The 142,518-nt window shown below is 39.6% G+C and overlaps 3 protein-coding genes across 7 annotated transcripts; 1 reads left to right on the top strand and 2 right to left on the bottom strand.

The window, feature by feature from the left end:
* Nucleotides 1-72,440: 72,440 nt before the first annotated feature.
* On the bottom strand, nt 72,441-102,604 carry HTR7 (5-hydroxytryptamine receptor 7). Of its 4 annotated transcripts, none has more exons than XR_005954641.1 (3): nt 101,749-102,602; nt 77,167-80,371; nt 72,441-73,365 (listed from the first exon to the last, which is right to left on the bottom strand). XR_005954641.1 is itself a non-coding variant. In XM_041461445.1 (3 exons), exons 1-3 carry the CDS (start codon nt 102,273-102,275, stop codon nt 73,329-73,331), a joined length of 1,311 nt encoding a protein of 436 aa, XP_041317379.1. In that variant the 5' UTR covers nt 102,276-102,604; the 3' UTR covers nt 72,441-73,328. The 4 variants fall into 4 exon arrangements, 2 of the variants coding, with proteins under 2 accessions (XP_041317379.1, XP_041317380.1); XM_041461445.1 differs by having other exon boundaries at nt 79,625-80,371; nt 101,749-102,604; XM_041461446.1 differs by having other exon boundaries at nt 79,620-80,371; nt 101,749-102,603.
* Nucleotides 102,605-108,743: 6,139 nt separating this feature from the next.
* RPP30 (ribonuclease P/MRP subunit p30) lies at nt 108,744-125,950 on the top strand. 2 transcript variants are annotated; one of them, XM_041461448.1, is made up of 11 exons: nt 108,752-108,929; nt 109,898-109,953; nt 110,272-110,328; nt 111,024-111,098; nt 111,629-111,700; nt 116,694-116,783; nt 118,877-118,993; nt 122,484-122,513; nt 122,927-122,964; nt 124,074-124,153; nt 125,498-125,950. In XM_041461448.1, the coding sequence occupies exons 1-11, from the start codon at nt 108,848-108,850 to the stop codon at nt 125,605-125,607; spliced, it is 807 nt and encodes a 268-aa protein (XP_041317382.1). In that variant the 5' UTR covers nt 108,752-108,847; the 3' UTR covers nt 125,608-125,950. The 2 variants fall into 2 exon arrangements, with proteins under 2 accessions (XP_041317383.1, XP_041317382.1); XM_041461449.1 differs by lacking the exon at nt 110,272-110,328 and having other exon boundaries at nt 108,744-108,929.
* Nucleotides 125,951-128,774: 2,824 nt separating this feature from the next.
* Nucleotides 128,775-137,056, bottom strand: ANKRD1 (ankyrin repeat domain 1). Its single transcript, XM_041461447.1, has 9 exons — nt 136,911-137,056; nt 135,560-135,739; nt 133,694-133,831; nt 133,497-133,604; nt 132,772-132,870; nt 131,569-131,667; nt 131,327-131,425; nt 130,884-130,982; nt 128,775-129,684 (listed from the first exon to the last, which is right to left on the bottom strand). The coding sequence occupies exons 1-9, from the start codon at nt 136,938-136,940 to the stop codon at nt 129,574-129,576; spliced, it is 963 nt and encodes a 320-aa protein (XP_041317381.1). The 5' UTR covers nt 136,941-137,056; the 3' UTR covers nt 128,775-129,573.
* Nucleotides 137,057-142,518: the final 5,462 nt, after the last annotated feature.

The raw sequence follows: 142,518 nt of genomic DNA, 5'->3' as shown, positions 1-142,518 counted from the left end.
GGGCCTTGCAGGATTATATTCTCTTGGCCAAGCCCTCGCTGCCGGGTGTTGTGCCTCAAAGCAGCATCAGACAGGATTGCACGGGCTGTGCGAAACACCAAACGCTAATCCTCCCCTCAGCGACCTTTCACGCGTTGGCTGTAGTCAGATGAGCCAGTTGAAAGGTTCTTGGCTGGCAACATGGCCCTGTGCAGTCTCCTACAGATTCAATTTCTTAAAGAATAGAAGCATGGAAGTAAGCTGACATGAGTGAGTTACTTGAGAGTGTTTGACAGGAGCCTTAAAGGCAGCTGCAAATAGAATACAGTTTTATTTTCTGAAGAAAAGCGAATCACAGTTGCTGTACAAATTAGTTTTTCCCTTGCTTGTAGACTTGTGATACCATGGTTTGTGTTCTAAGGAAAAATGATTGATGAAAAAAAGAAGTTATAAATGTGTATTTAAATACCTCATTAAGTTTAACTGCTTGGTTTTAATCAGATACTTCTGCATGCGGATGCCAATGTGGAAGTTAGTACTGATCTCAAGAGGGATCATAGAGTCATGTTCCCGGGAGACACAGGCAGCTACTACACAAGTACTAAAGCAAGGAATTTATAGAAGTAGATGCCTTTGAAATGAGCCATACTGGAGGTTTTTTTAACCCGTTCCACATATAACAGTTACAATATAACACTGTTTGAACTTTGTGAGAAACAGGTTTCAGAAGTTTGAATACTTAAGAGGATGCATCTGTGTTTTATTCCAATGTGAAAAGTGTGTGCTACATCTAGCCTATATTACTTATTTTGATCTGGGTTTTAGGACAGCGCTGAAAAGAAGGGGAAAAAATACTAACATGGGAGGCAAAAGTACCTAGAAAAAAATAGTCTAATCAGATAAAAGCTGCTATCTCCTTCTGGAGTTAATGAGACCTGGACAAATGCTTCCAGTAGACAGCATTGTGACTTAGGACCTGGTTGTATAATCAAACACTTCAACTTGAAGTGATCACAAGGCCATTGAAACTGACTGTGATTAACTGCACTCTGTGAATTACTTAAGCTGATTTTTCCATTCCAGAAATCTGAAAGTTATTGACAATGTGACATTGGAGGCAGGGGCATAGTAGTGAACAATCTACAACAAGACATGCTAGTTGGGTTTCACCTATATCTGATATTTATATGTGATTATAACACAGAAGAGCTTTTTTTTTTTTGTAACCGCATTTTCATCATGAGAACAGCCTAATTATGCTTTTTCCACTGTGCATCATCTCTCCTCCTCCTCAATAGTGTATTTACTTGTGCTCTGCTGCTACAAAATTGACCTTTTAAAAAGGTCAGTGTTTGGTGATTATCAGACTTATTTGTTTGCATTTTCATAATGCACAACTGGCAGGGAAGATAAGTTCCTCTACTTAAAAGAGTAATTGAACATTTAGCAGAGCAGTTTTATCAGTTTGACACTCTCTGACACTTAACTGCTGTGACAATAGGGTATTATCCAAAGTTATTGGCAATTTTTTGATACAGTGTTCAGTGAGTTCCATCTAGGTTGACTCTTTGTGAGGGCAAGAGATATTATCACTACACAAATTCATTTCAGCACTGCTCTTTTGTTAGCAGAAGTCCCTAGCAAACAGCAGTACTGGCTCCTCTCTCTCTCTGTCTCTCTCTCTCCAGCCCTCTGGGCTGCCTCAGTGTTCTCAGCCAGAGCCAGGCTGTGGGCACTGCAAAGCAGTTGGCTAAGGATCAGATAAACTGGCTGGCTTGTCATTTCTGCAAAGTCTCTGAGCTCTCTATTGCCCTATGATAAGTGGATTAAAATGACCCACATTTATTCCCAGATACATCAGCCTTATAACATTTAACATGATGTTACTTTTCAGGTTTTGATGAATTATTTAGACCATGATTTCATTGGAACTGAGATTTTGCATCTAAATGCAAGAAGTGTTTGGAGGTCTCAGGCTTTGCTCAACACTTATAAGGTCCCAACTTCCTTCTCTGAAAGAAATATTACAATCACAGTCCAGATATTTCCTTATTGGAAGAAACTTTTTATGATCATCTGTGGGAAATGAGGTTTCAGTGATTGTTGAGATGCTGCTGCACAGGCTGACATTCTCCCTTCCTCCCCCAAGAAGCTCTGGCTTTATCACCATGATGATTTGGACATGTTTTATCTCTTTGTAGCTGGGATTTAAGATCTTCATGAGGAAGAGATAAAAAAGACCGTGCCTTTACACTCTACAGAAGGAGCATGCTGCTTCTGTAATAGGAAAGTCTTTGAAATGTGGCTTTGAAGGAATCTTATCCTTTTGAGCATTTCTGGGTTTTGAAATAGAGGCAGTGACTGAATTCCTGAGGAAAGTGGTTTTACAGAGGCACCTCTGTGGTCACAGGTATTTGAGAAAGTCTTTTCCTCTTTTGCCAGGGAGGAATGTCACTAGGCCTGATCTGATAGCAATAAATGTGATGCTCATATGGGTACTTGAATAAGATGTGATCCTCTTTGGAAAAGCACATAGCTGTGCCTGTTGAATGTCCCAGGAAATGCTTCACTTGTTCAAGTGTTTCTGTTTCCTTAGGTGTGCTGAGAGGTCAAGAGAAAGACTCTCTCTTTCAGTCACCCATTTAAGACTTGCTGTTCTGAAGTGCCAATCACCCAGCATTCAGATTGCAGAGCACTGGGCTTTCTGCAGCCACCAAGAAACACTCTGGGGCTGCTTGCTTTAGGTGGTTCAAAGAATTTTGAAATTAGGCAAGCAAAGGCTCTGTGGAAACTCTGTCAGCAACATGTTCTGGATATCTTTCTTTCCAAGTGGTTTATCCAGCTAAAACCTATTATCCAAATAATAAATTTGAATGATCCTTGTTTTCCAAACAACAATTTCAACTGTTTTGAAAAAAAAAATATCTGGAGATAATGCTTTAAGCTTGATTTATTTCATCTTTTTAATCATATAATGTCCATGTGTGAAATACCACATGGTATTTATTTCCACTAGCATCTCTTGGTAATGTCAAGATGATCAGATGTTCTCATCACTAATATTGACTGTTAAACTTGCTGATGAAAAAACACCCAGTGAAATGCTGACTCCTGCAGACACTGCTTATGCAAAGCTGGAACACTGATTTCCCAGAAGGAAATCACTTGGACAGTCTCACACAAAGTAAGTTTTCTCTTCCTTGTGGATTAAATTTCATAAACATAGTCAGACTCTAGTGATGCAAATAAGTAATAAAAAATTAAATAGCAAGTACAGTCAGTCTCTTTGATTCTCATGACAGCTTTTGAAAGAAAAAGCCTGGAGTTGAATTTCCCTGAAGGAGTAACTCTTGTTTACTAATGCAGTAAACATAACTGATGAAAGAAATATCTGTTATACAGATATTGCCAAAATACAAAGTTCTTCATAACTTAAACATTTCAGTCTTGTGGGAGGCAGAAATCTGTGTTCCAGTAAAAGATATGCAAGCCATAGTTCATGCAGGCCGTATTTGCTTATCATTTGTGATTTACAGGCATTAAATGCCCTGCTTGACTCAAACACATTTGTAATATTTAATCCCTGAAAATGTTGGAATTTCATTTTTAGTTGCAAAGAAAGTTTCAAAAACCTGATTAAAATGACGTTTCTCACCTCCTCATTGCTTAGTATTTTAGCTACCAGGGAAAGTGTAAATTAAATCTGCTACGGCACAGTCACACCTGAAGTTTTGCCAGGTGAACCTGTGGTTTGTGAAACCCCAGGGCTGATTTGCAGCATCAGAGGGGCCAGTCCCCATGCGGCCAGGCTGTGGCTGTACTGCTGAGCCGGTGCCCCTGAGCAGCTCCTGCTGCCTGCTCCGAGTGGCAGCAGCGCCCTGGACCCCTGAGCCTGCTGGCCTGACAATGACAGGGCTGAGCTGAGCTCCCCTCTGCCTGGAGCTGTCCCCTGGATCAGGCTCGGTGTCTCAGCCCAGCCTGGGCTAAGGATTCCTGACTGGCACCTGAAACTGCTGCAGGGCTCTCCTGCTCTTGTAGGTGCCTGCAAAGGGCTGAAGTTGTGCCGTCCTGGGAGCTCACAAGTCTCAGTGGACATCTTCTCTACCCTTCCTTCTTCTCCTCTCTTGCTCACTTTCTAATATGTCACAGCATTTGAACTAGAGGCAGTGTTATTCTGCTGTTTATCTGTTCTCTTAGGAAGATTTATGTTCTTTATCAGTATTTTGGTTTTACACTTCAATAAAGTATCATCTACAGTAAAACAGCACTTGAGGGTCCATTTTACTGCAGTTGGAATGGGCTGAATATTCTCAGTTCCCTTCTGATCTAACATTATTTCACTTCACTCCTTTTTCTCCCAGCCTACGTGCAGAATCAAAATATCAGTCTTTGTTTTGTTTTTAACTTTACTGAGAGAGATTTTATTGCTAAAGCATAATAACACCTCTCACTTTTTTTTAAAAACATCTAATATTTGAGATTTTGAAGATTCTGTTAGTTAACTAAATTATCTTATTGTTTAATTCAAAAACTGGGTTCCGAATCCAATGAGCCCTAAAATAGTATTTTTTAATGTCAATACACAAATGACTGAAAGCTGATTAATTTATTACCACATGCACAGTGCTGAATTGAATTAAACAAGTAGGCAGAGATCTTCAAAACTACCATTTACTTTTCCTTTCTTTAGACATATTTTTCTCTTGGTTACTGTCAGGGTTTTTTTACATTAACTAAAGGCACAGGAAATACTAAAACTGAGCACAAATGGTTGGGAACTGGTCATGATAGATGCAGTGTAGGACAACCCACTAAAAATATTCAGAACTGAGATTCTGGAGACCACCACTTAGGACAGAATCACAGAAGGGATCAGGCAGGAAAGGACCACAGTGGTCCACCCCCTGTGTCCAAGCAGGGTCATCCCCGAGCACACAGGACAGGATTGTGTCCAGATGCTTCTTGAATATCTCCAGTGACAGAGACTCCACACCCTCTCTGGGCAATCTGTCACCTGCACAGTACAAAAGTTCTTTTTCCTTTCCGGATGGAACAGCCTGTGCATTCAGTTTCTGACTGATGCCTCTTGTTCTGTGTACTTGGGTATGCTAGGTACTTGGGTGTCAGCCAAGAACCCTGGGATGGCAGAGAAAAGTGATATGAGAATGTAGCAGTTGTAAAACTTTAGATAAAGGAATCATTCTTTCATGCCTCACAACTCTGCTTTCCACTGCTGCCATTCACATATGCACACACTCAGGACTAAAGCAGAAAGAGGAGACCACATCATTGTGTGAAAACATACATCCCTTCTTATTAGAAAATCCTATCCCAGCCTGGAAATTGATTTAATTTGTAAATCAAATTGGAACAATTTGCCTGTGTGGTAAATAAAATGTCTGTTTTAGCTGCTATATTATTCCAGCTGTCCCGACTGACTTCTCACAGTGTGCCAAAATCTGTTTTTCAGCGCAGTTTTATGTGATTGGGTTGGCTTCCATGGACATTTGCCTGCAAGCAAATTTACCCCTGTGGTTTCATGAGGGATTGTAGTAAGAAGAAAATACTTCAGGGGACACAGCCTATGAGTTCTGAATGAAAAGTGAAAAATATATGGCTTGGAGTGTGCCAAAACAACAAAAAGTTACGGTTTCATGGATGCTGATCAAAAAAAGACTCCTGAAGTACTGAATTACTTGCTGGTGTTATCAGAGATTCATTGACAGGCAAGTGCTGACAAAGTGATTTTATTTAAACAGGGAGCTGGAGAAGCTGTTGGCAGCTGCTATGAAGAGCAGAGCCTCAAACCAGCAGAAGCATAAAGCTTAGACTACCTCAGATATTTTAAATAGTTTTTCATTGATGATGCTTAGTCTCTGCAGTGCTTCCTTGTAGAACTCCAAACAATGAAGGGATGAAAACCAAATAAAGCAAAACTGCCACATTTCTTGCCTTTTGCCCTTAGTGAACACCACAAACCTTTGACAAAAAGCAGTTTTGCAAGTCTGTGTCCACAGTTTAGCTTCTCTTGCATACAGTTATGGTGTCAGTGCCTTTAGGAGCAGAGAAACCTCACAGAACTCCATCAGTAGTCAGTGAGAACAAAAGCCATCATGGCAGAAATCTGAATTCCCACTTCTCCCCAGTTTGATCTGTACTCTGTCAAAAGCATTCTCTGAAAGCTGTGAATTTATCCATGAAGCTAGGAAAGATAACAATGTGAGGCTATACATCTGAGATGGTATTTGTCTAAGCTGACCATCAGCAAAAAGACTTTCTGGAGTCAGTGATGTAATTTTCCTGTAATAGAGATTAGCAGTGTCTGCAGGCTGTCAGGTGCTCTCTTGTAGAGGGGTACAACAAAAGCATGAAAGAATAACACATCTCTGGAAAGGATAGAGCTAATTCTTATTTTCAACAGTAGCTGCAATCAACTTTTGTGGAAAACAATCCTCAGAAAATGCCCTATATTGCATATCTCTGTGAGATTTATTTTTCCCTTTTAAACGACACAAACTACAGAAAACATTCAGGCATAAACATTTCACATTTGTTTTGATCTTGCTGACTTCAAATGCCTTTCATGTACTTTTTTTAAAAATTTTGACTGTTTCAGTAAGATTTGCAACAGAAAATTAAAGGGAAAATAAGGTGGATTACCTCCATGAAAAGTTAAAAAAAGGATTAGTGAGAGGAATCAAAAAGTCTTGAATAAAAGAAAAAAAAAAAAGCTGTAGGAATAAGAGGCTGGAGTAGGGTTGGATCAGATTTGGATGGGTTTTTCATGAATCAGGTCTCTCTGCTGCATCCATAACAGACAGTAGCCCAATTTGGTATCAAAGCCCTTCACAACTGGAGCCCAGACCCTTCTGGAAATCAGGTCCAAGAGCTCTTCACCCCCAGGTTTCCCAGCCCTCTGGATCTCTTTGCTGCAATATCAGTTCATTATTCCTTGTTCTGTCCTCACAGGATATGACCCCTTTATAGGTACTTCAATGCATTTAAAGATCATCTTTTGTGCTCTATGACGTTCAGGCTTTCTTGAAAGGCCACATATTCTAGATGTCTGCCCATTCCCTGCTCTCTCCTTTTGTTATCCCCAATGTGGGGGGATTCTCCTGGTCTCCATCCTGCCCCAGCTCCCCCTGCCTCACAGCTGCTGGCTGCCTCTGGCTGCAGGTTGGCTGGGAGGTGGCTGCCAGCAGGTTTCTCCCCAGGGTGCTGGAACCCTGTGTAACCCTGGCGTGCTGGGCTAGGGATGGTGAGGAGGGTCCGGGTCTTTGAGGTGCAGCAGGGGCACTGCCCAATCCTGGAGGGCATAAGAACTGGCCACTTCACAGGGCACAGGGGTAGATGTTGTTTAGCTTAGATGTCATTTTGGCTCTGTGTAGCTTCTTGCTTTAGTGGAGCTTTTATAATCTCAGGGGAGGTTTAAATCTGTTTTCTCTAGAGACAAATATTTGCTATATGTAATGAGATTTATGTGCTTGTAAGGAAAAAGCTAACAAAGTAATTTTCATCTGCTTTTAACTATGAGACTTCAAGCTCTCCAGGGATAAATAACAGTAAATAAAATACATAAATGAACATAAAAATTCTCTCTATCAAGAGATGGATTTTTACTTTGTGTAAACTGGAGCATAATTTTGCTCTGTAGAGAGAATAAAAAAGAATTGTTGCAAGATGTGCTCCACCTGTAGTTTTCCTGGGCTGGCACATAAAACTTAAGGTAAATTTTTTCATCAGAAAAAAAGATCAGTTGTCAGGAAATGCTGTCATCAGACTCCTCTAGGACAGAGCAAGGTTATTCTATTAATTACAGTTCCAGTCACTTGTCTTACTAATGTCAGTCTTTATCCACAATATTCCACCTCAATGAACAGCTGGAGATAAGTGGTGGAGCAGCATTACAAGATTCTTGTTTCTGCTTTCAAACACAGAATGAGCTAACTAAGGATGTGTCTCAGCAGCTGCAGTGTGTCCTCCAGAGCAAATCCTGGTTTGTACTGAGATTCAGGAGGTTTCCTCTCAGGGCTGCTGTGGGCACTGCTGCAGGAGGGGCATCCTGCTGATTTAGGGAGTAGGCTCAGGGAGTGCAGGGCCCACAGGTGATTTGAGAACACAGGGGCACAACAGTGGGTGCAGGGATGGATGGATGGATGGATGGATGGATGGATGGATGGATGATGGATGGATGGGTGGATGGATGGATGGATGATGGATGGATGGATGGATGGATGGATGATGGATGGATGGACGGATGGATGGCAGGCATGTCTCCTAGCGTCTGGTAGTAATGTGCTCTGCTTTTTGAACTAAGGCTAGGGTTTCACAGACACCACTGTAGTCAGAGGCACATCTAGCCAAATTCATCCAGTCTGTTGGGGAAGCAAATTGTGAAGTGAAATGAAAAGAGGATGAAAAAGCCAGAGGTGAGGAGGAATGTGGGGATCACCCTGTACCAGTCATGTTTTCAGTGAAAACTAATATGCCCCTCTAGTGTCACCAGACTTTTCTTAGCATGGTATATCAAAAATAGTGGGAGGAATATTGCCCTGAAAAGCTATTATAAGGCTGTCCCCATTATGCCTGCCCTTTCACCTTTTGCTTAACTTGATTTAAATTCCTGGATTTATTTTTCTGTCTGTCTCTATCTCAATATCTGAATTGCCTCACACTAGAATTTCAGTGCCAGTTTCACATAAAAAAGGTAATAAAATTTTTTGCACTTAATTTCTTGGTGGTAGATGGCTAGTTGTGCCCTTGGCACCTCAAATGTTATGGGAAGAGTTGGAACTATGGAAAAGAATCCTGACAGCATGTTAAAGTGCAGAAATGTTTAATAAATTAATGTTTCTGAAGAGCTAATATGCTTGTGGTGTACTTGGAACTGTAATACTCTTTTGGAGGTGGAGGTACACAGCAGCATGTGTACTCACAATCTTCAGGTAAACACTGATATATTGGTAAGTTTATAGAAACACTAGAAACACAGGAATGTAATTATGAAACAATGAGAACTAGATTTGTGGTAAAGAATACCTCTGAATAGCTTCAGACATTTTATTATGTGAGTACAGCATTTGTAGTGCCCTTTATAACTCTGTTTTTGGGAGAAGTCTCACTGAATTTTTGAACCTGTAGTTTGCTCAGTTCCTGCAGCATGCTGAAATCTCAGAATTCACACAGCTTAAGCTTCTGTCCCTCTCAGCCTCCCTATGGAGATAATTTGAGCAGTTCTGTGAAAACACAGCAAGCAGTCAGCAGCTGATAGTCTGTGAGTATTTATCAGTGCTGAAGGCACATTCCTGTCTCTAGGGTAAGTGAGAACTGCTAATCTCCCAGTGTTTAGCAAACTCTTCTGGGCTCCCAGACAAATCAGTTTCTGTGCAGCCCATCATTGGTCCCTTAGTAGATTTACACTGGCCATAAATCAAGAGCTTTCTCTTGTGCTTCCTTCACCACAGCAATGAAAAAAGAGGGAGAAATAGTTTTAAATTCTGCAATGAAAAGCCTTTCCTTCAAATGCAGTTTTTGCTTTAGATGAAGCATCTACAAAGCAAGGAAACTCTTGCTGATGCTGCCTGATAACTCTGGGCTGAGGAGTTGCTTTCTTACAGTGTTTGGGGATGGCATAGACACCGCTTTTTCCTCCTGGTTACAGGTTTTGCTTCTCCTTGATTGCACCAGATGCTGGCTGGGAGTGTGAAAGGACAATTGAGGAGCCTTGCTGTGGCCCTGCTCAGAGCTCCCCTCTCCCCAGTCATTGATGTTGCTGCTTTGCTCGGGCTGAGGACTGGAAAAGCAAATGTCTTAGTCCCTGTGGAGCAGTGTTGACTACAGGAAATCACACAAAGGTGAAAAAGTCCCTTTCATGTCACAAATTTCTAGGGGGAAGTATAGGAGCTAGGGTCTACTACTTCTTGTTGACTCTCAGCAGAATTATTTACTGAGGTAAATTGATTCAAGGTGTGAGAGCTTACAGGGATCTCTGCAGGGGTAATTTGCTGCCTGAGGAGTTGCTCAGGCATTGGTGATCATGGGATGTATTAAGGACAGCTGAAAGCAGTAGGGAGAGAGGTGTTCTGGGGCTGGAGAGAAGGGATGTGTGGTGAGCAAGTACCTGGCACTTCAGGGTAGAAAAGCAGGACTTTGAGGAGCAGGTGCTGGTCTGCTCTACTGAGCATGAGTTTGGAGCTCTGCCTGCTGAAGACATGGAGCAAAATCTTGTAGCTTCACTTCCCTGATAGGCAAGAGCTGGATGTTTATGTTCTTCTTTCCATCTTTTATCAAATCTGAAGAGGTTAATACTTTTCCTCATCTGAAAAGTGTTTCTGCAGTTTGAGAGGTTATTGAAGAAGACTTCTGGTGTAGGCTTTGTCTTCTGTGGTGCAGAAAGAGATAAAAATACTGAAGATGTTTCAGATTCTCTGATCTTGATTTAGCCTGTGTTTTGTAATACTTCATTTCACTTCAAAGAGTGCTGTTGTTCTTACATAAGAGCTGAAGTAAATATTTTAAAGAACAGTTATTTCTGCAGCAGTTGAAAAGATTGTGCTTTTTCTGGTGTGTTGGGCTGTGTGTTCACTGCTGGAGAAGTGAATAATTGACTGAGAATTCCATTAAGTTTGTGATAATCTTTGGGCTTTCAAAAGTGCAGTAGGTTGGTTTTTTTGTATTTTAGCTAGCGGATTTTAAAATAAATGTGTAGGTAAATGTTATGGTGCTGTTAAGGCATAAAGCAGTTGAATGTAACTAAATGTTAAACAGAAGTGTTTGTTTTGGTTTTTGTCACTTAATTGTGAGTGGAAACACTGAGTTTTGCTGAACCAGTCCGTGGTGAGTTTGAGCAGACAAATCACTTCATGTCTTGTATGAAGACTGCCTCAGAAAAACAAATTGCAGTAACACATCTGAAGCAAATGATCTCATAAAGAAGGCTTGAAACAACTGCCTGATGTTTAAATGGCTTGGGGGTTTGAGGTTTCATAGCTGACTTTGGATGTGGTTTTCTGTTAAGAGTTCTGTCAAACCTGCTTTATTTTGTAATTCCTTTGACTCTTATTGTAAGCAGCCCAGGCTGGGAGTAACAACAGGCTTTCTTGGAATGTGACAGTCTGAAATACCAAGCTGTTAGCCAGAACATGGAGAGATTTCATGAAGAGGACGATTCCTCTCACAATTCTTCATTAATTGTCATAAGAACTCAATTGTAAAAGAATGAACAGCAAAGAAATGTAATCAAAGCCTTTGGCAGGTGGGGAAGGAAGGACAACTCCACCTGAAGTCAGCTGTGTTCAATAAGGGATGATTGCTTTCTATAGGTCTGGTTCATGTCAGTGTGGGCCCTGCCAATATAAAATCAGGTGTTTCTGTTTGGATTCTGATCTGTGCTAGCTGTGTTTCATTTGTGACACCTGTGGATGGTACTTTCAGCCGGTGGCTAAAGCAAAACCTGTCTGAAATGTTAAGTGGTGTAAAGAGGAGGAAGTACAGCCACAAGCAGTAGCATTTTCCCTGAAATCTGTCTCCCTGTGGAGGGACAGAACCGACTCTGGCAGAAGGGTGCTTTTGCCTGCAAGGTGTTTCTATCTGCAGGTCAGTACAAAATGTTTTGCTGTTTGCCTAGATCCATTTTAATTCTGTCATTAAACACAGTAATGGTTTGGTAAAAGCTTAAATTTATTCACAAAACTGGTTTCAGCAAGAACCAAACATCTGAAAATGCAGACATATACAGGGATTTGCGCAACTTTACCTACACTCTGAAGGTGGTGTAGCCAGAGAGGATGCCTGCAAGCCATTCTGGGTGCATTGGCTGTAACTGTGCTGTCAGATTAGCTGGGGCTCTGTAGAAGTGCTGTGAGACTTGCATAAAATGAGGTGCCTCAGGGTCTCAGCTTGCTGGTTTTGTGTTACTGTGCTTTGCACTTGAGAAGACCCAGTTGGTTTTGCTCAAGCACCAGTTGCAGCTCCTCACTGCAGAGATGTGGAGGTGAGCCTCCTGCAGATCTTCCTCAGTGGTGAAAGTGGAGATCAGTGGGACTTCAGAGGTAATGACAGGCAATTACTATAAAGTGGGCTGATGGCACTGTGGGAACCAACAGAACTTTGGAGCTTGTTGTACAGAGGCTTATTTCTGTGGGTGGGGGGATGTGGGCAGTGGAAATGTCAAATGTTGCTTGAAGAGACCAGAGTTCAGAGAAGGAAATGTGATTTTTCTACTCACATACTACTTAACCTGCCATCCTGGAACAGTACTAAAAATCAAAAAATCATTTGGCACTCTTAATTTTTAGTTAATAAAGCTGTTTAGATACCTTTTAAAGTACTTTTTTTTTTTCCTGAAAAATGTAAGATCTTAAGCTCATCTAAGAAAATACATCTAGTAAATAATTGCTCTGAGTGAGTTTAAAATGCAAAGGTTAGAATGTGGGTTTTATGTGATTCATAAATATCCCACCTTGCTCATGCACCTTTTCATCTCTAACTGAAGAGACATCTCTCCTCTGTTGTGACAATGGCACAGTCTTATTTAATGGCTGCACTGCACTGTAATGTGAACTATAAGTGGCTGGTCCTGAGGCCTCCCTGCTTTATTCTCAAGGGCCAAAGAATTTTCTGTGTAAGCACAAAGCATTTTAGATGCAGCTGCAATTTGAGAGCTGGTGTTTGGTCTGTATGGACATAATTTGTGTCTCTGAAATGTTGACAATTTTTCCAAGTTGGAGCACTGAGTTTTCTGTGGAAATCACCGTGGAGGCTGGCTGGCATGACAGAACTTTTGAAGGCTAGGGAACAAAGCAGAGTAGCAAGGAAGGTTAGGAAAGGCACTAAGTGTCTGTCTTCAGCCACAGCTGTGCTTGGGAGGGGTGGTTGTGCTGTTCACCACCTGGCTCAGGTTTCCTTGTACACAGGATTTTGGTCACTTGGGAAAATTGTCCCTCTCTACCTCTACTTTCCAGTCCACTGTTAAAGCCACCAGTTTCTTCTCATACAGAACTCACTGCTCTGGCTAGGGGTGACGGCATTACCAGGGGGAAATTCTTAACAAAAAATTTCAAGGAAAAAAGCAGACCTGGTGAGAAAAGGCAACCCAAGCACTCCCAAAAAAAGGCAACAAGAAAAATCATTCAATATTCAGCAAACTGGAACAGGACTGCTGGAAAATGATTACAAGCCAGTTTCAAAGCTGCAAGGTGCATTTGGGTAGTAACAAACTAGGTAGCTTCTGGAAGAGTTAAAAAGGATAGGTGTGTCATCCCTTCATAATGACAAAATACAATCAGTTCATAGCGGTTGGGTGAAGATTTTTATAGGCTTTAATTTGAATGTTCTAAACAATTAAGGTTTAGGCAGAGAGCCAGACAAAGACATTGATTATCTGGGATTTAGCTTAAATGCAATGATCATTCAAATGGGTTGATATGACCAGGTATAGGTCATACCAAGGCAGGACCAGTAGGTATGAGACAAGTTCTTATCCATTTTTAGTATCAGTGGAATTATCTGCTTCCATTTTCCACATAATTAGGGAGACTTTTCTAGAAGTTCAAGTATTCAAACCTTTCTCTCACCTGGCTCCAAGAGCCTGTACACTGTCCAATTAATATTCTCTTCAGGGTCACAAGGTGTTGCTTAAGACCAGGTTACAAGTAAAAAAGGCAAAATTAACAGGTGACAAAAACCTTCTGATTTTCATTGCTGGTCCATGGCAAGTCAGCTGTCCTTACTGAATCTCACTGACTAACTCACCAAACTTAGTGAAGAATTATGTCCTCAGTATGTTACATGATCTCAGTCACTCTCATTTCTTGATAAAATGATGGTCTGACTAATTCCATTGTTTTTCTTGAGGTTTTTACAAGTAATTTAACATATTGTAAAGATTAATATCTCAGAAATGTCATTTTATTCTGGGCTCCAATATGATCACTTCTATTTTCATTTTGCAGCGAGAGCAAATTAGTGAATTTCTGTTAATGCAGCAATTTGTCTTCCTGGATACAGATTGGCCTCTGAGGATTTTCTTTTTAGGCTGAAGGATTTTAACAGTAGTAAATATTAGTGTTGAAGGAATCCAAATTCAATCATATTATTTCTCTGCCTGGAGTACTCCATTACACGAGTTACAAGAGGTGACTGATTTAACTCTTCCATTAACTCTGAAATATATCCGTGCACACTCCACTGGATTTTTAAGCTGAATAGCCCCCATCAATTTGACAAGATCCTTGATGGTCTTAAGAGGTTTTCATTACGTGGGAATTTTATTTGGATTTTTAAGCTGAATAGCCCCCATCAATTTGACAAGATCCTTGAGAGGTTTTCATTACGTTGGAATTTTATGTCTTGTTTTGAGTTTTCTTTGTTTTCAGAGAAATCGAAAATGCTGACATGAATAAAACTCATTCACCAACTGGCTTTAGATATACATGACATAAACCATTGTTATGTATAAACCAAATGTTATTCACTGTATTGGAATAATTGTGATGCCTATTTTGGCCCAGGCATTAATTTCAGGTGCCTTAAACTTTTTGTCATCCTTCCTTAATACATTAAATATTTTTTGAGGTTTTTTAAATCATATTTTCATGTGTGAAATCTGACATTTGCCCCTTAAGACAGCACCTTACTAGTAGACATGCAGTCACACTTAATTAAAGCCATAATATAAAAGGACTTGAATAATTTCTGAAAACTCTCATTTGTTTTTCCTGTCCCTGTACATGGATGAAATCCTAAATAGAAGAAGTAGCAGGTGTTGCCTAGGTAACTGCAGTACTCACAGCTCTGATTCTAAACGATACTTGACCTTACTGTTGCTACTTATCATTTATACTTCTAATTGACTCCTAAAGGTAATGTTTCTGACTTGGCTTGGGTTTGGATTTTTTTAACATTGCAGTTAGCCTGAGCTCTCTGCCTATGTCCTTTCCTCTTCACCTGGATACCCATAGGCATCTAAATGTTGTGACAGGAGTGCTAAAATGACTGATGGGCTAAAGAAAGGTGTCTTCAGGTGTGCTGGTGGGGTGGAAGAAGGCACAGAACTTTAGCTTTGTTTGTCACAATGTATGTATTCCATGTAGCTATGGTGTGCTGGGAGTTGGTAGTGAGAATTGAGCAGGTGCACTTTTAAAATATTACTACTAAACACAAAATTAATCTAATGAAGCTTAGGAAATGGAATTATATTGATTGCATTTCCTCCTGGGATGGAGTTGCTCACATCCATATCAGTAACCCCTCTCTTGACTCCTTCTGTCTGCAAATTAGTACTGTGTAAGAGCACTCACTTTTCATCACTAGCACCATTTGCAACAAAGCTGGAGAAAAAGCTGTAAATTTTATCAGCTGTGTGAGGTACAGGGAGCTGGAATGCCAAGCAGCTGGTAGTGGCCAGGCAGTAAAGATCTAACATGGAGCAAGCCTGTAACTTTCCCAATGAGGAGAAGCAATGCAGAGAGGAATAGGGAGCTGCTTTCTTTCTCCTGGTTTTGTCTTACCAAAATCTCCCAGTCCTCTCAAGATCAGAGATGACAGCATATGTGCATTAGTCTGTGGAAGAGTTTGTAGGTGTTCCACCACTATAATTCTGCCCCTGCTCATCCTGCAGCAGCGCCTTTCTACTGAGAGACTTGGTCTGCCAGCTTTTGAGGTGTGACAGCTCTGTACTGCCCTGAAAACTTCCTCACTGGGCATTTCTTCTTCCCTTAAAATTTAACTCTCAAAACTGAGTTTAATCAGCTTGAGGTATTTCTGGTCTAGAGGTCAGTTGTTCAGTTGTTCTCTTCCTCCTAAGTAATGTTATGTTCCCTAATGAATCTGGTGTAAGCAGCACATCTGGTCTTCATTTACATTAATAAAATGTAATATAAAATAAAATGAAACCATCTTGTACTCAATGTATAATAATTCAACTGGTTATGAAAAAAAAATAATAATTTGGGGTGTGTCATGAAAACTGCTGAAGTAAAAAATAAAAGGCCCCAATGAAATTCGGAGCATGACTAAAATAGCTGCCGATTTTGCACAAGAGTAGTTTATGCAATGAATACTCTAGCATTAAACTCAATCACCACAGTTCTTTCAACTGGGTCTTACTTTATTAGTTTTTTATTAATTTTTATTAAACAAAGTGGAAATTTGGTCTTATTAAAGTGAGTGATGAAATAAGATACTTCCTTCTTGTTTCATACCCGGAATAGCTTTACCCCATATCCTTAGGGACTTCTGCTTAAGATCCTGTGCATATCAGGAGAAAGTGATGAGGTGGTGAAAAGGGAAGAAGCTGATGGGCTGAGGCTATAGAGTTAGGTAAAATGATGACCCCCTGTCACCTATCAGTGTCCAGAGCTCCCTTCCTTGGATGTTTGTCTCACCAACATTCTGCTCTGCTATTTCAGGCGTTCTTAAACTTAGGACCCTGCATGTGAGGAAGTGCTGCTTTGCCTGCCAGTAGCAAGTGTTTTCTTGCAGTTCTTTGGGCTCCAGACATGTCTTACCAAGGGACTCTGCAGTGATATTCATCTCCTCTTCCTGTGAAGGGTGCTCTGTATAATTGTGTAACATATTAACTTGAATCATGTCAAGCTTCCAATTAAGAAATTTCCTATCATAGCTCTGGATGTTAGCCCTGTTGAGTAAGAACAGCTCTGTCAGCCAAGTAATACCAATTTATAACATGGTGGTTCAACTTTCTTTTGGCCTGGAATTTCTATTCTGTCTTCTCCAATTTATACCAATCTTTGCTGTATTGAACATTTCTCACAATCCTGTGTTTCAGTCTGAAACTCAACTTTTAATCCATTGCTCCAATGCCACAGCAAGGGGTGGGAACATTAGCCCCAGCCAGGAGACTGTAAATGAGGAGTTACTACTTACTACTGCATGTAAATTTTATGCTATTCAGCTAGAAAATGCAACAATTTGTACCACTTCTAAGATGAAGTCCTGGGTTTTTTTCCTTTAGCCCTGTAATGACACGTGCCTTTGTCATGCCAATAAAATTATTGCTGTTTACTTTACTCTGCAAGACCCACAAGCTGAAAAAGCAACACTGCAAACATAGTTCTGACTCAGCCTGTGGCTTTGTGTCCATTTTCAGCAGGCTGGTAAGTTTGTACATTTCTTGCTGAGCTTTGTTTTCAACTCCTCTGAGAAAGAAAGGAACGGGAGGGGGACAGCCTAAAAATATCCTTTTCAAAGCTCTTTTACCTCAGAGTAATTTGATCCAGCACACTGCCCCACTTGAATGGGGCATGCTGCTCCTGTGCTGCCAGTGCCCTGCCAAGAGACTGCGGGGATGTGACGTTGTTGGCACCGAGATGTGACACTCAGCATGCAGGAATTTCAACATTTTGCCACTTTGTCAATGTTTTCCATTCTTAACCTTAACAGAAATTTCCACCACCTCTGCTTCATCTTTGTGTAGGAGATAATAGCACAAAGAGCCAACTTGCATAATTACCATTAAATGTGAGTACTCATTTATTTTGTTCTTTCAGCTTGTTCTAAAGCACTTATTAAAGGGGCTCAGTGACTCAATAAATAAGTCATAAAATCATAACCCAAAAACTTCCATTTTTGTATGTACCTATAAAAAGGAGAAATGAAAACAAGTTGTTGTGTTACCTATTTTTTAATAATTTTTAAGTATCCATTGCACCAAGATGTTCTAAAGCATTTGTCATATTGCTGTTCCAGACTGCCTTTTTTTTTCAGCTCCCTCCTACACATCTCATTATTTTAAGTCTTAAATCCTGCCAGTGAGAGTTAACTCTTTGGTACAGCTCTATCACTACAAGGACAAACAGACCACATCCATGAAAACTGGAAAATGAGTGCAAAATAATTAGGTAGAAGAATACTATCAAAGATTAGTAAAGTAATAGGGCCAAAACTTGTGTGAGTAATCACTTTGAGATAATAGGAAGCTACTACAGAATTTTTTTCTGCTGTCTCTGTCTGGGAGAATTGTAATGTAAATAGGTAAGAACTAATACTAATAATAACAGGGGAAAAAAGCTTTCTGGTGTAGTGGTCAAATCCCTAACTCTCTGATTCCCCTGAGAAATTAAAGGGAATAGTGTACCTCTCTGTGCTGCTTGAGTTCAGGGAAGTAATGTCTCTGTTGTGGAGAAAATAGACCCTTTTTCCCAAGCATATAACACAGATATTAGAGCTGAGCTTTTATTAAGTTTTCTAGTTACAGAGACTACTTTTTAAAAATCACATGATAAATGGAGAAGTTAAACATGAGAAAGAAAACATTCAACCAATGGAGCTCCATATACAACAGGCAGTACTGGATGTCTCAGTATTCCATCTTAAAATAGAGGGTCTGCTAATATTCTCCTGCTAATATAGAGGGTCTGCTAATATTTGCCTTCAGCAAATTTGTGGAGTTCCTGTAAGGTGGACATGGTCATACAATTGCCATTTGGGATCAGACTTATTGTTTCACCTCTGTGCCAGCCCTATTTTTCACTTTGCGTCATTGCCTTTGCCTTCTCAGTTGTTGGGTTCTGTCATCTGTTCTTCCCTCTCTCTCCTCCTGTTCTCCTCCCTTTGTCTCTTGGTGAGGCTTGTCTCCCACCCAGAATATTCTGTGATTCTATGAAACAAGCTGCTTTTATTTTTGCCATTTCTAACTGTCTCTTGTTGCATTTTGGTAGTTCTGAGTGAGACATTATTTACCTGGACAGTTAGTTTTATGTTTCCTTGGAAACAATAGCTGAAAGCACAGAAGAATGTGACAAACTTAGTAGGTTCACTTTTTCAGTATTTCTATTTAAAGTAGGCCTGGAAATAGACCTTTTCAGGAAGCAGTGAGATTTAAATTATTTCTGCTCTAATCTCCTGATTTTTTGTTGGCTGTATTAAGAACCCAGTAACAGGACCTTTCCAAGAGAACCTCCTCAGAGTGAGTGTTAAAACCAGAAAGTTTAAGCCTTGCCTTAAATCTGCCTTCATCCTCTGTGACCAATATAACAAGAGATCAAAGGTCTCTGAAAATATTGTTCATGAAAAAATATAGAGAAGGTTGTGATTGTTGTTGTAGGTTGCCTACAATGAATTCCTCTTTTAAGACAAAGAAGAAAGTACATCTTTCTACCTGGCTTGTGGTAGTGTGAGGTTTTTGTGGTGAATTCTGGTTTAGCATTTTTATTGTTGGCTTTCTGTCCCGTCAGTCATTCAGGAATAGAATGTGATGCCATCTGTATCCCATGGGGTATAGAAAATCAGGCCTTCTGTCAGTGTGGGCTGGTGTCTGTAGTTTGTAGTCTACAGGTGAGATGTCACTTGTTCTGAGGTCTGCTGGGCCAGTGAATAAATATGTGCACTGCTATGGATGGCAGCAGTAACGTCACCTCTGTCACAGTGGAACCTATGGCCGCTGGAGAGCGGGCTCTCAATGATGTAAGGGAGAAGTTTGCAGCTTTATGAATATAGAAAATTATAACTTATTGCCCAATGAAATAATTTTTAAAGCTACTGCGGTGCTATCCTGCTTTTAATAGCTGTTTGGACATAGGTATCTCTTTTGTCTTTAACTCTGAATTTTCTAAACAATTTGTGCAGAAACATTTACCTCAGGTATCCCAGTGTCAGGATGTGCCCTCTGATTAGTTAAACTTGACGGCTCAGAATGTTTTAGCAAATAAAGTTTTTCCTTCGTTATCTGTGATATCGGGTGAAAGATAAACGCTCAAGAGTTGGGAGGTAGAAAAAGATCATGCTGTGCTTGTCATCATCTTGACAAATGTTCTTTGCCAAACACTTCCCAGCCTCTTATCTGGGGGTATGAAGACAAACTCAGAATATATCTTTGCTGAAAATAACCAGTGAAATACAATAGGCTTGCACACAGCTGAGCTGAACAAATGGTTTCAAAATTATATCCCTTCCAATAATGCAGGAGAAAGTGCTTTGGAAATATATTGGGAAAAGGAGTCAAATCTAGATAATTAATTTGAAGAAAAGAAAAAAAAGGGGGATTATAACCTATGGACCATTTTTTTTTCTAGGTCCTGATTCACTGATGAACAGAAATCTTGGATCTATGCAGGGGTGTATTCTGTACCTTTGTATGTGAAGACTAGTTATGTGTTTGTCCCAGGCAGACATTTTATAGTTAGTTTTGGAATGATTTTGTTGGCTTTTCTGGTCAGTGTGTGTGTTTTAGTGTGGTGGTTTTTTTATTTTACTTCACTTTGTTTTTATTTAAAAAAAAAAAAAAAAAAAAAGTCTACAATTGTGCTTCCTGACAAAAAAGACTGTGTGGGGCGGGATGTGGCCTTTGCTTTTCCCCTGTTTGAGGACAAAAGCTGTCCGTGTAAATAAGGCTTTGCAATTTGCAAAATGAATATATATAAAAAGTAATAACAGGTGTTCATCAAGACAAAATTATGTTAAGGAAAGCTTTGAGTTGAACATAAGAGGATCTAAAAATAGATATAATCAGTAGTAATACTGTTTAAAAAACAAACAAAACAATTAATTTGAATGTATTATATCATAATTATTATATAATTTTAGAATATTATCAACTTTTAAACCCTAAGTAATTGTTCTGTGACAAAGCAAGAGTATGACAAACTGTAAAATGGCTGACTTTAAATTTCATAAAATCATCAAGAAAACCTCAGAAAATATTACAGAACTGAAAAATAGAATGAGAAGTTTTAACTTCATAATCAACATTTTCAGTCATACAGTTCTGGAAAAATCTGACATGAAGTATTTCACCCTGGTTTATAATAAGCCTTTCATTTGTTCGAGTGAAAAATCATAAATGATGATGGATTATCAATTCATGGAGCAGAAGAAGGAAGGTTCTTGGGGGATTAATTAGTAGTTGAAGTTAACCTGTGTTGCCTAAATAAGATTCACTTAGGGTAAGTTATTTTCTGCTCTATTGGGATTGTCTCTAAGGAGATGGGATTGTAATAGCAAATATCACTTGCTGTCATGCCTGCATGTCTGGTCAGGATTTGCACTATTCTACTCAGCTCACTGGAAAATTATCCTTCCTTTTCTGGTTCGAGTTTTCTACTGAGCCTCATGGTGAAATTAATTGATAATCTCAAACTCTATTACATAGGGCTATTATTGAGTGAGTTTTTTGATTAAGTCAGATTCACCTGAGGCATTTGGAACACCATTTGTTCATGCTTTTGATTGTGAAGAAATTGACTTTTTGTGGTTGTAGTCTTAAAGGATTTAGACATGGATATATATCTTTGGTATTTTAATGTTACAAAAATAATGCATATGTAAAAACAAGAGCAGCAATAAAACCAAAACCAATCAAACAAAACAACCCCATACCAAAGCAAACAGCAAAATAGTAACTCTGAAGGCTTCAGCTGAGTTTGTGCACCTTAGTAAGGTAAACCTGGGCAAGACTAGTTTGTTAAAAGCAAGAGAAACAAATTTCAGAGTTAGCTGTTGCAAATCTGGTCTTTCAAATTATTTATTTGGTTCAAAAAGTAGCTTGTTGCTTTGCTTTCTCTTTAGCTTCCTTGATTTATATTCCAGCTTTAGTGTGTTCTGCATGAGAATGATCTGGCCTTTTCCCCTTACTCATTTTTGTGCGTGTGTATGAAGAGCAGTTAACCCTGATAAGTTATAAAACTTCCCTCCTTTGAAAAGGTGGACAGTAACTTCATGTAGATGACATTCAATTGAAATAGGAGGCACCAAACAGAATAATTCATGTACCAAGTAGGCAGAGCAAAACTTATGTCCTTAGATGACTTTTTCCTGACTTGTCTGATTGCTGGTATTTCTGAGGAAAGGCTAATGCAGGCAAGCAGGTCTTGCTCACAGATGTGAAACTAGTTGGATTATTCCAGTCCCTCCACCGGGAGCTGTAGAATAGCAGGTTGATTGCAGGAAGAATTTTTTACCATTCTCATTCAAGCTTTAAAATTGGCATAGAAAATACTTTAATCACCATTTCCATTCTCTAGCTCTTGTGCGTGTGTAGGGTTTTTAATTTTCATTCTTTATTTTATTTTGTACATTTCTCAGCAAAGACAGCAAAACAATGTTTGGGGTTTCAGAATTTAGGCAAAGATGATTGTTTGTCTCTATTTAGTACTACAGGCTATAACCTGTTTACAGTTCTACAGCTGTAACACTGAGAGGACAGCAGTTCACTTCAGATAAGAAAACAGTCTTCATAAGGGGAAAAATCTGGGGAAACTAGCAAAAATAATTGCTAGATTGGTGTTTAAATGGGTTCTCAAAGGTTCCTAGTTGGAACAAATTTACCAAGCAGTCATGAACGCTGTGAATAAACACATCAGTGGCCTCTCAGTGGCAGCTCAGCAGAGGTGGGCTCACACAGATGTGGGGTGAGGTGAGATCAATATGAGCTCTGGATCAACTGAGATTTAGCTTCTGCATGCAATCAAGTTTTATAGCCACTATTTGCAGTTTTACAGCCTGTATGTTTATGAGCTGAAGAATTGGCAGGAGTTGGACATTTCACCTTGGCTTCACTTTGTGTTTCCCTGGCTCCCCATTTCCACCCAGTTGTATTCATTTCCTGTGACTATCATACCTCTCAGCCACATCTAGCCCCTAGCAAACTCCAGTCTTGCACGTGTCATTTTTCATTGTATTTGTTGCTCTGAGTTCCTTTCTTTCCATCCTATTCCTCCCATATGCTTGTACTGGGAGCACTTAAATATTACCTGCTGCTCTGTCTGTGATGCCTTGCACAATGGAATTCTGTTTGTGGCTGATGCCTTGCCACTCTTGGAGTAGAAATGAAAAACAGTAACAGGCAGCAAAAATGTAGTTGGACTTGAATAGAAGTTTACCTTTAAAGAGAACTACAGAAACAATGTAGTTAAGTGGATGTGAGAGGGGAAAAATGAGATGAAATGTGTATCTTTACTGCGCTGACCCCAATCAAGCCCTTTCCCTCTAAACACTCTTCCAAATTACTTTCACTTGTCTTAGTTCTAAATTTTTCAACTACTTTTCATAGCTATGCTTTATGAGATAAATGTTTTCTTATGAGCTTTTCAGTTTTCTAATGTATTTGTTACTTTTCTGAGAATGTATTTTCTACGGTAGTGTTCAAATTCTTCCATTGAGACTGCAAAAATAAAGCATCTCTTGTTGCTTTTCCATTTTGAACTTTGACCTGACATAACTGCAGATTATTTCTCCTTTTGTTGCTGGGAGATTTGTTTGTTTTTCTACCCCAACTGCACAGTGCTTCACACCTCTCCAAGGCTGCAGCTCTAAAATGTGTAGGTTCAACCTGGAGAAAATTTTCTAAGAGCAAGAGCAGCCTCAGGTGTGAACAAAACAAATGTGCACACAAAGCCAGAGATGCTCAAGCATTTATGTGCACCTTGCCTGAGTTTCTTTCTGCTGTAAGCAGCCGTGGCCCCAGTTGCTCAGGGCACTGTTTGCTGAGTGAGTGTTGGTCTGTTCCAGGGACTCTGATCTTGAATTTTCTGTAATTCACTGCTTCAGAAGGAAGCAAAGGCAAGACATTTGATTAGACTATGAGTATGCCCTTTGTTGTTTTTATATCCCCCCCCCAAGGGGAGATGCAAAGGGAGGTATGACAACAGGCAAGGGAGATTGCCAGCTGGCTTTCACCAGTGCCCCAGACAAATTCAGCCTGGCCTTGAAGCCTGAAATAACCTGCCTGCCTACTACCACTAGGCTGGAACATGAATATTTGTATTAAAACTAGGTCAAGACCTCAGTGAGGACAAAAGAGAAGCTCTGCTGGCTCTGTAAATCTATTAAGTAGTCTTATATTTCTGCTTAAATGATTCTGAAATTCTAAATTAATAATGGATATTCTGAGATTTGTTGATGAAATTTTGCCTTCCTGCTCTTGCTGTTTCTGACATCAATTATGGAATCCCAGAGCAGTGTCTGGACCCCTCTCTGGGAACACAGGGAGGAGCTGCAGCCAAGTTGTGACGGAGCCAATGACTCCTCACACAGGGGACATTCCCCAAGGGCCATTTCAATATGTTTTCTTTGACTCTGTGATAACAAGTCAGGATTTCCAGACTAGACTGACGAACCCCAAATTTCTGATACTCTTTTCTCTTCACCTGCCTTTTCAGGGGTCAGATTCATTTACTGTGGAACCTTTGCTTGCTTGGTCCATCCAGAGATTCTGCCATAAATTGTTATGGTACAGAAGGTGTGTTGTTCTTTCCTCCTTGGCTGCAATGTTTTGACCCTGTGCTCAGCAGAGTCCGTGGTGCATTTTAGGATAGAATTAGGCTGTGGTAGAATGGGGATCATGCACTGGGAGATGTGAAAACACATTCACTGAATTAAAAAGAAAATAAATTTGAAAAGTGTATCTCCTTTATCATGCTAAACTGGTTCCAATGCTGAATAAACCTTCTTGGTAATTATTCTGGCGCAGTCATTTTGGTTTCAATCAAGGCTGTTATTCTGGGATAGCTATTCTGATAAGATTCCAAGTGTAGACAAGTGTTAATAAATACAAGTCTGTCATTTTGTTCGCACAAGTTACACTTCCACAATCAGTGTTCTGTTTGCCTTCTTGGCTGCTTTGTTCCATGTCATTATTGGTGTCATCGAAAAAGGTTTTTTGTGCTTAATTTGCCATGGTCTTTTGCAGACCTGTTGTGCAAATGTTATGAAAACTCTCATCAATCTTTGGAAGGGAAAAGACTTAAATGTTAATAGTGAAACTAAAAGCAAAGGAAACAAACAAAAAGCACAAATGAGTTCAGTGGCATCTTCATTCCTGTTAGAATACAGATATTCAAAATTTAAATACCCTCTAGAATTTAACTTTCATGTAGCAAAACTATTTTAGAAGTGTTTTCTACAGCTTAAGTGATCACACAATGACAACAGATGGTTGAGATGGTTTTTAAAAGCTCTTTTGAAAAAAAAAAAAAAGTCATTTTAATTCTGTGACTAATTTGTTCAGTATCATGTGTAATATTTCAAATTGCTGAGAATGGACCATTTTTCTATTTTTCCCAGTTTTTCCTTAATTGTTTCTTCTTTACATGTGTGTATTTTCCCCTTTTGAATTGTCTCCTAGAATGTAGCTTTCAAACTGCTGTCTTTCTACCTCAAGGGTGGTGTGGCTGTGGTGCAGAAAATGAAGCATTTATAATGTGACTTAAACAGGTGACGCAGGGAGAATTGATCTGGGTATATATATATTTCTGATAATGATCCATATTTTTTATATATTTGCCTGTGTTTGTCAGTATTTCCCACAAAAAAGGAAGCGGGGGGTGGGGGGGAGAATCCCTGAAATTTCTCTTGTTAGCTTTGCCTGCTTTTCAAGAAGGAGAGAAAGTAATTTGAAAACAACAGTTCTTCTAGATTAACACTCTTCTTTCTGAGAAGAGCCGAGCCATAGAGCCTCAGCTGAGCTTCAGAATCAGGCTGTGAGCAGAAGCAAGCATGGAGTGAAAATTTACTCTTCTTAAATGAAATCTTCCAGATGCTTTCCAAACTGCGAATGTGTTGAGGGAGTTGTCAGTCTCAATATGACCATGTTTCTTTTTAAACACAATCACATAATAGTTTTACTGATCTTGGACAACATTTGGGTTTTTTTTAAACAGAGTTTAAAGGAAGAAAATCCACAGCAATGACGACAAAAGAAAAAGCACCAGAATCTTTGTTAATGAAGAGAAACGTATGGATTTGCTAAAATAGGGGAGGTTGGCAAAGCTGAATTCCAATCAAGACAGTAATCATGGTATAGAGAGGGCTCTTTTTCAGGAAGCTGATTAGTCAATCAAAATGCAAGTAATTTGCAATCTGCATAATATTTTGAAGTATTCAGTTTATGGATACTTGTAGCAAAGTTCCCCTAAACCACTCACTGTTTGCATTTGAAAGCATGTGGTTTGTAAAAGGATTAGTGAACCAAAGCAGAGTGACGTGATTTGTCTGGTCCAGGGCAAGCTGCTTCTTTGAGCCTTTGTGTATCCTCAATGTGGACAGAACTTTTCCGCTCACAGGCTTGTGCCTGTTCTTTCACATAAAATTGTGTTCTCTGTGCTTGGAGTCCTTGGCTCACAGCACTCCTGTGAGACCTCAGCAGACCCAGCTGGGAAATCTCTTTAGGTCCTGTGAGTGCATCCATGGGAATAAATTAATTTCTTTTCCAATCCTGTCACCACCCCTAGGTCTGTTGTGGAGTGATGAAAAAGGAATCAAAGGCAGTCACTCAAAATAGATTTTAATCAATCTATGCATGTGTCCGGAGCTGGTGTGAAAAACACATTTTATAGCATGTGGGACAATTTATATTGTTGTATTTGCAAGAAAAGACAACTGAAATCTGTGTTTGTTATGCTGCAGGAACAGGCTGCTCTGTTCTATAACAATCTGGTAGTGAAGGTGACTACCTGACAAGTGGGAGATTTGAAATCCTCTTCTTCCACTGCCTGGAAGGATGCCCTACCTTCCTGTTAGACCTGTCCTATCTTGTACAAATAAAATTAAATATGCAATCAGATGGAACAAGAAAAGAATAGCTTTGCAGCCTGGCGGCAAGGATGTGCTCTTCAGCTAGGACACAGAGCTTTTATTCTCTGCTCCAGTAATTTTATTACTTATTTCATATTTTCTCTACAGACCTTGGCTTGTGTACAGGAGAAACATTTCTCATTAAACTATGCTGTGTACGTTTGGAGAAGGTAAGCAAGCATAAAGACAAAGCATTGATACCGAAAGGATACTTTGCCAGGATGCCTCACTGCATTCCTGCATTCAGGGCATTTCTAGGATAAGCAAGGTGTGGGACAAAATCCAGCCAAATGCAGGAAGGAACTGAGCTTGTACCTCTATCAATAATGCATGACTGCCTCACCCAATGGACCTCTGTTGTACCTGGGGATAGCACTCTTCCTGGCGTCCTCCTTGGAAAAAGCAGCCCCATGTGTTTGGAAGGCAGTGATCAATGCAGGATTATGGTGAGCAAGGGTTGTCTGCTCAAAATTGACCACTGCCTGCTTCAAAATTACTTCAAAATATTTGTCTGTGGAGCAAATGAATTCATCATACCATTACAACAGTACCAGTATAACCCCTTGTGTGTTTTTCCCTGCTTGCTCTCTCACTGAATTCGCTGCACTTTGTCCCTGTGTTCTCCTGCCAGGGCAGTGACTGTGTGCAATGGGCACTTTCCTGCTCCTGCTGGGGCTTCTCCCTCTGCTTGAAAGTCTGGGATGTCAACAAAGTCCATTTGTTTGTCTCTTGTTCTGGGAACCTGCTTTGTGCATCCTTGCAGCAGCCTTGTGGCAGGAGATGAAGTTAAGCAAGCAGCACAGACTGGATTGAGGCCATTATTTACCTGTATAGGCTTTGTGCTGATTTTTTTTTAATATTTAAAAAGCTGGAGTTTAACTTTTTTTGCATGTCAGCAGTTGTAATACATGAGACAAGTTATCTCATGTGCATTTTGTGGTTTGAAGCACATAAGCTGGAAGCTAATAAAGGGCACAAGTTGCCAGTTTAACAGGATGGACACTAAACAAGCCAGCCAGCCTGCCTCTGAGGAGCACCATCTACTCTTGAATGCTCTCCTAAATCCTGTGCGTAGGCACCAAATGCTCTCCTTTATATCAGCTGTACTACTCACTAGGCAATAATTGAAATGATGCATAAGTGCATATGTATATAAAACAGAAGCAAAGCATGAAAAATAATAGAAAATCTTTCTTCAAAAATACCTCTAACATGAGCTAACTTCAGCTTTTCCTTATTCCATCCTGTTGTACAGATCACTGCTTGAAGGCTTTTGAAAATTGACTCTGGTGGTTCATTCATTATGTTGTCTTCTCTCTTACTAACAATCAGTTCCCATAATGCTGGGAATTACTGCCAGTAAAGTACCTGAAACCCTTCCCTACTTCTGCTGGAAAGAGAACATGATCAGACTCCCCTATACTGTGGGCAATATCAATCATTTCCTTGCTCTGCATATTATAATTATTTATTTGTGTTAGTATGGTGGGGAGAGGCACTAAAAGAAGCCAAAGTTTGAGGAAACTTATATAATCCCACTAATGAATGCTGGCATCATGAACCAAACCCCACATTTGCCTGAGCCACCTGGGAATTTTGCCATTGAGTTCTGTCAGGCTGGAATTTCTGTCAATACTTGAAATTAGAGAACATTTGTTTGAGCTTTGTTTTAGCAAAGGAAGGGGAGTCCAGCTCCTGGCCCTGCACAGGACAGCCCCCAGAATCACACCATACACCTCAGTGCTGTCCTAAAGCTCCTTCAGCTCTGGCAGACTCAGTGCTGCTCTTCCCTCTGGACCCTGTTCCAGTGTCCCTGGGATCACCCTCTGGGAAAAGAAATTTGTCATAGCATCTAATCTAAACCTCCCTTGACACAACTCACTGCTTTTATATAATGTGGGTTTATTTGTTTGGATCTTTTGGGGGTGGTGCTTTTTTGTTGGGTTTTTTAAGGAACTTGAATCACAGTAGTGTGCTGGGAAAGGAAATCCATATGCTAAGAAATTAAGTCATTTTGCAGAAACTTTATTCACACAGCTTTGTAAAGGTTGAAATATTCTTCCTTGAAAACAGTGCAAGCTCTGTTTTGCAGGGCTGTTGTGTATAAGTTGTAGGTTTCATCTCTTGCTTGGCCTTGGGGTCTTAGAGCTCAGGGCTGAAAAAGTTGTTCTTGGGACATCTTGTTGAGAATCAAAGGGTAGTCAAGAGGTTAGCAGGCATCCTTACATGGAACTGCTGCAGGGGGTTCTGCAGCAACAGTTGTATCTTCAGCCAAGAGAGTTGTCTGCACATGTGAATGACACTGGGAGAGCAATGATGCTCTAATCGTTAATTTCTGCTCCCTAGGGGAAGCACTACATCATGAGCAATATTGCCATGCTCACAGAACTCCTAATGAAGCTGCAAGTATGCAGACAAAACTCTTATTACCATAGCTTGTCTTCTTCTTGGTGGTTTATTTTTACTAAGTAAGCCTCTGCCACTTCTTTTATATTCTCCTCAATTTAATATTGCACCATTCCTGTCCTAGTATAGAACTCTCTCTGTAATGTAATTCCAACCTTCCTGGTTCTGAAATATTACTTTTGCAAGCACTTAATTTGCAGTGATAGTTCCTGGTATTTGTGCAAGCTGCACAGTCAGAATTGAGATGTTTTGCAGGCTTTTAGAAGACGCCAGAACTTACTGGGATGAATAAAATAATTAGTCTGCAGTAAAGCTTGAAAAGTAAGAGTAGTTTTACTGATGTTAATCAGTTGGAAGAAGTCTGGGACAAAGAATCATTGTGCACAACTATTTTACAAGTACAAAAAGTACTTCTTCAGTACAGATAGAAATTGTAAAGGTATAGAAGCAGTTATGGCTTGAACTAAGTCACTTTGGTGGCTCCAAGATGAATTTATTACAGTATTCAGTCTTCAGTTTAAGAAGGTGGTTGTTCCTATGCTGTAATGGCTTTTAGATAAAGCATAAATCTCCAGTGGCATTGCCCAAGAGTGTCATAACAGATTTCTCAGCTTGCTCTGATGAGATGCAGTCATAGCATCATTTTTTAAAAATCTGAAGTATAAATTTTTTTGTGAACTAGGGGCAACCTAAGGTTGAAAAATGTTTTCTTCACACATCAGAGAATTTGCCAGCTGAAAGCTATTCACAGTGTAATTTTTTTTTAGTCTTATGCAGGACTTGTATAGGAGGACATAAAAAAGAAGGTATGTTGTCAGCTGAAGCATATGCAGAGAAATCTAGTTGCTTTACCAGAACATGCATAATAACAGCTGATGCTGCAGAGTGTGTGGGTTCCACAGAGGCATCAGTTGATAAATTCTGAATCTGATTTTGTATTTTTAGTTACTAATTGATTTATCCTACTGGGAGGTAGCTATGATGATAATTTTTCTTGCGGTTATTAAAAATACAGAAATGTCAAACTGTCTTACAGCAGGATTCAAAACTTCTCAGTATGTTAATTTTTGGTTATTGACATGAAGATTGCAAAGTTGGGGAGGGATTCAAGGTAGGGTATAACTTTTTTGATGCATTATTCTTTCCCAGAACTGTTCTTGACAAGGAACATAATAACCCAGAGTATGTAGTCGTTCCAGGCTCTGTGTGCCTATTTCAATTTCAGATGTGGTTTCTGTTACTAAATCATGCAGGTAATTTCAAAAAAATCTTATTTTCCACGAGGAATACCAAAAGAATAACTACATACAGGGCCGTGTTTCACTTGGGAGTTGAGGCTGCTTCTAACCGTTCGAGATGAGAAGAGACAAAGCGTCTGGAAAAAGGAATGTTGGAAGCATGAATAATTCATTTTCCTGTTTTAAATGAAGGAGCATTCATCATTCTATTTTAATTGGCAGGATTTGCTTTCAGTACAAGGCACTAAGAATGTCTTGACAGAGTTGGTGCTTGGTCTCGGCTGCGGCTGGGCTCGCTCTGCCGGTCCCAGGTGACCCCGCTGTCAGCTGGCCCCGCAGATGGCACAGAGCTCCAGATGATGACAGCCTGCCTTATGAAGTGGAAAGTGTAATTGCTGTGTTAACAATGCATAATGTTGGATTTACTGTGGGTGCTAAAGCATGGGAAGGGGAATTATACTTCGCTAAAATCTCTCTCAAGGAAAGGCAAGTTTTTAATGCAGGGAGAACGGCTTCACTGTCATCCTTAAAAACTTTAAAAGTTTCCAAAAGTGTATTTTCTTCTTACTTCCTATCCATCAGCACAAGCAATCATGCCCAATGAACAGAAGCAGATTCTCATCAATTCTCCAACTTTTTCATTACCTGTTTTAAGTGTCAGTTTTGCACACAGCCATCTGAATGGCTGCTGAAGGAAGGAAGGTGGCAGGGGAATGCAAAACATGGTTCCAGATGAGACACATCCAAAACCACTTTAAACCATTGTGAGGTACTGGCAGAATGACCCAAGACTGCAAAGATGACCTATGACTACTACTAGCTTAGGTCACCCAAGGAATTTCTGAATTATTTTCTAGTCTCCTCAGCAATTTTTTAAATATTTGCATGTTATGAAGCAATGCATTGCTAAGATAGTGTAGTACTTTACAACTATTTAATTTATCTATAATAAAAATCTAAACTATATAACTTACTTTTTACTCTAATTTCTATCTTATATGTGCATATGATGAGCACACATATATAAATACATATAAATTTCTAAATCTCATGGACCTGTTTCATAAAAAATCTAAATGTTCCTCCGAGACAGTTTTCAAATCATTGTGTGTTAAGAGTATCCTCACTGGAAAAGTTTAGCAAGGTTTCTGAAAGTAAGAACTACATTTAGATTGCTTGAGTTTTGAAGTCTTAAATTTTAATGAAGTGCATATGGAAAAACAAATGTATTTGGGGAAGCCTCTTGGTTTATGACATCATGTCTACATATTGTGATTTTAGGGCTTAAATGGGATAAATATTGAAAGTAATAATTGTCTAAGGCAGTAGTGACTACAGCTTAATGAAGACAATATTGGACAGAACCTCAGATGGCAACATCTCTTCAGTGCTAATGGGAATGTGTAGCCCAAGCTATTCATAGTTATAAATTTGCTACCTCTTGTTGCCTATTAGAAAAGCTAGATGCATTTTTATATTCCTCCTCTCCAGAAAAAGGCAGGCAGGTGCCTTTGAATTTACTGAAGTAGAAGGAAGATGGGCAATAATTTGAATTTCACGTAGGTACTGAAAGCTCCTAACTAATGCAAATGTACGCTAAGTTAATGTGGCATGTTTACTACATTAATAATGACATTAATAATAACCATGATGAACATGGTTATGGAAGTGGGTTTCAATAGTCAGGACTCAGCCTGGTTCATGTCTTCATCTGTATTTGCTCCTGGAAACAGGAGCAGTTGGGTGCCTACAGGTGCACGCAGACTGATACCTGAGAGCCAGTACCAAACTGTGTTATACTGAAGTTACATTTCCAGATATGTGGTGGTTTTGCAAACTTTGTGGACTCGTTCTTCCAAGTCATGCTCCTTCTTGGACTACCTGTCCTGGAGTCCAGAAGACACAGATTTTGAAAATGACTGAACCACATGAATAACCAGGGTCAAATTGATGCTTCTCTTGTTTTGCCTTCAGGCATCTGAAATTGGCTGCACTGTTTTGTTCCTAAAATACTACTTGGTGTAAATGATAAGTAATGAATCTTTGCCATGGTTGTGTTTTCAAGTACATAAATTCTTTACACTGACTTATGGGAACTATTCCTCTCATGGTTATGAACCTGTCTTCAACTAACCTTGTTGGTCAGATATGTTTATCTTTTAGTAAGTCATGTGTGCTTGTAGTGAAATGCAGAGCAGAAAGCTACCTGTTTTCAGGAATATCCTTAAGATCCTCTTCTTACTGCTCCTCAATTTTATGGAGTTGTGTTTGATGTCTGATTTTTTTCTCACTGCAGCACCTTCCAAAACTGTCACTATTCAGTGTGCAGGGTAAACTGAGTAGACAGAAGTGAAATTCTGGGCAGGAGGTGTTGAGCACAATTGACCTTCAGCTTAACAGACATTTTTACAGCACTTTACTTTTTCATATGGGTTTTGGAAATGCTTTTGGAGACTATTCTGAAGTTGAAATGGCAGAATAAGAAAAAACATAAAACAGTTCTGAATATTTTGTCTGGTAGAGTTTTGTGGCCAATTTTGAACAGTAGCTGCTCAGTGCCAGGAGCTCTATGCCTCAGAATATTGTCTATTATCTGAACTTACCACTGCCTGTAGATGCATAAAAAGTAGTGAGCTGTAAATCAACCCAGTGGATATTCATGAATCATTAACAATGTGTGTATGAAGAGGATACTTCTTTAAAATTATTATTTTGAAATGCAATGAGTGTGAGCTTGGCACATCTAGAGTAACCTAATATGGGCAGCCTGATGTATCCCTGTTGGGGAAACACTGATTAGTTTAAACTTTGAACATGCTTGGTATGTGAAAACATTTCCTCCTTTTGTCATTACTCTCTTTTTCCTCCTAGTGGCCTTTCAAACAGACCATAATCTGAAATACATCCAGAAAAAAAAAAAAAAAAGGAAATCTAAAAGTAGTGAGTTTGTATAGAAGTTTCTAAGTAACTATCTAGAAGTATCTAGGCTTTGGTATGAAAGGACTAGTTTATGTTGCAGAAATAAACATCAATAATCACAGAAATATTTAATAACTAGTGTGGTTAAAAACACTTTATAATCCTTTTTAGTTGATCAAACAGATAAGTTTGCATTCATCCATGTAATTTTTTTCCCTTGTCCTTCTCTCAGAAGAAAAAGTATTAGGGGCTGCACTTAGGAGGTCTGAAGAAGACATACTTGTGCTTTAAGTAGGAAATTAATTTAATTTTAAAACCAGGCTATAAATCTTGAAACCTCAATATAAAAGCATCTATGGCGTATCCATGGGGCAGAACAGATGTTGCCTTATGAAGCAAGTATTGAATATCTCCAGCAGTGAGGCAGTGGCAGCATCACTCTGGCAAATGCTGCACAGCCCCAGGAGTTAATAACTATTATCAGTGCAAGGCTGAGCCCTGTACCAAGGGGGGTTTTAACTTTTACCTAATTTTTAGCACAGCTTCTAGCACAATATGAGAATGTAAAGGATAAAGTGCCAAAGCCTGGCTCACTGATATGTATCTCAGGGTAATTCAGTGTTTGACTAAACAAAAGGCTTACAGGCATTAGTGACTTTTCTCTTGCTCTTCTCTCCTCTGGGTGACATCTGACAGGCTTGGGCATCATTTGCTTTTAACATAGCTTCTGCAGTTGACAGAAAAACAAAACTGAAAAGGATGCCTGTGCTAGTTAGTGCAATACATTTAAACCATGCTCTGTTTCCTTAGCTCTACTACACTTGACCAAATTCATTTGGGATGCTCATTTGTCAAGATCTATCCTGACTGTGTGCCTGTAAAATAGGGAGAAATAAAGATCATTGTTTTCTTTGGCCAGAAAAATAATCTCTTTAGCATGTTTCTCCGTTATGTCCTTGAGCTCCATGTGGTAAGATCTACAAAAGTTATTTATACATTTTGCTTAATTATACTGAGATATTTCTGTAGACTCACCTCAATACATTTAATTCAACATTTTCAGTATTTCCAATTTCTACAAAACTATTCAGATCAATTCAATAGAAACTCCTGCTGATCAGTTCAATACAAATCAGCATTTCCTTACTCATGAGAGAACCACCTAATTTTTATTTGGAATTGAATATTTTTGTGTTTATGTGTATGCATTTTTCCCCAGCTGCTGCTTTGCTACTAAATCCTCTGATTTATGACAGTCTCATAATGGCTCTGTTTTCCCTACATAAAACAGAAAATGCTGTTTACTTTCATCCTTGATGACTCTTATTGAAATAAACACATATAGACATTGCCAGAGACAAGGGAAAATGATGTTCTGCAAACAGCAGTGACCCCAATGATTGCCCTAGTAGCTGACAGGCAGACACAGCCATGGCAGGCACAGTATGCAGAATATGCCCTTGAATGTAATAATAACATCTATTGCTAACATATTTTGAGGTCTAGTTCAAAGAGCCAGTCAGCCTCCAACTTTGCACTGGGTCCCATGCTGACTGACTGCTGTAAAAAGCAGCACAGATGTAATGATATTCCATGTTCTCTTTGTAAAAAAGACCCTGTTCCACCTTGAATGTTTGGGGAGTTCAATCATAACAGAATGTGAGCTTAGTGGGTATCAGGACTTCCATCAGATGCTGCTGCAAAGTGAGGTGTTTCAGAGAAAGCTGAATGTGCAATCTATTTCAAAGGGTAAGAAGAGCATTAACTGTAAAAGAGCAGACCTAAAGCTCCAGAAAACTCTTTCCTTTTTCCAAGGCCTGCAGTAGGCAAAACTTTCATTTTGAAGTAGAGATATTTTTTTTTTCCGTCAACCAGTGAATTTTCCATTAAGCTGGGTTTTCATGTGAAAATACTAAGAAATTGTTGATTTCAATAACACAAAGCAGAGATATGTTCTTAGAAACTGTTTTTCATCAGACTTAAGGGAAACTATGATTCAGTGTGCTGTCAGATAAGGAGTAAAAAATGTTTGTTTTTTTTTTTCCAGGATGCATCTTCTAGAAATGCTTGTTGGCCAAACTTATCTGGAGTTAGATTTTTTCCAGATGCTTAATGTCTGTTAAAACTGTAAGTGCATGCTCTTTTCCAAGGTCTTCATTATTTACCATTTTATAAGGAAGCTGTGTTCTCTGGATTTTAGACCTGGTTCACTTCTAAACTGATCTGTAAACTTCTCCATGCCTTCTTGACCAAGTCATTCCTCATCCCAAACTTTTGATTGTGGAGAAGGAAGTGATACACATTTCATTTAGAGAAGTCTAGATGCCCATGACAGACCTTGACAGAGAAGTTGCAATTGTATTTTTTTCCACAGGTGAAGTCATCTTGTAGTCAGGGACTCTGAAGATTTCAGTCTCTCTAATTAATATCAATAATTGCATTACCCTTTAGTCTGTTTCTGAAATCATACTTACAACAGGCATTTTCAAAAAAAAAGTGTTTATTATGACATATTCTTTTCTAAGTCAAAATATCTCGATGCTTTCTGTTTTTCACTTCAATATCATTGATTTTTTGGCGTGTGTACAAAGTGAACTGTATATTGTTTAGAACAGCCACCTGTCTTTGCAGTCTATAGATGTGTACTTTGACTGCCCCTTACTATCAATACCTTAAAATGAAGCTGTGTCTCCTGGAGAATGCTGACTACAAACTGTTTAAGCAGAGCTGTGCTAAGAGCACAGTCTGGAGAGGTCACCTAATATGCTGCAAAAATCCATACATGTGCAGCTGTTTTCATAGGGAATTGATTTCAAAAAGTGTTCTGCTTAGCTTCTGTTGTTTCACCTCCCTGAGCTGCAGCAGGGGTTATCTGGTTGATGGGACTTGTGCAGAGGGACTGAGATGTAGAGAGGATGAAGGGCTGAAGAGGAACCTACAATGCTGTGCTGCTGAGAAAGGCAAAGGCTACACAGAACTTCTAGAAAATATCTTATGAAGAAAGGTTGCAGGGACGGATGCCAAATTTGTCCTGAGACAAGAAGACAATTTTGATCTGTGCACTACATTTTTCAGACAAGTGAAAGGTAAGAAGGAATGAAACCTCTCTGTGTACAAATAATGAGCAGGTGCTTGAATTAGAACAGGAATAATTTTATTAGGCCCTGAGAAAAGCTCTAAGGAACAAAAGGAAAGTGCTTCATTTACCAGCCAAGGGAGACTGTTAAAACGTGATGTCTGACATGTCTTGAAGATCATCATTGTGCATCCATCTGGAATGGCATGATGGTATTGATTTCTGCTTTATGACAGAGACAGTTATCTTCTGTCTCCTATGGAGGTGGAAAAAACTAGGCAGGTTAAAATTTCAGAGTGAAAATAGCTGCAGTATGGTGAAAGGGGAAGAAAGCAGTTATGAAGAAATGGGTAAATCTGCAAATGTGTCATGTGCTAAATCAATAAGCACTTGTAGCATCTGTTCTTTGTAAACCATGCACCAGATCTGATATCAAGGCAACAGAGCAGTGAACAGAGTATTCCTGTGGACATGCACAATGAAACCAGGTCCAAGCCCCCCAGATGTTGCAGTTATGCCAAGTATAGCACACACCCTGGATTTGTGTTATAGAAAAAACCCTTCTCATTCTATCAGATGCCTGAAAACTGGAATGCTGGAAAGGTAGCAGTTTGATAATCTGCTGCAGAGCTGCATCAATTAGTACCTTAGCACCAGAACTGTGGGGGAAAAAAAGGCTCAGACACCTGGACCCTGGTGCAGCAGCCAGAGGAGAGCTGGCTGAGGATGGCCACAGCTGCATTTACTGCTACAGTGATGGACATTCACAAGGATATCCTCTGCATGCAGGCTCTTCCCTAAAGACAGAAGGAAACCAGCTCCATTTTCAGGATTTCATTCCACTATTATTCAAAAAGCAAATGAATTCTCAACTTTTAACGGCTAAATTCTTCTAAGAAAGATCAACTGCTTTGGCAAAAATGGACCTTAAAATTGGCTCAGATTTTAGTGTTCTCCCTGTTGATTAAATCCTGCATATGCCGTTGAAAAGGGACTTCCATAGCATAACTTTTTAGCCATGTATATTTGCTGCATCTTGAGATAAATACAGAATCTGTTTATCTGTATAATACAGGATGAATATCAAAAAAGAATCTTTCTCTAAATCATCTGCTCAAAAATGCTTTACAGGTTTAAACATTCTAACAAGGATTTCATGCTGTCAATAACAAAATCAAGGTATTTAGATTTTGGATAAGGACAGCCTTTCATAAGGGAACCTACTTGGCAATGGAGCTGTATCTGGAAGTGGTGGGGAAGACCTGAGCAGCACAGTCTGCAGAATTTCAGATATTAAAAGGCCAAAATACAGATTAGACTGGGAAAGCTGCTAATGTGTACTTTGCTCCAGCTGAGATTTGGTCTGTGAAGATTTGCAACACAGTTTTTTCCCTGGAATTATTGTACTTTCATGCAAGTATTATTGATCAGCTAACATACAATGTTCACAAGACAGAATTAAGAATGTCTCAAATAATCTTTAAGTCCTTACTTAAAATAGACAGCGAGAGATGTTATGTCTCTATCGTTGCCATTATCAGTAGTTAATTTTTTTCACACTTTCACTACTCATTTCCTATGATAAATCAGGAGGAAATGCACTCAAGTAACCCCCTGATGTTGATAATTGCAATGCCAGTGACAAGTTCTTATATTTGGAAAAAATTGCTGCAAGACGAAAATGGTAGTTACTGCAGAAAATCCAGAAATGCTTATACTTGATGGGCACTCTGATCTGTGAGATAACTAATTTGCTAACCACACACAATACAGCTACAGCAACTTTCTAAAATTGTTTTGTCATTGTAATTATACCTTGTGCCAGCAGTTCTAAGCAAAACTTGCTATTAGCTTAATTGAGGAAAGAAATAAAGTGAAAAAAATATCTGATTTAGTGGTCCAAAAGCTATTGCAGGTGCACAGCAAACCGGGAAACAGGTACCTGGAGAACACAGGCATCAAGTCTTGATCCTGGAGCTCTAAAGAGAAATACTGCCAATTACTCCAGAGGAGCTTCAGGAATGGATGTACTCAATGTGTTTGCCTACTTTTGAAACAGTGGTGTGAATTGAGCTATACATGATGTTACTGAATCTTTTACCAAGTAGGTGTCCTTGTGCTGGCTTAGCTGGGAGCTGTGAAGTGCTTTTACTTTCTTATCTAGCAGAAGAGAAGGGCTGAAGCCCTGAGGACCTGAATGAGGAGCTGAATGAGAAACCCATGAAACACGGGAGGATGGGCTGTGGGCTGACCATCGTGTCTGTAGAGCACGCTCTGGCCAGCTTCCCTCCTAACCCTGCAAGGTAGAGCTGCAGTTTGCTGGCACAGAACAGCAGTGCTGATGATAACCTACTCCTTTCCAGCCTGAGTCCCTTCTGGAGAAAAGGCCAATGCCAGAATTGGGTGACATTATTGCTGGCAGGGTAGCTGCTGTCGTGCAGAATGTGACTGGACCACGCTGGATTTATAGAGCACGAGAAACAGAACAGCAGTGCTGATGATAACCTACTCCTTTCCAGCCTGAATCCCTTCTGGAGAAAAGGCCAATGCCCGAATTGGGTGACATTATTGCTGACAGGGTAGCTGCTGTCATGCAGAATGTGACTGGACCACGTTGGATTTATAGAGCACGCGAAATGGAAAAATAATTTTTTTTTTTTTTTTTTTTGAATGCAAGATCTGGACAGTGAGCAGAACCCCACATGTTACAGCAGTGCGTTCTGCATGAAAGCTGCTGTCAGACTTCACTGCTGTCAGACTTTACCAGCAGCATCTTCTAAAGCAGCTCAGTTACAGTGCTGAAGGTCCCTCTTGTGAGCAATGCTGCCTTCTCAGCAAGGCTCCTCTGCCTTGTTTTAGGAAAAAGAATTCCTGCCCTTTATCTAGCATTATTTACAAGTTGGGGTGGGGGCAAAAGAGACTCTGCTTTATTCTAACAGCATAACCTCTGGGTTTTTATTTAATTATTTTGCTGCTTATTCTTCAGTGTCTCAGGTAAAGCTGATTCTCTTGGCTTCCAGTCTGCCTGCTTATCTACTCTCACTTGGAGAAAATTAATGGGAGGTATCTTTGGAGCTATGTGAAGTGATCTGAGAGTCAGCAACTCAAATTCAAAATATTTGCTTCGTCTTGAAAGTCATTAATCTCTCCTAGAATGCTGTCAGGATTTTTAAGCTCATGGAAGGTATTCTATTGTCCTGGTAAATACTGTTTTGTGTGTTGAGGGAAGAAAGTGGTGATTTTTTCCCAATTTGATTGGTTTGTGTTATTGATTTACATAATTAATCAGTTATTAGAAAAGTGCAGAATAAAAAGGTGAATGTCCACACAGGATGAGACCTTCATCTCACTCAAAAATGTTCAGATGCATTTGCATCTGCAGTTCTTGTTCCAGGAATTTATCAGCAGTTACAAAAATATGAAGTATGTAAAATCTTATATATGCCTGAGGGAAAGTAATTTCATCATGAACACATGGATTTAAGCTTAGCCCTGCTGATATCTGTGGCCAGGTTAAAATTAATGATGCAATCTGGCCTCAGTTAATCTGCATTTTAAATAGCTTGCTGAAACAAAATTTCCAAGGTCAAAGATGTAATGCCAGTTTCACTCACATGATTTGTCATTACAGTGTTTCTAGAGTGAGGCTTAAAATGCTAATTTACAGTCATTATTCAGTGTGTTTCATAAGTTAGCCACGAGTGTGTTTGCCATGTGTAGCTGTGTAGTTTATATTTATATTTACAGGCAGTTTTGGGGACAGCCATCATTCCCAGTGGCTCTCAGAAAGTAATGTCTCCTATTTTAGTTGGTGGTAATAGCAAGGACCGTTTCTAATAAAATATTTTTCATTCCCAAAGTTTTAGCCATTGTGACTTTAAGGGACTTAAATCCTTAAAAGAACTTACTTTTAACTAGGAAAATACCATCTATTCTTAACTTTCAGTTTGAAAGCTGATGTCAAAATGATGCCATAAGTAGGATTTTGGGTCAAACCATGGCCCATTCCTTGCATGACATTGCAGGGTATTTATCAAGAGCAGCCCTTGGAAAGTCAAAGGGAATAGTTAATTCAGAAGAGTGGTTCTACCTGATTCTTCAGGATTATAGGATATGGTTCTTTCTGGGCCATGTTGATAGCCTTGCCCCTTCCTGATGTGTGTCTCTGCTCAAGCAAAAGCAGATCTATAAATAACTGTGAACACAGTGAAGTACTCACAGTTTTATTCCATTAGTCATTAAAGGTATAAAACAGAAACTTTAATTTGTCTTGATTTTTTAATAAGAAAATATAATTTAATTTGCTATTTTAATAAATCTTAAAATACTGTTATGCATGTAGAAATCTTCAACTAGAGCTTAGCAATGAGGGGTTCTGTGTACTCAGAGTTGGGCTGACCAATGCTGAAGGCATTAAAACACTGGATTTTACTTTTTTTTATATCATTATTAAAATGGACTATTATCTACTGCTGAGTGCTAATACCTATTTCAGATAATTTATTGATCTGATTTCATTATTGACATGCTAGGATGAGAATTTTTTCATGCTATGTGACTCAGCAAAATAATTGTTTCTTCTGGAGATCAAAATATAAGTTAGATTTACAATGGTGCAGAGCACATTTCATCTTGAAATTTTCAGGATTTAGAGTGTCATTGGTTGGTGGGTTGCTTTTGTTTTTTTTTTTCTTCTTACTAATTGCTGAAAGGAGTATACGATTGGGGTTTTTTTTTTCTAATTGCTGAAAGGAGTACACGATTGGGTTTGTTTTTTTTTTTCTAATAGGTTTCAAACTATTTTTAAGATTAAGTTGAATTAAGTAGCATCTATTTAAGAAGGATATTTCTTAGCTTTTTAAAGCAGCTGTAGCTATAAAAACATCTACAGTTCTTGAAGGTCCTGGGAGTCTGTTTTGAAGCAAAGCTGTTCTCTGCACAGCCATGAAAGCCCTGAAATTTGGAAAATATTTATAAAAGTCTCATTCAATCTCTGAATGATAAATCTATTTCTAATTGTACTTCTGCTATAAAAACACTAAATTCTTCTTTGCTTTATTATGCATATTTATAAGCCTTGTTTAAAAAAGAAATCATAAATCAGGAATAAAGCTCCCTTTAGAATAACAGGACAAGTGGATTAAATCTTCCACAGATGTTCAGTATATTAATGACTCTTCAACATGAGTTACTCTATAAAATAAATACATGGCCACTAGTGATGTTCTTTTCAATTTCATTGTGTGCCTGGGTCCTGCATGTTATCCAGACTGCCTGTGCCCATACTGTGAATAAACAGAGCAGTGGTGTGAAAGCCAAAGATCAAGAAGTAAAAAGTCTCCCTACACCAGTAAACTTAAAATGGTGTATAACCCCATGAAACTGGTGATTAAATGAGTCTAGGATCTCAACTCATAGTGAAATTTCTTTTTTGTATGTTCATTTTAGAAAGCAGTAGTTTTCCAAAAGCTGTTTAATGTTCTGTTTAAGAAGAATGACATAATTTCATCTTGAAAATGTGGTGGTTAAATAGATGACAACAAATTGATTAAACTCAATTAACAGATGGAACATGGTGGGTTAAATGGGCAGTACCTGGACTTGCAGATATGCAAGTCTTGCCTTAATCATCTGACAACAAATGTAAGGCATTAATTTACTTTTTTCTCTCTTTTTTTTTTTTGGATTACCAATAAAAGATATACACACACATTAATAATTGCATACAGTACATAAAAGTATGGTTGACTTAGCTTTGGGTTTTGCTTGTTTGCTTTGGTGAGAGTCACAAAACTAAGGAGGAAATCTCAGGCAGATATTTGTTGACATTAATATCTGTTACTCTGTGGAGATTTTGTCTAGCAATGCTAAAGAGGAAAATTTTCTCTGCTGTGCCAGTGACATTTCTACTGAAAGCCTCAACTGAATGCAAAGTTAATATCTGCTTAATATCTCTTTTTAGACTTAGTAAATAAAGGCGCAAATTGGATATTCTGTATAAGCAGAATTTAGTTACTAATTAGACTTTAATTTAATTTAGTTAAACAATTGAAATTGAGGTATAGCAGAATCAACATAATGTTTACTGAAACTGACCCCACTTTTATAATTGTTTTTTAGTAGTTGTGTTTTCCAGTGTTAGAATTTTCCTGGTATTTTCCCAGTAGCCTTCCATCTGGGTATAATACATTATGCAAAGCCCAGTATTTTGTGTGAATTCTTCTGTAATAATAGTTTTCAGCATATTGGTCTAGATCTTCCTGCTTTGATGCCAGTGGTAAGGGTTCCATTAATTTAACTAAGATAAAATATGCCCATTTAGAAAACAACCATGTGCTGGCTTTTGAAATGTTTGATGCAAAATTTTATTGAAAAAAGAAAAAAGAAGTTAAAAATTACTTCCATAACCAATACTACATCACCACAATTCTCCTATTTTTGTGACATTAAGAACATGGCCAGAACAGCTGGGCCAATTCTTTTTATTTTAGCTAATATTCCACTTTCCCTTTTATCTTGGGGGATGAGTTGGCAGTGGTGGTGTGGGTGTTTGGCTATTGTTTATTAAATCATTATCAGTTATGTCTGTGTTGGTCACAGGTTGTGTATTTCCATCTGGGCATTTTAACAAGTCCTTCATAGGTATTTTTAAATGGTGATCAGAGCTGCTAGCAGCATTGGTTGTCCATGTTTACAAACTGCAGAAGGGCTGTGTGTTAGGCAGTTTACATGTTTGCCAGCCAAGGATGCACCTCGCAGCACAGGAGGAGTGGAACACCATGTGCTTTTGCCCTGCATGGCAGAGATGGATGAGAAAGGAGCTGAGCCCTTGAAACTCCACTCTGTTACTAACCCTGAGCAGTGTCACCTCCCAGCTCCTGCTCAAACCAGAGCCTTCAAACCCTGGCCATTTTGGGGATGGGTCATCCTCTCCAGCCTGGAAATCTGCCAAGAAAATGTCTGTTTTGCTTTGAGCCTGTTGATAACTTCTAGTGAAAATATAAAATATTTACCTTTTCTTTTTAAAATCTTAATTGGTGTTTGAGAAAAAATACAGCTTTGTATCTGCTAGTGGTACTTGCTGATGTTGCCAGCTTTCATGAACAGTCTTCTAGAATTAGAAGATAAAACCTTTAAATTGAATATAAATTGGATTCCATTGGAATCTGATTGCTCAGAATAGGAAAAAAAATGGTGAAATCCTTTGCCTCTGATCTGGCTGAATGTCTGTGTAAAAATAGACATAACTCTGTTGGAGATGCACACACATGCAAGCATATATACACTATATAAAATCTGTGCAAGCATACATAGTCTGTATGTGTTTGTCTGTTTAGGTGTGCATATGCACTCAATTTTTGCCAGTATCCTTACATCTTCAATGTGCCATTACAATTTTATTTGTATTGATGAGCACAGATACGACAACAAGCTTATATGCAAATTAGCTTTGGCTTTTAGAAGTTTATTGAATTTATTCAAATACTGTGTAAAAAATATTTCCAGTGCATGATAAGCAATCATTACTCTTATCTCCCCATAACACAGGCATTGCTGGATTTTTGATTGATGAGTAAACTTAATCCTTACTAAAACCCTTATCAGAAGCCATACTGAGTGCATAATGTAATTGTGTGTGGGATTAATGTGTAGTTGTGTAATACATATTATTATATAGCTAAAATTCAAGTTTCTCTGTGTGAACCCACTAGTTGTGAGTTTGAGTCAATGAGTCAATGTATGTCCCTGTCATGCATGGCAAATATTTGAAGAGCGCTGGCAGGGGAGTAAGCACAAACATCAAATTACACAACTTCATCTTCATGTTACTCCATACAATCAGGTTTCATTAATGTGGTGGATGCTGTAAATGTCTCCCAGTGGCCTTCCCCTCATTTACTTATCCCCTTCAGCTTCTAGATGTTGTAAAACTGCCCATGTAAGGCCTCAGAATTCCCTGGAGGTGGAGAAGCTGCAGAGAATGGCAGGGACAGGACCGGGACCGCCCTGCCCTGACCCCTGACTGGGAGACTGCCTCATCTCCATCTGCACTCTGTCCACTGCAAAATAACAGCAGAAATGACAGTTCTCTGTGTGCTCTGCAACAGAAGGGTTCAGCAGAAATACTCTAAACTTAAATTTTTAGAAGTCTATCTGCCTCTACCACAAATTGACTTTTTCATTCTTCAGCAGAAAACAATATTTTTCAGGGAAAAAAATTACTGAATGCTTCAGCACTTGTTCAACCTATGGCAGTAGACAGTCAATTTTCACCTTAGGTTGAAAATCTACCAATCTTGCTGAAGAACTGAGGCTGTAGATTATAAGACCCTTTCTTTTCTCTTCACAAAGCTATTTCTGTGTATTTCAAGCTAAATGAAAACAGCTGCATATCCCAAATTATGCATTCAGAGAGAATTTTGACATGATACTCTTCAAAACACAATTAATTTTAATCTTTCTCACGCAATTTTCTGTCAAAAAAAGATTGATGGTGCTTTGTTTCTCCTCTTTTCACTATAATTTTGACAGTGAAATATCAGAGTACATTAAGGAGTCCATTAGACATCTGATTTGAAAGTATGTAATTCTTATTCAGAGTATGGCCAGGGAAGATGTAGCCTATCTATTTCACTTTGAATGTTTCATGAAGCAAATCCAAAATGTGACAATGTGACAGATATAGCTAAAAGAAAGAAAAGGAACCCCAATATGCTGCCATGATACATTTCTTTCAACTAAAGTCCTTAAGTATCTCTCCATTATTACAATGCAGTTTGTAAGGCACCAACAGCTTAATTTAGACCTTTAAATGATATTTCTGAAGGTTTTCTTATTTGGATCCCTGCTGATTAGCTCAGGAGCAGAGGTAACACTCAAAGCAGTGCTGACTGCATGAAGTGTGTGCTACAAAGTGTGTGTCTAAGAGCCATCATTGCAGCAAATCCTCAGCATTTATTATTGTCAACAATGATACTAATAAATCAAATGGAAAGATACTTGAACAGCAATTGTTGTGAATGCATTCTTTTTCCTTCTCATTTTTCCTAAAGCAGTGTTGGAAATCCACCAAGACCATTTGTTCAAGCTCCTCTGCAGATGTTGTGTATTCTTCCCACTTTGCTCTTTACCTGAATATGAACGTAAAGCAGCAAAACTTTCCGTTTACTATTGCAACTAGTAGCCTTGGAGATTTGCAAAGCCTTGTTTTCCTAGTGCCTGCTCTGGCACTACTGCAAAACCCCAAGGGTGTTTTTGCTGTGGAGATGAGAACATAATCCCTGACATGGCAAAAGATGCAGGATGCCTATGCTATCGAACAGTCCTGACCCATCTCTGAATCTTAGTATCTGCTCATCCAAATAATTAACATGGGTTTTGTCATGATCTGTGAAAATTGTCTAGATTTCAAGAGAATTCTTGCTCAAACCTGCCAAAAAACATAAGTTGTGGAGCGTTTTCTCAAAATTGAAATTTCATGTTGATAAGGGAAGGGGTTTCATCCTGTTAGTGTTTCCTCTAATAAAAGGAAACGCTTGCTTGCACTGCTTTCCAGGTTAAGGACCAAGATCCATTAATTCAAAAACAAAAAAGCATCTCGTTTTCACAGTAGGGATGGAGAGGGCCCTGACCCCCTTTTATTGGCTTTATGTTGGCACTGGAGCCCCAAGGGCACTCCCAGCTGGGTGGCTCGTGGTGGCTGCAGTCTGTATCTACCTGCAGTGGAAAGGAACTGGCTGTGTGCTTCTGGGCAGCTGTACCACGGTTATCAAGAAGTGCAGAAATTAGGTGGGAGATGCTTTTCACCCTTTGAAAGATGCAAAGGACAACTCCAACTCTTAAATCCTGGAAATGGCTCTTAGGCAGAAGAATTCCACAGTAGAAGTCGTCACTCTTAATTCAGTACACGTCTTTAAAGCCAGATGTATGTTTATAAACTATAATTTTATAGTTATTAAACACAGTAAAAGTCAAATTATTTGATTTCTAATGAGAATGAATTCTAATTCTGCTAAAATCCTACATGAATTTGCAAAATTAAACCTTGTGGGTCCTTTTCCTTTGATTGTGAGATTCAGACGTTCTTCCCATACATCTTGTAAATTCTGTAAAGTTACTTGTAATCATTGAGTTGTGCAGCTATTTTCTACCAGATTTGCTCTCTAGGTTTTTTTCAATATGATAAGGGAGTGGCTTGCATTAAAGAAAAATTTAAACATTCTAATGGCACCAAATAAAAAAAAAATCAATAAAATTGTTATACCCTGACAGATTTTCAGTTGTTTTTCAAACTGTTCAGCGTTTCTGAGCTAGATGTTCTTCTTAATTTAAAAATTATATAGACTTATAAAATGTGTCTTCCATGCATATTATTGGAATAATGTGACAGGTGTTCATGGAAAAATGAAATGGAAAAAAATCAATAATTTTCCTCAAAAATTACCTATCCAGAGGCATAACTGGGATTTCAAACATAAGGTGTCTGATGAGGTGCAGTGAAGCAATCAGACAATGTACACCTTGAACAGGATTTATGAAAGACTGAGAGAGTTTTGTAAGAGATATATGAAACTAAATAAATTATTCTTCCCTATGGGCCCAGTATCATCTGTACTAGCATCCTATTATTATTCAGAATTGCTTGCAGTAATACCTCTGGCAAATAGATTTCCTGATGCAGCTGCAGCCTGTGTTATGTGGATAAATAGCATTTTGTTTTGTTTGCAAACCCCCACGTCATTTAACACGGTCCCTGAAATTTTAACAGGCAGCTGAGTCGGGTAATAGAATAATATTTACAAATTCAGTAAGTAAACATTGTCTCTCATTACATTTGATCTGTTCCTCTGTCCCAGCTGAATATTCAGTGACATTGTGACTGGAAGGCAAAGAGGCTGTCATCCTGGCATGCGGAATGCTGTGTGCCCCCTGAGCCTTGCTTCAAAATCACGGTTTGGTTTACACTTAAAGCATCTGTGGAACAGTGATGGCTGTTGCGTTTGTTGTTTCTCATGTAACTGACACAATACTTTTTCATTGTTTTTAGAAGCCTTTGTTTTGTTTTGCCTAGAAAATGTTATTGAAAATTTCCAGTAACTTCCAAAAATGGCTGAAATGTTCACCTAATATGAACTATGTTTAATGTGGAAGAGAGAAATTTCAAGAGACTGTAACTTGACACTTATCAAAATTTTAGTTATACCAGATAATGTGATGTTATTTCTAGGGCTCACAGGAAGTTTTATCTGACTACAAAGAGCAAAGTTCTTTGAAACATTCTCTGCCCATTTCATTACTAATTCTGTCTTTTATTTTTCTTACAGTTCTGCCTATACTGTTAGGGACAGAGTATTTTTGTATTTGCCTGGTATATATTTAGTATTTCTTCCAGTTTTTACCTTCACCCAAATTTCCAGTGTGTGCATTTCATGTAATGCTTAGGAAACTAAGAAACTGCACATGCTGTATTGTAGAAAGAGGAACCAGCTGAACAGAAGTTAAAAGGATTCCTCCCTCAATGCTTTAAAAGCAAGAACTTTTTTTTTTACATATGCTTTAATTTCAACAGTTTTCTGTTTATTCTCATAGAATTTAGTATATTTGTAATTTATCTTATTTTGCTGATTGCATCCTAATTTTGCCTCAAACACTGGCTGACACTGAAAGTCTCTGCAGCCTTTAGCACCAAACAAGAGGTTTTTGTTTGGCGTGTCTGAGACAGCCGCACCCTCTTGGTCCCCTCTGTGTTTCTACCAAATCCTGAGTGATGCCATTTTACCCTGTAAAGGTTGATAGCAAGAGATAACCACAGATTTCTGAGGTTTCTTGTTTTCTGGTATTTTCAACTAGAAATAGGGTGTTACATGGAAGACTATGGGGTTTTCAGAAAATTTCTGATGGATAAATTTTCTATTACAGCTAGATTGTGCTGCTACTCTGCTAGTGTTGCTCTGTTAGTAAAATGCAGAAAAAATTGCTGTAAGCTATTTAGTGAAAGATCTTTTTCCTTCACTTTGCACTGTGAGCTTTTTTAAAGTAATATATTCACACAAAAAATGGTTTTGTGCATCCTTTTCAATGATTTACCACAAAATGCATATTACACAGACTGGCATTCATATCAGCACCTTCATGTAGCCCAGGAGTGCAGGAAGAAACTGTTGAAGGAGAGGTAACCAAAAACCAGGCTGCTGCACTGTATTATCATGAGTCAGTAACAAGAATAGTAAACAGAAAGTAACATTAAATGTTCATAGTATTTAAAAATTATTATCAACAGCTAACTAGTTTTGCTAGAAACACTTTGTCTTCCATCTGCTTGGGCTTCAATGAAATTCTGTGACACTGCTCTATGAGCTGTAGAGTGATCTGGAAATACTTAAAGCAAGCCTAATTTCCAGAAGGAGTCTAATTGCAGCAGGGTGGCAATTCAGCAATTCAGGCTGTTTCTCCACCAAAGGAGTTCTTTCAGTATGAATCCAAGCTGTGAGCTTTGAAGATTGCCTGCAGAGTAGATCAGATTTCTGTCACACATCCTAGAACGTTTCTGCTCTTTTCTATTTTTACTCTAGAAATAGGAATATTTTACATGGTGGGTCTCCCTGCAAAGCTAAAAGGAGAGGGAGGAATTTTCTGAATAATCTATTTGCTCCTGAGGATGTACAACTTTGCTGCAGCATGTCACTGAAGGCTCAGTTTCCTTTGTTTGGTGGAGCTGCTGAGCTGGCCCAGAAGCTGTGTGCCAAGTTTCACGTGTAAGAGCAGCAGAGAATTTCTCTTCATGTCCCCATGTGCAGTTTTCTCTACTACTGCCTTTAAACTTCCTCAGTAGTTTTCCAAAGGCAACCAGAGACAGATTTTAGTACAAGTTATTAGATCTCTTTCAGATAGAAGGCCAGGAAAAGAAGCTGCTGAAGCTGCAGTAGAAAAATTATAGCTTACTTAGGAAAAAACAGGTTTCAAGGGAAAAAATTAATGTAATTGAACTCTACAAGAGAAGCCTGGCATAAATGCCTGGATTGGCAGTGTAGAAACAATGCAAAGAACCAACTCCTAATAGGAGTCAGTGGAGAAGGAAGGCTTTGTGGATGTTTTGGTCCTAAGACCAAGCTTTTCTCATCTCAAAGCTTTTCTCAAATCAGCAAGAACAGCTCTGAAAAGGATGCTGATTCCTCTGTTGCAGTGTGTGAATCCTACCCCCAGGCTCCTTAGAGCACTCTCCTGTGAAATGCTGAAATCAGAGGGAAGGTTCTCTAAGGCACTGCCTCACGAGAATGGGAATGTTAATAGCTGGGCATCTTTTTTGACTATCAGGTGCTATAATTGCATCAGAGCTGAATTTCTATATATATTTATAAAATAATAAAAAATCCAAAGCAACTAAAACTGACAGTTTCTATGTCTTTGGTGGTTTCAGTGGCTATAAATATTGTTTTGGAAAATACTGTTGGGAACATGAGTGACTAATCCTGAAGTGAGTTATTCTACCAATGTGGCATTTGTTCTGGTCTTTTCCGGAGAAATCTGCGTATAAAACTAGAAGGGAAAAAGCTGTGGAAAGGGAAAAGGAGATGAAAATTAATTTGAAATGTAGATGAAGCTGACCCTGTGGAATAAAAAAGCAAGCAGTGAGTAAAATGTTTAGGCAAGCTTTTCAGAGCTCATTACTTGCCTAAAGACACTCAAGCACCTGAAAATCCCCCTAGTTAGCTGTCTACATCTTCAGGCAGATAATGACCCTTCAAAGGCAAAGCTTTTCCCACCCATGCTTCTAAGAGAAGCACCATAGCAGTCAGCATGTGCAAAGTGCATGTGGCAAATAAGAAGAGAGATGGTTGAATTTTTTTCAGAGTCAGTTGTGATCAATTACAATTCCTAGCAAGCGAACCTAGCATGATCTATTCTCCTCAAGATCTGATTTAAGACAGTGTTTTAGTGAGAGATATTTGGTTCAGTGTAGTTACTGAAGAGCATCAATTCATTGCACTGTGCATAACTTCAGAAGAAAATGCTTGTTAAAACCACATTTAGGAAGTAGTTAAATAATGTTTGACTCTTGTGAAACTTTTAGAGCAGTGGTGAGGGAATAAACTCCTGTTTGCTGCCCATAAGTTCCTGCTGTCATAACTTCATGGTAGCTGCTTTGTAACATTCTTTCTTTTGCTTCAGCATCTCTAACACTCAAATTTATTCATAATTAAGTAATTTTTCCCCACTGAGCTTGCATTCTGCAGTAGCTCTATATCTAGGCATTTGACAGAATGATCTGCTTTTAATTCATCCCTCTGTCATTTTCAGTAGTTTAATTTGTATTTAAAAAATCTGAACAGGCTTTGAATTCTGATTTAAATAGAAAAGATTTCTACTTCTATAGAAAAAAAATAAATGAAACATTACAATACCCACAGAAATACTATTGCTATAAAAACCAGGAATATTCATCTACAACTATACCATGACTGTTTCCAGGAAGAAAATATCCTAAGCTAGCTATAGGTGCTATTACTCCCAGTTTCCACTTTTCTGGTTTTCAGGCAGTCATGGAACAGCAAAAACAAGGAATATTCTGGCACAATGGGCATTTTTGCTACCTCTGTTTCAGGGTATGCAAAACATTACTGAACTGAATGTGCTACTACAGAGCAAGTGGGGAAAAAAATTGACGTCAGAAATGCAGCAACAAGCCTAGGTTGCTCTGTAGGGTTTGTGTTTACAAGAAAATAGCAGTAAACGCCCAGAGCAGATCTGTCAAATGTTATTAAGCATCTTTTATTTACTCTGTTTTTCCGTGCTTGGTCTTTTCTGAAGCAGGTGGCAAATGATTGATGTCTGTGCATTGTTCATTTAATTCAGGAGATCCAGATTCACCAAAGCTCCTTGAAGTTTCATTCTAAGTTTAAGAAGAAAGCAGAACTCTCCACCATGAGCTTTTTAAGTAGTGTTTTTGCCATGTCATTAGTTTTAAAAGTTCTTTATGTGCCATTTTCTCTTTGTTATTTATTGCAAATTCCCACGTTGGGTCCAGTCCTCAGCTTAGCAAACAGCGGCCAGTCACGGCACCTGACATCTCTCAAAACACCTTCTGATACAGGGCAGACTCTGAGTGTCCTCATCCACCACAGCTGCCTTCCTGCTGCCCAAAGCATTCTCCTGGTTAGTCCCAGTTAGTGATGGAACCCTCAGAGCAGCTTTTCTACGTGGCCACAGTTTAACCCAGGGTTCCTACAGATAAAACCTTAGCTATGGTAGGAAGTTTTTAAACAGGCAGCACTCTAAATTTCTTGGGAAGCTGCAGGCAGAAACAGCAGAGAAATATCTGAAAGGAGCCAAAGCAATTCTTGTTAAGGTTTGCTGGGCAGGATGTTTAGCCCGTGTAACAACCTTTCTGATTTGTGTTCACTGGTGTTTCTTGCATATACATCTTGGAGTATTCAGAAAAGCCATGTGTCTGGGAACTCTAAGATTTACATGCAAGAAACCTTACCAAGCAAGATATTAATGTTTCTCAGTATACAATACAAAACAAACTTTTTCAATTTTATTTAATATCAGATATGTAACAACATTTTCTAGGGACAATGGATTACTTGCAGCTGTGGAACTGTGTTAGTGATATAAGTATTTAACACAATTTCTCAAAAGGTATTCACTAAAACGAAAAAAAACTTATGAATAATTATTTTTATCCTTTACCTGCTAAAGAAAAAAGCTCAGATGGAATTTGTAACTATAGAGGGAAAATGAAGATAAATTTGAAGACCCCCTTTCCATTTTTTTTTAAGAAATCATAGTTGTGAATAATTCAGGACCATGCCATGACATACAGTAGATAACATCTGTCATCTAAGCATTATTTTTTTGCCCAGAGTACAGTTAGAACTCAATAGTCAAAATTCTTGTTTGTTTAGAGATATTAACCTGCTCTTGACAGTTTCCCAGTAAAGAATGTCTGTGCCTCAAAATGATTTGTGGTCAGTTCATGCCAGGAAATTGTCATGAGTATATGAAGAGACTCAAAATCTGTAGAACATTTTTAAATTGTATGCTATTCTAAGATTGTTTCTACAGATGATGTGATAAGATCAGAAATTTGATCTCACCTGTAAAACCAGTACCTCTGGAGAGCCTATCCTGGATACTGAAACTGAACTGGAGGAGGGGGAAAACTTGCATCACTTTCCAAGTAAACGAATACTGACACTGTTCAACATCTGCTTCATCTAGGGCAATGATTCAGTAAACCTTTCTAACTGGTAGGGAGAAAAATTTTAACTTCATTTTGGAATCTAGGCATCTTTATTTTTTAATCAACTCTTACACAATTTTTCAACTGACCAATATTTTGTCCAAGAATTTCCAGTAGGAATTGGGAACATGACATAAATAGGTAGATTAGAAACAAAAGGTGCATTAGCAGATCCAATGGTATCTGCCACAGTGAGCAGATATAATCTCCAATTCATTTCCTTTAAAAGATGTTTTAATATCACTGCTGAAGGAATAATCTGAGTTGTTGAAGTGTTTTAAATCAATGTGTACTTCTGAGCTCGAGTGAATTCTCTTACCTTGGAGTTCTGTTTAATTATGCATTTCCTTGATTTATGCTCTTGACTTCTGTAAATACCTACTAGGTAGCTACAGTGCCATTTAGCAACTTGCACATCTTATAAACCCCAGCTTGTTTGCAGTCAGTTTGTTTTTGCAAATTATAATGTGTAATGGTAAAAAATTACCACTTTGGTAATGGGAGGGGTTTTGTTTCTTAGGAGAGAAACAAACTGATTACCTGAATTTTTGAGATCAGATTCTTTGTAATAACCATTGCCTTGCTAAATAACTGATAAAGGGAACCAGACAGAAATGACAATGTAAACATAACCTGTTTTTTCTATGGCTTTGGGTGCAATTAGGCATAGGGATACCTTGCCTAAGAAAGATAGAGAAACCTCATAATTAGGGGCTTTAAAAAACAAGATGCACAAAAAATCTGTTGGGAACAAGGCAAGTAGAATTCATGCAACAGTTTCTTACTGTTGCCTGCAATTCTGTAATTATGTGATTAAATAACTAATAGATCAATGGGAGTAACTGAAAACCTAGCTCTTCAATAAAAGTAAAAGTTTTTGCTTTGTATAAAGACAAGGATACTTTTTTTCTATAAATCATAGTGAAATAAACTATACTTGCAGTATTAGTAACTACGTTTTTTTCTTCCTACTGCAGAGAGTACTGTAGTTCTTAATTTCTTCGAACGCTGAGCCCTAGGTTTTATGCTCTAATCAGAACTAATAGAGGCATTTGCAGTTTCCTGTGAAGAAAAATCTCTTCTGTAATAGTCTGTTCTGCTGACATTTTGGTGGAAAATGTTCTGGCTTCATCAGATTTGTAATGCATGAAAGACATGAATTGATGCAGCTCATAACAGAGAGCACAGAAAGCTCCAGGAAAGAGCAATGTCTGATACAGTTAATGAGAGCCTTTTTGGGAGTGTCCTCAAGGGATTTTTTTCCCCTCCCTTTTGGCATCATGCAGAACTGTCCTGGTGTTCTGGTTTGTGCTTAGACCAGCTCGCTCAGGAGGGTCTATGGATTAGTGGCTGCTCACAGCCTGGGACTGCTGTGAAAAGCAGGAGAATTTCATGAGTGGGTACAGAAGGTCTGAGCAATGTGCTTGTTTAGCAGTTAAACCCTGCCCTTCAGTGTCCCTGTGCTATGCAATGCTAAATGCTAAATGCTGTGACTCCTGCTATGCAAAAACCAGGAGAAATGGTCAGTCAGAAATGGTCTCCCTCAGCGTGTCTCTTAGGAGAGGAAATTAGCTTGTTGGTGCACTGAACCACTCATTGAGAACAGCACTTACTGAAAATCTATTTGAGTCATACCTTAATTCCCTTTAATTAATGTATGTAACCAAAGGTATTGCTAGCAACCACATAAAAATGCACAGCTCAGTTGTTATGTAGGAATAGAGAAGAACTGAACCTATGTAGGAACCTTATAATATATAACCTTATTGTAATCCAGAGGTGACAGGGAGATACATATCTCTCTATTATATGTAATATGAACCCTATAGAGGGAGGAAGGAAGGAAATGCCTTCTACTGTCTTTTAAAATACAATAGGCAGTAAACCTGGATGCTGGGAATGATTCAGTGCATGTTAGGGAGTGTGTGTGGGAAGTCTGAAATTATGAGCAGATTGACAGTTGTATGCACAGTAATTCCCTTCTGACAGATAGCCAGAATGCTAATAGTGGCAGGCATGCACGAAGAAATACATGAAGAATGGGCCAAGAAAATGTTCTTTTCCTGGATCTGATCCCTGTAACCATGCAAGCTTTGTGAGTTAGTTCCTGTAATTAAAGAATCCACCAATTCTAATTTTTCTCCAATGGCTCTGGAATATTTTAATTTCTTTAAAAATTAGTCTTTTCCAACATCAATTTTATGATTAATTTTTAATACATACCCAATAAAATATATCTGGGTATGAACTTTCAAGGCTCATGAATTGCTGGGCCAGAATTGGCAACACTGAAATGATGTTCTTTCATTTGGCCACAAAATTTTTATATCCTAGTTGTCACCAGTTTAAAGAGATGATTTAAAAGCAGTCAATTGGCCTTTAAATGCCTTCAGAGATCCCACATAATTACATAGATGCCAAGCTCTACCCACAGGCAATCTGCAAAATTTCCTAGCACTCATAAATTGCCTTCATCTAGACTGAAAAAGAAACTATTATCCTTGTTAATGGATCTGATTTCATAATGACCTGGATCTCGTGATAAATAAGTATTAACTTCCCTTCTTTGTTAATATTTAAAATGAGAAAATTTTTTGAAATATTTAAGATCTTAATAGAATTTATCTGTTAAGGTAATTTATTTGAAACGGATGCCAACTTTACCGTAGAAATATCTCTTTACCATTTGAGAAGGAATTCTTGGGCAATGAGGAGGGCAGCAAAGACACATTATGCCAAGTGATTTCATTAGCTTTGTATGGAGCAGATGGGCTTTTCTATTACAGGAATATCTGTGGAGAATGTTTTGAAACCTCCTGCAAGAACACTTGCTCTAAATTTCCTATTTCTTCTTGCTTGCTTTTTTGGATCAATGGGTGAGATGTTGCCAGATTTACTGGTATTTTAGAAATCTCTTCTCTTTTATCTGTGGGCTGAATGAATGATGGTTATCACCAACAGTTTAAAAGATGCAAGTCATTTGCTGATTAGTAGAGAGTAAAGCTCACTCCACATTCCCAAAGTGAGCAGGACTGAAAGAAGGAGCAGAGAAGGTATTTGGCACAGTGCTTAAGATGTGCAGAAAAGCCTTCTGCACTAGTTTGTTAATATAAAGGCACTTAAACATATGTGCACTTGCAAAACCTAAATATTTTAAATCATGGCTATGGAAGGAAAGACTGCATCTAAGACCCCTATAGGTACAGTTTCCACATGTTAGTGTATCTGGCTTGCTAGGAAACTGTTGTATAGTATAAGCATAAATCATACCACACCTCTCTGATTTTTCATTGATAAACAAAAGCTTTAGAAGACTGCATATTGCCAACTGTGCCTTGGGGTTTGAATTTTTGTTCCCAAATCATGTGGGGTTTCTGGGTGGTTGCTTGGGTATTTTTACTAAAAAAAACTCTAAGAGAACAGAAAGGGAAAACAGTAACTATGTGTTTGTTTAGTTGAAGCTTCAAGTTATTGAAAGGAATTATACAGCTAGTATATTCTTTCATAAAGGTAAACCAGGATAAGATTTTTTTCCAGCCCTTCCATATTTTTTAAATATCCTTTTCTAATAGTTTTTTACCTTTCTCTTGTAATACTTCCACATTGTGGGAATTATTTACTCACCTATTCACATGTACAGCTTCAAGACCTGTGAATTATATACGCAAGATAACAGTCAGTAACGCCTGGTTTATGACTTTTTTGTAACTTTTTTCCCAAGAGCTGGATTCCCTTTGGATGTAGAGCTGTCAAACAGTCACTTCAGATTTGGCAATATATTCTGGTTGGTTCTCAAGAGCTGTGTTAGGGCTCTGCTGATTCACAGGTCTTTGAAGAGTTCAGATCTTTGGAAAAGCCAGAGCTGCTCCTAGGATTTCAGAGGGTTGCATTTGTTTGGCTGCTATTTTGTTTTTTATGAATATGTGCTCGTTCCTTCCCAATAAGCAGAAAACAATATCCAGTTCAACCATGTGGCACATTCCAGAGCAAGACTTTATTCTGCTTGATCACCTCAAGTTGCCCAGACTGATCTTGGCATTAAGCAAAAGGAGTTTTCTCTGGTCCAGTCTTTCACATGAGAGCAAGATTTGAGACTCATGATTAACCATGATTTCAGCTATGAATCTCAATACCCTATGTTACCAGACCAAAAAATAAACATTTTTTTCTTTTCTTTTCCTTATTGGCTGTCTGCATAAGCCTTTGTATAGGGACTGACCTAGCTTGTGGTTTTGGAAGAAATATGGATAATTTAATTGCAACATTTCTATAGTTTGTAGGAAGTAAAGCTTAGGTATGTAACCTACTTTCCACACCCCCAGCCCCAGAATAAATAGAGACAATAAAACATATTGTGTTTTCTGAAACTCAAGGCTACTAATCTCCATTCCCCCAGAAACAGAGGCATTCAGGACACACAGATAAACTCCAAGTCTTTTTCTGAGTTCACGAGGTCTCATGAATTCCTGTTATAAAACAGTGCACATGGAATTCAAGCAGGTTAAATTGTCTCACTCTGGAGCAGCTCTGTTTATTTCCCTGGGTTGCTGTGGCATGAGGGCACTCCTGTTTTCTGGTCCTGTGGGAGCTGGCTGTCGAGGCTGCTGCAGGGATGGTCACCCTGACTGGTGTGACCTGCAGGCTCCCTGGCAGCCACAGGCAGCACAGGAGAGCTGAGAGAACTTCTGAGAGTTTTGGGTTAGTTAACATAGCAAACAGAGAGAATTGTGTGATTTAGGATTGTTTTGAAGGACTTGGCTGGGGATGATGTGTAATATAGTTACAGTTCAGCCTTTCTGCGGTTGTCTCCCGTGTGGATTGATTGCTTGAGCTTATTCCTGTAAATAGCTCTTTAAGTTCAGCTTAAAATAACACTTTTGTCATTTCTTACATAAATTTATAGTTTTCTCTTTCGTTGCTCCCCCAAGAATATCTGCAGTGTTCACTGCAATCTCTGTGGGAATAAAATCACAACCAGCGTTGTGCTCTGACTGAGTTCGCTCTCTTGATTACTGTCTTTGACTTCTGATTGCAAATGAGCCTTTAACAATAAAACCATACAAAAGAAATTAGAAAAATGTCAGGGCCAGATCTACTAGTCTCTCCTGAGGACTGCAGGATTGACAGAAATACTCAGTACAGCTGATGAAGTGAGAAAAAGAATGGCTCATCTTTGAGCTCTGAGCTATAAACCTTCAGCAGAGCTCACATTTACAACAGCTGTTTGTTAAAGCATCTCTTATCTCTGATCTGTCTCTCAAATGTAGTTTAATCACATTTATCTACTTAATATTTTAGGAAGAGGAGTTCTGAACCTTAGGGAAAAGTGATACACTGACTTTTATTTGACAGCTCAGTATATTGCAAAGGACATTGTATTTCATGGAAAGCCGACTCAGGGACATCAACAAGTGCCTCTGAGTGCTAATTTAATGCCTCAGAGCTTCTCTGTAAGTGAAACTTTTCTAGCACAGTGTTTTGATTCATTAACAGCAATTCCATGCATGTCTCATCGACCTCCCCCTTCCTAAATCAAATTGCCTTGAAAGTCATTAACATTTTTACTTGATTTTCTAAAAGTGTTTTAAATGTATAGTGTGGTTTTCAGGTCTTGCAAATCTCTCCATGCATCATTCTCAGAAAATACTTTAAAGTCTGCTGACAGAACTGGGCTTCTCCCAAAACAGTATGGAAGCGCATCCCCCTCCTTGCGTCCCTGTCACAAAATCCATTGATGTGGCATTACAGAACCTTCACATAGAAAAGAAAAGCTCAATTTTTAAATAAGTCTGAGATAATTAAAATCCCCTCTTTCAATCTCTGAGAGCACCAGGTCACACAGCAAGGGGGGAACACCCCCTCTTGCCCACTTTGAGTTCTCTTGAGCAGAAAATCATTCAGTGGCCTGGAAGTGCAGTCAGGTCAGATCCAAGCATTATAACCAGCGGGGCATTAACCTTGGAGACAAGAGTCACTGGTTCTAGCTCCTTCTTTGAGTACCTGTTTGGAAATGAAATTAAACATTCCTGGAACATAAACCATAAACCAGCACTCTGCTTCTAGAGGAGTGCCCTAGTCAGTGAGCTCCGAGCCATGCTCCTGCCTGCCATCCCTTTCTGGTTCCACACAGACACACAAAAAAAGCATATCTGTGTTGCTGTAACTGGAAAAAAATTAAATGGTGTTGGATGAACAGGTGAAAGCTCTCTTTACATAATGCACGTGGGTTTGCATTAAGGCAGTCTAAATTCTTTTCAAGAATTGTTGCCATGTTTGTCTTCTATGGAGACAGGTTTTAAGCTGGAAATACCACTATGATATCAGAACTTTTTTTTTTATAACTACATTTTGCAGGCAAAGAAGTTGTTTTATTGCAGATTGTTGACTCTTTCTGAAAGAAATTATTTTGAAAGTAATTTGGTTTTAATGCCAGCTTCTCAGATTTAACAAATCAGGGTTTAGGTAATAACATTTCTTAATTGTCTTGCATGGGGTCTGTGTGTTTTGAGGGCTGGTACTCATTCATAGACACAGCCTTTAAAGGCATTTGGAGATGCTGCAATTTTCAGTTAAAGTTCTGGACTTGATAGACCAAATAGAAAAATGTAGCTTTTTTTCTGTCAATCTAAAGAAGTGATCATATATCTTGACCAGAATACATGATTTTTAAAAAATTAATAAAATTATTATTTGCTGAAATTAAGACATTTTTAACCAAAGAATGGTGGTTGATAAACAATTTTTTGCAACCATTTATAAACAGAACCATTTGGTAGAATGTGTTTCACATTCTCTGTTTGGAGGCAAAAAGATGAAGAGCAGATCTGCAAAATTAGGATGACAATCCCTTAAATAAGCTTTTATATTTTGTCCAGACATTCCTGAAGCTTCTAACTCTCATTTTGACCATGAATATTTTATCCTGATAATGTCTATTATTTTGGTTTGCCCTGAGACTAAAGTTAAATTACTATTGCCTGGGCAAATCACCCTGGGGATGATTTAGAAATCTTTACAAAATCAAACTAATTGCAGAATGATAAATTAATTAAGCTCTTTAACATTTATTCACTTGGAATAATTCCCAGATAATAAAATATAGTAAAACAAATAATTTTGCTAGAATAATTTTCTTTTGCTGATTGTAAAAATATGAATGCAGCTTCTTACTACTAAAGTATCTCTAACTTAATAGCGCAGATCACTGTAAATGAGCTTTGTTTTGAAAGTTCAGTGATTTACAAGCAATATTTGAGGTCAGACTTTCTGTGGAGAGCAGAGGTCTCTAAGATAAGCAGGCTGTTGCCTGTGAAAAAATATGTTCAAAGTACGTATGGCTCACTGTGGGTGTGAATGGTATCTGCAGGCCATGGAGTGATTCATGATTTATATACAAGTACTAGTCATAATAACCAAGCACAAAAGCAAAACAGATTATTCAATTGCAGCCTTTTCATATTAACTTTGGTTGCCACTGTTAACAAATTATCCAGCCTAGCAATATATATGCAAATACAGGGGGGATTTAGGAACACACATATTGAGGAGGACTATTCTTGCTTAAGGAATTGGACTTCAGCTGAATTTCCCAAGCATGAAGGAGGTGAAGTACAGTCCAAATGATTCAGCTCCTCTCAAGTTCAGGAGTTCTTGGTCAAACACATCACGACACAGAGTGGATGGCAGCCTCCCTGGAAGACACCAGAATCTGACTCTGCTCTTTCCAAGCAAGGGAAAAACCAGCTGCATCTCCCTTGCTGCAGATTCCTGCGTGAGAGGCAGGGGACCACCAGTAAGGGGGCAGTTCTTTCTGTGTAGTGCTGGACAAACGATATTTTTCTGGCAATTTTTTCCCCCCAGCAACTGCTGCTTCTTGTGCATGCAAAAGGCTCCTGTGATTCTGCAAGTGGAGTGTGCTGAGGCAACGCTTTGTAGGAGTTGTATTTTACTTGCTTCACATCTCAGGGGTTTTTGTGGCCCACGTAGCTGACAAATGCTCAGAGAGGCATTCCCAGATGTGTCTCGCTTCCTTTGCCATGTGCATGGAAACATAATGTGCATGGAAATATAACATGCACAAAGACCTGGCACAGTCAGGACAAGGTCAGAAGGCAGCCAGCTGTATTACCCAGGAGGTACCGCAGCAACACTGCTGAATTCAAATGTTTGAACAAGCAGCAGTTATGTTAAGGAACCGTGGAGAGGAGCAAAAGGTCGCTCTTGTTCCTTCCTGTCAGGCTGAGCACATACAAGTTCTCCTTACACTCAGTTATGGAGAGGGATTCAGGGGATACATGGAGCAGAGCCTGCCTGTGCTGCTGTGCTTGGTGGGTCTGGGGGCTCTGCTGCTTTGCACCAGCCCAGTCTGGAGCTGGGCTGGCCAGAAAGGAGGGATGGTTTGCTCTGTCCGCTGCTGGGCTGAGAGGGGCTTGGGGCGTTGGAGCATTTGGCCTGGTTTTCAGAATGAGCTTCTGGGAAAAGGGAGTAAAAGAGAAATTTTTGCACTTGTAGACCATTATGACTTTGTGACATTCTCAAATTTATGTATGTCCCCTAATTTTGCCTCATGGAATAAGCGGTAAGTGCAAAGTTAGTTACTCTTACCCTCTGTAACTTTCTGCATGAGCCATTCTCTCAATTTTTGCCGCTCCTATCCAGGAGTACAATTATTTTACAACTGGTTGGGGTTTTTTTCCAGTTGTGTTTCTTTGCATGATCTATCCTGGCTTTGCAGTGAAGCTCTAATATATTAAACAAATGTATGCTCTCAGCATTGTGTGAATTTGATGTGAGTGCCTGACAAAAAACCAACCATGTCTTGCCTGGATTTAAGACAGGGACAATCATGTAATTCTCTGTCACTGGTTCTGCCAACCACTCATATTTTTTTTACTTTCCAAAGCAGCAGTTAGTAAGGTTGGCTGAGCAGAGCAGGACAGAAATAGTGCTTAGTGTGTCTCAAATTTCCCAACATTTTAATCTATACTGGAAAAAATTGAGTTGGAAGCAGAAGTGCTCCTCTGCTTTCTAAACCAAAGCTGTAGAATGCTGTATACTTGCTGTTTTAGTAGTGCTCCTTCTTCAGGTGGATGCCAGCAATGTTCTGCACTGAAAAACCATGGCTTATCCACCTTAACCACATTGCAGCAGGTTCAGATGGTGCCTGAAAATGTTTTCCAATCAAAAGAGCCAGGATGATTTTCAAAAATTGCTGATATTCTTCTGAAAGCTGTCAGCATCAGAATAGCAACAGTTGGGCCCTTTCCATCTGTACTTTTTGTTGCTGGATTAATTTTAGATGTGCTGCATATGGATTATGCATAAAATGTTGCCTCCCTGCTTTTGTTGCTGCTGCAGTTAAGTCCACAGTAAGTAACTTCTGGGGATTCGTGGTCCAGCACGTGAGCCCCTCAGCAGGGCTGCTGGCTCGGGGAGCAGACACCTACTGACACCTAAGTAATTAGAGGTGCTTTGGAAAAAGATACTCGTGGTTCTAAAGGCAGAGCAGAGCCCCCAGCACAGATTCCAACAGGGAATCATTCCGTCAGGAATTCCATCAGCTGTGGGCTCTGTGCAAAGCTGGGTGTTATTGATCTGCTGGGCATCCCTCCCTCCACCCGAGGAGCTCTTGAAATGATCACACTCTGGAACTCAAATTAATTTAGAATAAAACAGCACATCTAGTTTGATTTGTTGCATTTTCCCCCTCGAATATTTTCCAGTGGCATCAGGGAAACAGAAACTGATGACTGTATGATAAAAATATGACCTCTGGTGACTGTAATCTAGTTTTTCAGTGTAGATTTCCTCTGTTTTACAGCTGCTGGTTGTTTAATTAGTAATGGGGGGTCTATTGCCATTGGCATTAGTCAGTAATTCCTGAAAATAGCTAGCACAGGGGAACAGGGTGTTTGTGTTCTTTTGATTGCAAAGTTGAAATCCTGCTTTAGAAAGAAAAGCATCCCTTTACGTGATAATGTTCACGTAAAATCATGTAAATGAAGGCAAAGAACCAAATGTAGCCTTTTTAAACTTGGAACCTTTTCTAGCACTGCACTATTCTTGTAAAATATGTACCAGAATAAATATTACTGGTTTTTTTAAGCTCTTAATTAAACTTCTAACTTCTTAAATGTTGCCCTTTTTTAAATGTGTTTTTTTTTTTTTTATACTGAATGTGACAAGAACAAATGGTTTTAAATGGTTGTTTAATTAGTGGACTAACATTAGTATTAAAGTTTCTCTTCTGGACTGTTTTCTATTCAGCATCACATCCATTACAAGTACATTATTTTTCTCCTTTGGCTTGTCAGTGTTCTGGTGCTGCCAGTGAGTATTGGCATTTCAGCATAGATCAGTTCAGCACAGAAGAATCACAAGCAAGAGTTAAGTATTAGTACAATGGATAAAGTGTTCATTCTGTCCAACTTCTTCTGTGTAACTAAAATTTTTTATTTCAAATCTAAATTCTAATTAATTGTAAATAGGAACTTAGTTACCTTGCAAAGGAGGCTTTATGCACTAAGCTGAATGACAAGGAGAGGAGATGCACATTAAAGTAATCTTGCTGTAGTGTTTCCTGTTAATTAAAGCTAATGTGTCTCTTCAGACACTCTAGCATTGCAGTTCCATTTATATGCCTTTCTGAGACAACCAGCACAGGAATTAGATGGTGGAGCACAGAGGATCTACAAAAAATTTTTCAGTGGCATTGTATTGAATAGAGAGAAAAAAATGTTTCTAGAGTCAAGGTTTAGAAAAGAGAAATTTAAACATAATATGTTGAGGGTTTTGGAGGTGTGGGGGGAATGGCAGAAAGATGACACAGTCTGAATATGAGGTAAAGGAAAGCAGCAGAATCCTGAAATAGCCTAAAAGTGGGGTATTGCCCCCAGAGGTCTTGTTGAAATTATAAATTAAGTGGAGAGTAATTTAGAAATTCCAGAATTTTATAAAATATTTGTGACAATAGTGAGATTTTTCTTCATCTGAACTAGAGCACTTGGGTCACCAAATGCCCAGAGTTGATCATTCATTCCATGTATTCTCATTATCAGAAGAATTTTTTTTGTCTAAATCAGCATTCTTGACATATAAATTTATTTATTTCAAAGATCAAAAGGCCTTTTATCTGAACTAATTACCAGTGAAATAACACTAAGACTTAGTGAAATGAGAAGAGCTGACTGTACCTGCAGTTTACAAAATCAAGCAAAAAAGTAGTTTATCTGAAATACTTTGAGACTACTTCATTTGAGTGCATGCAAGCTGCCTTCAAATACATCTAATTGTGAAGCTTTTTTGGAAATGTGCTACTAGTAATACACCAGTTTGTCACCTTGGTTAGAAACTGTTTCTTTACAGAAAACTTTCCTAGGAGAAATGCAAAAATCAGATTGCCAGTCATGGCTCTGTCTCCTCCTGACAGCCAGCACTATCACTACCCAGTAATGTAATTTCATAGTCATTCCTGCCTAAACAGCTAAATGAAAAATGGGCTTTCTGATTTTCTTTACACCTTCCTGCTTCTATATCCATTCTCAAATATTCACAAAACATTTCAGACTACCTCTTCTGTTATAATTGTGCTGTTAGGATTAATGTATATGAATAAGTTCATTTTTTAATATTGGATTTTATTTTAGTTAATATTTAAAATAATTTCAATGCTAGTTAAACTACATAGAAGACTGTTACACTGCAGGTTAAATGAAAAACCTGAATAACACATTAAACTACAAGTGAGTGGAGTGAACTGATACAAGCAAAAATGTTACAGAGAAAGAAAAATAAGAAAAAAAACTAAAGACAAAATATTTGCTGACATTTCTTTTCAAAGTTGCTCCTTAAAAATCCATTGATCTAGGATCAAAGCTCAAAGGGTGATATTATTGAGTAGGTTGAAGTATCAAACTACAAATCTGACTCCACTGTGGCTTTAACTGCCAGGCCAGCTTTTAGTAAATACGATCTCAGATAAGATGCTTTGGTTTTAGTGTTCTCAGCTGAATTCTCTGTAAAACTAAAAAAGCTTCTTTTCTTCTTTGAATTCATAGATAAAATGTGCAATTATTTGTTACTAATCACTTCTGAAACTCTGAGGAACAGAGGGACTGAGAACACTTTCATTCAGCTCATTCAGATACTGGTCCTGTTACCATAGGTAATTAAATGTTTTATTGTTGAATAAAAGTTTTTGAAGTGCAAAACACACCAAATCCCTTTTGCTTTGTGTTACTCAACAAATCAATTATAAAATGTTGTTTTTCTTCAAATCCAATAAATTTCAGTTTCCAATCTAAAAACAGGTGGATGCATACCACCAGTTAAAAACAGCTTCAACCTGTAGCTTGGATCTGCTAATATTTAATTAGAGATGTCATTCAACAGTTACAACACTTCAATTTTAAGATTCTGAGAACATGTGCATTAAATTATATAACTTCTTGAACATCTGCATCATATCCTTTTGATTGGCAAAGGCAAGTATCACATTTACTGTAAAGGCTTACTTAAAGGAAATTTATCTGTGAATCTGTAGATATCAATAATTTCTAATTAATGAGAATTAGTCCTTTTCAAAGACAGCAGAAAGTACAAAAGTAAAGACTAAAACTGATCTGTTAACTTTGGGTTTATTTTTTGCTGGCTTAAATCTTGAGGAAAAAGACTGTTTGAAACTTTCAGTTTACCACTATTGCACCATAGCTAAGAATTGGTCTAACTGCTGATTTTTAAAATAGCTCAAAAAAGTGAACTTATGAAAGTACAATTTTTTTTTGAGCTGAATAATCATCATGGAAGACCAAGAAAGTATAGGAAAGAAACTTTTCTGACCTCTGTAACCTTTCTGTAAGAATACACTAAAATTTACTAACTACTGGCCTGGTATACAGAGAAGCAGGGTGGTGCACCAGATTCAACTATGCAACCTACAGAATGTTTTATTAATCACAGGCTCATCAACTTAAGCTGGTTGTGGGCTGGGGGAAAATCCATATTAAAAAAAAAAATTATGCTCTGGCTTATCTTCCTATAGGGAAAAAATTAATCTTTCATCTTTTAATAAGCAACAACTGGAAAAAATTTGCTTCATGGACCCTCATGGATCCAAATTAGGCAGTCAGTGATGATCTTTGTTTGGCACCAGCAAGAGGCAGAGCTGCTTGTTCCACATAATCCACAAAGGGTCAATGTCTTCCAGTGCCTTTCAAAGCCTTTGCTAGCCAAGAAGCAAAATCTGTACTACAAATTAGAAAGGCTGAAATATTATCAAATGTCACTTGGAGGACAGAGATACCCATATGAGTTTGTGTCCCAAGTAATCTCAGGACCATTTTCTGCAATAAAGCCTTAGTCTTTCTCTGTGTTTTATCAGAACTAGTCAGTCTTTTCTACTGCTTTGTTCACTAAACCACAGTTGAGGCTCTACAGACTGGAACATGAAGATAAGAGTTTGAAGTCTAAATGGAAAAAGATTTATCTGTGTGAGCTGCAGTTTATAGAACTATAGCAGATAAAGAGAAATATATTTTTGGTACTCATTCAGGTTATTTTTCTTCTGCAATCTGCTGTGCTGCTTAACTAGTAAATTAGGTAGGCCAGTTCCTGGAAATAGAGGAAATTATAATCTATTCACCACCACTTCTAGGTGATAATTTAACAAACAATTTTGTCCTGCCAATTATCTGGGATCGTTCTAAAGGGAGCATTATAAAGACTAGAATGTACCTTTGTGGCAACAGAGTAATTTTGAATAACATTTTAAAGCTTGCCTTATACAAAAGCTTTTATGCTCAATTGTTTGAAAATCTTTCACTCAGAAAAGTCATATTGGAGCAGAAGAGTAAGATACTGTACATTATAAAAGTATTTTTAATTTCTCGGATTTTCACTGTTGCATTTTGAGTTTCAGTCTTACATAGGCTTCCCCTGCAAAATCCAAGCTCGTAGTATGTAAAATATTCGTTTATTATATGCAACAGGTACTTTTTTAGCTTAAGCTGTAAAAGTGAAAGTATTTATGCCATCTAAACTTTTGTGGATAGCTGGGAGTCAGGGATAAATTCATTAGAACAAATCCAAATAACGGAGCTTGCCCAATTTCTCCCGAATTCCAGCTGCCGAGTGTTAGGATGTCACACATCCTTCATGAGGCCTCACTGATGAAGGTAATATCACACCAGTATGTTATGGCTGAAGAAGTGCCTCTGCTCTGAAGCCCTCCCTAGAAGGAGAAGAAAGTTATATTTTTGAGGATGTGCTTAATGATTCTGTAGGATGGTATAAAGCTCATCTGGGAAACAGTTAACTTGAGTCCTGTTTTCTGCTCCCAGAATTTTATCCACAACTTTGGCTGTACTACAATACATTCACTGGTTAAAGAACTCCTTAAATGTAAATTAGCATCTGAAGTAGTAGACTGCGGAGTCATGCGTTCCTTCAGCTCCATTTTCGTCCAATTACAGTTGAATTGCTTTCTGCAAAGGTGTTCCCCAACGGGGCCAGGCAGTGTTTCTGTCCCTCGGAACAGCCTGCTGCTGCTCTCAGTCTCCAGGTGAGGAAGGGCTTGTGGATCTGCTGTCAGTCTTGGTCTTAGCTTGTCCACGGGCTGAGTAAGCGCTCTGAGCACTTTATAGGAAACCTAGATCCTGCCACAAGCATGTTCCCAAGGAGGTGGTGAGTGACGTGCCGAGCTCTGGCTCTGCTGGATGCGCGGTCCCTGTTCCCAGGCTGAGCTGGCCTGGCAAGGCACAGCTGATGGTGTGGCTGGCTCTGCCTCCGCACACCTCTGTGCCCTGCAGCAGCTCAGAGAAGGGACAGCTCAGAGGTACCCACACTGTGGTTGCAGCTGGGTAGGGCTTTATTGAATAACAGTTCCAGAAATATTTCATTCAATCCCACAAAACTTTTGCCACAGGGTAAGTTTTTATTAGATATATCATATTTCTGCTCAAAAATTACTATATTTTGGTCATATATGCATCAAAACAAGAGCTTTGTTTCACTTTGTTATCACATAGAAATTTGAAAGCAAGCTTTACCAGTATCAAAGCTCTTAGTGATTTGAAACAGGCAACAAATTTTCTACCATTTTTCCCTTGGCTTGCATCTTGCTTTTGCTGTCATTTTCAAGAAAGTGATCACTCACCATATCTTTATTTTCATAATGTTTTAGATGAGAAAGAAGTTTTTTGTTGGGGGTTTGTCTCTAATGATTCATCTATAAATCATGATAATAAAAATAATTCCATTAAGTTAATTGCCAACCTGTTGTAAGTTGTTATTAAAATTTAGTTTCCTACCAGCAATTACTCTTCAGAAATCATATTTTACTCACTCTGTAAATCTATTGCACTGTTCATAGTGCTATTATACCTGTGACATTGTAATAGCAACAGTGAAAATCAAGTCATCTTTCTGCTGACAGAATAAAAGCAGTAAATGTCAAACTAATGAATATAGAGTGGGCATATGTAAATGACCTAGGGGAACAGAGAGGTTCTTAACATTTCTCATTTTAAACATAGATCAACCTGAGTTTCACTGTGTGAAAGACTCTTATGTGTTTCTTGATCAGAAGTAATTTTTAAACTTGATCAGAAGTAATTTTTAAAAGGGCTTCATATTCTTGCTGAAAATTAAGTCATGCTCAGTGGATATGCAGCTTGAGAGGAGTAAAGCTACCGAGCTCCGGGGCGGCGGTGCCCGCGCCGTGCCCAGGGCAGGGATGTGCCGCTGTGTGCCAACCTCACCTGGCCCTCTGCTCCTCCCCACGGGCTCAGGGGTGCTGGGGGGATCCTGCCTTGGGCACACCCCGCGTTCAGGCCTGGGCAGGAGCACGGGCTGAGGACACAGCTGTCACCTGCTTGCTTCGCCTCTGCCCCGGAGAGCTGCGCGAACACGCTCGGTGTCTCAAGTACAGCTTCTCTCTGGTGGCATTTCCCACCACGGCTCCTGCTGCTGTTTGTGCCTTTCATCTTTCCTGAATCTGGTAACTGAAACTATAAGAGATGAGATTTGCTCGGAACAACTCAGATGTTACATGAGAAACTGATTTTTTGAGAGCAGTTTCAAAACGCGCTGTCTTCTAAAAATCTTTTTTATAATATGTTGAAAAAAAATCAAAATATCATCTCTGCCTTTCTTACAAATTAAAGAGCATTATTGGCTTTTTCGAGTCAGCTAGAAATAATTAATGTTTATTTGGCTAAATATCCAACTTAGATAAGTGGTATTTTTAACAAAACAATTCATATAGGTATTTCTGTCAACCACAGGAAAAGACCCTGGCTAAAGAAATAAGCATTGATTTGACAAATTTAAAAATAAAATTAAAAACCCACTAGCATGAATGAAATACATTATAAAACACCTGAATATAATTTTCTGAGGATGCCCCAAGATGGATGCCCTCTATGCATTGAGAAGATTATCATAAGCAAGGGTTTAGATTATATAATTCAAGTAGTTGGGTAAAATATGCTGGCTAGTCTGAGCAGTCTTCTCTGGACTGAAATGCCTGTAAATTTTTTTCCACATTCAATCTTCCCTGAAAAGGCTGGAATAGATGAAATCAGCTTTTGTTTAAGAGCCATCAGTCTCAGCCTGCTCCATACGGCCCCTGCCAGTGCTCTTTGTAGCAGCACTTGTGCTGAGCAACCAAACCACGCTTTCTTCAGGAGAGTCATTAAAAAGCTCTCATTCTTTCAGTTCAGTGCTCTCCAACAAGTATAGGTACTTTCTTTAGCATTGAATTTAATACAGTGAAGATTTTCCATTAGCTGAGCTGAAAGAACCCAGACATTTTTGTAGATGATAATGTCTTCCATGTATCTAAATTAAAATCACTTAAACAAATGGATTCTCTATTTAATGTAGCATTAGTTCAAAAAAGCACACGAAACAGGGATTAGTATTCAGTAGACTTCTTATTTTATTGTATAAAAGTAATTACCTTTTAAATACTATCCAAATTAACATTTTAATATTCCTCTAGGCTTATACATTTTAAAAGCATAATATAACTTGGTACCTAATACAGAAGAACCCTATTTCCTTTTCTGCTAAATTAGTCTGCTGTATAAATTTGAATAATTTGCAATGTAAGTGGCAGCAATTATTTTTCTTACAAATAAACTCATATTACAACAAAAGATACTCTACGTTTTCAGCACAGATTAATTAGAATGTGAAGAGCTTAATTTCATCATATTTGTATTTCTTGGTAAGGTATTTGGGGAAAAAAGTCTCTTATGTTACCCACCTTTATGTTTTACCAGACCTTGTCAAGGTAAAATATATGACCTAAAATGGAGTTCCATCTCAGTCCTCCAGTGAATTTTGCATATTAAAAGTCCAGCTGGCTGAAATAATACACAGAATTCACTTTTATCTTTTAAAATTGAGCTCATCTGACTGTTTACATAGTATATGTAGATATTATTTTTGTGCTTCCATGTAACTTTTTAATCAGTGTATGTTGTGATAATAAAAAGAAACTGTCTTCTTTTGTCACTGAATTTACTTTTTGCTCAGGTCTGAAGCAAGTTAATCACTAAATTAATCATAATTCAATAAGAACTTTACAGTATAGTCAAGGGGAGAGCTAGGAAAAGGCTTTAAGTTTGTAGAATAAAAAAAGATTAATCTGGAAAAAAAACAGATGATAAGGGAAGTGCAGGAGAAATATAATAAAGGTGTAGTAGGCTTGTCCACCAAATATGTCAGTGGTCTGTTAATCACAAGAGTATATGGGGAAAAGACAGGATCAGGTAGATAGTGAAAGATCAAGAGGTATGCAACTTTTTAAAGTAATTTATTTTATTAAATGACAATGGTAACTGATAAATGCAATGGTAACCACCATAGGGCAGCCCTGTGAAGATGCAAACCGCTCACTGCCACATCCCAGAGCAGGTTTTAGTGGCAGGGCTAGAGAGGCATTCTCTGCAGACCCAGAAGAGTGGTTCTGAGCCTTGCTCCTGGCATCACCCACTCTGCTGCCATTGTATCCACAGCCTGGGCACCTGGATTGTCCAGGGTGAGGCAGGTCCCTGTGCTGCCCTTGTCGTGGGGGCTACAGGGACTGCTGAAAGCTCAGCTCCTTATCCCACCAGGCTGCCTCATCTCCTGACCTCTTCTGATCAGCCCTGTTTCTTTCCTAATCCTCTAAAATATTGTGTGCATTATTTGCTGGTATTTGCACTCAGCCTTGGGTCTCTGTCCTAGCTGCTGTGTGAGTTTGTCACCTCTCAAACCAATGTACAGACCTGACAGTTACAGCAGGAAAAAAAATGAGCCTCATCTCCTATGGCAAAGTATTAGAACTGTGTGGTCCCTCATGCTCTCTGCATTGTTTATGTATCTGAAAGACCCTGGGTGAAAAACTTTTTGTGGTAAAACAGGTAGAACTGCAACTTTATAGTTCTGTGATGCCACAACCTGTCCTAAGATAGCCTCATAATTTCTGTGAGATTCTGGGAATGTAATAGGTAGTGAAATAAGCAAATGTTTATCAGGTAATAATAGATTCACTACCTTCTTTTCATAAGCAAGTACCACCCTAAAATACAAGGGACATAAGTGTGTGTGTTATATATATATCTATATATACATATATATATATATATATATATGTATAGATACATCTGCCTAGAGTTATAGCTCCCTAGCAGCCAAAAGCTCTGACTCATTTGCTTTCTATTAAGTTCCTCTTAAAACACACATTTTCCCTTATGCTTAAAATAATGACATTAAAAACCTCAAATTTTCACAGAAAAATTTTATGGGTAGCTATTTTTTATTTGGGTATTTTTTAAATCCTTTAAAATATTCATATAACATATAATTTTTCCATTTCACTTCAAGTTAAGGTCTTGACACAGCATCATGAACAAGGAAAATGACAGTCTAATTCATCAAAATAAAATTGTTTCATTGCCTTTGTGAAATGGACATGCAGCTGAGACCATAAAGCTTGAAAATGAGTTTCAGAGTATGGCCACGGCCCTTCATTTTAAGGCTTGGGTTGTTTTTTTTTTTAAAAAGTAAACCCCTCCCCCACTTTTTTCCCCCTTTTTTCTTGTTACATTTGTGAAACTATCATCTCCCTTTCTCACTGGGTTCAGTTATAATATTATCTGTCAATGTAGTTTTGCCTGCAGCTGAGTTCCTCTGAATGTATTCTCATAAAATGCAGCCAGAACTGGTCCACTGACCATTGCCAATAACTGCCCCTTTTCCTGTTAAATCCTTCAGGCTGACCAAGTAAAAAGCATTTCTGTGTCATTCCCTTTGGAAAAGAAAATAAACTGTGCAACTCATTTTGTTTCAGATGCAGAGCTCACAGTGAGCAGTTCTATCATTAAGATACTGAAATGAGCCTTGCTGACCGAGTGAAATGAAAATCTGCCCCTCGGGTGCTCTCCTGCAACCACAGGAGTCATCTCAGGGTGTCAGGATCGTGTGAGGAATAAGGATTAGGCTCTCTGTTCTAGGTTTTACATAGGCTTCACATATATTTCCTTTGCTTCCTATGCTGATTCCTTGCCAATAAGAAATTAATTGGCCTGTTCAGGGATGTCTGACTCCTCATTTAGGCAGCTATGGTGAAATTTTATATTGAAATAAACAAAGGAAATTGAAGCCCCAATGGCACATGTAGCCACTGGATGATTTACCAGCAGCTTTTTTGTTAAACTGCAAGGATTAAATTATCACAAATCCCACAGCTATGGAAATAAGGCAAGTGCTCATTGAGGTGTACCTTTAAAGAAGACAGACTTTGGGAGTGGGATCGGCTCCTGCATTGTGCATTGTATAACCATGCATAGTTTAGAAACTCTGAAGGGAGATGAATATGAGAAGCTCAAAAAAAAAAAACTAAACAAAAAAATGTTAAAAGTTATGCTTAAGGAATGATGCCTTGAATCCATTTTCCCTGGGAAAAATGGTTATTTATACTCACCTATTTATTTTTTGTCAAGCCAAAGGGATCTGTTTTAATTATAACAAACCACAGGCAGAAATAACATTTCTTAAACACATTTGCAGAAAAAAAAATTAATTCTCTCTCTAGCTAGCCAGTAAGACAAAAAGCAAAGTGCTGTGGAAATTCTCCAGCCTTTTATACATATTTGAATTGAAGTGACAGAAATTTATAAATTGGCAGGTCATGAAAATTACATTAAAGCAAAGCAATCATATTTGTAAATTAGCTGTGGTGTAATACATGTGCATTCTAATTTTGTCCCTTAACTTTCCTCACTGCATAACTGAAAGCAGCTTTTTACAAAAGTTTGGGAGAACCAACCACATGTATGTAACAAGTAACAGACATTTACTTAATGCAACAGAAATCTTTAACAAAAATTGGTTTTTTATTGTTGTCATTCTCAATCCCATTGCAGGTGTACAGCATCTCTTTAACACAAGCTCTGAAAGCATCCACAGAGACAACATTTGCCTGAAAACCTCTCTTTTTTAGTACAGCAAAATACATTCAGTATCACTGACAGTCCCTGAATATGAATACCAATACTGGGATCCACAAGCATGGTAAACACACAAATGTTCTTCTACATAGTTAAATGTGGTGGAAATCTGTACGAGGCATTATTTTTAAGTTTTAGTGGCATTCCCTCCACCCCATGTCAAACTTATTGCTGAAATTATTTGGCTTTCTCAGGCAGAAAGCTATTTTCATTTGTATGTAACAGCATTTTCCTCCATAACAAACAAGATGTGAGTACTTCCAATAGAAATCTATCCAATGTAATGTATTGAGCTCACGGAATATTTTTAGCACACTCCCATCAAAGGAAGATGAAGTACATTTTATAAATCTATCCAGTTCTTCGGAAGCCAATTCTTCATTTTCCTTCTCCCTGGTCTGGCTTGACTTTTTCTGGCTGCTTTGAAGCACATTTGGTCATGACTCTTTTTCCCTGGAGAAATCAGAACTTCTCCTGTTGTTAAAAAAGTGGATGAATTAGATGAGAAATATCCTGGAGCAACTAAAAGCTCTGACCAAATATACCACTGAAATAAATGGAAACATTTCTCAAGAGGCAATTAGATCACATCTATTGAGATAATTCTCTAAAATCCCACACAAATGAGGAAGCTGGGGGAAGCTGGAGCATTCTGGGGGCTTTCAGTTCTTTGTACTCATCATATTTCGGGTTGTTGTGAGAAGTGAGGAAGCTCTCAGTCTGTTTTACACAGTTTAGTGGCAAAAGCCCTAAATTCCTTCACTAAATACAGGTGAGTTTGTTGAGAGCCCTGCATCTGGTGCAGCCTTCCAGCCTCTGGTGGCAGCACAAAGCTCCACGTGCCACCGCTCATGGGGACCTCGTGCGAGAGAGAGAGAGAGACAGAGTAAGGAGCCAGAGCAGTAACGAAGATTTCTGCCTGGCTTCCATAAAACTGTCTGTAGACAAAGCGTTTCTGCAAAACCTTTGCATGGAATATACAGATCCCTGCCTCTCTCCTCAAGGTGGGTGAAGGGGAGAACCACTCTTGTACAGCAGCTGGCTGAAAGAACACAAACATCTGCAAGGTTACAAGGCAGGGTTTCAGGGCATCCCTCTCCAGTCCTGCAGCAAGGTGCTCTTCTGTCTTGCTATAGCCTCCCTCTTCAAACCATGGAATTATTCACACCTCTAATTGTTTCAGGAGCAGGCATTTTTACAGACAAACCTGCATTCTCACTTACTTTACAGACAAACCCGCATTCTCACTTATTTCAAATGTTTTATTACATTAAAAGACATCCTAGTAAAAAAATATCCAAATTAAAGAAAGGCTGGTAATCATATCCAAGTTCAAAACTAGATATAAATGAAAGACAAAGACATTTTAAATTCTATGCTTCAGGCAATTGTAGATTTTCTTTTAATGCCATTATAAAATTCTGGATTTTATATAACTTTCCCTAGAGAATGTTGTTTCTCTCTTTTGTGGGCTGACAGGAGACTATTTCAGAAAGAGCATACTAATATTTAAAAAAAATTTGTTATTTTGCAGCATTAGCTTTATGCGCATAATTGAACTTCTGATTTTTTTTTTTCTTGTAATGACAAGCGAAAGGTCCTTGGCATGATTTTCACTTGCTGCATTTACTGCTTTCTTTGAAGACAGAAAAAAAATTCATGGATTTGTCGGGTTTTGCAACTAGTTTTGGGAACTAAATGTTCATTTAATTTGCCTTATTTTGTGTTGCAACCATCTTCAGGATGGTAGATTTTACTGAGGAATCCCTGTTGCTTTTACACAGACCTGGTTAGTTTAGCCAAAGACGCCAAGTTTTCTGAGGCCATAATGAGTTTATCCAGATGCATTCTTTTATGTTTTTCCATGCTTCAAAAGAGATTTTTCAAAAGGGTTGAACTAAGAATATTTCAGTGGCTTGCTTTCTCTTTTCTTGCAAAAGGTAAAAATAAGTATACTGTAAACACAATTTCCTGGAACTAGCAAGACCACACAACTACTGAATTAATGAAATATCATTGATTTTGACTGAGTAGATAGAAAAATAAAGGCAAAATATTTATTCAGTCTGGTATGTTGGTTTCTAAAACTGGATGAACTCTTCTGGAAACTTTGACACATTTGTATGCTTTTTTTTCTGAAGTAGCTCGACTAGCTCTATCCGAAGGATTGCGAAAGAGAGAAATTATCATTTCAATCAGTAAAGTGACAATGTTACACAAATCATCAAAATATTACTCTCAGCAATCAACATATATTAATATATTTTAGAAGTAGCTCAATGGGGGATTTTTAGCTTGCAGCACTGAGAAATGAATCTGGGAATCATAAGCATCTTTTCAGTTTTCAGCAAATAAAAGCCATTCTGGAACTATCCCAGTGTGAGAAGGGATTCAGTGAAAGAGCAGAGCAGCCGAATTTTGGGTGTGGACAATGACAGGCCCATTTGGCAAAAGTTTAGGAAGTGGATATAGAAAATATAATTCACTTCAGACTCATGCTGAACCCATTCTTCAGTGGTGATAACAGCCTTAGAAGATTTAAAGCCATGACGAGGGACTTAAGTTTGCATTTCTTGCAAATTTTAAAGATTACTCTTCTGATTCAATTTTTCTTAAGCTATTTTTAAATTTATTTGCTTTAGCCCTTCTCTTAAAAAAAAATAATCTTGTCCTCACAATCTCTACCTCATCAGCATTTGAAACAAGAGGTGTCTTCTATTCCAAGACATGAATAATTTTGCATATTAAAACCATTCCCCAGTTCTTTTAATTTTCTCCTTTCTCTTTCTCTGTGTCTTCCTGAGAAACATTTTAAAAGACAAGAATTACTTCTTAAGCAAACTGTGAGGAGGATTTGATGACACATTGATCTTGCACTTTCTTTGAGAATACTGTAATTTAAATAGGGTTTTTTTCCTGAAAGATGAGAAAGATAATATGAAAATTTAATAGCTAGGGAAAGCACAAAAACCAATGGCATTGCTTCCAACGCCTTCCCATTCTGCAACTGCAGCATCTTGGTCAGTAATCCAAAACCTTCACCCAATAATGTTCTTTAAATAATGTTGCACTATTTGGAGCAATGGCTGCCTGGAAATCTGTTTTCCTGCCAGGGAGAAGGGGCAAAAGAGTGAGTGGATTTTGTCTGCATTATTTACAGTATTAATTTGATACATAATTCCCTTCTTTGTCTCATTGCAGTAGATTTATTTGCCACTCTTTGACACTTCTTTGTGCAGGTGGTGCTAGCTCTGAACAGAGCATGAAAAACATTGCTTTTCTTTTTATGAAACTGAAATGTGAAGCAATAGAGGCACAATAAGATATTATCATCAAGTCACGTGTTTTACTACTCTACTGTTTCTATTACTCCCCAGTACGGCTGCTGCTGAACAAAGGAGTTTTTCAAGTGCCAGTAGTGTGTTACAGTGTGAGAAATAGTGTGTTACAGTGTGAGATGTGCAGGCTGGGAGCGGGTGGGAGCTGGGAAAAGTGTCAGGAGCGAGGCTCCTACCACAGACAGTCTCCCTCTCAAAAACTGTGCTAAGCAGGCAGGGGGGTACAATTCTCACTTTCTCTTCCCTTGGGCAGTGTTATGCTGGCCTGCCTGTGCTCTGGCTGGCTCCTGGAGTCTTTTATTTCCATTTTTTTGATAACCCCATCTATTTGATTCACCCTTCTGGCTTTCCTCTGGAAACACACGGAGGAACACGCAGACCGAGAGCGCCGTCTCTTCTCGGATTTGCTACAAGCACATGTTGACACAGACTTCTCATTCACCCATTTTTGTATTACCCCCTTGTCAGATCTGTAGTGAATTATCTAAGTGAAAAAAATGATATTGTTAAGGTTAGATATTGTGATGCAGTTCAATTTATTTATCTTTTAAAAAAGGAAAATGTCTTGTTCACAAACCCAAGCAATTATATCCTTCTTGTTCTTCTTAAAGCCTATTTCCTTTAGAATTCTGTCTGCAAACTTTCTCTTCTTCTCAACTTCTTTGTGTGCTTGGGCAGTGGGACATTCTTCTAATCTTCTCAACTTTACTTTTCCCCTCAAATACAGCTCCATTTAGAAGCACCTTCCATTTGTCTATATTTTGATTTGGGTGTATGAAGAAACTTTGTAGTGTTTTGGGTTTGGGAGTATTTTTTCTTTGGTTTTTCTTTTCTTTCCAAACATATCCAGAGACCAAATACAGATGTTTATTTCCAAAAACTTCAAGGATTGGTATAACACCATAGCAACTCTTATTCCTTCCTGGGCTTTCATTACCTGAAACAGATGGTAGAGGAAAGCTGGACTCCTGCAGGATGTTTTCCCAGAGGAAAACATTTGCCTTTAGTGACAGCTGGGCAAATGTCAATTTCTGACTCACAAGGCACATATTCCATTAAAAAAAAAAAAAAAAAAAGAGGAAAAGGGAAAAAAGGAGCTGTGTTTGGAGGAAACACAGCTTCTCAGGCGTTCCTTCAGAATAAAAATGCTGAAACTTCTGTCCAGATTCTAAAATCACCTTCAGAGTTTTACAGTCCCACTTGGAGTCTTCCCAGATACATTTGTATATTCCCATGTATGTCCTCATATAGGAAAAAAAAAAACTTACAGGAGGCCATGGAAACTTCTCATTTATGCTGGAAACAAACACAGGAACAAAAAAGCTACTCTGATAAGTAATAAATAAATAACAATCGTTTCATGTTTAATATGGAAAATATGCTTGAGTTAACTCTGTACTCCAGAGCTTGTGGATCTTCTGGGCCCAAATCTCTTCTTGTCCCTGTGAATAATATTGGAACACTTAAAAGAAATAGGACTGTCTCAAATCAGTTTGAAACTTCTTTAGAAAACTGTTTTGAAAATGGAATACAGCCTCTTACTCCACAATTCTGTTCTGAAAATGAGGCCAAAATGTACTCCCTTCTGCAGTGTAGGAATGCATCTAAAATTGCTTTAGCATGTTTCAGTACACATGGCTCAGCACATCAGCCCTGGCCATGTGCCAGCTAGAGGCCCAAGGGTTTGCAGTTACATCTGTGTGCTTGGAACAAGGGGTCTGGCACTGAGTGCCCCCTGCTTGGCCCGAACGAGCATCCCTGAGCTCACTGAAGTCATTTTGCCTTCAGACGTGAGAAAGCAGGGACAGAAGTCAGCCCAAAGTGGGACTTAGTGCTGAGGCAATTTGATGATGAACACGTCTCCTCACTGATGTTCCAATACCTGAAAAAGTAGATAAAGCTCTGCAGCTTGAAGTCTCTGTTCAGTTATATACCCTTGTCCTCTGCTTCAGCTGGAACATGGTGTGCAGTGCAAACTTGGGCCAAAGAACTCATCTTGATCTTATGAGTTGTTTTATTATTATTTTAAGCCATTATAATAGCTCTTAAAATAATAGAGATAATATATTATATTATTATATCTTATATCTATCTTATAATAGATCCTTCAAAATCATTGCATGTTATACTAATACATTATTAGTAATATATTAATATAACCAATATGATTAATATTAATTTTTAATAAAAATTGTTGAACTATTTGGCCCTGCTACACTGACAGAAGAGGCCTTAGCAAAGTCAGGAGAAGTACGATCACATACTTGGACAAACTGCAATGATGGTAGAAAAAGCTAGAACCAGAAAAGTAAATTATCTTTATTTGTACACACGGCAAGGCTTTAAATCACTTTAAGCACAAGTGATGATTAAAATCAGTTTTTAAGGATAAAGTCCAGATGTCTCTGAAGTTATAAGGTCTTATGTTTTTCTTTACTGACTTCAGAAGAGAAAGAAGTCCCAGAAAGTAGAAGAGCTTTCAAATAGACAGTAAATTAACTACTGAAGTGGAACAAGGACTAGCCATACATCACAGAAATTACTTGTGCACAGACAGTCTCCATCTAGATTAGAGAAGTACTCAGCTGAGAAAGCCAAGAGAATTAAAGAATGAAGAGATGGACAAAGATCAGCCAGATCCTGAAATAAACTGTAATCAGACACATTTTTTATGTTAGAAATACAGTACAAGATTACCTGGTGTGGTTTGCACAGCAGCACTGCAGCTAACTGTGCTGCAGGGCTGTATGCAGCAGCAGATGCTGGTCCATGTGACTTTCCTCAAACTTTTTTAATCACATTGGAAATGTAACATTTTCTTTCAGTGCCAGAGTTGCTGTGCAAAGGCAATATTCACAAATTTCACAACATAGTTCATTTCCAGGCAATCCAGTAAATTAATGTTTAATGAACGTATGGGGTTTTATAATAAAGAATATTTCTAAGGAATAGAAGTTCTTTGATTCAGCGTCTTCTTTAATGATTTATTTTTGTAATACTGAAGTGGAAGGAAATTAACTTTTCACCATTCTCAGGTCTTTATTACAGCAAAGAATCTCTGGGACACAAGGTGCATCCAACATTCAGACCTACTAAACATTTTTTGGGCCAAACAAATGGATTAGGCCAACTTTGCTTTTTCCTCACTTACAGGTCAAGCATCCTGTGCTACATTTCATTTCCATCCTTTTTTATATACCTCTTACACCCAAATTCTTTAGAAGGTGGTCTTGTTTTTCCAGGCTGATTAGGTCTGGTGGGCTCTACCTTGTTTCCCAATGACTGCATTAACTGTGCTCAACTGGTTCTTCCTACAACACTTCTTTCGAACCTGTGGGGGAAAAGGCAATGTGATAAAACAACAAACGATCACAGTAGAGGATGAGTGACCTTACAGAACGAATTCTGGCTTTTCTGCAAGCTTCAGAGCCTCGTGCATGCCTGCGGCCGAGAGCTTGCGGTTGATGTTCCTGTATCTGCATTGCAGCAGGTTGCGATAGGTTGTCCTCAGGTCCCGGTTGAAGAAGGCATAGATAAAAGGGTTAATGAGAGAGTTTGCATAGCCCAGCCACAGAAATGTTCTCTCCACCCAGAGTGGGATGCAGCTGCACGCTGTACCACAGATGAAGGGCCTTGCAGTTGAGAGGAGGAAAAAGGGCAGCCAGCAGACTGTGAATGCCCCAACAATAATCCCAAGGGTGGTGGCAGCTTTCTGTTCTCTTTTAAAGATGGAAATGTTTCTCTTGTCATGCTTTAGGAGTCGTGAAAAATTAGTACATTCTTCAGATTCCTTGTGCAGTTTTACAAGTCCATTCACAGAAATCCCTTCCATTTCTTCCAGACGGGGAAAACCAGTAAACTTGTGTTTAGCAGCACTCCTCCTGGCAGCTTTATAAATCTGATAGTACATGAAAAGCATCACTGACATTGGAATATAAAATGCAACTGCTGTAGAGTAAATGGTGTAGCCAAAGTCTTGACTGATGAGACAAACCTTTTCGTCATTCACGTTCTGGGCCCAGCCGAAGAGCGGGGGTAAGGTGATGGAGGCAGACAGAAGCCAGACACACAGGATCATTTTGGCCATACACCTCCCATTCTGCCTTACAGGGTACGTAAGGGGTCTTGTTATTCCCAGGTACCTGGAAGGATAACACAGAGTTACTACAGAGGGCAGGGGTTAACTGTTAAAAGTTATTCACTTATTCTGCCTTAGACCAAAATCTTTGACTAAGTTTTCCATTTCATAATTTTCAATCTTCTCTTTGCATGTACTTCCAAGGTGTAAATTCATGTGTCTTTCATGTTGAAGTTTATAATGTTAGTATTCTATATAAGAGGTCTTTTATTCCAGAAGGAAAACTCCCATTGGCCTTAACAGGCTGTGATTTCTATGAATCTGTTCAATTTTCATGCACATAAAGCACATTTTGGCTTTTAAAGAAATTCTGAAACCTAAATTTTATTTTGCTACCTTAAGAAATCTTGGAGTATTGAAGAGTGCTCATTCCACGAAGTCTGTCACTTTTTGTACTGAGTGGATGGTTATAACAAGCAAGCATTCATCTTCACTCTTCTTATGTATTCAAAAATTAGGAAAAGCCCTGCCACTAAGCTGAGATGATGAGCTGTCTTTCTTTCCTTCAGGTTTCAGCCAGGAACAGCAAACTGTGAACTTATACCAAGAGTAGACTATTTCAGTACTAAAAGAATTCTTTTTATCATCACTTAATTAGAAAGAAAATATATTTATTCAAGGTCCAAACTTTTCCTGAACAAAGTAAAAATCTGTCCCGGTTCAAGGAGACCGGGGAAGAAAACACAGTTTTACAGACATTAAAAATGTTTATAATAGGTCAATTTGTCATAGGAAAAAAAAATTACATCTGTTGGCAACTTTTCTATTTCCTAATTTGTGGTATTTTAAACTAAGTATCTTTATCTAATTACAAAAGTATTACTATGGCTCTATATAGCTGGGTAAAAATATCCTAAGTTTGAATTTACTTTCAAATGTAGAAAATTTCTGTATTTCCTCTCTAACAGTGAGAATTTTCTCTTAGATGGAATCATATGCCTTTATTTAGATCTAAGATTTTTAATTTCGATTTTGGCTTCTGCTCAACTGGAACTTACATACCAGTTACTGTTAACTTCTCAAATTGTTCTTTTTCTCTTCTTCCGTAAGGATTTGGAGAAAATCAGTGGGATTTGTTTTGTTATTTGTAAAAGAAATTATTTCAAATCAAGCTCCTGAATAATGCTTTGGTTTCAAGAGCTACCAGTGTTTACTCATATAGTGAAAGCTGTGGATTGTTACAAACAAGAACTATAGCAATGTGATTTAAAATATTTTTGAGGAGCATGTTTTCTCTGTCTATTCACTTTGCAGAACAAACACGAGATTTGCCTGGCTCTGTGGAATGCATTGTTAATTTTACTGCAGTGCAGTAGATCATGGCCAGCGCTCTTGCTTTATACAAGCACATGGATATGCTAGAGTTATGGAAGTAAAAGAAACATCATTTATTGATCTGTTCTCATGAGTATCAACAATCCTGTTCAACCATGTCATTGGTTTGATATCGCTGTTGTGACAAGTGTTACACAAAGGACAGACTAGTTTATTGTGCCCTATTCTTGACAGGGTGCACAAGTAAATTACAGCAGGTCAGTATTTTGCCAGTGAATCTGTGCCTGGAGGGGCCATGAGCAAGGAATTCTTGTTGGAATTGTCTGGGACCAGAGCAGTGCAGTCCATGGACCTTGCTGCTAAAAAGGGCTGCTAAAAAGGCTGCTTCTTGTGCCCATCAGCATCAACCACTGGCTCAGCAGCCATGGGCATCGTGCAGAGACCATGGAGATTTCTGTGTTATAGCACCATGGCCAAAACCATCCTCACTCCCAAGGAGCCAAGGGTTTTCCAAGATGCTCCAAGATATGGAAGAGAGGAATTAGTGCAGTGAAACTTCAGTTTAACTAATTAAAGTATACATCACACTGCTTTAAGCAATGCAACTGCAGCAAGGGTGAGCTCTCAGCTGCAGACTTTCAGGGGCAAGAGTGGCCTACCCTTAAAATTTGTCTAAGAATAGCCCAGTTTATGTACAAAACAGCTAAACACATCCTTTGTGTGCAAAGACTTCTTGTCATTTACTGTGTGTTGTTGTCAAAAAAATCCTTATCTTCCTTCCTGAAGTATGTACTCCTATAGCTATTATCCAACTGGTCACTAAAAATAACACTTTTAGGGTGAACTTTATTATGTAGCTAAAAACGTTAAGCTAGATTTCTGTAAAAATCAGATCTGTGGGCTGCATATTCTGAGTGCCTAGTGATGCATTCTCATGCACCAGAATATAACAAAAAGAATTCATGAAAGCATAAGTACACTGAAAAGAATGAAAATTCATTAGTTTTGCCCTGGCATCACTTTTTTCGGAGTGTATCTTTTCTTCAGAAATGCTATTTGAAATTAAAATATGTTAATTAGCATAAAAATACACCAGCATCTCTTCTGCCTTATTCATTTTGCTAAATGTAGTATGATAGGGGGAAAGAAGTCAGCAGGCACAAATGAAGGAATGTTATCTTTTAATCTCTCTATATGAAATCCATTACCCTTGAAAACTCATTTGCGACGTCAAAATAATGTAAATCACTACTGTTGTCTAATACACTAGAGAGTGTTCAGGGCTTAATAGATTCATGAACTTCAAAAATATTGTCAAATTCAGTGGGAAAATATGCTTTTTAATGCTTAATCTTAAACTAGTACTTTAATAAAAAATACTTAATCAGCTGAACTTAATATATTCAAGTGTAAGTAACACCTTGAGGTCTTATTACTGGGAAAGATAGAAGTCAGAGTCCCTAAAAAGCCCATTTAATGTGTCTCAACTATCCCCCACATGAAAGAAGTGTCTCAGACTTGTTATTCTGAGATTTGCTTCTTTCACATGCCACAGATGTTCATTTTGATCTTGGTGGAGAAGAAACTGTGCCTGGGTTCTCACTTTTAAAAGAAGGGCAATGCTATTTTGTATTCTTCCTGCTCTGAATTTCTTGACTCAGTGGTTCTGCCAGACAGGGCATCTCTCCATGTTACGCCCAGCACAGTGAGGTCTGTATCTGGGTTACTCCCCAAAGGCAGATGAATGGCCTTTATTTCTTCTAAATTGGTCATGGCATTTTCCATTCAGCACTGCCTGCTGCTGCATGCAGAACACTGAAGTGCAGGATGCTGTTTCAGCCCTACAAGAGGCACAACACGCACAGCAGTCACGTTCTGCTGCCACTCCAAAGATGCTGGGTGAGTGGAAAACACTGAGAAGGAAGAAGATGGCACTGCTGTCTAATTGATACAGCAAAAAAGGGTGATGTGAACACTTTTCTGCTGCATCACGTACGTGGAAAACAGACCCTTGCTTGGGGAGCTCAAAGTAAACAGCAGAGACCAAAAAAGACAGCAAATGGTGAAGGGCAGAGTAAACTTCTTGTTAAGTGTATGTGTATAAACACATGGGCACATCCCTGCTCTGGGTCGGTCTCATGATTTCTTCAGTGTCTCTTCTTCCCCACTGGGGGTTCTGCTGCAGCCCCATTCAGGTGTGAGGCATACACAGTGTGCCCAGCTCTGGGGAGGAGAAATTACCCCATCCTCTTTCTGGAGCTCTGTTCAAACCTGGAAAGGGGTAGACAAAAATTCCTTCCTTTCAGCCACTGTACACAATTGCCATTTGCCACACACGATGAACACCAACAGTGTAAAAGGTAAATGAACAAATCCTTTCCTTTTGCTTTACAAAAATGTGATTCCCTGTGATGCAGAATTCTTCCCCGGGATCTCTAAATGGTTAGCATTTAATGACCATTACAACTATATTGGTCTGTTCCTGAGACAATTCAGTTTGTGAGCTTTTCCATTCTGCCTTTTCTGCTATCAATCCATTACAAAGACCACAGAGAATAGTTTTTTGTCCTACAGGGCTAAAAAAACTCTTATGATCACATAGGCAGATGGGTCTAGTCCCCACACCTTTTGAAATATCCAGGAAACAACCTGAGACTTAACAGCTACACTGACTTGAACAACAGAAAGAAAAGAGTAACAGGATGGTCCAATTTGTGGTCATGTGTCCTAAATCCTTCTTTCCTAGCTCCATTATATGGCTAAAATATAAAGAGTAAAAGGACTTGTCTGTCACTGTGAGCAAAGTCATAGAGCAATAGAAAAGTGTACAGTTAAAAGAATTAATACAATTTTGAAGCTTCCTGCCCAATTCAATAATAAACGGAATGCATTCTGACATCAGCATCACTTATGCAACTGTTGTACACACATGTAATTCCTTTGTTTCTGGTCTCCATGTACTTTATAGACAGGTAGAATTCCAGTCTAGTTAGCCCACATTTATGTCTCAGAATTCACTGACTTGATCTAACAGATTCCAGAATCAAATTAGATATTTCACTGTCTGACTATGCTTTACGAAGCAGATTGGATTGCAATGGAATAACACTAGAAATATTATACTGGAGATGATACAGATGAGTATTACAGCTATTTCTGCCAGGAATCACAACATATTTTATCACTTACCATTTGATTAGAAGTTCTGTCTTTAATATGAGGTTCTGTCAGTTCTCCTATCGTTGTATTTTAAGAGGCATAAAACTGCTTTATTCCAAAGACACAACAATGCTTCCTCCTTTGCTGCTCTGTTTCTCTAGCACAGAAGCTTTCTGTCTTCAATATGTATCTCCTTGCAGGAATTCTTTGCAAACCCACATCTATAGACTCCCATCCTGTATTGCACCTGCAATAATAACTTATTCTGAAGAATTGTGCTGATCTACTGGCTTTTCTTCATTGGCTATGATTCTCTCATCATTTTTCATAATTTATTTTTCTATTTGGTTCAGCTCAACATTGAGAAACTCTTCACAAGAATAGGAGCAAAATGCCATTCCTAAAATCTATCCAGCATTGAAAAATATTCTCTCTAGTATAGTAATATATCTAGATAACTTTTTTCCTTTCCTTCAAATATAAATGTAACAAGTTGAAACAAATACCAAATCTATTATTTCTGTTATGGCTGTGTCAAAACACCTAGCAAATACTGTTTTCTTTTCAAATATATTTACACAATGCAAGAGATGCCCTGTCTCTCGGACTTTCTTTTAAATAAAACAAGGTATACAAACATACAAATTGATCAGGGAAATACTATTCCCACCATATATTTAAGTAATGGAGGCAGAAGTAAAAGAACAGAAGCATGGAAAGGTCTAAATGGGGGACATGAGTATTGCAGTGCACAGCTATGGTGCTGTAAGGTGACAATTACCTTGTTCATTATTCTACAACAGTACTTTACTTTTCTGCAATACAGACTGGCTCAAAATCACATCATGATCACTGCCAGTTCATTTTCTGGGAAGAGGAGGATATTTCAGAGGCAGTAAAATACTTTTCTCCTTAGCAGAAATGCTCAAAATTACTAATTTATATGCATATATGAAACCACTCAGAATATTAATTGGGTCACTTTAAAACCTAAACAAAACATCAGGCAATGGTAGAGTGAGACAGCAGAACTGACAAAATCAAAACACAGTGGAGAGAAAAATACTTTGATTAGTTCTATGTTCTTTGTAGTTAAATGTTGCATCATTCCTCTGCTGTGAATTAGTACATAATTTATAAAGTCTCAGCACAGTGGTCAGCTTCCACATCTTAATTGCTAGAAATCCTAGAAAGCTCTGCTTCATCCTTCTCAGCTGATGGTGAATCAACAAATATAGAAGATCTCAAATGTATGTTTTGATATCTATTCTTCTAGATGCTTATGCTTCACATTTAATAAAATCTCAACATTATTGTAATTGAAATGGTGATGTGTTAATTTTGTTTTTTGAAAAAATGAGAATGAAACACTTGTTTTGCTTTCAGTAAGGTTAACACTTTACATTATTCCTCTTTTTCTTCTTAATTCCCCTCTTTCTTCTCCCTTCTTACATTATTCTTTTGCTTCTTAAGGGTAACACCTTAAATTATTCCCCTTTTTCTTTTTAATTTCTTCTTAATGAAATGTATTTTCTTAAATGCTTTTTATAATAGAATGACCTTCCTTTTCACTGCTATAGTGGGCACATATTTAATTTATTCTACATAGTAAATGTTCTGACTTGATTTTTCTTTTTCTCAAAAATCATTGTAGGGGGTTATTTTTGATGAATTCAAGAAGTGTAGGCTTTCCTGGCAATGGGGGAGGATTAAGTCAATCAAAATTAAATAACTTCATTCTAAAGGAATGCAATTTGCATAGTAGAAGGTTGCTTTCTCCTCTCATACATTTCTTTTAGTTTCTCTGTGCTTTCCTGGGCTTTCTTCCTTTCATATTGTATAACTTTACAGCTTCATATTTTTCTTATTTATTTTAGCACATTTTTATTTCACTCATTTTTATTTCACCTTCTTGCTGTCTTATTTCTCTTTCTCTGTTAGCTCTGTATTTTTCCTTCTTCATTTTCGCCTACTAATCTTAGACATCCACCCCATAGACAGGGGGATGCATTCTGCTCTCTTTCTAAGAAATACACAACATCCATCCTGCCAGAAAGCATGTAACATCCTTCCATTCAACTTCTCTTACCTTACTTGTAATTCTGAAACCATGTTACTCTTTACTTTCAGACCTTGGCAAATTTCTTCCACCTGCCCTCACCCTTTGCCTTTCATTTTCACCCTGCATGCCTGTCAAAGCATTTATCACCTGTCACATCTTGTTCTCAGCTCCATGACAAACCAGTTCTTTAGCCTTTCATTTTCCACTGCAAATTATACATTGCTTGGAAGGAAAAGTCCCAAAATGTAGTTGCTGATGCTTACCTTGCAGTACTGCCTGAATGTTAGATAATATGTATTTCCTACCCAATATTTTGCAACTACCCTTATAAATATTGTAAATTATAGACTAAATGCTTTTATTAACTCTCTTTGAAGAGAATTGTACCTGTATCTTTTCCTTTTTCTACCATCACCAGTGACATTAATGTAGGAGATATAAGGAGGGAGGTGGATTTCAGCCTGTTTAACCCCTCACCAGCCTCCTAGAAACTAGATACATTTGAAAACTGAAAAGGTTTTGGACACAAATTATTTAGAATTAAGTTGCATTCTGTAATGGAAGACTTACTATTTTTAAATTTTTAAAAAATGTCTGAACTCCAGCTTTGTGGGTTTCATCATGGCTTGTTTCCTGTATACAAGTGTGGTTTGCTTACTGAGTGCCACAGGATTAATTATATACAGATCTCAAAAGTGCTTTTCACCCCACTCCTTGAGAGATAATCTGTAACACTTCAAAAGCTCTCCAATCCAGGCAAGTCACACAATGGAAGAATCATTTTTCTTTACACTATTCAACAATGTGGAAGGATGAGGGAAAATAAAAAATATTTTCATGCTTTTCTAAAAGAAGATGTGTAACTGTGTCAGGGACATACTACCCACTTCTGCCTTTTCACACACACAACACACCTGCTCCCAGGTTTGCAAGATCCTTTATTTAATGTGGATATGTTTATTTTTGTGGAATGAGTGAGAAGAGAGTCAAAATGTTTTTCCTATTTTTTTTCCTAAGTAAAAAGTTATATTAATCAAAATATAGAACAAAGTATGATTTACAACATATACTAGTAACATTTTAGGAATATCCCCTAGAGAAAGACTTCTCAGGCTTTTTAAGAAATATCTAATTTACTGAAAATTTCTTCCTTAAATTCATCATATATATACACAAGCTGCTTCACAAGTGCAGAAGCTTGTGAATCCAGGTTCATACCCTGTGGTATCATTCAGAATAGTTGTTAAGTCATTTTATCAAGGAGAAAAAGGAAAATCGAAACATCTTCAAAGGTGGCAGTTTTTTGCTATCTTCAATAAGGGGATATATATCAGAAAACACTATTTCTATCACAATTCACATTTCAACTTATTCGACATTGAGACCCTTTTTATTATCCCAAAATATTGTAGACCCATAGAAACAAATGCAGTGCATTTGCATCTGTCAACAGCATGTCAACTGTTATACCTGAGCATCTAATTACATGGGTTTTCTACACGCATTTTTATGTGCGTATGATGCAGTATTTCATTTTATTAAGTTATTACAACATGCCTGGCCTCTTTTTGAGAGGGCAGAGAAGATGTTTAACCTTCTGCTACTCTCTGGGAGACTAACATAGGAAAAACTCCCTTCTAGAAAATGAATTAAAGAGGAATTGCATTCTTGTTTATTTTTGTCTGGTTGTGATGCAACGTTCATTAGCAATTGAACATGCAGGAAAATAGGTTGGAAAAAGCTAGGAAAGAGGTTTTATCTCATGTGGCCTTCTGTATGTTAGAGGAGAACTGGGTAACTCTGAAAAGGGAAAATGAATCTGTAAATGATGTGGCATGACTGGAGGGAGGTGGTGCTGTCAGTGAGCCTGAGGAGCAGCAGAGGCCGAAAGCTACAGGGGGAGGATGAGGTTTGACTTGAAATTTTGCTCAATAGTGGGACTTAAAGATCCCTTTAAAGGTCTGGTCTCTTGAAGCACCAGCTCAGATGAAGTGAGCTGGTGCTTCAAGAGAAGTACTCTTTTCAACCGGGGCAGTTTCTGAATAAACAAAAATAAAAATGGAAAAGAATATGTTTTGCAGGTAGGAACTGGAAAATCCTCATTTTCCTTTTGTGTTCTCCCCATCTCAACTCTCTTGTCCCCCACGCCCAGGGGAATTGTCAGAGAATGTGTGGAAGCTCGATTTCAGAGCTATGAAAAACTGTCTTTTGTTTTTTAATCAATGACTACCATAAAGCAGAAATGGCTAAGGTGATTTTCTCCAACTTCACTACATGAGTCATGCTTGGATTGATACTAAACATCAGCTTAAAAGGAATTATTTTGAAAGTTATAATAGTGTTTCAAAATGAAAGCCTCCCACAACTTTAACTAGAAAATCATGACTGATGTCTTCAGTACAATTAAATTAAACATTTCAGAAATTTCCATAGTATAAGTGATGAATGAAATGAAAAACCACAGCCCACTGAACTGCTAATACCAGTATATTAAAACAAAGTATCCTCAGGGAATAGTTATTTCAGTGTGCTGATATTACGTCCCTTCTCTTCCTTCCTTGAATACAAACAGTTTAAACATAATGTCTCCAGATAAAGCACTTAAGGAACAACCCCCTCTAGAATACTTCTTCCCTCCTCTCCCTTCTTTCTTTTCCTCTCTCTGAATAGACAGGGAAAATGCTGGAAGGACCAGGTCCAAATTCTCCTCTTTGCTTCTTCATGACAGTAATTCTGCAAGAGCCCTAAGGAATACTGGTACAATTATGGGTGAGTCTCAGTACAGACCCAAACTACTTGGACATTTTTGGCTTTGTCCATAGTTGTATTGGCCTGAAGGCAGATCTGATTTTTCTTTTTTTAAATCACACAAAAGTTTTGTTGTGTTCCGAGTTGTATTGGCCTGAAGGCAGATCTTTTTTTTTTTTTTTTAAGTCACACAAAAGTTTTGTTGTGTTCCACTGGATCAGGTATGTGAAAATTATAAATGTTGACCTCAAGCTTTACTTGTTTGCCCAAGCTTGTCCAGACAAAAAACAAACTGTATCAATAAAGTGTTTTAGGTTCAGAGGAAAACCCAAGTCTAAAGCAGGTTTCATCAAGAATATTCTTTCAAAATCTTTGGGATATATGAAGCGTCTTGTATAGTGTTTATCTGGCTGGTTTTTAAAGACGCACACTGGAGGTGCTTCCCCTACAGCTGGAATATAATTTCTCTCTTCCTAGTATGAAGAAAACACAGGAAAAATCATATCCAGTTTTGGAACAGAGGCTGTGGGCTGGAGAGAGCACAGCATGAGGGGAAGCTATCAAGGAAGGAAGGCAGGAGGTTAGATCAAATTGTGTCTACAGTTCAAGAACCTTTTAGAAAACTGCTGCTCACAGTCCTTTTCAGCAGAACCTTTTGCTTCAGTGACCTATCATTAATAAGGTGATTCCTCCCCTGTAACTTATATAAACAGTGATTTTGTGTAATATCTCGCTATTTTAGCAGTATATTTTCTGCTCAGTATGTGGTACAGAATGAGGTTATCATTTCTTATCATCTTTCATGCCAATGAATGTAAAGTTTACTGTAGCTACCACACTTCTCAACCCTATGTCATTTATTTTCTTAGCACTCATTTTAACTAACATATTCCCTTACAGCATGCTTAAACACCCAGTCTCAAGTTCTCCCTTCATGTGTAATTCTCTTGCCTGCTGTCATTTTCCTCACAAAATGTCTCATTAAGTAATATTTTGGAATTTAGTATCAATAAATAAATTGGTCAGGTTGAGCTCTTCTATATAAATGGGAAATAGAACATTTTCAGGACTTTAATATTACTTTATGATTATTTCTTCCCTTTGCAGTCATTCAGAATCCCTAAATACAGAGCCCCAGGTGCCCTTTAACTGAAGGAGAAGGAGAGAAAGATGTAGTGATGAGAAGTAACTGCAGCAAAACCCAAACTGCAGTCAATAAAACTCTGTGTTCAGCCTTTCCCAACCTCAGTATTTAGTCCTTCATTTGTCACGATATTTATTCATTTTTGCCAGCAGCCTTTGGAATGAATAAAGTAATGGCCAAGTGGACACTGTTTCTTTCTAGCTGACAAATCCTCCACTCTAGCGACCTTTGAATCTCCTGGGTCTTGCTCAGACGTGCCAGGCTGCGGTTCCACACGGGTGGCTGTTTTCAGCTGGCACAGTAACATTTAGTCCAGCCCCAAGAGTCCATACTCCCCGTTGATGAAGATGTCACCAGGTCTACCTTTGTAAAGGCAGCCGCGAGTAAGCTCACAGCTCACAGACAGGAAACCTGGGGAAAGATTAGCCGGGACAGTGTGTCCTCTCCGTCTAATGAACACAGGCCTGTCTACAACAAATTTCCACTACAGTGTATTCTTTTTATCAGCAACATCCTTCATATTTTTCTTTCTTTTTAAAATCATGTGAAATCTGCAACACTAAATATTTTTAAAATATAGAACACAGCTCAACACAAACTGCTACCACCAACTTCACAGGCATGAAAATATAGTACATCCAATCTACAAAATGAACCTCTTGCTTTTTTCTTATCAAAAAAGGAGTTTCTGGCTCTCTTCCCCTGGGCTTTCTATATAGAATGACAAAATTTGAGGACAGATTCAGGTACTGATTTTTCACAAATACCCATTTTTCCAGCTCAGTGTGTGATTGTGTGGTCTCAATACCTTCACAACACCTTTTCGCTTTCCTCAGAATTTAGAATTACACATTTATGCTAAAACAGAAACACAGCTGATGATAGATCATGTCCTCCTCCAAATCTTTAAAGCTAGCAGGATGTAAAGATTATCAAGGATCCCAGAACTCTCTTTTGTATTCATTTCACAGATGCTACACCACACAGGATGCTACACCACAGAAGTGGGATCAGCAGAAAGCAGCCCTTCTTCCCAGCTCTCAGTGAGTATATCTTTCCTTTGCTTTTTTTTTTTTTTTTCTCAGCAACAAGTTGGCAACTCTAAGGTTCTTCTGAGATATGGTGGCATCAACTCTGTGCGGATAAAAAGCAAAATACCTAAGGTTTATTTCTGTGACTACAGCTTCCAATGATAACTGCTTCATTGCCAGGCAGAAAACCTCAAACATTCATTTTAATTTAGGAGGAGAACGTTGGCATCAGTGTGGGCTGAATCACCACAACTGGACATCTCAGGTAGCTCACTGCAGCTGCAGGTGTTTGAGACATTTGACAAGGTCCTCCCTTTATTTCAACAGTAGCAGTGCAGAAGCTTTGTGTTAAATAACAGGCTTTGGAAATTTTAAGCTCCTTCTTGTGTTGTTTAATTCATAGACAAATGGTCCACAATGCTATTTTATTTTCAGTTATTTTTTTAAGAAAACAATATTGTGTTCTGTTAATGACCATATTAATTTTGCAAAAATAGCTTTTTCATATGGGACAATACACTCTTGAGACACAACAATCACTATTGTTGCTAAAACTGCTTGTGATAAGAAGTGGATCTTCAAGTGCAGATATTTAGGGTAAAAAGAAAACTGCAGTACATAACAATTCAAAAGTTAAGTCTTTCGAGCCAAAGCTGTACCACTTTTAGCATCAAAACATCTTATTAGACTATTCAAGGAAAGCTTTGCATCTTGTCAGCAGCTCTTTTGGGCCATGGGTATTAATATTTCCAAGTAATTTATGGCCAGACAACAAATTCTTTGTTCAGCGATTTAATATTTCAATGATTTGCTAAATGTCCACTTCTGTGAAATATAAACAAAATTTAACAACCCAGATGGAGAACTGCTTACAGAAAACTATTCTGGCAAATTGTACTGTATATCTGAAATATTTTGTGACAATCACAACATCTTTTCATGGCTTATATTCAAGATGACAGGTTGTAAATTCTGCAATAAGTTTAGATAATAGCATACACCTCTGTTATCTGTACTTATGCCTTCCATTTTTACCTTCTCATATTTACACTGATTGACAATTTCTGAATGAACACCTGTTATCAGAGTAAATCTTCTAGGGCCCTATTCTTTACTTTGATTTAAAAATTCCTGTATTTTCTCACATGGGAACAGTCCTCTAGTGAACAGACGCTGCTGCCAGAGACTTGGAATTTTTGCAGTTACCTTTTGTGCCCCTCTCTAGAGATCTGCAAACCATATGTTGAAATACATTGTCCCCAGTCTCCAACACATCTCATCTCATGAAAAGCAAACAGTTTATAAATAAGGCACTTAAACTTCTTTATTGGTGGCCCAATTTCACTTGCAGCAGCAATAGGCCGTATTTCTGATTACAGATACTTATATGGTTGACAAGAAATTACGATTTGAATGCCACCAAGGCATCAGTGTTATTCAGTGGCAGTGAAGGTGGCATAGCTCCATGCCAGGTTATTGGGAAGAGACCTCATGATGTGTTTGCCTGGATCTCCAATTACAATCTCTTCCTAAAAGACTGGAGGGTTTTCAGAATAAATAAATAAATAAATAAATAAAAAGCAAAATTTTGTACATAAGTCTACCTCAAAAATACTGTTCTTGCAGGCAAGCCTTTGCTGCCAGTTCTGATTTTACCCAGCTTGGTGAATGTCTGAGATACAACAAGCTCTGTCCATTCTCCCTTGGTCCCTGACCAGTTTTTCCACCACTACTAATATGTGGCAAGCTGCTGCTTGCCTCTCAAGCTGCCACACCCTGCAGGACAAATAATTTCCAATGTGAGAAAAACGTTACCTTTCATATGGGTCTGCCTGCCCTTCCCACAATCTACTTAAGAGACATAAGAACTGTACACAAAAATGGATTTTTGTCAGATTACAAACCTTCCTTGTGGTTACACTTTAAACTTCTACAAGCTAAAAAACTTGGGTTTAGGTTTTTAACTGTACCAAAATCCCACCCTTCTCCTTGATATATCTCAGGAAAAAGCTCTGCTGCCAATTTTCTCTTCAAGACACAATGTACCTCTAAGAATAGACTTCACCTCGGTTTTCCTTAACTTAAAAAAGTTATTTTTGTAATATCCCTCTTGGCTTTGTGTTTTGGTTTGGTTTTTAAACAATTAGCAGTGAAATAGCTATCAGTGATGAAATAAACCCCCTTCAGTGGTGTCTTGTGCTAGCTCCCATTTGATAACAAAGGCCACGATAGACAGAAAGAATATGCTCAGTACTGATTTGATTTCCATGCACATCTCTGTTCTGCACTACTAGAGAATTCATTCTTGTCTGTGCACTACCCAAAAGCCATGTTTATTGCTAGAAGTGAATCACCACCAGATTTGCATACATGCTAATATGTACAGAACCACGCAGATGTATCAGATAATCTAGATTTCTATACAAAGCCTTGAATAAACAGCAAGGTACAAAAAGAAAATCAATGATGCTCACTGTCTAATTTTGCTCTATTCAAACAGAATAAAAACAAATTTTCACTACGACATATTTAATCCTGGGATGTTTGAAAATGAAAATTTGCAGTAAGAGATTGTTTAAAAAATTTAGCTGTTTTTTGCCTCTTTCCAGTATATATAGGAATATATATATGTACTATTCAATCCTTTAGAAATAGTTGGCTGTCCAGGACAACAAGAAAAACTAAAACTTGTAAGCTTTCCAGGTGAAAGAAATTATCCTCACCTTACAGACAGCAGTGACCATTAGACCAGAACTGCAGTGAGCACTGTTTTCTGATACTTGTGCTTTGGGCATGCAGATACCAGAACCTGTGATTTTGCTCCCCAGTCTTTCTTCTGACAGCTGCACCTCAGCAGACTCAACGATTTCTAAAGCTCTTTATTTTCATACAAGACCTACAATGGCCAGCTTTCTTCAGACTTTCTGATCCACAGAGGAAGGACCAGATCTGTGTGTTATATATTGAGAGGAAAAAAAAAAAAAAGAGGTGTTTGTAGCTGACAGACAGTGCCATATGTACTTATCAACTTCAGATGAAGAAAGTTTCAAAATTTGCCACAAATATTTCCGATTAAATATTTCAAACTCAATGACAATATCAAATATAACACTGTGTCTCACTAAAATGAATAAGATACTTTATATAATTTTCAGGGAGTTTTAGAAATAATTTTCAGAGAAAATTAATTCAGAAAAGTGAAAACATCCCCTGATTAATTTCTGTTATTCTAGACTCTTGTGTGAGCTTGCTACTACTGATATAGTAATCTTGTTTCAGTGTACAAAACTACAAAAGCTTTGATGTTTCATTCTGTGATACTCATCCAGTTCAAGAAAAACACTAAGAAAATATATTTTGATACCAGTGTAATCACGTTACATTACACATCATGCCAGTATGATATGCATTTGCATTTTTTTTTTTTACTATATTTGGATATGTTTTTGAAAGCTCCCTTCACAAACAAAGAGAAGTGTTCCTGGAATTGCATTTTTGTTGTGAATCTTGAAGCAAATCCAACCTTACAGAAACTATTTTTGTTACCTTGATAGGAAAGAAATCACTTTTTAAATGTCTCCAGAGTGCCCTGCTTGGCAAAAATGTGAATTAATGTTCCCTTACCTCTGACTTATCAGGCTCCTTTGAAATGTCTGGATGAACCCCCAAGAATTAGAGACCCCAAAATCACTTCTGAAAACTCATCCAGTCTTAAACCCTGGTAGGAGCAAACAGAAGATAGTTTCAAATGTGGGGGGGAAATGCAACATCCAGTTTCAAGAAAAGGCATTCAGATAAATGTGGTTTACTCTCAAATCTCCTGAATTTCACTGAGATATAAGTTCCCATTCATGCACCTCAAAAATTACCAGTTGCAGTCCCCTCTGCACTGCCACCTCTGGGGTATCTGGCACCTCCACACTTTGTTACTCCCTTGCAGTAACACTGCTTAAATGCATCCAGTGTAAAACAGCAAGAGAATAACCAATCCATAGGGTTTTTTTCTATAGCATCTTTTAGCTTCCCAAACTTTGTCAGCCTCTACTCTGCAGACACAAGACACATCCAGCAAACTTCAGATTTATGCCTTTTTCCTCTGCAAAAGGACAAAACTTCCACTCGTTTTGATGTCAAAATCTTTTTCCTCTGTCAAGCTTTCAAAAAATAGCCCATCTGCTTTAGAAAATATATTTTATTTGTTAATTCCCACCTGCTTATTGTGCATCTGGCAGTGTGCTCGTGAAGCATAATTTCTCTGCATAGACATAATAAAGCAATACTTGTGGCTAAAATCTGGTTACTCTGTAAGTAACTGCATCTCTTTCCTGTGACGTGGGAAACAATACCCAAGGATGTCACAGAAAGGTACCTAAAGAAATGGGATCATGGTAATGCAACAAAACCCCCCAGATTAATTTATGCTTTTGGAGTGGGCTCTCAGTGACAGATAAACATTGAACAGCCTTATACTGCTTAATGCATCCAATTTCCAATTGAACTTCTTCATCTCCAAATTTTGGACCAAAAATTTATGTTGTATGGTTTTTTACACATAAATAATGAAATGGAGACTGCTAAATGTTCAGCAATAAATTCTCTGCAAAAAAGAAACTACATCAGCTTAAGGAACATTCTTTAAACAGACTGCATTAGAAAAACTACATGGAAAGGAGTAAGACCAAATCTGTTCTTTTTCACGTCAGTTTAGTTTATGAATGCTGTGTCTTTCATAAGCTAGGCAAGTTATTTATAGGCGCAAAAAGAGTACTGTTGTTCATCAGGCTAAACAATGAAGAAAATGGCTCTTGTGAGGGTGGCTGTTGTTAGCAATTAGCTGCTGTATTGATCTCAAAACTTTTTTCTGCAATATAGGCTTTAACTGTAATAACTTCATCACACACTTTTCCTATAGTTCCTTTTAGGTTTTTCCTCATTTCTCAGTTATTTCTGAGTAAATATATATATATTTTAAACAAAATCTCATGAGTGGCACTACTGGTGGCTGTCCACGCTTATTCTAGATCCAAAATATATTACAGAGAGGTTTTTTTCATAACTATTTCTGCATACATATTGCATGGATTTTGTGAGTGATCTGAGCAGGATTGGCAGAACAGACTGCTGCCTTTTCCACCCATGGCACTGAGGCAGAAAAAGTCTTCATAGCAAATAGGAAGCCATGCCATTAGGTTTAGCAAATTGCTAACAGTTTTCAGGTCATATTGTCAGCTTGGGATGTAGGTAGAATTTAGACATCTGGATTCTATTGAAAGTGCATAAATCTTTATTTAAATTTTGTTCCAAATTCTTCCTCTGAGGAAATTTGAGATCTGTACAATTCCTAGACATGGAATGAGGACTCAAGAAGCCAGTGAACTTTTGGGACTGACACATTCTAAGGAGAAGCATAAGTACTCATACTTGGATTGTGAGAACACAGACAGAGAAAGAGAGCTGATCCTTGTAGAAAAAAATCTCAAGATCAACAAAAAGGCACACTTATTTGCATAGAAATTCTAAATCCTCATCAATTTAATGGAAGCCTGGAATACTTGTGAATTGTTGGCCAAGATACAGATTGGAAAACTTCCCAAAAAAGTGCTTCATTACTTGTGTGGGTGTGGAGAAAGTGTTATAATTCTTCAACTGCATCTGAGTAGTTACGTTTCTTTATCACTTTCTAAGCCAAAAAACTATTTTTAAATTGAATTAAAAATTGCTACTTATGCAGTTATCTTGTGGATACCCTCCAAAACAGCATTTCTGTAGCTATCTTGGGTCAGAACAGCATGATGAATCAGCATGAAAACACCACCAGTTCAAACACAATTAATTCCCTTTATTTTTTCATTCCCCACTAAGATGTGGTTTGTATCCACCCCTCATAATTTACTCCTAATGTTTTCTCACTCTTAAATATAAAGAACATAAAGGAATTGTGATGTGATATAATCTATTTAATTCAGAACCAGAAAAGTGGAGCCTTAAGAGCAAAAGAAAAAAATATCCCAACAAACTAATAGGAAATTCTTAAAGAATAATTCAATTCTGTTCAATTATCCTGCAAAAGTCTCTGTAGCTCCTACTACAGAGCTAATACTCATATCACAGATGGAGGGAATAGCAAAGGTAATCATTGGCTGAGTATCACTGCTTGTTTAATCCTCAAAAAATTTGAAAAGGCAGAAATACTCTTGTCTCTCCATTACATCTGTTTTAGTTCTGACAGACCTGCCTGTAAGCAGACAGCCTTCCTCCAAAGTGAGGGCTTAAATAAGATAGAGATATCTAAAATATATGTTCATCTCATGTCCCCCTGACAAAGATCTGTGAAGGTTTTTATGTTGTGGAACAAAAGGGAAGATATTATCTGAAGAAAAGCACAATAGTCCAAATCTCCACAAATTTAGATCTTTGTGGATAATCAAAGAACCTTTCCAACCTAGCTGCTTCCTTGTGCACCCTGTGCAAAGTTAGATATCCACATAATATCACACCAACATCTACTTTGCACCCTTATAGTTTGCACAACTTAGAATAGAAGCAACTTAAAACATACAAGAAGTGTTTGGTGTGTCTAACTAGGAAAAAAAAAAGGTTTTCCAACAGGATGAAACCAGCCCATTTGTATACCCTATGCTAATATGCTTCTTTCAGAAGCTGATATATTCAGCTAAAAACCACATCCAGCACTAAGGGCTGTGCAGCAAAATCTCTCTGTGAGCAATAGGCTTGCCAGCTGCTGGCATTTCAGTGCTCTCAGTGGCATAAGATGAGTAGCACATATTTGTGCAAGGGAAACAAATCAAAAAGCCTTTTCAATTTACTCATTTTATCCTTGGTAGCTCCTCAAAGCCTCTGTTTTCCTAACTTGTTTGTTTAATGGAAGGTATTATTTCTCTTTACAAACCCTGCCTAGCGGTTTGCAACAAATTTGGTTCTTTAAGATTATTTCAATAGTAATATTCTTTCAACTATATACCTGATTCTCGTATCTGCTTCAGGAAGAATCTAGAGATTCAACAAATTTTTAAACAGTCAATTTATTTGTTCTCTCTGCACTGCTTGCAACAGCCTCATCTTTTACTTCAGGAGAGACGTTACTGGATCACAACAAAAGGTTCCTATAGTGCCCTAAAGAGACAGGTGACAGCACAATTTCTAATTATATTTCAAAAATTCTTCTTTGTCCTGTGTTAACCCTGCTTCCTAAAGAAATGTCTCCCATGTAACCTCAGGATCTTCAAGATTTAAGTACATCTAAATGCCTCTGAGGAAAGTGGCCAACTTGAAGGACAGTGAATTTCATTCACATTCTCTGCTTCTGAATTTCTGATTGAAATTTCCTAATCCTGTATTTGTATTAGTTGCCCTGAGATAGTAAGACTAGTAAGGGAGGTATCACTGGTAACCTTCTTCTCCTACATAATAGAAAACATTGAAGTGGTTTCACCAAAGCCTTGGAAAAATGGACCTCGTGAAAATGGTCTGAACCTCTTATGCACTGTATACATTGTGATTTGCAGCTCCTGTACCACAAACAAAACTTAAACTGGAAGTATGTGTTTTCAGAGATACATTTTCCTCAGTGATCATTCAAGGATTTTCTATCTACATACGTGTAAGAACAGCTGCCAATATGACAGCACCATTACCATCAAAGCTACACTGGCAACATTTCATCATTCACATTTGCTTTTCATACTGCCTCCCTGCTTTGCATATTTTGTAGATATGCACTATTCAAAGATTTCTTAATATCCAAAACTAATATTTGGCCTGGCTTAGCAGTGTTACAGCAATATAAGATTAATTATTTTTAAATAGGATTACAAATCATGGAGATTTTTAAATTCTTTACTGCTGAGTAGTAGAGACATTTTGTTAATGAATTGCTGGCTTGTCTCCTTTTATTTGTGATACCTACTATCTCAACTATATAATGGATTTGGGTGACAGAGGTTAAGCATCATAAGTCACAGAATTTTAATTTCAAGTAGGTAGTAGACAACACTATAATGAATTATGAAGAGATGGTGTTCAATAAACATTCAGTGAAAGAACTGAGAACACAAAGATGAGAAAATAATTCTAGTTTAAATCAGCATTAGCTGGTGAAAATCAGCCATTTACAAGAGGTTATGTTCTTTCTCAATACAAAGACATATCTATTGTTAGTGTTTTAGGAGGAGAGGGGAGTGGAGAGAGAACTGAGAGAACAAGAGATGCAGTCATCAACGTGACCAGTTCAGTCAAAGCCCCTGTTCAGCACACAGCAGTGACCTCCAATGTTAAATGAAGAAATAGAAAAGAGCAAAAGCCCAGTGCTACAGTGTGAATCACCACACATCCTTAAGAAAGCTTAATTTTGTTAACCTGTTTTCAAAAGATTGGTAGAAATGGAGATGGAGAGCTCAGAGATGGACACAAGAACAATCAAAGAATATAAATACTTAATGGGGAGAGAGTGTAAAAATGAAATCACCTATCTTACTAATAGAATAGAAAAACAGAGAATAACATTGGGAAGGTAGATAAACCTATTCATATTCTCTTGCAATACAGGAATTAAGCTTAAAAATCAACTTAGATAAATTAAAATTAAGCAAATGTCAATATAGCAGCAATTTAAAAAATCAAACCAACACCAAGAACACAGATCGTTTGATACTGACAAAGTCTGAATATGGATTTCATTGCCACAAGATGCTTTGCGGCATTCAGATAACTGCTGGCCAATACAGAGGTCACAAAATAAGGAGTACGAAAGTAGAGGATGCTTGTACAGAAATTAAAGTTCTGAAATTAACACAAACTGTGATGCTTCTTTATACAAAACAACTTCCATTTACTGTAGGAATCTCTTTCGAAAGATTGTTGCTTTGCAGAAACCTAATGCAGAGTTTTTCTAAAAACTTTCTGAAGTAAACAGTCAAGGCTGCTGTTGGATATGGAGTTGGTAAACTACTTCTAAAATCTAGTTACAAGGTTTTACAATTTTTTTTCAAATTTGTGTGAAGTTTTAATGAAAAATTACCTTCTAGCTGTTAAAACTATTGTCATAGAATTTAGGCTGTGGAAAAGGGAAGCTACAGGCTGCAACTTACTTTAGAATAGAACCTGCATGGAAAAAAGGATCTGTCAGCCTTCCTCTGCAGAGCACTGACACAGGCAAATGTGGGCTCTTTAGTATGGCTTTCCATCACAACTGAACATCTAAGATACTCTTCTGCAGTGTGTACACACCTCCTTGTTGCTCCAGTGACTGTATCTTTTGCAAGAAGCTAAATGCCAGTGAGCATAACTTGGATTTTAAGACAGCAGATGCAAATTTTTAAAAAGCAAACATTTGAAAGTATTTTTTCCTTCAAGCAAAACATTATTTGTCAGAAATGAAATTGAGCTATTCTGGGATTGTCCTAGAATAAAGATAAAACTTAGGAAACTATAATTACTGCATCTTCTCTGGTCTGGTAAAACTCTGCTGAACCCAGCGAGGTTGCACTGCCACTTTGAAAGAATCAGCTCAAATCTACCTGTGGTATAAAGCAATTTAAAGGCATATGTTCCAAATTTTAAAGCAGCTGGAAATGCCCTATTTACTTGCATAGAGCCATGGTGAACGTTGACAGTTTAGGTCCGGTTTGGCTTTGACACCCTGGCTCACCAGTGGCAGCGAGGAAGTTACCCAGAGGGACAGCCAGGCACCCGGGCTGGCGTCCGGGCGGCAGCTCACCGTGCTCCGGCGGGCTCCTTCGAACAGAGAGGCTGCGGGCTGGCACTCGCCTCGCTCCCTGCTCTGAGCACGGCTCATTTCCAAGGGACCCGGAGGAGGAGGCAGGAGAGCGCTGGTGGGACCGCTCAGTGCGGGTCCCCCGCCCGGGGCTGCGGGCAGCGGCGCGGGCCGGTCCCCCGGAGCGGCGGGAGGCCGGGGCAGGGCTCGGGGCGCCGGGCGCTCTCACCTGTCGATACTTATCACACAGAGGGTCATGATGGAGGCCGTGCAGCACATGACATCCATGGCGATGAAGACGTTGCAGAAGAGGCGCCCGAAGATCCACTCCCCGCCGATAAGGTCGGTGACGCTGACGAAGGGCATGACGGCCAGGGCCACCGAGAGATCGGCCAGGGCCAGCGAGACGATGAGATAGTTGGAGGGCTGCCGCAGCTTCTTCACGAAGCAGACGGAGATCACCACCAGGCAGTTGCCGGCGATGGTCAGCAGGGTGATGAGGCAGAGCACGGCCCCGATGAGAACTTTCTCCGCGCTGCCGTAGCTGAGGATCTGCTCCCCGCACTGCGAGTCGTTGGCGGGGAGGGGGCTCGCCGTGGGCAGCGCCGACGGGGGGGGCGACGGGCCGAGCTTCGCCAGGCTGCGCGGGGGCCAGGAGCCGGCGATCATCCTGCCGCCGCTCAGCGCCCGCGGCTCCTCCAGGACCAGGGGCCGCAGGTTACCGTAGAGGTGGCTGCCGTTGAGGGCGAGCACCATGTTGGCGTGAGCAGCCCATGAAGCCTCGCCGCCCGTTCTCCGGCTGTCCCCGGCGCCGGGATGCTCGGGCTCCTCCTCGGGCGCCCGGCGCCACCCGCCCCCTCGCAGCCGGCCGAGCGGCCCGTGGGGGCCCAGCCTTCAACTTCCCCCGGGGCAGCGGGGCTCGCCCGCGGCGCATCCCGGGTGGCCGCGAGGTGGGCACGGCGCTATCGCCCCCAGCCCGGGGGCAGAGGGGCGGGCGGGGGTGGTGGCCGCTCCCTCCCTCCCACCCGCGCCCATCGCCCGCTGCCACCCGCGGCTGCTTCCCGAAGGCGACAGGCGACGGGATGGGAACCGCTCCGCCCCTCTCTCCCTCCTGCCCTCTGAGCTGCAGGTGGCGGTGCGCCCCTTCCCCGCAGTCCGGGGAGCCGGTTCCTCCCGAGGCTTCTCCTTCGCGGCCGCCCAAGCGAGGGGCGCTCTGGGAAACCCCCTGTATATATATATATATATATGTGTGTGTGTGTGTGTATGTGTGTGTGTATGTATGTACACAGGTCTCGCCGGGAGGCTGCGGGCGGGTGCCGCGGCCGGCGCAGAGGCGGCCGCAGGCGGAGGCGCTCCGGCCGGAGCGGGGTTCCAGCCTCTCGGTTTGCCGGCTCCGGCACAGCCCTGCGGCGCGTCCCGGCTATGTAAGCACTTCTCTGTGTATCCAAGCTTGCAGATTCTTCTTCATAGTAAGATGATGTGAATACCATCGCCTATATTTTCTCTTTTATTCATATTTTTGTACCCTGATTTTGAATTTACTCTGTGCTCCATGTGTAATTCCTTCTGTAAAGCTAAAACCAACAAACCTCTATTGCTTGAATTACCTGTTTTTCTTGTAGGCTCCCTGGACTCTTAGATACAAGCCAAATTTTGGGATTCACTAGCTTTCTCAGTTCTTTAAGTCCTATTCTTGCCTTCGAGTGGGGTAAAAATTAACTGTTTGAATTGTGAGTTACCCATGGGATGCCAGCAGAAGATCACACCCCGTGATATAGCAACATGATGCCAGACAGTAAGGACTAAAACCAAGAAACACTTGTTCCTGAGTGTCCCTCACATTGTCAACATGAGACAGAAGCCAGGTGAACTAGAGAAGGAGAGGGAATTGAAAGCGCTGGTGCCAGATGTATCAATTACCATGAGGTTTAAATGAGGGGAGATCTTGCAACATATAAAGTTTTATTTAAGTATGTGCAGGACAGGGAAGAACTGTTTGTGTGGCTCAGTAGTAAGAAAGGCTCTAGGATGGTTGCACATTATACTGACTTTAAAATCTGCTTTGAAGACAAACCTAATTAATATCCAGTTATTGGGGGCAAAAAAACAAAACCAAAACCCTCAACTGACAGTCCTACAGACTAGTGAAACACAAATCCATAGCAACTGAGGCTTCCATACTTGATTCACAGAACACAGATTGAGCACAGGCAGAGCCTCCTGTGGTCAGAAATGCAGGGTTTGGTAGTTGAATTGCTGCCCTTCCCTACCACCCCACATCTTGATTTGACTAAGATAATAAAATAAGCAATGATAAGGATGAGATCTTGTTGGGCAGCTCCTTGCCCATTACCAAGTTGAAACCATTTTCCTGTTCAGTCAGGTGTTTCCCCACACTTTGTTAGTTGCTTTATTGCGTCCAATCATAACAAAAAAAAACAAAATCACAAAATAAAAATCCCTGTTTAACCACCCAAAATATGTTGAGCTTCAGGTGAGTTACCCCACCAGGTGAAAATGAAGTATTTTGTCCTCTTCAGTTAAACAAATATTAGGAAGAAAAAGGTCTTTAGAAATTGCAAAGATATATCTAAGTTAAAACATTAATGCAAAACTTGGAGAGAGAATGTTTCCTTATTAGTTAGACATATTTTTCAAAAATAGTGTCTGAAGCACAGCTAAGGAGTTAGAAACTTAGTAAATTTTGTTCAAAATAGATTCTTATCACAAAAGCTGATAAAATTGTACAGTTTAATACTCCCAGTAAAACCAATTTTTCAGTTGCTTAAAATGTCACTAAGGCAGAGCAAATTAAAATCTGGTGCTTCCTACAAATGCGTTAACACAGTTCATTAAATCAGTCATTCTTCTTGACAGCTTTTCAATACACTCCTGGGATGTGACTCTAAATGTTCTGAGTGGATGATACACAGGATCATTTGGTAGGGTAGGGATCACTCCTACCCATTCCAACCCAAAAGTAGGACTGAACCTTTGTTCTGTATCTTAAATTCCCTTACAGTTCATTCCAAGTTAATCACCTGATTTCTTTCCTTCTCAAAGGCCATGTTACCACTCTTTGAATTTGCTGTTGTAATCTTACCTTTGAAGAAACAAAACAATTTAAATCAATTTAGGTGCCATTATAGAAAGGGATTTATGTACTATTGCAGAAAAATGTGAAAAACCCTGGCAAGACAAAGCAGCTGACACCTCTCTAAAATATGCTCCTTGAAAGGTTTTTACTAGGACACACCTAAAATAACTTCCAGTTTCCCATGCTGGGCTGAATTGGTGAGCTGCTTTCCATGAGGGTTTAGAGGGTTTCACATGGCCAGTGTCTGGAAAAGCATGGAGAATCCATCACTCCATGAGATGACATCTATTCTAGGCACTTAAAATAACAACAAAGGAAAGTAGGACTCCATCTTTCCAAGGGTACATCCCACTTTTGTCTTCAGTGATCCTATTTAAAAATTCTAACATGTTGTTCCAGACAGAATACAGAATTGAAACAAATGTCCAATTAGGTGTCAAGAATAACAAGCTGACATTTGTTCTCTACCCAAGAAATTACTTTTTCACCTTTCATTAGGCTTCAAAAAATAGAATCAAATCATTTTTCTGTCTGGGCTTAGTAAAATCCTGTCCTTTGAGTAATTTAGGCTCTCTGTGCATAAAAGCCTCTTAATATTTCCATATACCTCCAATTCTGTGCTAAGTCCTTTGTCCCCCATTCCTTCTGCACTTAGTGAAGTTAAACTATTTTGTTAATATTTGATAATGAACTTTATTTGCAAATCTCACCTTTGGTATTTTATTATTATTGTATAGAAAAATTTCAGATTATAAAAAGATAAAAAAAATGCAAAAGAACTTTTTACTTTGATTTTTTTCCCTCTCCCTAAGTAGTTAACTCCTATGTTTAATTTTTTCCCCTCCTCCAGAAACAGTGCTAATCACATAACATCTTCAGCATTTGCTATTGATACTAAGTGCATACTATAGCAGTGACTATCGCTATCAATTCTTTGCTGCCACGTTAGTGAGATAAGGTAAGACAGGTCATTAAGGCTAGCCAAGGAAATACAGTTTCCCAAGCACATTTTGATTTAGTGGGGCCAGACTGTGTCTATAAAAGTGTTTATGTTGAAAAACCTTGCATTAAATCCTGGATCCTTCATCCCTCTCTGGAGGACTTGATGCTTGCAGACAGCAGGTCTGTGCTAACTTGGAGGATCCTGACTGAAATGGGTCAAGGAACACAGTGCAAGAGCATCAGCAGCAGAGGAGAAAACGCTGACAGCCCAGCATGGCAACACCTCCCCTCACACAGCTGCCTCTAGAAAACAATAGCCCTTCTCTTAGCTGAAAAAGTTGAAGGCACTGCTACATTCCCCTCCTTAAACCATTCAATATTGTACACACGGCAGGAAGGTAACATGAGTATGCAATGCAATAAACAATCAGATCAGAAATTTTTCTTATTCTTTTGTTCTTTCTTATCATCCCCTCTTTTGTCCTTCCTTGCCTAAGAGAGCTTATCTCCTTAAACGGTTGTTTTCATTTGTCTGTCATATCTCCTTTTCTTTTCTTTTCTTTTCTTTTTCTTCTTTTCTCTTTTTTTCCTTTCCTTTCCTTTCCTTTCCTTTCCTTTCCTTTCCTTTCCTTTCCTTTCCTTTCCTTTCCTTTCCTTTCCTTTTCCTTTTCTTTTTTTGCTTTGCTTTCCTTTATTACTGAAACCTTGATTTTTATTCCCAGCATGTACTGTTTAGCAAATAACACTTGTCTAATTTCTAGCAAATATGTTGCAGCTGCACTTTTCTTTTCTGCCTTTTCTTGCCTTTGTGAAGATAAATCATCATCATTCTGTGGCAGTAAAACAGAGAGGTAACTATTTCCATATTTGGCCATTTCTTACCATTGTCAAAATAAATACTTTCATCTGTGCAACTTAAATATGAAATTATGTCTTCCCTTTTTTGGAACTAGCAAATACTAACAACAGCAAGGTCGCATCTGAAAAGAAAGTGGACAGTGAAGGTGACATTTATGCTTAAAATTCTGTATCACTCAAAATGAGAGCTCCCAACTCTGAAAATTCCACCTGTACCTTTACATTGGAGTTTATGGAGGTTATGAGGTTATGATAAAAGTGACTGTGACATTCATGTTACTGAGTTGCTGAGGCAGATAGTAATAAACAAAATCTTAGCGCCCAAAAAGTGCCAAATGCAGAACTAAAGGAAAAAAACCTTAACAGTTGCTACCATGGGCTTCCCATTGAAAACATATTAGAAGAATTGTGACAGTTTCTGCATTAAAATTTACTGAAAGGCCTGTCTTGAGGTCTAAGTGTATCAAGAAGCACTTGGAGTTAGGAGATCTGTTTTCACCAAGGAGAACTTCAGGACAGTAACGAAACAAAGCAAGTTAGAAGCTTGCAGCTTAACAGTGAGAACCATAAGGAAGCTCTTCCCAGACCACTGGGGCTGGTGTAAATAAAAGCAGTAATAACTAAAGCATAACTAGGAAATAAGGCTGTGCACGGTTCTGAGGACATGATTTGTGATACTTGGTGCTAAAAGTGCTTTGTACGGAGAATCTTACACCATTACAAACAAACAGGGTTCTGCAGATCTTATGCATGAAGATCTGTTTAAATGTCCTCCATTTTAAGCACATCAGTGAAAGGTTTCTTTTGCTTGTATATCGACAAACACAAAGGCTGCTTAATCTTCTTTGGTATCTCTGAACACTGTTGCAGTAGGGCCATTCAGAAATAACTGATACATGCTTCTGGATCGCTTTTTACATTCATTAAGACAAATCAAGTTACATCAAACACTGAGCCAAAGAAAACCTGGAATAATATCTCGAGCTGTTCCATTTTCACACACATTGAAGAAAAACCTCGGCAATACCATTCAGGCTGTGCTGCTTGTTCAAATGGCTGGCAGAGAAGCAGTACTGATGTGATGTAACAGGCAAGCACCTTACAGATGCAGATGGGCTCAAACAGAGCTTCTTTATTGAAGTATCTTGATCTAATACTGTCAAGAAAAAAATGCTGCCATAGATGTGGCATGAACAACAATGGTTTACTAGCTGGGGGGTTTTTACTCCTTTCAGAGTGATGTGGATTTTTCCTGCCATACAGATGTGGGAGCTATTTTCTACTGACCCTCAAAACTGCTTCAACTCCTAGTGCAGTGTCTGCAACCTGCAAGTAGCTTCTCTGCTACCACCGTCCCAGGTATTTGTAACTCATCAGGCAGGATGTCCAGAAACACGCCAAGAAGGCACTGTTGTTTCTCAGCCATACTTTGTTAACCAAGTGATCTCTGGTAGAAATGAGTCCCAGCTCCCCACAAGTCCTGTGCACAGCAAGCTGCATCAAGGTCAGACCCTGTAAGGAGGGATGTTCAGGGTTTGGCAGCTGCCTTGGCCTTGGTTAGAAGCATTTTTGACTTATTAAGAATTTAGGGCTCCAGATACCCCGCAGACTTCCTCTGATGAGCATGTAGCCCAGTTTGAAGATGGAAAAGGCGAAGGACTCCCTGGTCTGGCCAGCTGAAGTTGGACAGGAATTGCAGACTTGCTGTCTTCAGCAGCCACTCTAAGTCACCAAAAACCACCTGCCGAGAATTTCCATTTGTATTTTACATATTCTGTGCTATTTACCAGCAGTAGAACAATATTAGTACTTTTTGTGGCAATGCTACACAACGAACATGTATTTGATTATCAGTCTGTGAGAATTCCTCAGTCCTTTTCCGTGCCAGGGGATATCTTTGACATGGCATCTCGGGGCATTGTAGGAAAGAGAATAACTACAACACTATAAATAGAAGAGATTGATTTTGATTTTTATTGGCCACGTTCAGACAGCTGAACGAGTTTCACAGGGGACTAACACACCACTGGAGCAGGGCTACCGCTCCACCTGCTGGGCACCCGGCGGCTCCGAGGGGCGCGGCGAGCCCCGCCGGCGCTGCGGCTGCGGAGAGCGGCCGAGCCGGGGATCCCCTGGGTCGGGGGATGTCCCTCAGAGCCCGGGGTGCGCTGCCTGGGAACCAACCACGGGGGATCTCCTTCAGGGCCCCGCCTGAGACCTGAGCCATCAGCCCACAGCCTCTCCCCGGCGGCCCCAGCCCCGTGCCGAGGCAGCCAGGCCCACGTGGAGCCCACCCCACCGCGGGGCTGCGGGAGCCGCCGGCCGGGACGGGCGGGACTACAGGGCCCAGGCTGCCGCGGGCGGGAGGGGCGGTGCCGCCGCCGTGCGCCGCCGCCGTGCCCGAGCTCGGCCCGCCCGCCGCGCCGTGAGCATGGCCGGCTTCGCCGACCTGAACCTGCCGCAGGGAGCGGACAAGAAGTCCCTGCAGAGCCTGCTGGAGGCCGCGGCGCACCGTGAGTCCTGCGAGCGGCGCCGGCCCGGAGCTCGGTGGGGCTGAGCTGGGGAGGGCGGGCCGGCCAGGAGCGCAGCGGGACAGGGCAGGAAGCGGTGGCTCACCTGGCTCGGGAGGCTGAGCCGGAGCCTGCGGGCTGGGGTGGGCGCAGCCGGACTCCCCGGGATGAGCCTTCCCTTCCCTGCGGGCGGGCCGGCCCTCGCCCCCCGCCCCGCCGCGTTTCCCGCTGTGTGGCTCAGCCCGCAGCTCTCTCTAGCCCGGTGCCCGGGGCTGGGTCTGCCCGGGACGGGCCGCACGTCACGGGAGCTCCTGATGCGCCTTCCAGCTCTGGCTCTGCCTGCTTATCCCAGTGTAACAGTTGTTTTTTCACGACGTGCACAAGTTTTTCCCGCTGCAGTTGCGTAGGGCCCGGCTCTTCTCCTGCAGAGCTGCTGTTCGGCCACGTGCTGCCTGTGCGGAGTTTGGGGCGGGTGGTTTAAATGCCCCGGCAGGTCTGTCACCTTCCTCAGGGCCCTTTGAACCGTACCTTCTCCTCCGTTTGGTCGGCATCGCTTTGAATTGCTCGCTTTGCCTTCTCCCACAGCGGTGTCTCTGCCAGCGCTGCCTTGTCTGCAGTGTGAGCAGCTGTCCTGAGTACACTTAGCAGTTTTACATAAAGTCATAAGCAGGGCCAAGCTAGGCCAGACCTTTGGGACACCAAACCCATGTATTTGTGTTCGTGAAGCTCTGCCCTTGAGTAAAAGTTGTCAGGCCTGGGCTATGTTAAAAACCAAACACTTCTTTTTTTTTTTTTTTTTCCTATTTTAAGGCACTTTTCAGGTGAACAAGTCTTCTTAAAAAATACTGTGAAATCTAAACATGCACGTGATTATTAACTTTAAGACATTTAATGAATATTTTACAGTTTTCTCATTGGATTTGTTTCCTTTTTGTTTACTGGACAAAATATTCTTTCTGTGTGTTTTTCAGTGGGATATTCTGCAGTTGCACTTAATCATGTCATCGACTTTAAAGAAAAGAAACAGGTAATTTTTCTTGGAGTTACTTGTTTTTACTCTGTTTTCTTTAGTAAACCTGTTGCCTTATTGCATGTTTCCAGATAGCTTTAGCTGCAGGATGCACATCTAGACACAAGTACAAATCTCTCTATTTGTAACAAAACTCCCATTTTATATTTCATTAGAACTGCCTTTGGATTAATTTTTAATATGGTTCATGTACTGTCCCACAAAAATAGCTTTCTTAGTGTGGTAAATTTCTTCTTAAGATTGGAACACAGTTTTTGTTTACATGTAAACATAACCCATGACATTTTTAATAACTTTGTTCTGTTCTCTTTCAAGGAAATTACCAAGCCAGTATCCCCTTCAGAGTTGTTTCCATCTTTACCTATTGTACAAGTATGTCTAGTTACATTCTATATATACTGTTATTCTGAGTTACTCTTTTTTACCTTTGTGTGTTTGTATATGTGATTTCATGTATGAGGTGTTAATCAAAGAACAAAAATTTGTCCATTATTTCATGGTTAAAACTCCAAGCAGTGGAAGAATAGTAAATTCACATCAGGGTAGGCTCTATTCATTATTTTAGAAATTATTAAAGAAATTGCTTTGTGTGAATTTTGAATTTGCTTGTAGTTGAATAATTACAATTCTTGAAATTTAAGTTTTGGAAATAACTTTGTGGTTTTGATGGAGCAAAATTTGGATGTAAAGAAATACAATAATGTGCTTTGGGTCGCTGACATTGATTAATTCAAGTACTGCTTTTCCTTGCAGTTGTGGCCTGCCTGGGCAATCATAGCAGTAGTAAAACATACTCAATTTTTCTGCATGGTTGTTTTTCTTTTTTTTTTCTTCTTTCTATTGATCCTTTTCCAGGGAAATGCAGTAAGTCATTCTTTGTAAAGACAGGTATAATATCAAAGAGATAATGTAAATTAGGGAAGTGTAACTACAGACTTAAGAAAATTAGTATAACATGACTATAAGGATGACACCAATTTTCTTTTTTTAGCAGATTGGGTGGAAATTACCACAAATTTTTGATGTAGGTTAATAAATTTTTTTTTATATTATTCTTTTTTCTGTAGGGGACATCTAAAAGAATTAAAGTCTTGACCCGGCTAACACTTGTTGTTTCTGATCCTTCCCACTGTAACCTCTTGGTAAGTATACTCAGCAATCAATTTTGCAACTTTTATTTATTTTTCTCAATGAATAAATGAAACTTTGGAAATTCTATGGGGACAGCATCCTGGAATTTATAGGGCACTCAGCAGTGATTTCTGAGATTGCATCTCTGATGAGCAATGGGATCATGAGGAGATGCAGACTTACAAGACTGTATATGGCTTCTGTTGATCATTTGTCAATATGGAACAACAGTTCTGTTCCTTGGTTTCTGGACTTGTGTGTATAAACTAGAAGACCATGAGCAACCCTTGCATCTGGTTATGTTTTTGTGCTACAAGATCAAAGCAAAAAGTGTATCTTAGTAAATTGGTGGGACAAGCCTCAAACTGAGAATGAATGACTTCACTGTAGAAACCTGCTGTGTAATTAGAAGATTATTGGCTTTGTTTTAGTGCTTGACAAGGAAAAAGGATTTTTCTTCTCATTGTTTTGGTTGTAATCATTGTGCATGTCTTCATCATCTGTCAGAATTCAAAGTAGTAATTGTTTCCTCCTTTTATAGAGATCAACATCTGCAAACATAAGGTTATATGACATCATAGCAGTATTTCCAAAAACTGAGAAACTGTTCCATGTAAGTACAATAATCTCATCAGTAATGCTCATTTAGTAGCCTTCAGTGCTTTGTGCTAATTTAAGTACATGCTTTGTTTTATTTCCCATTTTATAAAGACCTCATGGAGTTAATCAAACATTATAGGCTGCCTGGGCAGTTGATAGGCTGAGGGGTTTGGGAGGATTTGCAGGAGGCTGCAGGACCCTGAGGTGACAGGTTAAAGTCTGAAACATCTACCTCGTTTGCCTGATGAAGGGACTTGTATGCCCTGCACTGTGGTTGCCTTTTTGTGCCTTGTACTCTAGTGAGGAGAGAAAACATCCTTTTTTTTCCCCCAATGTATGTGTGCTATCATCATGTAGAAAAGTTCTGTCTTCAGCTTTAACTTCTCAAGCTCTTGACAACTTCCCAAAAATGTACTTATGATCTTCTGTTAGAACTAATTATTACTGGTCTCAAAAATGCTAGGGAGGATTTTAAAGTGGAACTAATGTGGTTCACTAATGGCTGTTCACCTCCATTTCCTTCATATTTTATTTAAATTGTTCTCTTGATACTTGATAACAGCTGATGTTGATGTTCTGATTGGGTGGAGCACCTTGAAACAAGTTGTGTTTTTGTCAGAATTTTTCTTACAAAACCCAAAATTGTGATGTCTGACCTGTTGTAAGCTTGTAAATCTTAACATTAAGTCTGAATTGGGTGAGTAGGTGGAAATGTTCCATCTCTGTTAGCCTTGGCAGGCAGGAGGCAGGCATGCAGTTTAAAGCGGTGTGAAGGAGGGACAGCAAAAAAAAAAGCGAGTTTCTTTGAAGAAATGACTTTCAAAGGGAGCTTCTCAGTTTAAAACTGAGTCTGGTGGTTGTTTTTTTTAAATAAGTTAAAGCCACTTCCTAGTACTGCTGAGTACCCGTTTTGCCACATTACAATTGCATTATTCTGTTTTGCTTTTCTACATTATTTCCCCTCCTATTTCACGACTTGTCCAAGTAAACTACAAAGCAAGAGGCTGTCAAAGAATATGAGCTTTAAAGAATTTTTCAGCAGAATTCAAGCATTAAATATAAGAGTTATGGCAAAATGAAACTAATTTCTGAATTTATTTCCCTTGAAAGATTTTAAGACTCTTTGGGGCATGACAGAGGCAAATGGTTTAAAATATTTTTTGCAGGCCACTCTCCACTTCTTTCTTTTGATCTCTGGCAATAGTGTAAAATCTCACTTCTCCAGTGAGCTCAATCAGTTTGTCATGTATTGTATTTGCAGGGTCCCTCGTGGCAGGAAGGAATTATGAATCTGACTCCATGTTCTCAGAAGGCTAATTTATTATTCTATGATACTACATTATATTAAAGAATACTAAACTATACTATACTATACTCAAGAATACAGAAAGGATACTTACAGAAGGCTAAAAAGATAATAATAAAAACTCGTGACTCTCTCCAGGGCCCTGACACAGCTTGACCCTGATTGACCAATAAGTCAAAACAATTCACCAGAAACCAATGAAACAATCTCCAACCACATTCCAAAGCAGCAAAACACAGGAGAAGCAAATGAGATAATATTGTTTTCCTTTTCTCTGAGGCTTCTCAACTTCCCAGGAGAAAAATCCTGGGTGAAGGGATTTTTCAGAAAATATAAATGCCACAGTCATGTACTTAAACAAGCACCTGAAACTAGGTGATCAGCCAGGGTGTGCTGTGTTGGTTTTTTTTGGGAAAAGGGTATTCTCTCACTTAAGGGTTATTATTGTTTATTTTCAGCCATATCATGCCTCCTGCTGCAGTTGCACATCCAGCTGTGGCAGCATTTAAATTGGCATAAACAGCCACTCATTTCTGCAGGTCCCTGTCTGCTTTGCTGCTGAGGCTGCTTGCTTGTTCAGCTGCATGGCACTTTGCTTTGAGGAGCCTGCTTTTGGCTGAGCAGTAACCAGAGGTTTTGCCAAGTTATTTTCCAGGCAGATCCCCTTTCCCAGAGTGATTCAGCAGCCAGCCACGCGGAGAGTTGTGCCAGCGCAGGGCGGGTGGCTGTGCTCTGGCAGGCCAGTGCAGACAGTGCCTGGTTAAGCTGACACTCTGGCAGGTGATGGACAGGGTGTGAGGAAAGAAGCAGGATTGTCAGTGAGATTATCTCCATTGCTTCCATGCTGGCAGCACTTTGAGCTGGGGATGGAACCCAGGCGTATTTCTTGCAAAGTGCATGAGGTGAAGGACTTCATTCATCCTTCACATTCAGGGCAGCTTTGTATGGTTGTCTTTTCTTTAGAGATTTTAGAATGTCTTGCTGTGGAGAGCTGATTCAGTTTCACAGAGGTATCACACAGGTGAAAGGGACTTTACTCAGGGGGTTTCAGCATGTACAGTTTGCCTCTTACAACTCATGGATATTTCATTATTAAGAATAAAGCCTTCAAGAGTGGGCCTTGCATTGCAAATTAACTTCCTGTTGGCTTTTGGTAACTCAGCATTAGCTCAAGAGCATAATCTTTCTCACCAACAATTTGGCACTTACATTTTCTCCACTGAACAAGATTTTGTATGTTTTTGTGAAAAAATTACATGACCCCTGGAGATGTTTTAGCATGGCCCAAAACTAGTCTGTGCCCTTTTGTCAAAAGCCAGGGAAGCTCTTTTGTGGCTGAGTGTGTCAGTGATATGTACTGAAAGATGTTCTTAAATTCTTCAAATCATTTATATCCTTAAGGGGATGAGGAAGCCACATTCGCCAGTTGTAGAATGGGCTCTTTGTTCAAGTCTCCCAAAAAGATTGTTTTGGCCTGCAACAGGAATGCCCACTCCATGCAGGTAATGGGGTCTGTACTTGCTGCTTTTCAAAAACTTTGCTTTCTAAGATTTCTGATTGTTTTAATAATATTAGTTAGTTCTGTCTGCTGTTCGTAAGCACTTAGCACATCACTAGTATCTAAAAAACCCTATGTATGTAGTGCAAAGTCAGATTTCAATGTTTGTTCCTAAAACGTTTGCCAAAGCTTGGTTCAGAGCATCCAGACAGTGGCAGATGTATTTATCAATGGCTGGCTGGAGTTTTCCCAGCAGATGGGGCTCTTGCCCGCAGTGCTGCCAGGCAGCTGCTGGGCTGTGCAACTTTCTGCACGTCATTTTCTGGATGAAGTTGTTGCACTTCAGATCTTTTCAGCAGGCAGGGGTAACCTTAGCTTGACTGCATATTTGATTTGTCTGGGAGCCAGAGCTAGGCTGAACATTAGAGTTCTTGGAGAAATCTGCTCTCCAGTACAGTACAGGAATTCCTCATATGCGAGGAATATGACTCGCAGTTTGTTTTTACTTGGTGGTATTTTCTGAAATGTTCATGTCACTGGAATCCTGCAGATATCCTGGCTTTTGAGTCACTCCCTGTCCCACTGTGCTTAATTTACAAAATGGTCTAGAGTTTTCCAGTGTTTCTGGAGCTGATTAGGAAGGCTTGATGTCTCATCAAATAGGACAACTTGCATGCGTCTGATTTCTATTCTTGCTTTCCTTAATTTTTGCCATAATCTCTTCCTGAATTTTTTATGACTTCACTGACATATTTTCTAGGACATGATTTGGAGCTATTTGTTCTGTACATGTTCCCATAAATCACCTCTGTGTAGTAGTTTGTACCTCATGTAAGAAAAGGAGGGAAGGTGACTGTAGCAGGGCTGAACTTCCTCTTGCAAATCTAATTCTATGCAATAGATTCCACAGGCAGACCATGTCCTGCCTAATGGAGGATAAAGATAGGGCATGAAGAAATAGTTTAGTCTGAATGTCCTGGCAGAGACATTTCAACTTCAAAAACCTTGTGGTTTGCCTGCATGTGTACTTGTGGCTGTCTTGTCTAGAAGAGAGTGCTATCAACAGCTAGGAAACATTCCTAAAGCTGGGCCTCTGCTCTCATCTCCATCCAAATTCCATGTGAACAAACTGGTAGAAGACCAGTTTGCCAAGCAGCAGTGTGCCTTGTGTTAGAGCAGCCCTTCCCCCTGGGGCTCCTCACAGCCCCCACTGCTTTTGTGCCGGTGGGAGGAGGGATGAATGGTTGGCACCTGGCCCAGGTGTATTTGGAGCAGTTGCTGCCAGGTTTCTGAGTGCAGAGTTCCCCTACACACAGAAAATTCCTTTTCAGCTTCTTATCCTGTCTTACCTTCTTTGTTACAGCACTGCTTAAAGACATTAGTCTGGCCATGTGTAATCATCCTTACAGAGCAGGCATATATAATTCCTAATTTGGGTGCATGAGATTAATGTGGATTTGTGGATTAAAGGACTCCCTTTTAGGTCCCCTTAATTTTCCCTGTATCTCAGTGTGGGGAGCCTCTGCCCCTTGTTTATTTCCTCCATCTCTTAATACAACCTGTAAATTGTGGTGTGAATTCAAAGCTAAATTCTTAAGCTGTAGCCTTCAGTGCTGTGTCCAGACTCTGCCAGAGGTCTGGCTGTCAGGAGGAGCTGCACCCAGCCAGGAAAGGGAGGCTCTGAGCACTGGTCTCCAGTAAATGGCATGCAGCACCAACAGTCACATTCTTCTTTTTTTCATTCTTTTCTCTATTGCTTCTGGTAAAAGTAACTAATCCTGAAAACAAACAGGTGCTGTACTGGAAGCAGAGCATGATGGGACAAGGGGCAGTTCCTGGGGGCTCTTCCCTTTCTAAACTGGGGTTGTCCTCTATTATCTCTGAGTTCTTTTGTCAAAAGCCAACATTGCTTCTGTGTGTCCTCTGTCAGATAAAAACAAAGAAGTAGGTACTGCTTTGGGGTTGACCATTATTTTATTGGAAAATTAGTTCTGTAAGAAAGGGAAGACTTGGGTTTTAAGTCTCAAATGCTGCTGTTGTATTGGCATACCTGCAAGGCATAGTACCTCTTAATTTTAAAACTGAACTCACCCTGGAGAGACATTTGTTGCATTAAGAAATGAAGGAGAATATTAGTGCATCTCAAGTTGGTTATGCATTTTTTGGCATATCTAATAATCTGTTCCTGTTTCTTTGCTGTAGATTGCTTGCACAACACTAGATGTGGATCTGGTCTGCATAAATGTAACAGAAAAGCTGCCATTCTACTTCAGAAGGCCCCCTGTGAATATGGTAAATTTACATCTAAATTGTATTCTTGCTGTTAGACTGACATTAAATACAAAATTTGAGTTGAATTCCCTACTGCTTTCCACCCACCATTCCTATCCAAGTGGTTCTTTTATTTTCTTGCATAATGTGTAGTTTTGTTTCAAATGTCCTTCACTTCAGGGCCTCCACTGCAGCACTTAATACACAGTGATGTATGTTCTTTCTTTTTCTCCTCCTGTCCCCCATTTAAGAAGGCAGAAGTGGTGTTCCCAAGGAGTGGAAACAGAGCCTTAAGGCCACTGTGCTGCTAAGCAGGGAGATATGGTGTAATTGCTGACAAAGCTGCTTCCCAAACCAGAAATGGTACAGCTGTGTCAAAACAGATAAACAGCCCTTTGATTTAAAAGACAGGAAATGTGAATGGCAGTGTTAATTTAGGAGAAGGATGTTGTGCTGATTACTTGAAAGACAACTGTATTGAATCCATACTTGGAGAAAAGAATGTCTGAGTAAATGAACCAAATGTGGCATCGCTGAATACATGCTGTGGGACCCAAGATGGCTATCAGTGTGGATCAAATATAGTTCTGCCTGCCGCTGGTAGTTTGCTAGAAAACTTAATCTAAACATGCTCTTATGGGAACTTGTTTTCTCCTCTGAGTATATGTAAAGGTTCATTCCACATGGGCATTCTTGGGTGATGTAGAACTTCGTTTCCAAAAATTTAAATTTGGAATTGGCTAGTAATCCTACTTCATTTTTTTTATAAAGTTTGACCTAGAATAAAAATTCAAAATGAACTAGAATTAATTCTGAGACAGAATAAAAATAATACATTGGAGTTTGTGGTAAGCTGAGGATTTCAATATTCCACTTGGAATAACAATTTTGTATGAAACACTGTATGAAAGTACCCTAGCTGCCTAAAACTACAGCAGGTGGCCCAGGTAAGGAGCTGTGTGGCTCTTAGAGACCTGAGTTAGGAGGCATTTTCCTTGCAAGCTACTTCTCATCTTCCACATTCCCAGCATCAAGGCAGTCTGTCTGTTGGACTGGTCTGTGCATTCTGGGGCAGTCAGTTTTGGTTGTTACAATGCCAGACAGATTGGCAGGCAGCTGAAGTGGTAGGGATGAGGTTAAAAATCACCTTGACTGGAAATTGGTGTATTGCCATCAGCTGTTTGGTTTTGATAAATTCAGGCTTCTCTTGTTTGCAGCTATCAGGCCAGTTCTGTGTAAAGCATTTGATGCATACATACCTTCTGTTGTGCTTGCATACAGAGGTCATGCATAGGTGGGAGCTGAATTAATTCCAGCTGTATGCAGTTACTGGACTCTCTTACAGTATTGCCATTGCAGCATATTTTAATAATATTTGTTTAAGAGTATCATTTCAGGCAAATGCAGGATTGCCATGGAACAAAGAACTCGGGCCTTACATTGTGTCTTTGTCGCTAGCACACTGTGTGCAAGTTGCTTAACCTTTCTGTGTTTGCCAAAACAAGAATACTGGGCTTTTGGTGAGGCACTGTGACAGACAGCAAAGGATGTCAGAGCAGCTGAAAATATAACCAGTATTACTGTTTGAAATCTCTTCTGTGACTCACTGTTTAACGTTGTCACAAACACCAGAGTATGCTGTGAGACAGGAGAAGGGTCCTTGTTGCTGCTTTTGTGCAAGGAGGAATTCTTCATCTGCAATACATGGCTGCTCAGGGAAGTGATCATCTTTCTTACAGCAGGGTGTGGGACTAGAGGAGTAGTCCTCAAAGTTTCAAGACAGCAGATAACCAGCAGTGGTTTTCTGTCTCCTCGACTCTGATTGTGTGTCTATATTAGTGATAGCCAATGACAGCAAATAAGTGGTTAGTATTTGTTTGTTAAACCTCATTTATCTGTCGTCCAAGATTTATGCACATGTATCTGGTGTACAGTGAAGCCTTCCCCCACTCTCCTTTCATGCTATGCTGTGCTCTTACTGGAACAATTCTGCCTTAATTTTTTTGTGTGTGACACAGTTAAACTGAGAATAAGCTGCATCAATAACAGACAGCAGTTGTTAGATTGTTAGGCTCCTCTCCTTTTGATTTTTGATCGCTCTCTTTCATGTGAAGGCAATAGATCGAGGCATTTACTTTGAACTTCTTTACACGCCTGCCATCAAAGACTCTACTATGAGAAGATACACAATTTCAAATGCCATCAGCCTGATGCAGATCTGCAAAGGAAAGGTAAGCTCTTGAAGTGAAAACAAGGTAATTAAATCAGTTCAAATTTTTCTGGAGTTGTACAGACTGAGCCATTTTAAATGAGTTGGATGCTGGGACATCTGAAGCTGTGACTGAATCTTGGCCTACTAACACAAGGACACAGTCATTGTAGCTCCAGATACTTCCAGTGTTGCACTGCTGCATGCTTTCTTCTTGAGCTGTCAAGCTGTTAGATTCTTTTTCCAGAACAGCCCATGTGTTGTTATGGTATGCAATTCCCAAAACAAAGGTGGGAGGGGATGGAGAGAGATTAAAGTGCCAGACATATAAGGCTTGCCCTAGAACTGAAATTCATGTATTTCTTTAAAATCCTCCACTTCATATTTCTCATTGATCAAAAGCTCTTTTGACTGCCTGCTTTGGATATGGGGGCTAAAAAAACAATAAGACAAAAAGTAGAAACTGTATTGTTAACAAGTAAATTCTCTGTGTCCAAAATAGACCAAACAGCTAGCTGACTGTCAGCCAAGGCTTTGCTGCAGTCAGATGAACTGCATTCTTCCATGCTACTGAAACCCAAGGAAGAAGTAACTTTGAGATGCCTGTAACCCATTGCTTTCATAACTTACCTCCTCCCAGGCTACCAGGTTAAGCTGTTTGTTATGCTGTGTCCTCTCAGGCCATGTTTTTTAATAGGGGGTCATATCAAATTTAACAGAAATTATAGCTCCCCCTTCTGTATTGTAAATGGCCTCTGCCACATGTAGCTAGTCTAGAGAAGCTGGATTTGGAAAATCTGAAGTGGGATGTAGAGCTTGGAAGGTAAATTAAAAGATCCATCATTACCTCAGTTCTCCTCAAGCATGGCAACTTTTATAGAACAGCAGGGTGGGTAAAACAGATTCATTTCCTTGGTGCTACAGAGGAGGTAAGTATTTGCACAGCCTCTCCTGAGAAGCCCAGCTCTGGCAATTAATGACATGAAGTACTGACTTGGACATGACTTCTGTACACACCAGACCACTTGCCTTTGGAATTTCCTTTTTGATATTGCTCCTCCTTCCTCTGTGCGGTTCAGGATGTGCTTCTCACGTGGTTGTTGAACTGGAGAGCACCAGTTGAGTTGATGTCATGGATAGGGCAAGCGAGATGTTCAGGCACTCAGTCTGTGCACGGTGCCCTTTCATTCTGCATCTCTCAGTCTAGGGTTTCATCTGTGACTGGAAGGTAAATCAGCTGGAGCTGCACATGACAAGTTGTTAGGCACTGCAAGAGGACTGCTAGCTTGTCTTTGTTCTTTGCCTCCAGACTCAGTAGGCTGTGGACCAGCAGAGATGATTATTAGCCCTTCCTGAGAGCTTGCCTCTGTCAGTGAGGTGGAGGCCCTTGTTTAAATGAAAAATGGGATGGCTGGTCCATAGGCTGCTTCTGTTGGCACCTGGCATGCAACACTCATGTTCTGTAATGGGTAGTTGTTGAACCTGTAGTAGCTTTTGGATACTTTTATTCCTCCTCTCTTATAGCAGGGCAGAGAAACCTTCAGAAATTTACTTGTGTTCTCAGAGCTGGCACTGAGCAGTGTATTTAAAACATTTCAATGTTTTAAATAAAACATTTAATGCAGGGAATGAAGGAGAAACTCCCCTGCCTTGCCAGACAGAAGGTGTGTATAGCCTCAGTCCCTCACCTCCCGTGTTTTGGTAACTGAGTTGGAGGCTGCCTGGAGCAGTGTACTGAACAGCTGCTGTCTGCTTTACCTGGGGAGATGGTGTTTTGCCTTTTAGCTTTCCCTTTAGCTCTTGCCTTGGATTTGCCTTTGCCTGCTGCTCCTTTACTTGCCAGCAGTGTTTTTCTTATCTGCTGTTGTCTCCCTGCTCCATCTTACCCATCCCCTAGTGAAAGTCTTTGAATCAGGCAGAGCGTATCTCCAGTGCACAGCAGTGATCCACAATCCTGTGCTGGCTTCAGATGTCTCATACAGCTGCTCTGGGAGCTTCTCTGAGCCTGGGTGACAGGCATTAGTTGCTACAGTTTGGAGCAGGAAACTTGAATTTTCCGAGCAAACTCTTGCAGTCAGCACCACTTAGGCTCAAAAGCACCTTTGGGATCCATAGTGCAGTGGGTTTAACGGTGAACTATTCAGAAAAAAAGTGTCCTGGGCTCCATCAGGATGTGTGCTGTTAAGTCACTTTGATGTATATATTGCTTCTGCTTCTGGCTTTCCTGATAGTGAGGCAGTCACCTCTCCCATCCTCTTCTCCTCAGCACATGAGGAAACCTTGGGCACACCGTGAACATGCAGTCAGTTTTACATAGGTCTTTCAGCTGTTGAGTTCTAGCTGCACACAGGGCATTTTCTTCCAGTGCCTGCCCAGCTCTTTGTGCTGGGGAGGTGGCAGGGGAAGCAAAGCAGTGTGGAGAAGGGATCTAAAGCCTCACCCTGAAACCAGAGATGGGTGATGTGTTGGTGGTGCTGATGTCAGAGAGGGAAAGTCTGTCTCTGCCTCAGCACAGTTCTAATTCTCACCCACTCAAGCAGGAATTCCCAAAGCCTTTTATTCAGTATAATAAAAGGTGCAAGGAGATTTTGCTGCGGCAGGGTTACCACCTGAGCTAAACAGGCTCCCCCTAGGTAAGCATCCTTGGAGTTTAGCATCAGAAGAGCTCTGGCAGCTGAGCTGTGAGATCTTCCAATTCCACTGTAGTCACATACCTGTTCTGCAGAAACCTTTTGGGAGAGAAGGGAGAAGGATTTCTCTGCCTGGTGATTTTCATAGGGGTGCCAGTGTTGAGGGAAATGAGTGTGTGGCACAAAGTGGCTGCCACTGCCTAAGTGTAGATACATTTCCTGAATCAGTGTGGGGATGGTCAAGGCTGACATGACTGCTTACCATTGAGTGGTACTGCAACAGTGTAGGCTGAAAATCTGGGAGCGCCGAACTGTCTCAAGGCACTATCTGTAAGCTGCTTCTGGGGATCCTGCACTCCTAAATCCATTTCTGTTACAGCTCAGGGTGAGTTGTTGTTTATGTGGGTCCTTTTTCAGCTGTTGTAAATAAAGGGAACAGTTCTTAACACAGTGCCTGCTGCTCTGCGTTTTTTCTTTATCCTTAAGGGCACTTTAAAGTCCACTATGAGAGGTACAGGCTGACAGGTGATTGTTTAATGCCATCACTCTGGACACTTACACTGCTTAGCCTATCCCTCTAAAATGAGATGTACTTACTAATCTCCTCTCTGGCTGTGAGAGTTTTGTAATTGCAAGGGAGGGCTTGTGCCTGTGCCCGTGTCTGTGTAGGGGACAGGGCAATAACTAAGTTTATCATGTCCCTAAATTAAGATTCCCACCCTGACAGAGTTCATCTGAGGGCATCAGATACTCTGATGTTTAATTGGGCTCTGAGCCTGAACTTAGCTAATCCTCAAAAAGTTTTTGCATCTTGCTGATTTTTTTTTTTTCATTTCTTGGTGCTGTCTGACAGATGAATGTTTATACTCTTTTGTGTTCCAGAACATTGTTATATCTAGTGCAGCTGAAAGGGTAAGTCCCAGATTATTTTTTTTAAGTCAGAAAAATTTGAATATTTGTCTGGCTGAAAGTACAGCTTTAATTACACATTAAGCATAAAAATTGTAAGTTAAATATGATTGCCATTACCAAAGAATTGTATTTTGGGTTTCAGGACTTTTTTTTTGGTTGGTTGTTTTGTTATATTGGTTTTTGGGGGATTTTTTTTTTTTACTGCTGCTGTGGTATTTTCCATGACAGTTTTCTCCCAGATGGACACACTGTTTGCCAAAATAGTGGTATTTGCTTGATTTACTATTATCTTCAGTAGCTTGCTATTATATAGCATTTAATCTTGCCTATCTGATAGCCTTGCCCTGCCTGTTCATACTGTCAGCCTGACAGCAAAGGCATTCACATATCCAAACTTCTTTGTTTTGTTTTAGCCTCTAGAGCTCCGAGGTCCTTATGATGTGGCTAATCTGTATCCTTTCCCAAAGTCAAAGGCAGCAGTTAGTGGTAACATTGGAAAGTTTAAAGTGGTTTTGAAATTCTGTTCATCCTTTACAGTCCTTGAACTTTATACAGTGGTACTTGTTGGTGACGCATTCAATGAATCGGGGCTCTGAGTGTGTGTGGAAGGAGCAAGAGATCTTGGTCATGGGGTGGCATGAGAAGTCCCTGTAACTAATAATGTTTGTGTTCAGCTACAGGAATGTTGTGTTGTGATGTGCATTAATGTTGTGTGGGTGCAAATGGAGAAATTAATAAAACCCATAAAAATCTAAGGGCACTATGGACAAAATGAGAAATTATTACTTAGTATCTCCAAAGTGTCACATTTTTGGTAGCAGAAGCTATAAAATTGTTTTTATGTAAAATTAGAAGGTCCTATCTGAGCAGTAACTCCTTCTGTTCTGGATTTTCCAGTCCTTAGTTATACATGTAATGTTAAATAACATTGTTTTGTTCTAGAAACAAAGGAGAGTGTCTTTTCTTCCCTTCTTTTAGGAGTTCAGATGCATTTTTACTATTCTCCCCACCCCTGAAGCACATGTTTGGCCTGTCCCTGGAAGGGAAGGAGCATGCTCTGAGTCATGAGAATCATGTGGGAGGCTGTGTGGCCTGGAAGGATTTTATGCTCAACGTTTTTTCTTCCCTCTTAAAATGAGCAGTCAGATTCAAGCCAAACTAACATAGCTAAGGTGGTGTCATCCCTGCTAAAGGTGGCTGGAAACTTCAGCATAATGTTTTTGTATCAGACAGTGCCCTGTCCCCAAAACTGAAATTTTCTGAGGGGTAATTTTTTTTCTTTATTATGCATATCTGAAATGTTTCTGTGTTGACAGACTTTCATTTTCAAAAGTACAGCTTCTTGTCTGGAAAGAAGCAATGTTGCCAGGAGCTTTCCAGGAGGGCTGCTGGGGAACTGCAGCCAGGAGAATTGGGTGCCTCATTTCTCTGCTTCTGGGTAACCTTATGCAAAATGTCACTTTGAGTTAGAGCTTCGCTAGTTCCCAGTTATTTGTAGAGTAAGCAAGGCTGTCGTGTGTGTTGCTTCCTGTGTGTTTTGATCCTGAGCAGGAGTGACAGAGGTTTGCTGTTTGGCCTGTCAGAAGGTGAAGCAAAGGCAGCTGTGTCCACCAACTGCAGAGCCACCATGCTGCATGGAGGTGAGCACTTGGGAGCTCCTCTAAGTAACGTGTGCATTTGTTAAACTGAGTTCTTGTTGATGCATATTCTCTAAAAGGTCTGAGACCTTACAGAGCAAGTCAGATCAGGGTTTTACTTCTTTGTCCAATACATGAAGAGAAGCTCTTGCGGCGAGGCTGTTTTATTTTCCCTTGTTGCCATGTTGGCAAATCAGTGGCTGAACTGATGGTGCTGTCTGTGCTGGAGGACTTGTGCAACCACATTAAAGAGTCATAAATGGTTTAACCAAAATAGTAACCTGCTGCTGTGCTTCATAGTGAAACTATCGCATTTCAGAAAGGTTTGAATGCTCATCTTGGTGACACTGACAAAAACATTGGGGACTGATGTAAAAAAATGGGTATGCATGTGTTTTGCATTTGCCTGTTTGCAGCATGTGTGCAGAAGCAACCTTAGTCATGTCCTTTTCTGATGTTTTAATATGTGGATTATTTCTGACTCACTCTTCAGAGTGGATCATTTCAAACTCATGGCAAAATCAACAGGTTCTTCTCCAGCCTGCTGCTCATCTACATAGAAATACAGAGTTTATCCAATTTATATGGGATTTCTCAAGCCTGTCGTCTATCTTATCCGTGAAATTAAATAGCAAGTGCCATTTCCCTTGTCCCATAGAGGATACTAGCCCAGAATAAGTCAATATATTTTGTCAAGGATCTTGCAGAGCCTCTCTGCTAATAAAGTATTTGTAGAGAATCTCTTCTAACTCAAATTTTGCAGAGAAGCTTCCCACCAGTAATTACAAAATTGGATTGGACTCAGTAGGTTATTTGACCAGTATTTCATGATGAGAGTTTGGTAAATAAAATTCTTGAATACCATAAAATACTTCCTTGGTATGTAGGGGATCGTCTGCCAATACAATTGTGCCCACATAGTCTAAGAATCCTGGGGTATGTGAATGCATTTTTAGTGTTTTTTTAAGAACAGGATGTTTGACTCGGGAATGCTTTTGACAGTGCTTCAAGAATGTGTTCTTCTGTGATTATTGAACTGACTAAGCCTGGTTTCCAATGGTTTTGTGTCTCTGCAGCTCCTCAGCCCCTGCAGACCTTGGTTTTCCTTGGTTTGCTATAATTCTACACCCACCGTTGTATTTCCCCCGGTAGTTTCTCCACTCTGTAATGCAGTGAATCCCAAGTTCCTGCCCTTGCAGGAGCCCTGCTTGTATGTGCTGTCTATCTGGTTGCTCTACATAGCCAGCTGTGGTTTGGGGCATGGACACCTGAACTGAGTATGCCTTAAATGCACTTTATTTCAGTATTTGAGGCACTGGTACTGCAGCTTCTGCTTGTGTATTCCAGAAACTCGAAAGAGTGCCTGTGGCGTCGTGTACACGGTGAAGAAGCCTCGCAAAGTTGAGGAGGAAGAAACAGCAGTGCCAGCCTGCAAAAAAGCTAAGACTCAAGCTTGAGGACTGAACAAGTTGTTGACAGAAGCCTCCATCTCTTCTTTATCCAGGGTTGAGTCTTCCTCCAACCTCCAGCCAACCTAATTTTTCGCTTACTACCTTGCTTAGCCTGCAGAAGAATTACTCTTCCAGCATTCAAGTGAGGAAAACTGTGTGAATGAGACTGTGAATAGTATTCACCACATCTGAAAGGTCATGCTGGGCTTCTGGCCAAGGGCAGGAGACTGATTCTTCACTCTCCCTTAGGTGTCCTGGAGTTAATGCAAACTCAACAGAACATTTCTAATGTGGAAATTTCCACTTGTACACGTGCATTCCTTTTTTATTAAAAACATATCCAAGAACACATGCCTTCGTAGTCTGGCTCTTCTGGTTTCCCAAGTTTTAAATATATCTCTGTACAACTGCAAGCCAGTAGATGAAGTTTACTTTCAAGTGGCCTGTGAAGAAGAATAATAATACATTTTTTTAAAATTGCTTTCTATTCAGTTTTTCGATCAGTGGGTATAATGAAGATCCCAGGATTTGTCAGTTCCTAAGAGGTATCTTGGATTTGGTTACAGTAGGAGTAACTGACCTGACTTGGCAGATGCATATCCCAAAGGCCATCTGTGTCCTCAGAACTTAAAATCAAACAGTACCATTAGTTGTTTGCCAGAGGTGGGAAGGAAGAGCCTGAGGTTACACAGAACGAGTGCTCAGCAGGGGACGTTGCAGTGTAGGAGCTGTCTCACCTAGGCCTGAGCAGCCTCCACCTCACATCACCATTTCCTTCTTTACTTCCTGCTCTGGAACTGTTATCTATGCACGTGGTCATATTGCTGCCTCTTGCATTTCTGTTTTCCTTCCTTTTAATGTCTCAGTAAACCTGATCTGGCTGCCAAAAAACCAATCAAACTGATATAACCAGCAGAGCATTTTCAGAGCTCTTCCAAATGTTGACTGAAGGTTATTCCTTTCATTAAATGAGTATAAAAATCACATACACTACTGTACTGAGATACTGTTGAGCCATTTTTGCTGTGATTGTTCTCTACTGGTACCTAACAGCAAGTTGAAAAGTGGAAATTGTAACATGTAAAACATACTGCAGAAATCTGACAGTGGGTCATTTCTGCGCTCTTGGTAACTGGACTGAGCAGAATACATGAAGTTCTCATAGATTTAACAGTTCTATATAATGCTGGTCTAAGTCACAACAGCTTTTGCTTCATTCAGCAAATATGAAATATGTTTCCTGTATGTTATTACTTGTTGACTTTGTGACTTGAGTCCATTTTATTATAGGTATTGGGAAATTTTTATATGTGTATGTGTGTATATATATATATGCATAAAGTAGTTTGTCATTTATGGACTTACATCTAAAAGGGTGCTCTAACCAGAGAAGAAGCAAAATGTGTTTGGTGCAGTTTTCTGAATGACACGTTAATCCTGCCTTGGCCAGAGAATAACCTACCTTGGGCTTGATATAAGTTCCTTGGTAAATAACATGTGAAAGGAGGCTTTGAATGCTTGAGATCCTTCTTGCTACTTGTTTGACTTTTAAAATTTAACTCTTCATCATTGCCCTTTATTAGATACATGCTTCAGGAGCTGATTGAAAAGTTTCTTCTCCCCCAGAGAAGAACTGAACTTTCCTGAAGCACACTGGTGTGGCTACTTGGGTGCCTGAATGATTGAACTGCTGCTGTTTAGGTGATGAACAGACTGAGTTAGCCAGCACTGATGTCATTTCTGTTCCTGCCAGGCTTGCTGCCAGTGTCCAGGTAATTGGGCAGGAACAAGCAGGGAGGTCATGGCTTGCAGCGAAAGGCAGCAGGTGGAGGTGAGCTGTAGTTTCTGTGTGCACAAATCAGGCCTGTGGCTGGCAAGGTGGCACTCGTGAGTTATGGTCCCTTGGGTGAGAAAAGTGTCATCTCTCTGAAGCTGTTGGCCTCAGCCTTACTCTAGGAGAGCTGCCTGCAGACACAATAGGTAGTTCTTCTGCTTGCTCTTCTGGGTTTTGTGCAAATTCACTCCAAAACTGGCATTCCAGGAAAAGCTACTCATTGCTGCCTACTTCCAACTCCACCTCAGGATAGTGCCCAGGACATTGCTTTGGCTAGACAGTAAAGCCAGCTGGCACAGGTTGGTGAAGCAGTGTGAGAGCCTATGGCATATTTGTCTGTCAGGCCACCCAATGGATGATCAGGAATTTAACTGAATGCAGCATCTAAATACCCCTCAACTCTCCCATCTGGAGTGCTGTGTCCAGCTGTGGAGTCCTCAGCACAGGAAGAACATGAAGCTGTTTGAGTGTGTCTAGAGAGGGCCACAAAGCTGGGAAGAAGGGTGAAGCACTTCTGTGTGGAAGTGCTGAGAGAGCTGGGGTTGTTCAGCCGGGAGAACAGAAGGCTCCAGCATCACCTTACTGGGGTTAAAGGGGACTTACAAGAAAGATTACTCCAGAATATTCATCACAGCCTGTTGTGATAGGGCAAAAGATAATGGGTTTAAACTAAAAAAGGATGGATTTAGTTAGGATACAAGAAAGAAGTCTTTTACAATGAGGGTGGTGAAACACCAGCACAGGTTGCCCACAGAGGTGGTAAATATCCTATCCCTGGAAACATTCAAGGCCAGGTGGGACAGGGCTCTGAGCAGCCTGATCATGTTGAAAAGGTCCATGCTCATTGCAGAGGGGTTGGAATAGATGAGCTTTAAAGGTCTCTTCCAGCCCAAACTGTTCTGTGATTGTATGAAATGGGACATCATGCTCTGGCTGGCAGCCTTGAGGGTTGTCCTGCTTCTGCTAAAGCAAAGGGAGAAGTGTCTGCTTTTCCTAACAGGACTTAGCATCTCTCTTGGCTTGGATAACTGGAGCTGTCTCATGCTCCACATAGTAGTGACTAAGAGATGATATTTTTTACATCAAACTCAGTAATGGAACTGTAACTTTGTTTTACTAGCTAGTTGAAATACTGTCTTTCTGCTTTCACATGTGCCTCCAATTAACAAAATGGGGTTTTATCTAACAGTGGCAGGGAGGTAGCACAAGGGATGGCTGCTCTTGGCAGCTGGGACTTCTAAGTTTTAAGAATTTTGCAGCAGACACAATGTGAACTTCCTTTAAAGAGAGACAAAATTACCCCATGCATGCTCACCACTCCATCATCCACTCCAGCAAGTAAAAAGAACCACTCAGTTAATTTAATCTGAAATGGATCAGTTCAAAATGTACAGAAAAAGCAGTACAAATTTACAAATATACATCATCTGATTTTGCATTCTTCTATCATCATACTTTGTAGTAGTCTAGTTTTTAAAAAATTCACTTCCCTGATACAGTCTCCTCTCACCTTCACAACATTATATCTGAATCCTTCAGTCCAAAGGAATACATGGTGATTGGAGCTCTGTCCTCGAGCTTGTTATCAACCATGATTGCCAAACCCTGTGTAAACACCATTACTCAACTGCTTCATTAAATCCACTTGGCACCTCAGTATACCTCCTTCCAGTGCTCTTCCACATACCATCACTCAATTTACAGGTTATTTTTGCAGAGAGACACGGCAACAGTTGCAAGTATTTGCTATTTAGAGCTATTGGAAGGCTTGAGAAAAGTTGCTACTATAGCTGAAAATTCTGCCATTTAAGACCGAAGGATTTATGTTGCTGGCAAAAATTGTGTTTAGACCAATTGCACCTATAAAAAAAGCTTAAATAATGAACATAATTAAAAATTACTTTTAAATAAATAAATAATAAATATAAATAAATAAAGCCATTTTAGAGCTAGTGGAATTTCAACACTCAACCTGTCTTTTAAAATAATTTCTTTGCAGGTTTCTTGCAGTTTTCAGTGAAGGCACCTTAAATAATCCAGTGCCATAAATATTTTCAATAGATGTTCAAGGACATTTTCATCCAGGTTTGTGGGAAGCATTTAAAAGCAGCAAAAAGAGCGTGGTCTGGTTTCTCTCTTCAGAATTTACCTAGATGGGCACTCTTTTTGGAATTGTCTTTCAGGCTGTTGAATATCTCTTTGGTGCCATTCTGCCACTGAAGAACAAGATCCATAGGGGTTTTCCCTTCCTGGTTAAAAGAAATAGAAGAATATTTAATTTCATCCAGTGATGGCCAAGTCCTTGTTCTTTCCTAAATACTTGTTCAGTGCATCTGCATGATGTGAATCCCTTCCGCACACACAGGCTTAGACTTATTCTTGCACCCCTGGGGTCAGAGTACTCCTGCTCTACAGATCTAGTCCCAGTCCTGGTCAGACCCATGATGAAAACTGCCTGGTTTTCAATGAGTTTAGGCAAATGCTGTGACCAGCAGAACATGCAGGTGTTCCTTTAGTTTTAATTTCAAGTGATTAAAAATATATTTAGGTGCAATCTCAGTAAGACACTCTTCCATTTAATGCAGAATTCAGATAAGAATTTAATTACAGTATGAGCCACAGGAATTAAGTAGGACCAACTTTTGTGTACAGACAACATCTGAGAGGGCAAGTCTCTGGCCTTTGGGGCTGTGCCTTCCATAATTGTCATACTCTGATGAGGGGTAATGCCAGGAGCGGCCACACTTCAGGGAGGTGGGCAGAGAGTAGGGAGTACAGAGTGCTCCAGTGACTGTTTTTCTCCTTGTCACCTGGGGTTTTGACTGATTGTGAATCAAAAACACTGACTGACAATGGTAAAACCTGTGCTACTGCTACTAGGTTTGGATTTGGGACAAAAGGTCTGTCAAGTGCTGTATTTTAACAAGTGGTCACAGAGCCTGAGCAATGCTGCTGCAGTGGCTCTGAGCACAGCCAGGTGTGGGACTTCTCTCTGCCCAGCCACGGGGATTTGTTGGCCAGCAGAAAGGCTAACAGCCAGTCCGCCAGCTGTGGGGCTGGGGCTGGCCCTCAGCTGTGGGCTTAACAAAAAGATTTCTCTTACAAGCTAAGACCCTTGTTGTCTCAGTGGTGGTTGAAGCCCAGGAATTGTGCAGAGTAAGTGTCCTGTCTCTTGCATCTTTTCATTATATGAGTAATTAAAATCAATAATGGAAAGGTGTTATGTTGTCTAAGTAGCAGATAGTGGGTTCTGGTTTTAAAAAAGGTACTGGGTTTCCCTGACCTCCCCCAAGTTACCCTTTCCCCGTCTCAGCTCTGCTTTAATTAGCTCTGAAGTGTTCTAATTAACCCTGTTCAAAATAGTCTCTCCCGGTCTTGAAACTTTGCTCTGGTGGGAAACTTATTTTAAAGCATTTTAAAATTACTTGGATTTTGTGCTATTACTTACGCAGTTCTTTAGAGTCAGATCTGCTCCGTGCAGGATCAGAAGCCGGATGATTTTGTAGCGGTTCAGCCTCACGGCGTCGTGCATTGGCGTGTCCCCTTCCTGGAGAGACAGAGCGCAGCGTCAGGGCCGGCGCCCCCCGGCCCGCTGGGGCTGCTCTCGGCCCTGTGGGGCTGCTCCCCGGCCCTGTGGGGCTGCTCTCGGGCCCGCTGGGGCTGCTCCCCGGCCCGCTGGGGCTGCTCTCGGGCCTGCTGGGGCTGCTCCCCGGCCCGCTGGGGCTGCTCTCGGGCCCGCTGGGGCTGCTCTCGGGCCCGGTGGGGCTGCTCCCCGGCCCGCTGGGGCTGCTCCCCGGCCTCTAAGGCTGCTCCCCGGCCCTGTGGGGCTGCTCCCCGGCCGGGCAGCTCGGGGTGCTGGCGGAGGGGCAGGGGACAGCTGCCGGTCCTTACCCTGTCCCTGGCGTTGAGGTCTGCCTCGCAGGCGATGAGGTGCTCCCCGCAGTCGTAGCGACCTGTTCGCACAGCCACGTGCAAGGGCGTGCTGAGCAGCTGCGGGTCAGGGCAGGAGATGGTCAGTGCCATGGAACAGGTGAAAGCTGCTTCAAAAACAGCTGCCAGAAGTTGCCTACTGGGAGCATGGGTCAGCTTTTTGTCTCCAGTTTAAAAAGCTGCAGAGTTCCAGCAGCACGTACCTTGTCTCTTGCATTTATGTTTATCCCTTTGTCCAGTAAGAATTTCAGAACGTCCAGATTTCCACCCCGGCATGCCCAGTGCAGAGCTGTAGAATGAAGCTGTAATAGGAAAAGGAAATTAAAAGTATTTTAATACATCAATATATTAAAAAAAACCCACTATTTTAACCAAATTGCTAAATTAATCCGAATTAATTTTGTGTGATTTAACCTAGAGCACTTCACTATGATCACACAGTGATCACAGTTTCTAGTAAAAAAAAAAAAAATTGTTTCTAGTAACAGCTTTTCTTATTTTGCCCTAATTTCTGCAGTACTGTGAATTCCTCACTCTTCACATTCATTGCATATTATTCCTAAAGACAGAGATCTCGGCAATGCTGCTGTGAGAGAGGATGTGGAATAAACAAAAGTTTATTCCTTGAGTTTAGAAGTTACCTTTAGGCAGGCATGTGGCTGGTATGTGCTAGTTAATATTTTTTATTTAATGCCTTTAGGGTTCTAAAATGCATAGAAAATTAAACTCAAGGGAAAGAATAGTTCTCTCTAAAAAACAAATCCCCAAGTTATGCAAGTACACAAAGTGAATTAAAACCCCTCTCCTCTACAAGGTTCAGCATCTCTGCCCTGAGCTGTGCTGGAAGGAGTCCCTCGATGCTCGCACTCTGCCTGTCATTCCTCCTCTTCCTCACCCTCTGTGAGCCCCGCTGGCTTAGCGAGGGCAAGCAAGGCTGGCAGTGCCAACTGCTCAGCCAAGGGAAAAGGGCAGAGGAGCACAGGAACAGCTGCAGGACCCCCTGTGGGCGGCATTGCAGAGGAGCAGGGGGCTCTCCCGGGCGCAGCCTTGAAACCCTGGTGCTCCTGCTGCCCCTGGGGACCTGCGTGGGACAGCGCTGGCAGCACCCGCCGGCAGGCTGGGCTGGGAGCCTGACCTCAGCTCTCCTACCCTACCCCAGGCTTTCCTGCTTGTGGCACTCTGCTGGACAGCCCTTCTGTGTTTTCCAACAACCATTATGGCACAGGGAGGCAGACACTCCCTGCTGAAACCTCTTCTCAACAATGTTATTTTAAGGATAAACTTCAAGGGCGTTGCAAGGCCTTTTAGTACTCCTCCTCTCTAAGAAGCACTTCTATAAATGGTTCTCCTGGCACCTATAAAACAACGAGCAGCTTTTGGAAAGAGGTGTGAGTGGATGTGCATACCATGTCTTTCTGTTCAAGCTGGGCTCCAGCTTCCACCAGCTTCTTCACCACCTCCAGATGTCCTTCAGAGCATGCCCTGTGCAGCGCAGTGCGTTTGTACTGGCAAATGAAGCAGTGCAAAGTTAGATATTATATATGGCAGAAAATATCTTTAAAACTCTTCTCCCGCCCTCTATAAGATGATGGCAAATACATACTCCATGCTGATTCCTTTTAAAGAGCTTTTGAGACCTGAAATCTGCTAAATTTTAACAGCAACCTAATAGCTGAGAGCTGCCTACATAGCATTTTAAAGGATGAGAGAAGTATCTACAGTATGGCATCCAGATTTAAAATTATGCCTGTTGAGTTCCCCATCCAACATGCTGCACTGTGTCTTGAAACTCATGCATCATGGAGTAGGAGGGCAGCCACTTACTTCTGTTGTTCTGCAGAACAATTTCTTATCTCTTTTTCCATAGCATTGGAAGATCACCTTTTACAGAAAATCAGGTTCTCCTGGGCACCAACAGCCTTCTTTTAAATATAAAGACTCTTTTGAGGTACTATGATTTTGAAGGGTCTCAGTGGCCACTAGAAAACTTGATGTACATAACTTCCAGCATTTATTTACTTTGCCCCACCCCCTTTTTGCCTCTCATGAGGGTGGAATCTACAAAACTTCATGGTAAAAGTTAGTTTTGTTTTCTTCTGTAGCAGGCTTTGCATTAGCAAGAAGACTGTACCTTATCACAGACATTTGGATCCCCTTTGTCTGACAGGTATTTTTCAATTACTGGCAACTTATTCTCCAGTGCAGCTTTGAAGAATGCGGGAATATCCACAGGTCCTGTCTGAAGGAAAGAATACAGAGAACATAAATGTGTGTGGCACAAACCCCCATTAATACTTTCCCAGAATAAGCTACTTTGAAGTAACTTACAATAACTTCTGGTTCAGGTTTCTTTAAAACAGGCACTTTCACTTTCTTGCATCTTTTCTTCTTCTTCAGCTCAATAATTTTTTCAAGATCCTCCAAATTTTCAAGTTTTGACCTGGCCTCTAATTTCTTCTTCTTCAGCTGGAACAAATCAGGGAAAGCAGCAAATTGAGCTGTGTGACCACCTCTCGCTTTCAGAGTGGCAGGGCAGCAATGTGATACTATTCAGCTGAATTCAACTGAGACTGGATGAACTTTGAAATAGTTTGTTTTGTTTTTTGGGTTTTTTTTTTTTTTTTTTCAGATAGGACTAATTGACCTTTACAATAAGTTGCTAACTATGTGAGAAACTCTCTTCTGGCACAACAATTTTAAAAATCTCATGTGCAGCTTATGAAAGCTGGAAAGCTCCTGAAGTTTCAACTGACTTCCACCAAGTGATTTTTTTTTTTAATGATGCAGCCCCTAAATTATTGGAACTTAATTATCTTTGCTTAAAAACATACCCTCAAGAGAAGAACAAGGTCTAGAATGATCTTAGCATTTCAGTCCCCAAATGTTTGTACATTCTGGGAAACCACAAAGAATATCCTCAGTGTCCTTGATGGGGAAGTTCAATAAATGTTTAAGACTTCTCCAGACCTGCTTGTAAAAAGCATCTGGGCATGAAGCGAGTGTGGGGCACTGCTGACACCAAGGAGAGGTGTGTTGCCTGAACTGAGATCCCACGAGGTGTCCTTGGCTTCAGGACATTCACAAACAGGGACTAACTCAGAGTGAACACAGATGACAGATTCTGTCCCAGGGTGTGATTAAGGTGAATACACTGGTATATGGTATATAGTTTTGTCAACTGAGTTCTTATTCAAGTTATTCCCACCTCTTCTTTTTGTTGTTCTCTGTATTTGTGGTTTGGTCTACAGGTCACTGGCATAGTGGAAAATAATTATGCTGACTGTGGATAACTGGAAACCCACTAAGTTCTTAGGAACCTGCTTTGAAGGAAAAGAAAAAAAAAAAAAAAAAAAAAAAAAAAAAAAAAAAAAAAAAAAAAAACACCAAACCAAAAAAAACCCAAAAACCTCTGTAGCCAGTAAGGTCTCTGTTGAAGTTTAATAAGTAGTTTTTTTTCTAATGTTTCTGAGACTGACTTTCTCACTCTTCATGTTTTAGAACAAAGTCTTATTTCCTCTGCTACTTAAACTCTATAATTTCCAAAACACTTTAAATTTTTAGGCCAGTTCATTGCTTATTCACAAAAGAAAAAAAATATTATAGTTACTGTGTTATTGGGGGAAAAAATCATCTGTTCTTAAGGACCAAGGGAGAATTGTCGTGCTCCAGGAATTGAAATAGGTACTTTTCTGTAGGCCAGTATGAGTTTCATTAGTTCTTCCCAAATGTGCTAGTAAATGTAATGCCTTGTCTTCATAAAAAGAACATTTTCATGTTAATTACGGCTTCTGGCTTCAGAAATGCACTCTAGCATCTTCTGTGGGTTAGTTATTTTTGGTAGCAGTCATGAGGTGTGCAAGCTGAAGGTGTCTCCCTGGCTCTGGTTGCTCCCCCCACTGACAGCCAGCAGCAGCTGACCCTGGGCAGAGGAGCTCTCAGCGTTTCAGGCACACAGTGAAGGGGTGGTTTAGGTTCTGCCTCAAAGTGTCACTGCCTGCACCCACAGGCTGCACAGGTGTGCAGAGCTCTGTGGTCTGCAGTGGACTTTAGACCAGCACCCTTTTGTGGTGGTCTCCCAAGGGTTTTACTAGCTCACCATGCATTTCTAACTTAGAGAAAGGCAGAACTTCAAGGACTGCAGCAGGAAATGCATACATGACGATAAAATTCCAAGCAGAAACCTCAAGAGCCTACCTCTGCTTCTAGTTTTTTATCCTTCTCATAAGCCAGATCACCTCGGGTCAACGAGTGCTCAGGGACTGTCTTTAGGTCCTCCTGCTTCTCTAACCTTACAGCAGCTTCATACTCTCCATTTTTGAAGTCCTCGGGGAGGAAGCTGCCAGTCTCTTTATCATCCACCTTCTTCCCAGTCACCTGTAAATGCAAACACGATATAATACAATCAGTGGATTCTTGACTGCAATAGCCACTGGCTGGAAACATGGATCGCCTAGGGCTCTCTCATTCCTGCCCTCTCTGTGTGTGACAGCCAGGACAGGCCATTCTGCTTGTGCCTGCCTTAGCTGGGGATGCAGCTGCCTGGGGCTCATCTCCCATGCAGTTAAATCAGGCTGCTGAGGGATTTCAAGGTTGGTTTTATCCATTGCTGTCAGTACGAAAGTCCCATTCATAGTAGAATGGCAGAAGCTTTGTGGTGCTGTGCAGCAGCACAGCTTTCAATAGTTTTCAGAAATATTTCTGATGCCAAATTAAGTGTGTATGAAGAAATAACTTGCTAAACTTAGTAGAGGCAGATGTGTATTTTGAGAGTGGTTCATGTGGCCTAGACTGCCTTTCTGTTTGATTACCTTGTAAAATTCTATTTGTTATAGAGTCTAATGCAGAAGAAACTGTGAGAACCTTGCCAAAGAATTTAAGACAGCATTAACTACTTAGGCAGTTGTATCTTAAGAAAACAATCTGGGAAAATAAGTGCAGTGTTTTACTGAATCATTCATGTTTTCCCAGTTTCTCCATCAGATCAGACATTCTTAGTCTGAATCCTGCAGTGGAATGTCCCATTACTCATGGTCTAGACCTAATTTTTCAAAGACTTTTACATCATGAACAGCAGTGGCTGTAGGAACTGTTAGTTTATTATTAGAAAACAATACTATTATTAAGCTGCTAATATAGTGCTATAAAATACTGTAGTTTCTAAGCAGTAATTTGTTGTCCCAGTCCCTTATTATATAGGAATTACTTAGTGTGATCATAACATTACTGGCTTCTAAAAATATATGTGAATTAAAATCAAGGACAGAGTCAAATAAGTAGCTAAATTTCGTTTGATCTTTTCCTGGTGAATTGTGCTATGATGCCAAATCCAAACAGCTGTACAGTTGTATCTGTGGTAAGATCCTTTCCCAAGGAAAACTTACAATGAAAATATAATAGCATATCAAACAGTATCTAAGGGTTTGCACCTAGAGCACAGCAGTGCTGGTAACCTGCTAAATCAGCGATCCACAAAGGTCCTCTCTCTCTGCCAGTGACAGTCTAGAAAATAATTCATTGTGAGTAAATGAAAGAAGGTTGCACCTACCAGCTCTTCTACTTTCATCATCATCGTCATATTTGCCGTGACCCAAGGCTGTGCTCCTGTGTGGCTGAAACCTCCCAGGGCTGGGGCCAGCTCTGCAGGGGCCACCACACTCACTGCACTTATATATCTTTGGGAGAACTGGGCTTGAATGAGATAATCTTCCAACCTGGGAATCCAAGTATGCCCCTTGTGCTTGCCAGCTGAGAGGTGGCTCACGCTCATTCCAGACACGTTAACGAGCCAGATCTGGTGTCCAGGCAGCGAGGGGCGTCAGCTGGGCCAGGAGGGGTGAGAGCCCCACAGCCCCGCCACACCATGGGAATCAGAATGAAATGTGAGCTCATCATTCCTGTGGCAATGACTGCACTGCTCAGCAATGCGAGCCATTCTGTGCTCCCAGTGCCCACTAGGACAGCTGTCTGTTGATGCAGCATTATAACTTCATCTTCTTCTTTCTTTTTTTTTAATTGACATTCAGATGACTGTAAGACACTGGAAAGGTTAAATGACTTATGTACAGTCTTTATAGCAATATCTTCCTGATAAATGGATTATTACCTCTAAAGTCTCAAAAAGCCATTATTTTCATTGCTATTTATTCTTGGATGATAAACACTTTTAGGGGAAAGGCTTTTTCTCATCATGATGACAGTCTTCTATATTTGTTGGAAGGAATTCTCTGAAGGGATTACTATACCAGAATGATGTCTCTGGTGCTAAAAGGGCCTATGACATGATGAGTTACAATCAGTGTAAGATATCAAAACAGTAAGATTTGCATTTTTTTGGACCCTTGTCAATGATTATTAGCCAAATAATACGTTTCTGCAAAAGAAAAGAAAAGGGAAAAACTTAATACTGTTTTCTCAATATTTTGGATATGAGATATGAGAGAATAGAGGCCCAGAAGTGATTTGTTTATTTTTTTAGGATAAGATGAGATGAGATACACACAAATATATATAAATGATGTGTGTGTTTTGAGGGAAAAGAGCTATTGAATCCTTTGGGAAAGCTTTTCTTGTGCTATGAATCAGAGTTGTCTGGAATCAGGAGAATGATCACCAGCAGAAGGCAGTTTTATAGGAGGAAGACACACTAATCTTTGCATTCAAAGAGTGTGGGTAAATGCCAAGACACACCAGTTCTGTGACAGTGCAATGCCTGGAGGTCCTGCCTGGTGAGGCACGCAGGTCACCTGGCTGAAATGAATGCAGCAGCTCAGGTGCTTCAAGTACGACATGTACACCAGTGCTTCACCAAATCCAGACCTATCTCGGGTGTTGTTTATACCTCAGCATCATTAGCATGCTGCATTCCTGACATTGACCTTTCAAGGTGTCTCTCCTCTGAACTATCCCCCAGTAATCCGAGCCCATCCAAACTTGTCTTCTAGTGCCCATCATACCTATGCCCTCCCTTTCCCTGAAATGAAGCTGGACATCAGGTGGTTCCTTTACCACTCAGAATATATATGACATTAGAGAATGAGTCCCAGAACTAAAATAGAGTATGTGCTAGCAACACAACCTTTCAGAACATTTTTTTCTAAACTTAAGTACAGCAACGCTATCATTCCCCCCTAGTGGTATGTTCTGAATCACACTGCCAGGCTTTTTTTCACTGCAGTTTTTTACTCCTGCTAAATGTCTCTGTGACAAGAGGCAGCTCAGGCGTTTTCTTGCGTTCTAACAGCTTACCTCAATCTATTCAGTTCTCTGATTTTTATTTGGGAGATTGTCTTGAAATCCACAACCTAATAGGATGGCTGCATAGAATGCTTCTAGTTTAGTGAAAACAGATCACAGCAGAGACCTGATGCAGAAAGAGAAATGTAGAGGTTTGCCTTTAGAACAAAAACTGTTTAAGGAACTGTGGACTTCCTCTGGACTAGTTTTTTTGAAGCTTACTTTTCCCTTTTTTTGCTTTCCCTCTTTTATTTTTTTTTAACAGCTTGATATATAAAACTGACTCAGCAAAACCTAATGTGGAAGTTCAAAGGAGATAGATCTTCCTCTGCAAATGGTACATAAATCAAGAGCTAGAGTAGTTTTACAGGAAATCTCAGTGCTTTGAGGGGAAACAGAAACCAATTCTCATGAGTGCTACCGAAACACCACAGTTTATTCATCTTTAAAGCATCCCATCCATGATGACTAAAATAATAATAAAAAATAGAATATTCCTTGATTATCCCAAGTTTCTATTTTGAAATCGTGGCACCCAGAAACCCACTTTAACCAAAGGCTGGGGTCTAAATTAACCTAACAGTAAATGCTTTTAAGCTAAATGTCATGTAAACAAAGGCAACACGATTGAAATAGCAGAAATGCATCAGTTTGTATCAGTTAAGACTCTTGGCTTATCACTATCACTTAATATTGGAGGGGGAAGTAGTATAATGAGCTTGTAACCTTGTAGTGGACAGTAACCACTCAATCACCTTTCATCAAGTGATTTCTCGTTAAGGTGGTAATAGCAGATGGCCAGTGGGCGATGTGTAACAGGAATCTGAAAAACTCTTGCCACTCCACCGAAGGATAAGGGCAGAGCAATCATCTGCAAGGTGTGAGGCAACTGGATATTGTCACAAAAATCCTCCACAGAGAAAACACGAAAGGACAGTTAGGCTCAGCATGACAGACAGAAAACTGTGGCACACCCTGTTCCCTGCTACCAAAATGGAACTGTCTGACTAGAGTAAAGAATGCTTGTAATTAATTTTTCTAAGTGATTTATGGTAGAGTGGCAGTATCATGTGTGATAAAAATGATATTGCCACCTCCTGTCAAGTGTGGGGCTGTTGTGTTTTCAGTGGTGTCACTGCTCAACTGGTCTATCTTACATTTTCCAGCACTCTGCCCTTGGCTCTGTCCAAGCACCCATAGATGCTGTCCTTGGATGCCACTGTGCCTGGCTGTCTGTTGTCCTTTTCCGGCTGCTGAGTAAGTAAGGTATGAAAAAATCATTTTCTGAGGAGTGGTAATGCACCTGAGGGGTTATTGAGGCAGCAAACTGTTCCACACGTGTGCAGTCAAAGATAAATTCGTAAGCAAGGTGCACAGAAGAAGTAGCAACCACAGGTTACTCCTCCTGGATTAGTGATGTGTTAGTGTGCAATGGATTGTTTATTTTGCTCTGTGTGTGTGCACCCAGCACACCTTATATATCCACATGCAACAGAGCAGTATTTAACTGCACATTGCAAGAAATTAATTTATTTCCTTGTCTTTCTTTTTAGCTGTTGGTTTTCCATAAAAGGCAGGAAACACTTTTATTTGTCTACCATATTCTCTTCAATATTTTTGTCAAGAAGTTAACTGATTTGGGAATGAGTTAACTATGATTTTACATCATTGTTTGGACATGTGATGAAAATACTAAACAGTGTTGTACCAGGAACTGATCCTTGTGGGAATCTGCTGGAAATAGTTCCACTCGTTACTCTCACCACTTTGCAATCTGTCAGTGAGCCAACTTTTAGTTCTTCCAAAGTGCATCCTTTTAATTCCATACAATGCCTGCTTTTTAATCATACCAACATATGCCATGAAATGAAATGCCTTTGGCAAGACCCAAGTAAATTGCATTAACATGAATGCTACTCTCAACCAGACCTTTAATTCTACAAAAAGACAATTTTAAAAAAAAGTTTGCTTTGCACCTAGCCCTACAGATTGGCATCCATTTCATGTAACTTGTCTGATTCTGTCCTGATAAAGCTTTGGTTAAATCTTCCCCCTGCTTTCCCAGAACTAAGTCATGTCAGCCAGCCTGTTGTAACTCTTTCATCATTTTCAGCCAGTCAAAACATCTTGGGAGCTAAGAAAAAATGAACAGGAGCTTCTCTGCTTTACTGGCACTGAAGCTGGCCTGTGATATCTTCGGATGCAGCCAAAGTGGATGCTGTACCTGAGGGAGATTCCTGCTTCTTGTGAATAAAAAGGAGCTCAGGGAATCAAGGTGATAAAGAATTGGATGGATTTTGCTTTAAAATACAAGAATATTTTCATAAAGCATTGATTTTGTAATCTCTTAGCAAAACAGTACTTTGTGTCAGAACTTTGTTATAAGACGTGCATTCACACAGCCTCTCTTTTTCTCATTTATTGGAATCATGTAATGTTAGAATCTATAATGTTAGAAATAGCTTGAGGAGAACTTTAAAATCACTATTACCTGGAAAGAATAAGCCTTTTATGTTTTAATTTTGGGTAGAGAGGGATTATTGGTTTGGGTTTTGGTTTTGTTTTTAACATTTTGCAATTAAAATGTTAATGCGTAAATCTGCTTCACATTAAATTTGCTGAAAAGCTATTTCTCCCCTTTCATGAGGTTTCATTGGCAGTAAGATATCACTGGATTTTTATCCAAGCTATGTTTAACAAATATCTCCTTTGATTCTGATAATAAATTGAGAGTGGAAAAGCATTGATGCAAATTTGGAATTACATTACATCATATGTTGGTCATCCTCCTGGGGCTGGAGGATAGATAATTCCGTGACTGCAAATAGGATAAGAAAATACTTTTTCTCTTTTTTTTCAGTTAATTATAGGTATGTAGCATATAATATAAAAGAAGTTTGACTTTAATTTTAGAGAGGAGAATAAGTAAAACACCAACAGAAAAAAAAAGGCAAGCAAAAAACCTCAAATGCACCTTTTCCTCTAAAGTTTCATAATCAGAGACAAATTTTTGTCTGTGATTAATTTGGAGAAAAACTTTGTGTCCTTTTGTAACACAGAAGATTTACAGGAGTCTGTTATGAAACTGGCATGGAGTTTCTGTAATCTTTTTCATTTCAGGCTCAGAAAGTGTAGGGAGTGCATGCAAAGGGAGGAAAGAGGAATGAATGATCTAAGTTGGTTTCTCTGGGTCTGCAAACTGTAGTGTATTCATCTGCAGACAGTATTTTTAGGAAGTTGCTATTTCACAAAGGAAAGTACTAAAAATCTCCCCCATAGCTATTTTGTCTCAGCAAAGGCATCTGCACACCACAGCCAGCTGGATAAGGAGACCATGGGGTAGGCCTTTTCCCCAAAAAATCTGTTCTTATCCAGAGGAGCTAGAGAGATTACTAGGCTGTGACCAGAACCAGCCAGTTCTTCCCAAAGCTCTCCAATTCACATATCCTGTGAAAAATTTGCTATGAGGTCTGCTTCTTTTTTCATGTTTTTTCAACCACCTCTGTGGCAAAGACAGTGTAGGCATAGGCTGTTCTCACTCTAAAATCCTAGAAAGAGCAGGAAAATCCTTCTTTTTCCTCCCCCTAGGGCATCGATAGAGAGGATGCAGGATGGCATTAATCCAAATGAAACACTAAATTTCATGGTGAAGAAGTGTAAAAACAAATACATACTTTACTTTTTTTCTCATGGATACCAGAAAAAAAAAATTAAGAAACTGAGATACTGAAGGGCATTGTCATTTGTCTGTGCCCAGTTTTTCAGATGGCCAAGGGTTGTGGCTGAGTGACCACAGGAGTGAATATATTCCCAGAGGTTCCTGCCTAAATGGCAGTGAAGAAGCCACTGCCTTCTCTGACACTTGGATTCTGACCACTGGGCTGTCTTTATTTCAAGTGAGTGGCCAGTAAATTCTGTTG

This window comes from Pyrgilauda ruficollis, unplaced genomic scaffold (genome assembly GCF_017590135.1).
Source record: "Pyrgilauda ruficollis isolate IOZ18807 unplaced genomic scaffold, ASM1759013v1 scaffold15, whole genome shotgun sequence".
NCBI lineage: Eukaryota > Metazoa > Chordata > Aves > Passeriformes > Passeridae > Pyrgilauda > Pyrgilauda ruficollis.
This window is presented reverse-complemented; position numbering and strand designations above follow the sequence as displayed.

What these genes read in the sequence shown, in the direction of transcription:
- HTR7 (XM_041461445.1), bottom strand. Translation starts at nt 102,275, where the DNA reads ATGGTGCTCGCCCTCAACGGCAGCCACCTCTACGGTAACCTGCGGCCC. An exon ending in TGTGTGATAAGTATCGACAG is followed by an intron (nt 80,372 to 101,748) that starts GTGAGAGCGCCC and finishes TTATCCTTCCAG; the next exon opens with GTACCTGGGAATAACAAGAC. An exon ending in GAAAAGCCAGAATTCGTTCT is followed by an intron (nt 73,366 to 79,624) that starts GTAAGGTCACTC and finishes TTTTAACAACAG; the next exon opens with GAGAAGTTCTGATTTCTCCA.
- RPP30 (XM_041461448.1), top strand. Translation starts at nt 108,848, where the DNA reads ATGGCCGGCTTCGCCGACCTGAACCTGCCGCAGGGAGCGGACAAGAAG. An exon ending in CATCTTTACCTATTGTACAA is followed by an intron (nt 110,329 to 111,023) that starts GTATGTCTAGTT and finishes TTTTTTCTGTAG; the next exon opens with GGGACATCTAAAAGAATTAA. An exon ending in TGCAGATCTGCAAAGGAAAG is followed by an intron (nt 118,994 to 122,483) that starts GTAAGCTCTTGA and finishes TTTGTGTTCCAG; the next exon opens with AACATTGTTATATCTAGTGC.
- ANKRD1 (XM_041461447.1), bottom strand. Translation starts at nt 136,940, where the DNA reads ATGACGATGATGATGAAAGTAGAAGAGCTG. An exon ending in ACATAAATGCAAGAGACAAG is followed by an intron (nt 131,426 to 131,568) that starts GTACGTGCTGCT and finishes CCTGACCCGCAG; the next exon opens with CTGCTCAGCACGCCCTTGCA. An exon ending in ATCTGACTCTAAAGAACTGC is followed by an intron (nt 129,685 to 130,883) that starts GTAAGTAATAGC and finishes TCTTTTAACCAG; the next exon opens with GAAGGGAAAACCCCTATGGA.